Here is a 123169-nt window from a genome sequence, read left to right on the forward strand (position 1 = left end):
TGGTTATAACATGGTTGGTTATAACATGGTTGGTCGTAACATGGTTGGTTATAACATGGTTATAACATGGTTGGTTATAACATGGTTATAACAACGTTGGTTATAACATGGTTGGTCATAACAAGGTTGGTCATAACATGGTTGGTTATAACATGGTTGGTTATAACATGGTTATAACATGGTTAAAACATTGTTGGTTATAACACGGTTGGTTATAACATGGTTATAACATGGTTGGTTATAACATGGTTGGTTAAAGCATGGTTATAACATTGTTGGTTATAACATGGTCATAACTCAGTTGGTTATAGCATGGTTATAACATGGTTGGTCATAACGCGCTTTGTCATAACACGGTTGGTTATAACATGGTTATAACACCATTGGTTATAACATGGTTGGTATTAACATGGTTGGTCATGAAAATGTTGGTTATAACATGGTTATAAAATGGTTGGTTATAACATGGTTATAACACGGTTGGTTATAACATGGTTGGTTATAACACGGTTGGTCATAACACGGTTGGTTATAACATTGTTATGACATGGTTGGTTATAACATGGTTGGTTATAGCATGGTTATAACATGGTTGGTTATACCATGGTTGGTTATAGCATAGTTATTATAACACCGTTGGTTATAACATGGATATAACATGGTGGGTTATAACATGGTTGGTTATAGAAAGGTTGGTTATAACATGATTGTAACATGGTTGGTTACAAAACGGTTGGTTATAAAACGGTTGGTTATAACGTGGTTATAACATGGTTGGTTATAACACGGTTGGTTATAACATGGTTGGTTATAACACGGTTGGTCATAACGGTTGGTTATAACATGGTTATAACACAGTCGGTTATAACACGGTTGGTTATAACATGATTGTAACATGGTTGGTTACAAAACGGTTGGTTATAAAACGGTTGGTTATAACATGGTTATAACATGGTTGGTTATAACACGGTTGGTTATAACATGGTTGGTTATAACACGGTTGGTCATAACACGGTTGGTTATAACATGGTTATAACACGGTTGGTTATAACATGGTTATAACACCGTTGGTTATAACACCGTTGGTTATAACATAGTTATAACATGGTTGGTTATAACATGTTTGGTTATAAAATGGTTGGTTATAGCATGGTTATAACACCGTTGGTTAAAACATAGTTATAACATGGTTGGTTATAACATGGTTGTTATAATACCGTTGGTTTTAAAATGGTTGGTTATACCAAGGTTATAACATGGTTGGTTATAGCATGGTTATAACATGGTTGGTTATAACATGGTTGGTCGTAACATGGTTGGTTATAACATGCTTATAACATGGTTGGTTATAACATGGTTGGTCATAACATGGTTGGTCAAAACATGGTTGGTTATAACATGGTTGGTTATAACATGGTTATAACATGGTTATAACACGGTTGGTTATAACACGGTTGGTTATAACATGGTTATAACATGGTTGGTTATAACATGGTTGGTTATAACATGGTTGGTTAAAGCATGGTTATAACATTGTTGGTTATAACATGGTCATAACTCAGTTGGTTATAGCATGGTTATAACATGGTTGGTCATAACACGCTTTGTCATAACACGGTTGGTTATAACATGGTTGGTCATAACACAGTTATAACATGGTTGGTTTTAACAGGGTTATAACATGGTTGGTTATAACACCGTTGGTTTTAACACGCTTGGTTATAACACGCTTGGTTATAACATGGTTATAACACCGTTGGTTATAACATACTTATAACATGGTTAATTATAACACGTTTGGTTATAACATGGTTAAAACATGGTTGGTTATAGAATGGTTGGTTATAGCATGGTTTGGTTACAACACGGTTGGTTATAACATGGTTATAACATGGTTGGTTATAACATGGTTGGTTATAACACGGTTGGTTATAACATGGTTATAACATGGTTGGTTAAAACATGGTTGGTTATAACATGGGTGGTTATAACATGGTTGGTTAAAGCATGGTTATAACATGGTTGGTCATAACACGGTTGGTCATAATACGGTTGGTTATAACATAGTTGGTCATAACACAGTTATAACATGGTTGGTTTTAACAGGGTTATAACATGGTTGGTTATAACATGTTTATAACATGGTTGGTTAAAGCATGGTTATAAAATGGTTGGTTATAACATGGTTATAACAGTTGGTTATAGCATGGTTATAACATGGTTGCTCATAACATGTTTATAACATGGTTGGTCATAACACAGTTGGTCATAACATGGTTGGTTATAACACCATTGGTTATAACATGGTTATAACATGGTTGGTTGTAACACGGTTGGTTATAACATGGTTATAACACGGTTGGTTATAACATGGTTAGTTGTAACATGGTTGGTTATAACATGGTGGGTTATAGCATGGCTATAACATGGCTGGTTATAACATGGTTATAACACCGTTGGTTATAACATTGTTATAACACGGTCGTTATAACATGGTTGTTTATAACACCGTTGGTTATAACATGGTTATAACACCGTTGGTTATAACATAGTTATAACATGGTTGGTTGTAACATGGTTAGTCATAACATGGTTGGTTATAACATGGTTATAACGTGGTTGGTTATTACACGGTTGGTTATAACATGGTTATAACATGGTTGGTTATAACATGGTTGGTAATAACATGGTTGGTCATGAAAAGGTTGGTTATAACATGTTTATAACATGGTTGGTTATAACATGGTTATAAAATGGTTGGTTATAACATGGTTATAACACGGTTGGTTATAACATGGTTAGTTGTAACATGGTTGGTTATAACATGGTTTCTTATAGCATGGCTATAACATGGTTGGTTAAAACATGGTTATAACACGGTTGGTTATAACATGGTTATGACATGGTTGGTTATAACATGGTTGGTTATGACAAACTTAGTTTTAACATGGTTGGTTATAACAAGGGTGTTCATAACATGTTTATAATATGGTTGGTTATAACATGGTTGGTTAAAAAATGGTTGGTTATAGCATGGTTACAACATGGTTGGTTGTAACATGGTTGGTTATAACATGTTTATAACATGGTTGGTTATACCATGGTTGGTTATAGCATAGTTATTATAACACCGTCGGTTATAACATGGATATAACATGGTTGGTTATAACATGGTTGGTTATAGAATGGTTGGTTATAGCATGGTTATAACATGGTTGGTTGTAACATGGTTGGTTATAACATGTTTATAACATGGTTGGTTTAACCATGGTTGGTTATAGAATAGTTATTATAACACCGTTGGTTATAACATGGATATAACATGGATGGTTATAACATGGTTGGTTATAGCATGGCTATAACATGGTTGGTTAAAACATGGTTATAACACGGTTGGTTATAACATGGTTATGACATGGTTGGTTATAACATGGTTGGTTATAACAAGGGTGTTCATAACATGTTTATAATATGGTTGGTTATAACATGGTTGGTTATAAAATGGTTGGTTATAGCATGGTTATAACATGGTTGGTTGTAACATGGTTGGTTATAACATGTTTATAACATGGTTGGTTATACCATGGTTGGTTATAGCATAGTTATTATAACACCGTTGGTTATAACACGGTTGGTCATAACACGGTTGGTTATAACATGGGTATAACACGGTTGGTTATAACATGGTTATAACACCGTTGGTTATAACATTGTTATAACACGGTCGGTTATAACATGGTTGTTTATAACACCGTTGGTTATAACATAGTTGGTTATAACATGGTTATAACATGGTTGGTTATAACATAGTTATAACGTGGTTGGTTATAACATGGTTGGTTATAACATGGTAATAACATGGTTATAACACGGTTGGTTATAACATGGTTGGTTATAACATGGTTGGATATAACATAGTTGGTTATAACATGGTTGGTTAAAGCATGGTTATAACATGGTTGGTTATAACATGGTCATACCTCAGTTGGTTATAGCATGGTTATAACATGGTTGGTCATAACACAGTTATAACATGGTTGGTTTTAACAGGGTTATAACATGGTTGGTTAAAGCATGGTTATAACATGGTTGGTCATAACATCATTGGTTATAACATGGTTATAACATGGTTGGTTATAACATGGTCATAACACGGTTGTTTATAACATGGTTATAACACGGTTGGTTGTAACATGGTTGGTTATAACATGGGTAGTTACAACATGGTTGGTTATAACATGGTTATAACGTGGTTGGTTATAACACGGTTGGTTATAACATGGTTATAACACCATTGGTTATAACATGGTTGGTAATAACATGGTTGGTCATGAAAAGGTTGGTTATAACATGGTTATAAAATGGTTGGTTATAACATGGTTATAACACGGTTGGTTATAACATGGTTAGTTGTAACATGGTTGGTTATAACATGGTTGGTTATAGCATGGCTATAACATGGTGGGTTAAAATATGGTTATAACACGGTTGGTTATAACATGGTTGGTAATAACATGGTTGGTCATAGTATGGCTTTAACATGGTTGGTTAAAACATTGTTATAAAATGGTTGGTTATAACATGGTTATAAAATGGTTGGTTATAACATGGTTATAACACGGTTGGTTATAACATGGTTAGTTGTAACATGGTTGGTTATAACATGGTTGGTTATAGCATGGCTATAACATGGTTGGTTAAAACATGGTTATAACACGGTTGGTTATAACATGGTTATGACATGGTTGGTTATAACATGGTTGGTTATGACATGGTTGGTTATAACATGGTTGGGTATAACAAGGGTGTTCATAACATGTTTATAATATGGTTGGTTATAACATGGTTGGTTATAAAATTGTTGGTTATAGCATGGCTATAACATGGTTAGTTATACCATGGTTGGTTATAGCATAGTTATTATAACACCGTTGGTAATAACATGGATATAACATGGTGGGTTATAACATGGTTGGTTATAGAAAGGTTGGTTATAGCATGGTTATAACATGATTGGTTTTAACATGGTTTGTTATAACACGGTTGGTTATAACATTATTGTAATATGGTTGGTTACAAAACGGTTGGTTATAAAACAGTTGGTTATAACATGGTTATAACATGGTTGGTTATAACACGGTTGGTTATAACACCGTTGGTCATAACACGGTTGGTTATAACATGGTTATAACAGGGTTGGTTATAACATGGTTATAACACCGTTGGTTATAACATGGTTATAACATGGTCGGTTATAACATGGTTGTTTATAACATGGTTGTTTATAACACCATTGGTTATAACACCGTTGGTTATAACACCGTTGGATATAACATAGTTATAACATGGTTGGTTATAACATGTTTGGTTATCAAATGGTTGGTTATAGCATGGTTCGTTGTAACATGGTTGGTAATACCAAGGTTATAACATGGTTGGTCATAACATGGTTGGTCGTAACATGGTTGGTTATAACATGGTTATAACATGGTTGGTTATAACATGGTTGGTTATAACATGGTTGGTCATAACATGGTTGGTTATAACATGGTTGGTTATAGCATGGTTATAACATGGTTGGTTATACCATTGTTGGTTATAGCATAGTTATTACAACACGGTTGGTTATAACATGGTTATAACATGGTTGGTTATAACATGGTTGGTTATAACACGGTTGGTTATAACATGGTTATAACATGGTTGGTTAAAACATGGTTGGTTATAACATGGGTGGTTATAACACGGTTGGTTATAACATGGTTAGTTGTAACATGGTTGGTTATAACATGGTTGGTTATAGCATGGCTATAACATGGTTGGTTAAAACATGGTTATAACACGGTTGGTTATAACATGGTTATGACATGGTTGGTTATAACATGGTTGGTTATAACATGGTTGGTTATACCATGGTTGGTTATAGCATAGTTATTATAACACCGTTGGTAATAACATGGATATAACATGGTGGATTATAACATGGTTGGTTATAGAAAGGTTGGTTATAGCATGGTTATAACATGATTGGTTTTAACATGGTTTGTTATAACACGGTTGGTTATAACATTATTGTAATATGGTTGGTTACAAAACGGTTGGTTATAAAACAGTTGGTTATAACATGGTTATAACATGGTTGGTTATAACACGGTTGGTTATTACACCGTTGGTCATAACACGGTTGGTTATAACATGGTTATAACACGGTTGGTTATAACATGGTTATAACACCGTTGGTTATAACATTGTTATAACATGGTCGGTTATAACATGGTTGTTTATAACACCATTGGTTATAACACCGTTGGTTATAACATAGTTATAACATGGTTGGTTATAACATGTTTGGTTATCAAATGGTTGGTTATAGCATGGTTATAACATGGTCATAACATGGTTGGTTATAGCATGGTTATAACATGGTTGGTTATAACATGGTTGGTCGTAACATGGTTGGTTATAACATGGTTATAACATGGTTGGTTATAACATGGTTGGTTATAACATGGTTGGTTATAACATGGTTATAACAGCGTTGGTTATAACATGGTTGGTCATAACATGGTTGGTCATAACATGGTTGGTTATAACATGTTTATAACATGGTTGGTTATAACATGGTTGGTTATAACATGGTTATAACATGGTTAAAACACGGTTGGTTATAACACGGTTGGTTATAACATGGTTGGTTATAACATGGTTGGTTATAACATGGTTGGTTAAAGCATGGTTATAACATTGTTGGTTATAACATGGTCATAACTCAGTTGGTTATAGCATGGTTATAACATGGTTGGTCATAACACGCTTTGTCATAACACGGTTGGTTATAACATGGTTATAACACCATTGGTTATAACATGGTTGGTAATAACATGGTTGGTAATGAAAAGGTTGGTTATAACATGGTTATAAAATGGTTGGTTATAACATGGTTATAACACGGTTGGTTATAACGTGGTTAGTTGTAACATGGTTGGTTATAACATGGTTGGTTATAGCATGGCTATAACATGGTTGGTTAAAACATGGTTATAACACTGTTGGTTATAACATGGTTATGACATGGTTGGTTATAACATGGTTGGTTATGACAAACTTGGTTTTAACATGGTTGGTTATAACAAGGGTGTTCATAACATGTTTATAATATGGTTGGTTATAACATGGTTGGTTATAACATGGTTGGTTATAGCATGGTTATAACATGGTTGGTTATACCATGGTTGGTTATAGCATAGTTATTATAACACGGTTGGTTATAACATGGATATAACATGGTGGGTTATAACATGGTTGGTTATAGAAAGGTTGGTTATAACATGATTGTAACATGGTTGGTTACAAAACGGTTGGTTATAAAACGGTTGGTTATAACATGGTTATAACATGGTTGGTTATAACACGGTTGGTTATAACATTGTTGGTTATAACACAGTCGGTTATAACACGGTTGGTTATAACATGATTGTAACATGGTTGGTTACAAAACGGTTGGTTATAAAACGGTTGGTTATAACATGGTTATAACATGGTTGGTTATAACACGGTTGGTTATAACATGGTTATAACACCGTTGGTTATAACACCGTTGGTTATAACATAGTTATAACATGGTTGGTTATAACATGTTTGGTTATAAAATGGTTGGTTATAGCATGGTTATAACACCGTTGGTTAAAACATAGTTATAACATGGTTGGTTATAACATGGTTGTTATAATACCGTTGGTTTTAAAATGGTTGGTTATACCAAGGTTATAACATGGTTGGTCATAACATGGTTGGTTATAGCATGGTTATAACACGGTTGGTTAAAACATGGTTGGTTAAAACATGGTTGGTTATAGCATGGTTATAACATGATTGGTTTTTACATGGTTTGTTATAACACGGTTGGTTATAACATTATTTGTAATATGGTTGGTTACAAAACGGTTGGTTATAAAACAGTTGGTTATAACATGGTTATAACATAGTTGGTTATAACACGGTTGGTTATAACACCGTTGGTCATAACACGGTTGGTTATAACATGGTTATAACACGGTTGGTTATAACATGGTTATAACACCGTTGGTTATAACATTGTTATAACATGGTCGGTTATAATATGGTTGTTTATAACACCATTGGTTATAACACCGTTGGTTATAACATAGTTATAACATGGTTGGTTATAACATGTTTGGTTATCAAATGGTTGGTTATAGCATGGTTATAACATGGTTGTTATAATACCGTTGGTTTTAAAATGGTTGGTAATACCAAGGTTATAACATGGTTGGTCATAACATGGTTGGTTATAGCATGGTTATAACGTGGTTGGTTATAACATGGTTGGTCGTAACATGGTTGGTTATAACATGGTTATAACATGGTTGGTTATAACATGGTTGGTTATAACATGGTTATAACAACGTTGGTTATAACATGGTTGGTCATAACATGGTTGGTCATAACATGGTTGGTTAGAACATGTTTATAACATGGTTGGTTATAACATGGTTGGTTATAACATGGTTATAACATGGTTAAAACACGGTTGGTTATAACACGGTTGGTTATAACATGGTTGGTTATAACATGGTTGGTTAAAGCATGGTTATAACATTGTTGGTTATAACATGGTCATAACTCAGTTGGTTATAGCATGGTTATAACATGGTTGGTCATAACACGCTTTGTCATAACACGGTTGGTTATAACATGGTTATAACACCATTGGTTATAACATGGTTGGTAATAACATGGTTGGTAATGAAAAGGTTGGTTATAACATGGTTATAAAATGGTTGGTTATAACATGGTTATAACACGGTTGGTTATAACGTGGTTAGTTGTAACATGGTTGGTTATAACATGGTTGGTTATAGCATGGTTATAACATGGTTGGTTATACCATGGTTGGTTATAGCATAGTTATTATAACACGGTTGGTTATAACATGGATATAACATGGTGGGTTATAACATGGTTGGTTATAGAAAGGTTGGTTATAACATGATTGTAACATGGTTGGTTATAACACGGTTGGTTATAACATGGTTGGTTATAACACGGTTGGTCATAACGGTTGGTTATAACATGGTTATAAAACAGTCGGTTATAACACGGTTGGTTATAACATGATTGTAACATGGTTGGTTACAAAACGGTTGGTTATAAAACGGTTGGTTATAACATGGTTATAACATGGTTGGTTATAACACGGTTGGTTATAACATGGTTATAACACCGTTGGTTATAACACCGTTGGTTATAACATAGTTATAACATGGTTGGTTATAACATGTTTGGTTATAAAATGGTTGGTTATAGCATGGTTATAACACCGTTGGTTAAAACATAGTTATAACATGGTTGGTTAAAGCATGGTTATAACATTGTTGGTTATAACATGGTCATAACTCAGTTGGTTATAGCATGGTTATAACATGGTTGGTCATAACACGCTTTGTCATAACACGGTTTGTTATAACATGGTTATAACACCATTGGTTATAACATGGTTGGTAATAACATGGTTGGTAATGAAAAGGTTGGTTATAACATGGTTATAAAATGGTTGGTTATAACATGGTTATAACACGGTTGGTTATAACGTGGTTAGTTGTAACATGGTTGGTTATAACATGGTTGGTTATAGCATGGCTATAACATGGTTGGTTAAAACATGGTTATAACACTGTTGGTTATAACATGGTTATGACATGGTTGGTTATGACAAACTTGGTTTTAACATGGTTGGTTATAACAAGGGTGTTCATAACATGTTTATAATATGGTTGGTTATAACATGGTTGGTTATAACATGGTTGGTTATAGCATGGTTATAACATGGTTGGTTATACCATGGTTGGTTATAGCATAGTTATTATAACACGGTTGGTTATAACATGGATATAACATGGTGGGTTATAACATGGTTGGTTATAGAAAGGTTGGTTATAACATGATTGTAACATGGTTGGTTACAAAACGGTTGGTTATAAAACGGTTGGTTATAACATGGTTATAACATGGTTGGTTATAACACGGTTGGTTATAACATGGTTGGTTATAACACGGTTGGTCATAACCGTTGGTTATAACATGGTTATAACACAGTCGGTTATAACACGGTTGGTTATAACATGATTGTAACATGGTTGGTTACAAAACGGTTGGTTATAAAACGGTTGGTTATAACATGGTTATAACATGGTTGGTTATAACACGGTTGGTTATAACATGGTTATAACACCGTTGGTTATAACACCGTTGGTTATAACATAGTTATAACATGGTTGGTTATAACATGTTTGGTTATAAAATGGTTGGTTATAGCATGGTTATAACACCGTTGGTTAAAACATAGTTATAACATGGTTGGTTATAACATGGTTGTTATAATACCGTTGGTTTTAAAATGGTTGGTTATACCAAGGTTATAACATGGTTGGTCATAACATGGTTGGTTATAGCATGGTTATAACACGGTTGGTTAAAACATGGTTGGTTAAAACATGGTTGGTTATAGCATGGTTATAACATGATTGGTTTTAACATGGTTTGTTATAACACGGTTGGTTATAACATTATTTGTAATATGGTTGGTTACAAAACGGTTGGTTATAAAACAGTTGGTTATAACATGGTTATAACATGGTTGGTTATAACACGGTTGGTTATAACACCGTTGGTCATAACACGGTTGGTTATAACATGGTTATAACACGGTTGGTTATAACATGGTTATAACACCGTTGGTTATAACATTGTTATAACATGGTCGGTTATAATATGGTTGTTTATAACACCATTGGTTATAACACCGTTGGTTATAACATAGTTATAACATGGTTGGTTATAACATGTTTGGTTATCAAATGGTTGGTTATAGCATGGTTATAACATGGTTGTTATAATACCGTTGGTTTTAAAATGGTTGGTAATACCAAGGTTATAACATGGTTGGTCATAACATGGTTGGTTATAGCATGGTTATAACATGGTTGGTTATAACATGGTTGTTATAACATGGTTATAACATGGTTGGTTATAACATGGTTGGTTATAACATGGTTATAACAACGTTGGTTATAACATGGTTGGTCATAACATGGTTGGTCATAACATGGTTGGTTATAACATGGTTGGTTATAACATGGTTATAACATGGTTATAACGTGGTTGGTTCTAACACGGTTGGTAATAACATGGTTATAACATGGTTGGTTATAACATGGTTATAACAACATTGGTTATAACATGGTTGGTAATAACATGGTTGGTCATGAAAAGGTTGGTTATAACATGGTTATAAAATGGTTGGTTATAACATGGTTATAAAGTGGTTGGTTATAACATGGTTATAACACGGTTGGTTATAACATGGTTAGTTGTAACATGGTTGGTTATAACATGGTTGGTTATAGCATGGCTATAACATGGTTGGTTAAAACATGGTTATAACACGGTTGGTTATAACATGGTTATGACATGGTTGGTTATAACATGGTTGGTTATAAAATTGTTGGTTATAGCATGGCTATAACATGGTTGGTTATACCATGGTTGGTTATAGCATAGTTATTATTACACCGTTGGTAATAACATGGTTATAACACGGTTGGTTATAACATGGTTAGTTGTAACATGGTTGGTTATAACATGGTTGGTTATAGCATGGCTATAACATGGTTGGTTAAAACATGGTTATAACACGGTTGCTTATACCATGGTTGGTTATAGCATAGTTATTATTACACCGTTGGTAATAACATGGATATAACATGGTGGGTTATAACATGGTTGGTTATAGAAAGGTTGGTTATAGCATGGTTATAACATGATTGGTTTTAACATGGTTTGTTATAACACGGTTGGTTATAACATTATTGTAATATGGTTGGTTACAAAACGGTTGGTTATAAAACAGTTGGTTATAACATGGTTATAACATGGTTGGTTATAACATGGTTGGTTATAACACGGTTGGTTATTACACCGTTGGTCATAACACGGTTGGTTATAACATGGTTATAACACGGTTGGTTATAACATGGTTATAACACCGTTGGTTATAACATTGTTATAACATGGTCGGTTATAACATGGTTGTTTATAACACCATTGGTTATAACACCGTTGGTTATAACATAGTTATAACATGGTTGGTTATAACATGTTTGGTTATCAAATGGTTGGTTATAGCATGGTTATAACATGGTTATAACATGGTTGGTTATAACATGGTTGTTATAATACCGTTGGTTTTAAAATGGTTGGTAATACCAAGGTTATAACATGGTTGGTCATAACATGGTTGGTTATAGCATGGTTATAACATGGTTGGTTATAACATGGTTGGTCGTAACATGGTTGGTTATAACATGGTTATAACATGGTTGGTTATAACATGGTTGGTTATAACATGGTTGGTTATAACATGGTTATAACAACGTTGGTTATAACATGGTTGGTCATAACATGGTTGGTCATAACATGGTTGGTTATAACATGTTTATAACATGGTTAAAACACGGTTGGTTATAACACGGTTGGTTATAACATGGTTGGTTATAACATGGTTGGTTAAAGCATGGTTATAACATTGTTGGTTATAACATGGTCATAACTCAGTTGGTTATAGCATGGTTATAACATGGTTGGTCATAACACGCTTTGTCATAACACGGTTGGTTATAACATGGTTATAACACCATTGGTTATAACATGGTTGGTAATAACATGGTTGGTAATGAAAAGGTTGGTTATAACATGGTTATAAAATGGTTGGTTATAACATGGTTATAACACGGTTGGTTATAACGTGGTTGGTTATGACAAACTTGGTTTTAACATGGTTGGTTATAACAAGGGTGTTCATAACATGTTTATAATATGGTTGGTTATAACATGGTTGGTTATAACATGGTTGGTTATAGCATGGTTATAACATGGTTGGTTATACCATGGTTGGTTATAGCATAGTTATTATAACACGGTTGGTTATAACATGGATATAACATGGTGGGTTATAACATGGTTGGTTATAGAAAGGTTGGTTATAACATGATTGTAACATGGTTGGTTACAAAACGGTTGGTTATAAAATGGTTGGTTATAACATGGTTATAACATGGTTGGTTATAACACGGTTGGTTATAACATGGTTGGTTATAACACGGTTGGTCATAACGGTTGGTTATAACATGGTTATAACACAGTAGGTTATAACACGGTTGGTTATAACATGATTGTAACATGGTTGGTTACAAAACGGTTGGTTATAAAATGGTTGGTTATAACATGGTTATAACATGGTTGGTTATAACACGGTTGGTTATAACATGGTTGGTTATAACACGGTTGGTCATAACACCTTTGGTTATAACATAGTTATAACATGGTTGGTTATAACATGTTTGGTTATAAAATGGTTGGTTATAGCATGGTTATAACACCGTTGGTTAAAACATAGTTATAACATGGTTGGTTATAACATGGTTGTTATAATACCGTTGGTTTTAAAATGGTTGGTTATACCAAGGTTATAACATGGTTGGTCATAACATGGTTGGTTATAGCATGGTTATAACATGGTTGGTTATAACATGGTTGGTTATAACATGGTTGGTCATAACATGGTTGGTCAAAACATGGTTGGTTATAACATGGTTGGTTATAACATGGTTATAACATGGTTATAACACGGTTGGTTATAACACGGTTGGTTATAACATGGTTATAACATGGTTGGTTATAACATGGTTGGTTATAACATGGTTGGTTAAAGCATGGTTATAACATTGTTGGTTATAACATGGTCATAACTCAGTTGGTTATAGCATGGTTATAACATGGTTGGTCATAACACGCTTTGTCATAACACGGTTGGTTATAACATGGTTGGTCATAACACAGTTATAACATGGTTGATTTTAACAGGGGTATAACATGGTTGGTTATAACATACATGGTTATAACACCGTTGGTTATAACATAGTTATAACATGGTTAATTATAACACGTTTGGTTATAACATGGTTAAAACATGGTTGGTTATAGAATGGTTGGTTATAGCATGGTTTGGTTACAACACGGTTGGTTATAACATGGTTATAACATGGTTGGTTATAACATGGTTGGTTATAACACGGTTGGTTATAACATGGTTATAACATGGTTGGTTAAAACATGGTTGTGTTACAGGCCTTCGATGGGGTCTGTTTTTAAACTGTTTTTTTAACAGAAAAGCAGAGACAGGAGACATCAGTTGCGTTCGGTCTGCAGGCTCTTCCTCGTCTGATTTACTAACAGAGTTTAACAACGTCCTTTTCTTTTCATTTAGACACACACATTTCGCTTTTAACAACACAAACATTCAATTAGGTCCATAGCTCAAACCCTTTTGGTTACCTTGCACTCTCACAAGAATAAACTTACAAAATAATCATTGTATATGAACGTCCTTATTTACAATAAATCTGTAACCAATTTTACTGCATTTCAGCATCAAAACATTTCTGTGCAGCACCACGAACACTGCAATTAACCCGCTTATGTCACCTTTATACTTTTCTTATACTTTAACAGATTCAAACAATATATTACATTTGTAACCAATAAACAAAAATATTCTTCCCTTGCTCACAAACAGTTCACAATCATCCACAAACAGTATACATCAGACTATTTACATTTGACACATAAGAACTGGGTAGGTCCTAATCAACTGTAACTTCCAATAATGCCAGGATAAAAGAAGTGTCTAAGAGCTCCATTTGTCACAAAATAAAACAGATAATAAGACCAGCTGCCTATTTAGACTACGAGTGAAATGGCGGCTGCCATTACAAATGGCGGTATAGTTAGCTTTCTCTCAATCAGTGAAAACACACTCTCTCACAACATTTGCGGTCTTTAAACTAAGACAGAAAAAGGTTTCTTGCCTTTATATGTACATTGTGGTGAGAAAACTTGAACTACTGACCTGTTTTTTTAACAGAAAAGCAGAGACAGGAGACATCAGTTGCGTTCGGTCTGCAGGCTCTTCCTCGTCTGAGGCCGAGACGCGTTGCAACAGCCTATCGCACTCACCACTATCTCCCCCTTGTGGCAATGCCACGCAATTACATTGTCCATAACGCTAAATGAAAAGTGCAATACCACCATAAAATCAGGTCTTTTACATCAAAAACAATTCACAACAAAATTACAATTGTGACCCTACACTTGTGGGCGTCACACACTCCCCAACAAAAAGAAAATGGCTCCTGACATTTAACCTCTTACCCTTTAAAACTCATTATACTCATTATTCAAACAGCTCAAATCACATCCCCTTCCCACATACCCACATTCCTTGTATACTACTAACATGTATAGATTGGACAGTTATAATACAGAGGGAAGGTGCCTGGGTGTGCACAGTGAGATGTTGGAATGCGATATGGCACTAGGGGGAAGTAAGGTAACAGGGGATATGGTGGCATGGTGTAGTGTGTTGTGTTTGGTGACTCGTGCACTTCAGCATAACTGACTGATGGATGCACCCGGAGAGAGGGCTGGCCAAGGGTGTCATATGTGAAACGTGTAACAGGCCGTCGTTCTCTAGTAGACCTTCTTAGAACTGATTCATTAGTTGGCGGGGTCCCGTTAGGTGTATACTGTGCCCTTTCTGAAAGCGGCAGTCCAACTTCTCCGTCGTCGACTGTGAAAGGCACTTCAGTGACTCCTGATTCCCGTACCCTCTCATGTTCCTCCTCTCCCATGTCGTTGTCAAGTTCAGTGCTTTGGTGTCCACCATCTTGTTCCACTCCTTGTTCCCTCAATTCATCTGTTGCTTCTGTTGGTTGAGGTGCTCCACAGTTGACCACTCTGCTGAACTCAGCTGTTCCTCTTGAGGGTCCAACAGTATGGTTACAGGTATGTAGAGCATCCCCTTTGTTTCCACTCCTCAAATCATACCTCAACTCATAATACATTGAACTCTCATCCTCATCAGAGCTTGTGTCAAAGTGGGGTTGAAACTCTGTCTCTCCTTGAGCTGGTTTTGGTTTCTTTTTCTTGACAGCGGATGGCCCGTCCCCCTTATCTACAGCAGGCAAGTCCACAGGAAGCTCATTGACAAGATGCAATAGATTGCGATGCAGAACACGCACTTTCTTCCCCTTTGCCTCTGAGGTCACTCTGTACACTGGGCTGTCATTGATCTGTTCCTTCACCACATAAATGGTGTTCTCCCAGTAGGACCTTAATTTGCCAGGACCACCCCTCTCAGTCAGGTTCCGCACTAGTACTCTGTCTCCAGGTTGGAGTACCACTCCTTTCAAATGCCGGTCATAGTGTTTCTTTCCACGATCACTTGACTTTTGGCTGTTTCCAGATGCAATCCTGTAAGCCTCAGTCATTCGTTCTTTCCATTTCTCAGCATAACCTCTTGCAGTTTGTGGCTCTCCATCAGTAACCAACTTGAACAGGAGGTCTACTGGCATTCGTGGATGTCGACCAAAAAGCAGAAAGAATGGCGAGTAACCCGTTGCTTCATGGCGAGTGCAATTGTACGCATGAACCATCTGTGGGAGATATTCTCTCCATCTTTCTTTTTTTTCTTCACTCAGGGTCCTCAGCATCTGCAAGATGGTACGATTAAAGCGTTCAGCTGGGTTGCCCTGAGGGTGGTACGGAGTTGTTCGAGAGTGCCCCACATTGCTCAACTGTTGTAGAGTCCGGAAAAGCTCGTTCTCGAACTCCCGCCCCTGATCATGGTGCAGCCTTAAAGGGTAGCCAAACCTGGGGATATAATCACTGAAAATCCTTTCAGCTGCAGTTTTGCCACTCTTGTTGCGGGTTGGATAGGCCTGGGCATACCTAGTAAAGTGGTCTACCACAACTAGGATATACTGATATCCGCCCCTGCTTGGCTCTAAGTGGAGGTAATCAACTGAAACCAATTCCATTGGTGAGCTTGTGGTAATGCTGGACATGGGAGCTCGGACATGTGTCACCGGTTTCTTCTGTTTGATGCACGGACACTGCCGGGTGACATAGGCTTCGATGTCTCGCCTCATGTATGGCCAGTAGAACCGTTGCCTCGCCAGGCTGAGAACTCTTTCTACCCCGACATGCCCCATGTCATCATGCAGATGTTTCAGGACCAGGGATTTGAAGCTAGCTGGTAAGACTAGTTGGCGCTTTTCTGCAGTCTTACGATACAGAACTCCGTCTTCTAAGCTCAGCTTTGTCCACTCATGCATCATTTTCCTTGCCGGACCTCTCACATTCCGTCTCATGTCATCTGTCAGCTTTTGATCTGAGTCTTTCATTTTCATGATCTCACCTATCGCAGGATCTGCTCTTTGAGCCCTTTGTAGTTCATCCAAATTGATGGGCGTGACCATTTCTTGGATTACTGGTTCAAGCTGGTCACCTTGCGCTAAAACCAGAGCAGCGATCCATGCGACATCTCCATGCTTGCCTGCTCCACATCCCTCCCAAGTAGCGGCAACAGCTTCTTTGGAGAGCTCTTTTGTACATTCAGTGACGTATCTGTCAATGTCAAGGGGACTCCTCGACAGGGTGTCTGCGTCAACATTTACTTTGCCAGGTCTGTACCTTATATCAAACCTGAAATCTGATAGCTCTCCCACCCATCTGAACCCAACCGCATTCAACTTGGCGGTACTCATGACATAAGTTAAGGGATTGTTGTCTGTGTAGATGGTAAAATACGGGGCATAGAACAAGTAATCCCTGAACTTCTCGCAGACAGCCCACTTGAGGGCGAGAAACTCAAGCTTGCCCGAGTGGAGTCTGTAATTCTTTTCAGCCGGTGTCAGTGTTCGGGAGCCGTATCCAATCACTCTTAGCTTCCCACTCTGATGTTGGTAGAGAACGGCCCCAAGTCCTTTATCAGATGTGTCTGTATGAAGGACGAAGGGAAGCTCAAAATCCGGGTAGGCAAGTACAGGGGGGTTTACCAACATATCAATCAACTTACACAGGGCACCCTGGTGCTTCTCTGCCCACTCAACTGGTGTTTTGGATGGTAACTGTGCGCCTTTCCCCTTCTGTCCTGTAACCTTCCCCAGAAGATGCTCCTCTTTGGTTTTCTTGGGTTGCAAAAGCTCATAGATGGGTTTTGCTATTCTCGAGAAATCCTGGATATATGAGCGATAGTAACTCAGGAACCCAGCAATCCTCCTCACATCTCCCACTGTGGCAGGTGTCTCCTTTTTCAGGGCGTACACTGCCTCGAGATCTTTTGGGTCAATGCGTACTCCTTCAGCTGACACTAAGCGCCCAACATACCTCACTTCTCTTTTAAATAGGTCACATTTTGTCGGCCGGAGTTTGACTCCGTAGTTCTGCAGGGCTCTCAAGACTTTCCTCAGCCCTTCCACATGTTCCTCAAAAGTCTTGGCGTAGCACAAGATGTCATCCAAGTATGGAATGCAGCACTCATCCCGAAGGGGAGCCAGCATTTCTTCCATACTGCGTTGGAATGCAGCAGGTGCGTTGGTAAGACCGAAGGGAATTCGCACCCATTCATAAAGGCCCCAGGGGGTGATGAATGCAGTCAGATGGCGGGATCCTTCTGCTATAAAGCCCTGGTGATAGGCTTTTCCCTGGTCCAAAATGGAGAACCAGTTGTACCCTCCCAAGGTGTCAATGAGGTCCTGGATTCTTGGTAATGGGTGGCGATCAGGTACTGTGCGCTGGTTCAGGAGACGGTAGTCGATACAGAGCCTTAGGGAGCCATCCTTTTTCCGCACGCAAACTATTGGCGCAGAGTAAGGGGATCTAGACTTTACAATCCATCCTCTTGCCAAAAGGTCCTCAATATACTCTTTAACCTCCTTATAGAGGGGTTTTGGAATTGAGGTGTACGATTTCTGAATTGGGGTTGTGTCTTTGAGTGTTATTGTCATTTCCAAGCTGGGAATGCACCCCATGTCATTCTCATCACGTGCAAAAGCCCCTGACTCTTCCCTTAACATTTTCTTGGCCACAGATTGTTGGTCTTCAGTCAGGTGGCTAACATCAACAGGTGGATCCCATTCCTGTGTTGCTTGATCTTCACCGCACTGCTGGGGTATTTGAGATACATCAGAGTCGACATCTTGAGTCACTTTGGGCTCATTGAGGTTTGGTAAGTCAGTTTGTACGACTCCTGCTATTGGTTCAATAGTTCCAAGGGCTGCTCTGCCGGTGAGGGTCACATCATGCTTAGTGTGGTTGCCAATAGGTACTTTGACATATGGGACTCTGGCATCACAAACTGTGAGGAGGCTGTTGCCAATATCAAGCTGTTGCAGTTGTGGGTTGCTCTCAGTTGGTTCAAAGAGCACGAGGGGGTTGGACATGTCAACTGTAGAGGAGACTTTACACTTAACATACTTAACTTGACCAGCCAGGATTACTACATCATACAGGCCCACTTTTAGGACACTCTGGCTGACCACGTTATCACTGGTAAGCTTGGTCTGGATGAAGTTGACCAGTGCCGTCGCTGTGTCATCCTGGAGGTTCATCGCGCTGCGCAGGAGGCTCACAATGGTGGGTATGAGGTTTGTACTAGCATTTGGCCCCAGTATCAGCTGTTCAATTACATTGAAACCAATCAGGGGGCAGTCCATGGGCACACTGCTTACTAAAAAGGGGACTTGTACAGTCAAGTTTGGGTCACTATTCTCTGGGAGACTCACCATCACGCCCACCCAGCCGTCGTAGGGTAATGGCTGGCCATTAACACCAAGCACACTAAGAGCCTTATCTCCAATAAGTTCTGTCAGTGGCCGGAGTTTGTGGTCAGAGAGGTAGGTTTTTGCCCACTGGCGATCAATGAGACTCACTTGTGCACCTGTGTCCAATAAACAGTCCACTGCAAAGCTATGAATGTAACACTTGATTTTACATTTTTTTCCAACAAGCTGTGCCACTCTCTCACTTGCCCCTGTGTCTGCATTTTTCGTTGGAAGGGTCGCCCAACTACTTCTGACATGAGCAAACTCTTCTGAGCACATACCTCGTGATTTTGGGTCTGGCTGTCCACTGGTTCTGGGCGTGTGTGTATCAGCAGGAGGCCAACTAGAGCTTCTGGGTTGGCTTCGTTTGAGACATCCCACTGCCCTGTGACCTGTCTCCCCACAGATAAAACAATGAGTGCATGAAGTAGCCCCACTTTCAATACACTTGGGACAGCCATACTGTTTTGCAGTTTGTCTGGGCTTCTGCTTTGGGTGTGCACACTGACAAGTGGGTTCACGAGCCTGACTGGCTGTGAGAGACTCAACCACTTTGGTCAGGGTTTCCACCTTCGCAGCCAGCTCTTCTATGACTTTATTCTTACTCTTAGATTTACAGTCAGTCATTTCAGTGTCTTTAGCAGGTTCAAGTTGAGCAGTATGAGCATGTGTTACCTTTTGTCGAGTGGAATATCCCAGTCTTCGCTGTCGCTCACTCTCTTCGCTTGACACTTTGTTCACTTGCCTTATCAAGGCTTCATCTGACACACTGTAGTCTGATAGTAGTGGCTTGAGTTCATTACGAATGTCACTATATTTTGGTAGAAGACCTTGATTAATGGTGCGTAGAAATACATTTTGGATCGTACGTGTCTCATACGCAACGTCCATGTTATCCTGCCTGGATGCAAACATGACTTTCTGCTTCAGTCCAATCATCCTGTAGAGGAACTGTTGTGGAGTTTCATGGTCATGTTGCTTAGTGCTCAACAATTCCTGAAATAACTCACTCCCACTCTTCTCACTCAGGTGTGAACGTAGTAAGCTTTTGAGTTCAATGAGGGTCAAGTCATCTTTACTGATCAACATGTCCTTAAACTGTCCAGGCTTGATAATACGGAGCACACCTTGAATGATCTCTCCCTCTGTGTGCTTCACCTTGAGCCCCTCCTCAATCTGCTTACACAGTCCATGGTAGCTAATGTCAGATGCAATGTCCCCAACCTGACCACCATGTACTTTAAACTCTCTGCGTTGCAAAAATGGCAGGTCTCTTAGGGAAACCATGTGATCAGGCTTAGATTGTCGCATGTCTGTGGTGGAGCGGCTGTTTGTCACGCTCTCAGCTCGAGGCTGGAGTGACTGTGTAATAGTGGGGGTGGGTGTGTCTTGTGTTGCAGATGTCACTTGTAAATCTGCTAACTTTTTACCAAGTGCCTCGTAGTTAGCCTTTAGCATTTCATACTCTGTTATTTGTGGATTAACAGACTCAAGAGGCAATATAGCTGAGGTAAGTACATCACTCTGTTCCGGGTGCTTAAGTGTTGTGAGAGTAACAACATTTTCCTCTGAGACTACAGGGTGAGATACTTCAGCGGCATGACTATCAATGAGATGAATAATAGCATCTTTCAACAGCAGTAGGTGTGAAAACCCCTGATCCTCTAAGTCAAGCAATGTCTTACAGCGTAGATAAGCACAAACATAATCAAAACAACTTTCCTCATCACCACGTCTTACACTTGCGGGGTCCACATCAGGTACTGGTGTGATGTTTGTAGCAATCTGGAAGAGTTCCTCTGCTGTCAGTGCATAAAGACTCTTTCTGATCTGCCAAGCCAGTTCTTTTCTTTCACTGTCCTCCATTCTGTGTCTTTTGGCTAGCACTCCTCACAGTGCAGTCAGCTCAAACACGCAGCCCGTCACCTCTCCAGCAGGGGTTCCCCTCCTCGACACAGGTCCCGCTGCTGCCTCAGTTGCACGTCTGCTGTTCCAACACGCCTGCCCTGTGATGGCTGTCTCTGGTTCGTTGATTAAAGGATCAGCAGTCACCCACGTAGCATGCTGATCCCCGTACGGGCCACCAAAATTATGTTACAGGCCTTCGATGGGGTCTGTTTTTAAACTGTTTTTTTAACAGAAAAGCAGAGACAGGAGACATCAGTTGCGTTCGGTCTGCAGGCTCTTCCTCGTCTGATTTATTAACAGAGTTTAACAACGTCCTTTTCTTTTCATTTAGACACACACATTTCGCTTTTAACAACACAAACATTCAATTAGGTCCATAGCTCAAACCCTTTTGGTTACCTTGCACTCTCACAAGAATAAACTTACAAAATAATCATTGTATATGAACGTCCTTATTTACAATAAATCTGTAACCAATTTTACTGCATTTCAGCATCAAAACATTTCTGTGCAGCATCACTAACACTGCAATTAACCCGCTTATGTCACCTTTATACTTTTCTTATACTTTAACAGATTCAAACAATATATTACATTTGTAACCAATAAACAAAAATATTCTTCCCTTGCTCACAAACAGTTCACAATCATCCACAAACAGTATACATCAGACTATTTACATTTGACACATAAGAACTGGGTAGGTCCTAATCAACTGTAACTTCCAATAATGCCAGGATAAAAGAAGTGTCTAAGAGCTCCATTTGTCACAAAATAAAACAGATAATAAGACCAGCTGCCTATTTAGACTACGAGTGAAATGGCGGCTGCCATTACAAATGGCGGTATAGTTAGCTTTCTCTCAATCAGTGAAAACACACTCTCTCACAACATTTGCGGTCTTTAAACTAAGACAGAAAAAGGTTTCTTGCCTTTATATGTACATTGTGGTGAGCAAACTTGAACTACTGACCTGTTTTTTTAACAGAAAAGCAGAGACAGGAGACATCAGTTGCGTTCGGTCTGCAGGCTCTTCCTCGTCTGAGGCCGAGACGCGTTGCAACAGCCTATCGCACTCACCACTATCTCCCCCTTGTGGCAATGCCACGCAATTACATTGTCCATAACGCTAAATGAAAAGTGCAATACCACCATAAAATCAGGTCTTTTACATCAAAAACAATTCACAACAAAATTACAATTGTGACCCTACACTTGTGGGCGTCACAGTTGGTTATAACATGGTTATAACACAGTTGGTTATAACATGGTTATAACATGGTTGGTTATAACATGGTTGGTTATAACATGGGTGGTTATAACATAGTTGGTTAAAGCATGGTTATAACATGGTTGGTCATAACACGGTTGGTCATAATACGGTTGGTTATAGCATAGTTGGTCATAACACAGTTATAACATGGTTGGTTTTAACAGGGTTATAACATGGTTGGTTATAACATGTTTATAACATGGTTGGTTAAAGCATGGTTATAAAATGGTTGGTTATAACATGGTTATAACAGTTGGTTATAGCATGGTTATAACATGGTTGCTCATAACATGTTTATAACATGGTTGGTCATAACACAGTTGGTCATAACATGGTTGGTTATAACACCATTGGTTATAACATGGTTATAACATGGTTGGTTATAACATGGTCATAACACGGTTGTTTATAACATGGTTATAACACGGTTGGTTGTAACATGGTTGGATATAACATGGTTGGTTATAACATGGTTATAACATGGTTGGTTATAACATGGTTATAACACCATTGGTTATAACATGGTTGGTAATAACACGGTTGGTTATAGCATGGTTATAACATGGTTGGTTGTAACATGGTTGGTTATAACATTAGTATAACACCGTTTGTTATAACATAGTTATAACACGGTTGGTTATATCATGTTTGGTTATAAAATGGTTGGTTATAGCATGGTTATAACATGGTTATAACATGGTTGGTTATAACATGGTTGTTATAATACCGTTGGTTGTAAAATGGTTGGTTATACCATGGTTATAACATGGTTGGCCATAACATGGTTGGTTATAGCATGGTTATAACATGGTTGGATATAACATGGTTGGTCATAACATGGTTGGTTATAACATGGTTATAACATGGTTGGTTATAACATGGTTGGTTATAACATGGTTATAACAACGTTAGTTATAACATGGTTGGTCATAACATGGTTGGTCATAACATGGTGTTTTATAACATGGTTATAACATGGTTGGTTATAAGATTGTTGGTTATAACATGGTTATAACATGGTTATAACACGGTTGGTTATAAAACGGTTGGTTATAACATGGTCATAACTCAGTTGGTTATAGCATGGTTATAACATGGTTGGTCGTAACACGGTTGGTCATAACACGGTTGGTTATAACATGGTTGGTCATAACACAGTTATAACACGGTTGGTTTTAACAGGGTTGTAACATGGTTGGTTATAAAACGGTTGGTTATAAAACGGTTGGTTATAACATGGTTAGTTGTAACATGGTTGGTTATAACATGGTTGGTTATAGCATGGCTATAACATGGTTGGTTAAAACATGGTTATAACACGGTTGGTTATAACATGGTTATGACATGGTTGGTTATAACATGGTTGGTTATAACAAGGGTGTTCATAACATGTTTATAATATGGTTGTTTATAACATGGTTGGTTATAAAATTGTTGGGTATAGCATGGTTATAACATGATTGGTTTTAACATGGTTTGTTTTAAAACGGTTGGTTATAACATGGTTATAACATGGTTGGTTATAACATTGTTTGTTATAACATGGTTGGTTATAACACGGTTGGTCATAACACGGTTGGTTATAACATGGTTATAACACAGTTGGTTGTAACATGGTTGGTTATAACATGGTTATAACACGGTCGGATATAACATGGTTGGTCATAACACGGTTGGTTATAACATGGTTGGTCATAACACGGTCGGTTATAACATGGTTGGTCATAAGACGGTTGGTCATAAGACGGTTTGTCATAACATGGTTGGTTATAGCATGGTTACAACACGGTTGGTTACAATATGGTTGGTTATAACATGGTTGGTTATAACATGGTTGTTTTTAACATGGTTATGACACGATTGGTTATAACATGGTTGGTTAAAGCATGGTTATAAGATGGTTGGTTATAACATGGTTATAACACAGTTGGTTATAGCATGGTTATAAAATGGTTGGTCATAACACGGTTGGTTATAACATGGTTGGTTATAACACCATTGGTTATAACATGGTTGGTTATAACATGGTTATAACATGGTTGGTTATAACATGTTAATAACATGTTTGGTCATAACATGGTTGGTCAAAACACGGTTGGTTATAACATGGTTATAACATGGTTGGTTACAACATGGTTATAACATGGTTGGTTATAACATGGTTGGTTATAACATGGTTGGTTAAAGCATGGTTATAAGATTGTTGGTTATAACATGGTTATAACATGGTTGGTTATAACATGGTTATGACATGATTGGTTATAACATGGTTGGTTATAACAAGGGTGTTCATAACATGTTTATAATATGGTTGGTTATAACATGGTTGGTTATAAAATTGTTGGTTATAGCATGGTTATAACATGGTTGGTTATACCATGGTTGGTTATAGCATTTTTATTATAACACCGTTGGTTATAACATGGATATAACATGGTGGGTTATAACATGGTTGGTTATAGAAAGGTTGGTTATAGCATGGGCATAACACGGTTGGTTATAACATGGTTATAACACGGTTGTTTATAACCTGGTTGTTTATAACACCATTGGTTATAACACCGTTGGTTATAACACCGTTGGTTATAACATGGATATAACATGGGTGGTTATAACATGTTTGGTTATAAAATGGTTGGTTATAGCATGGTTACAACATGGTTATAACATGGTTGGTTATAACATGGTTGGTTATAGCATGGTTATAACATGGTTGGTTATAACATGGTTGGTCGTAACATGGTTGGTTATAACATGGTTATAACATGGTTGGTTATAACATGGTTATAACAACGTTGGTTATAACATGGTTGGTCATAACATGGTTGGTCAAAACATGGTTGGTTTTAACATGGTTGGTTATAACATGGTTATAACATGGTTATAACACGGTTGGTTATAACACGGTTGGTTATAACATGGTTGGTTATAACATGGTTGGTTATAACATGGTCATAACTCAGTTGGTTATAGCATGGTTATAACATGGTTGGTCATAACACGCTTTGTCATAACAACGTTAGTTATAACATGGTTGGTCATAACACAGTTATAACATGGTTGGTTTTAACAGGGTTATAACATGGTTGGTTATAACACCGTTGGTTTTAACACGCTTGGTTATAACATGGTTATAACACCGTTGGTTATAACATAGTTATAACATGGTTAATTATAACACGTTTGGTTATAACATGGTTATAACATGGTTGGTTATAAAATGGTTGGTTATAGCATGGTTATAACATGGTTGGTTTTAACATGGTTGGTTATAAAATGGTTGGTTATAACATGGTTTGGTTATAACACGGTTGGTTATAACATGGTTATAACACAGTTGGTTATAACATGGTTTGGTTACAACACGGTTGGTTATAACATGGTTATAACACGTTTGGTTAAAACATGGTTGGTTAAAACATGGTTGGTTATAACATGGTTATAACACAGTTGGTTATAACATGGTTATAACATGGTTGGTTATAACATGGTTGGTTAAAGCATGGTTATAACATGGTTGGTCATAACACGGTTGGTCATAATACGGTTGGTTATAACATAGTTGGTCATAACACAGTTATAACATGGTTGGTTTTAACAGGGTTATAACATGGTTGGTTATAACATGTTTATAACATGGTTGGTTAAAGCATGGTTATAACATGGTTGGTTATAACATGGTTATAACACAGTTGGTTATAGCATGGTTATAACATGGTTGGTCATAACATGTTTATAACATGGTTGGTCATAACACAGTTGGTCATAACATGGTTGGTTATAACACCATTGGTTATAACATGGTTATAACATGGTTGGTTATAACATGGTCATAACACGGTTGTTTATAACATGGTTATAACATGGTTGGTAATAACATGGTTGGTCATGAAAAGGTTGGTTATAACATGGTTGGTAATAACACGGTTGGTTATAGCATGGTTATAACATGGTTGGTTGTAACATGTGTGGTTATAAAATGGTTGGTTATAGCATGGTTATAACATGGTTATAACATGGTTGGTTATAACATGGTTGTTATAATACCGTTGGTTGTAAAATGGTTGGTTATACCATGGTTATAACATGGTTGGTCATAACATGGTTGGTTATAACATGGTTATAACATGGTTGGTATAACATGGTCATAACACGGTTGTTTATAACATGGTTATAACACGGTTGCTTGTAACATGGTTGGATATAACATGGTTGGTTATAACATGGTTATAACATGGTTGGTTATAACATGGTTATAACACCATTGGTCATAACATGGTTGGTAATAACATGGTTGGTCATGAAAAGGTTGGTTATAACATGGTTGGTAATAACACGGTTGGTTATAGCATGGTTATAACATGGTTGGATATAACATGGTTGGTCGTAACATGGTTGGTTATAACATGGTTATAACATGGTTGGTTATAACATGGTCATAACACGGTTGTTTATAACATGGTTATAACACGGTTGGTTGTAACATGGTTGGATATAACATGGTTGGTTATAACATGGTTATAACATGGTTGGTTATAACATGGTTATAACACCATTGGTTATAACATGGTTGGTAATAACATGGTTGGTCATGAAAAGGTTGGTTATAACATGGTTGGTAATAACACGGTTGGTTATAGCATGGTTATAACATGGTTGGTTGTAACATAGTTGGTTATAACATTAGTATAACACCGTTTGTTATAACTTAGTTATAACACGGTTGGTTATATCATGTTTGGTTATAAAATGGTTGGTTATAGCATGGTTATAACATGGTTGGTCATAACATGGTTGGTTATAACATGGTTATAACATGGTTGGTTTTAACATGGTTATAACAACGTTAGTTATAACATCGTTGGTCATATCATGGTTGGTCATAACATGGTTGTTTATAACATGGTTATAACATGGTTGTTTATAAGATTGTTGGTTATAACATGGTTATAACATGGTTATAACACGGTTGGTTATAACATGGTTATAACACGGTTGGTTATAACACGGTTGGTTATAACATGGTCATAACTCAGTTGGTTATAGCATGGTTATAACATGGTTGGTCGTAACACGGTTGGTCATAACACGGTTGGTTATAACATAGTTGGTCATAACACAGTTATAACACGGTTGGTTTTAACAGGGTTATAACATGGTTGGTTATAACATGTTTATAATATGGTTGGTTAAAGCATGGTTATAACATGGTTGGTTATAACATGGTTATAACACAGTTGGTTATAACATGGTTGGTTATAAAACGGTTGGTTATAACATGGTTAGTTGTAACATGGTTGGTTATAACATGGTTGGTTATAGCATGGCTATAACATGGTTGGTTAAAACATGGTTATAACACGGTTGGTTATAACATGGTTATGACATGGTTGGTTATAACATGGTTGGTTATGACAAACTTAGTTTTAACATGGTTGGTTATAACAAGGGTGTTCATAACATGTTTATAATATGGTTGGTTATAACATGGTTGATTATAAAATTGTTGGTTATGGCATGGTTATAACATGATTGGTTTTAACATGGTTTGTTATAAAACGGTTGGTTATAACATGGTTATAACATGGTTGGTTATAACACAGTTGGTCATAACACGGTTGGTTATAACATGGTTATAACACGGTTGGTTATAACATGGTTATAACACCGTTGGTTATAACATGGTTATAACACAGTTGGTTATAACATGGTTGGTCATAACATGGTTGGTTATAACATGGTTATAACATGGTTGGTTATAACATGGTTATAACACGGTCGGTTATAACATGGTTGGTCATAACAAGGTTGGTTATAACCGGTTACCCGTTACCAACCGTGTTATAACCATGGTATAACCAACCATGTTATAACCAACCATGTCATAACCATCCATGTCATAACCATGTTATAACCAACCGTGTTATAACCATGTTTTAACCAACCATATTAAAGCCATGCTATGGTTATAACATGGTTATAACACAGTTGGTTATAACATGGTTATAACATGGTTGGTCATAACACGGTTGGTCATAACATGGTTGGTTATAACACCATTGGTTATAACATGGTTATAACATGGTTGGTTATAACATGGTTATAACATGGTTGGTCATAAGACGGTTGGTCATAACACGGTTTGTCATAACATGGTTGGTTATAGCATGGTTACAACACGGTTGGTTATAACATGGTTGGTCATAACACAGTTATAACATGGTTGGTTTTAACATGGTTATAATATGGTTGGTTATAACATGGTTATAACACTATTGGTTATAACATGGTTATAAAATGGTTGGTTATAACATGGTTGGTTATAACATGGTTATAACACGGTTGGTTACAATATGGTTGTTTATGACATGGTTGGTTATAACATGGTTATGACATGATTGGTTATAACATGGTTGGTCATAACATGGTTGGTTATAACACGGTTGGTCATAACATGGTTGGTTATAACACCATTGGTTATAACATGGTTATAACATGGTTGGTTATAACATGGTTATACCATGGTTGGTTATAACATGGTTATAACATGGTTGGTTTTAACATGGTTATAACACGGTTGGTTATAACATGGTTATGACATGATTGGTTATAACATGGTTGGTTATAACATGGTTGGTTATAACACGGTTGGTCATAACATGGTTGGTTATAACATGGTTGGTTATAACATGGTTATAACATGGTTGGTTATAACATGGTTATACCATGGTTGGTTATAACATGGTTATAACATGGTTGATTATAACATGGTTGGTTATAACATGGTTATAACATGGTTGGTTATAACATGGTTATAAGATTGTTGGTTATACCAAGGTTATAACATGGTTGGTCATAACACGATTGGTTATAACATGGTTATAAGATTGTTGGTTATAACATGGTTATAACATGGTTGGTTATAACATGGTTGGTTATAAGACGGTTGGTCATAACACGGTTTGTCATAACATGGTTGGTTATAGCATGGTTACAACACGGTTGGTTATAACATGGTTGGTCATAACACAGTTATAACATGGTTGGTTTTAACATGGTTAGAATATGGTTGGTTATAACATGGTTATAACATGGTTGTTACAACATGGTTGGTTATAACATGGTTTGTTATAACATGGTTTTAACATTAAATCAAATAATGCAACAGCACCATTGCCTTTAGTCCATAGTCACATATCCCACAATTATATATTATTAGATATTATTCTTTAACATGTCAATGTTGTTGAAACAGGAGCTTTAGTGACCGTCATACGGTCTTGTTCAGTGTTGTGAACGTCAGCTCTTTCAGCTGCTAGTGAGTGAGGCTGTGAAGTTGTGTGTCAGCTGGAGGAGGCGAAAACGGCACTCTTCCAATTGATACTGTTGCAAGTGAGTACCAAATCCGATAGTAATGTTCTTTTCAGTATCGATTTGTATCGCCGAGTATAATTTTTTTTTGACAACCCTAACTGGTCGGTGACACAAAAAAAGGTTGTGGACTGCTGTGTTGCTCTTTCTTTATTGATTTCTTTCATTGATCTTGGTTGACATAGTTAGATAACAAATACGTAGAAAAATGTGTGTACATGTTAATAATTAATGGCGGATGAGTAGATGACATAAAAGCAACCAAATGAGATCATTTGTCAGAAGTCTGTTAAGTGGTGAAATTTGGAAGATGAATCTCAACAGTTTATTTTTGATTTTGTTGTTTTGTGGCCTGGCTGTGGCCTAGGATACTATCAAAACCAATGCCATGACAGAAAAATTAAATTCTTTGGAAATCAAGATGATGAACATTGAAAGCAAGCTGGAAAACTTCAGCTGGGACAAAAAGGTAAAGAATAAAGCTGAAGCAGACGTTTTTGGGTTGGTTTTTTTTGTGATTTTCAACATCTGGAGAAATAAAATGATGTGAAGAATCATACTTTAACACATATCTGAAATAAACATGTTTTTTTTTCTTTTTTTCTTAGAGAGAAACACGGTCATATTCAGTGTTGGAATTGGAGTGGATTCACCATTTGGGCCCTTTGACACAGATGTAACTATGATCTACGATTATACATTTTTTAATATTGGAAATGCCTACAGCCCAGTTACAGGTAAGATTCTTCTTCACATTTTTGTGTTAGTCAAGTAAATAAAGCCCAAAAAATGTGTCATGTGATTATGCATGTTTACATTCAGTAATAACATTTGCAGATTCGTAATACTGAAACTTTTTCGAGAATTTTGAAAAAATGAAAGAGATTTAAAGATATTACAAGTGTTCAACTGAGGTGTTTCTTGCATTTATACGTGTAAAACTTGCTTCTTCAGAAAATGACAAACAATTAAAGGAGTTTACTTTTTTTTTCTCCAGGTGTCTTTACAGCACCTGTTTCAGGTGTGTACTTTAACATTTTCTCTCATTCTGGAGGTCGCCATAGAACATGGCTGCATTTATACAAGAACAATGAGGTGATCTTACACATCCATGATCACCAGTCAACTGACACAGCTGATAATGGAGAAAATGCGGCATTCCTGCAGCTGCAGCAGGGTGATACAGTGTATGTGTTTAAAGGTGGGTACACATGTCTATAAAGCCAGCACAGTAACAACTTTCAGTGGATTTTTGGTCAAACAAAACAGTTAAAAAGAGACGTACATTTCTTTGAAATTGTGTTTGGCTGCAGTGGTTCTTGTGTGTGCTCCAATAAAACACATTTAAATCATACATACAGCTGAATATGGGGTTTACTTCACTTTTGTGTTGTTAAACGATTTTAATGCTTATCAAACTAGTAAAAGACTCTTTAAATGTGGCGTGGAAATGCTAGTAAACTTGTTTTTGATGTATTTGTAACTAGTAGATGAACAATGTTATGTTTGGAAACAGTTCATGGGGAATATTCATAAAGGCCAACTGAGACATTTTTTCTACCGCTCTTTGAAACCAGGATTGAACTAAAACATTATTTTGTTCATCTCCGTCTCAGAGAAAACCAGCAACAGCTCAGAGTTACAAGATGCAATCTTGACTTATTTACAAAAGTGGCTGTTGATGTATTGCAGTTGCCAGAAAATGGCAATTCCAATATAACTGTAAAAAAAGAGGAGTAATAAAGATGGCGTTGTAACAAAGTGACAACCAGACTGGTTTAGTATAGCTGTTGCTTCCTGTGGTGCATCTTTCAGAAATATGGCGAGCATTACATTCATGCGAGTAGCATGATTTATGCTGCTCTCCAAAGAAAAGCTACAAAGTGCACAGGCTGTGTGGATATGATGCAAATGTCAGGAAATACATAACAATCTGTTATCAGCCTCATTCACTGTTTGATACAGGGAGAACACAACTTCCAGTTTGTGTGAGTAAAATCAGATTATTTTTCTCTTTGTCAGTTTAACAGTTTCTGTTTTGGCTGTCACTGTTCCCTGTCTGTTTTCTTACCTGGTTCTTCCTGACCTTGTACTTTCTCCTCACGTTCCCCTCTTTCCTCTTTCCCTCTTCGGACTGACAATCATACACAAATAAATTGTATTCAATTAGATGAAAAAATTAAATTAATATGAAAAAAAAATTCTATCAAGAATCATCTATCAGTGTACTTTCAACCAAAAGGCAAATAACCAAACCACATGAACATCTAATAAAAGATATAAATATTGAAACACTGATCCAACATTATTCTTGATTAACGGATCATTTGATTTTACACTTTTACCTGAATGTGGCTCCTTTTTTTGAAAAAACTTCCTTATATCCATTATGAACCTGGCTGTCTCTCTGTACACACACACACACACACACACACACACACACACACACACACACACACACACACACACACACACACAACAGGAGTTATAAGGTTAATGGGCATTCAGTCAGTTAGCTAGTTAGTATCCATTTCAAACAGGACAGTGGTAACAACAGTAGGCTACGGACAATTATAAGTTTTAGATTTTAAATAGGCTGTATACATTTCAATGGGAGCAACAGGGCGGCCAAATGTCACTGATTTTACTACAGAGCAGGACGGATTGTAGGTTAGCAAACATTGTCGGAAAACACGTTTTCAACACTGCAGGTTAACTGGGTGTAATGTTTTTCAGCTAAAAAGAAACATGGCCTGACTCCTACCTAACTATATAAAGAGTAACTTACGGTTAAATGGAGCTAATATGTCCTGTTTTAAGCCAGGCACTTACACCTCCGCTCCGCTGCCTCTCAGCCACCATCGCGCTGGCAGAAAGGGTGCTAGAGCCAGCGTACGGGAAAGACGAGCTGGAACAAACCATTTTGGGAGAGGGTGGTTATCTATACTTTTGTTGTTAAAATGTTACGTCTCAACCAAGTTCTGTATGCTTTTTATATTTTTAGTAGTGTGACACACACACAGAAAATATTGTAAAAAAAAAAAGTAAGAAATCTTTGGGGGTGCTTCGATTCATTTTGAAAAATGGGCTAAAATCGCCCCTGGTCTGTCTTATAAAAAATGCACATGGACTGACTCAATTCTTTCACAGCAAAGCAATAAGATCCAGTTTCGTTTTCATGATAGTAAGATTTTGGATCAAATGCTTTCTTAGCCTAATATTTGACAGCTAACTTGGTGTTAGATATTACTGTTAGTGGTTGTATGTTAGCATTTAGTTAGTGGTTATTCTATGTATTTTATGTTAGTTGTTGTATATTATGTGTTCCTTTTCCAAAGACTCTATACTGAATTCCCCATTTTACAAAGTTTATACATACTACTTCATTATCTTCTCCTTTGTCGTTTTAACCAGGTTTCCTCTGTACAGATATTTTCTGTTGTCCTTCCTTTGAAATTCAGTGATTCCTTTAAACTATTCTCCAATTTTCTCCAAACCTTTAGTGTCCCACTCTAAAATAATCATATTGTCTTCTCTTCTGGTCCTCCTGCCTTCTTATCTGTCTTGGTTCACTTATTAACTCCCAGAGCGTGTCTTTTATACAAAAAATTAATCTAATCCATTCACAGTTTTTTCTGTTGTTCTGTTTCTGTCTTGCTGTTTAGTGTTTCAGTTGGTCCATGCAATTTATCAGATAAGCAATCAGCAAAATCATCTTCTGCAATGTAAGTGTACATTGACTTTCCTGTCAGTCATATGCCTATTTCACAAAACTTTTTTCGTTAATTCTTTACAGCTTCTATGCAACTTATACTGTGAACTTCTTTAACTTCTATTTCTATTTCCATATCTTTTCTCCTAACCTCACATCCCCCATAGGTCACCCTGTGCTGCCTACCACAGTTATCTTTTGCATTATCACAGTCTCCATATCTGTGCTCACCCCCACACTTAGAGCACCTCTGCTTCCATTTGCACACTGCAATGCTCATATCTCTGACACTTGTAGCACCTGAGGGGAGGAAGCACAGAAGGTCTAACCTGAAAGTTCATCACCCCCCCCCCCCCCCCCCCCCCCGACTGTCTAATCTGTACCTTTGGAATGAATTCCAAAGGCACTGATAAGTTATCAGCTCTCTCCCCATAGTTGTTTTAGACGATTTCTTCAGTCAGTAATTCTCACTATCATGCATGTTTTGTTTAGGTTTCTCTAGATCGCTGCCCACTGGCATTCCTGTAATCACTCCCCACATTAATTTAGTCCCTCTAATATTCAAAAAGGTTGATTCTGTTCATCTGGACATAGTGTTTTCAGTGGGAGAAATGTTTCATCACTCATCCACGTGAACACAATAAACGTTTTAGGATTTCCTTACCTGAATGACTGAGCATGTATAAAGACACCCTCTCCCATTATCTTTGACAATTTTAGTTAGTTGCCTCTCCAAACTTCTTTTTTGGTTCCCTAGGCAAAACTACTGAGTATTAATTAATCTTACTTTCTAAATTTTACGTCCCTTACATCTATTTCTTTTTTATCAACCACCCCTCCAGTTTCTTTGATCTGTCATTCACCTACAAAGTCATCCCATATAGTCATGTTAGTGACATATTCAACTCTGGTCGCTTTCAAGACAGTAAATAAAATTCTTGTCCTCTCTGCTGAGTCTCCAGACATGATCACATTTTTTGTTAAACTGACCTCCCCTAGCCCTAAACTTTGCATGTCTCTACTTGGCTCTCTTCTCGCTTCACCGATTTCCCTGCATGAAATCAAAACGTGTTGTACTATTTATCTTTCTTAACACTGATTACAGTATTAAGTTGCATTCTTACGCTATTTACGTGCCATTCAAATTACTGCATCCAGCTTGAAGTCTGCTGATAATCACATGCTCCTTCCTCTTAGAGCCCCTGCTTCTCTACACGCATTAATGAGATGTTTTTTGCCTGTTCAGTTAAACGTGAATTATGTGATAAAAATTCGTAAACCATCTCTAGGTGCTTGCTTGCTGTCCCTGTATCAATAGACAATAATGCTGACAGTGAGTGAATCACTGCATTTTAGCTTCTTACTATTCCTCACACCTTCAAGCCACTGCACACAAATCCTCTACATATACACTTGAATTAGATGTTCTTCTCCCAGTGATGATCTTATGTGGAAATAACAGTTGTTGCTGTCTGTGGCTCCTTAGACCCATCTGTGAAAATCTGAATGTAATCGCTGTAATCCCTGTGCCTGTGATGTTCCTGGACCAAATCTGGTGCTTTATGGTTGTTCTTAATATTTAACAATTCAGTTTCTGTATTTCTTGCACTACCACTGCACCCTATAATACCAATTTGGCTAACGATCCATACACTACAAATTCATACTCTGACTTTTGGCTTTATTAATTTGACATATGTTCTTCAGCAGCATCTTAGCAGCTCCCCAGCGTAGATAATATTAATAAATAATTTAATAAAGCTTTGCTTTATTACTCTGCTAAACTGATCGGTAGGTTAATCTTTAGTCAAAATACAGCCACAGAAAGCAAAACTATTTTAACTGTTTGAGTCATATCTTTAAAATTCTTTCTTCCATTTTTTTTCTTGTTTTCAGAGTTCATATCTTTATTTATTTTTTTCACTAACAATTTAAAACTTCACTCTAGTTCCCATGTTTGCTCTTGGCAATTTTCTTCCTACAACTTAACAACTTAACTGTCGACCCATCGATTTTTACTGTTTATCTTGTTCAGGGTCACTGGATATGAACAGGTCAGCAGCTTGTTGCATTGCTAACACAGAGAGACAAACAGCACATCACATCTACAAGCATTTCAGATCATTAGCCAATTAACCTAAACCTACTAACTGCATGTGTTTAGACTGTAAGAGGAAGCTGGAGCATGCCCTGGTCAGGACCTTCTTGCTTTGAGGGAACAGTGCTAACCACTAAACATCAGATGTTCAACGAAATTAGAAGCAACTCCCTAGCAGCAATATTTGCAAAAAAAAATCAATAAAAACAAATCTAAAAATACCAGCTATACAGCTATAAATGTAAATGTAGAAAATAAATGACTGAAAAATAATAATAATAGAAATGAAATTATAATTTAAGGTAACCTTATGTTACCTTAAATTAACTGACAGTGATTCTTGTCACTGATGGATGCTTTGTTGGTAGATTATCCACCTTTTCTTCCTGTGATTTTTCACCAAGGATTTAAAAACTATATTCACTAATAAAATATATGGGTTGACCTTAGCTATGTAAGGAGCACATGCTTGTAACTTGTTTTCACTTGGATATGGAGCTACTGTGTGAATGCACAAGGATCACAAGGATCCATGGTTAATCAAAACCTTGAAGTAAAGCTCTGATCCATTCTTTTCACGTTTCATTCATTCGTCGCTGTCTGCCAGAACTGTCCTAACATTAGAATGTTTTTAACTATACTATATGTTTACCTGCAATATATAAAATATTTTAATAGTATATTTTTATATAAAACCTGCAAGTGTGTACACTATATGAAAAATACTTTATTCAAATTATGAAAATCAAAACAATTCCAAACAACCTTAAACTTTCTTCAGCATTAGATAGTTGTGCTCTTTTGGCTTATTACATTTTTTGCGACACTGTTAAGTGTGAGCTGAGATACCAAAGAAGTAAGATGCACTAAAACCAGCATCAAAGGGGAAATAAATGAGTACCTTAAAACTGTCCTGCTGACTGTTACTTCTTATTTCTCCAGACATGAATACAATTCAAGCATTATTCAGTTATAAACACCTAGGCAAAATAGAAACCATGACCAAGGAGTCTCTTTGTCTCTCTGTTTGAGTATGTTTTGTAGTTACATAAAGAAAGCCATAAATAAGTGTTAAAGTCAGCAATCCCAAGCTGTTTTACCTCCTTTCAGTCAACTCAACATGGTGCAGTGCACACTGAGAAGAACATTAAACCAAATCCTTTCATAAAAACAGTTGCACTTTTTCTTGTCAAGCAGACTTCTAATAGCTGCAACTTGGAGACCACAACTTAAACTTCAAGGCAGATAATGGCATATGCGCTAAAATATAAAGTGATACAGCAGATAGAGTGATAACACTCCAAAATGAGAAAAAATAGTTTGTATAGTATGTTTTGCATACTGTGAAAAGGGATTAATTTATTAACCAATAGAGCTATGAATTGAAAAATGAGTGTTGTTTCACGCTTATTTTTCAATTTCTTGTGCTGTGCTGTTTAAAATGCCAGAACTAAAAGCCTTAGTCATTTTGTGCTCTTTGGTCAGCAGTGCTATTTAACGTCAGTCATTAATATGACATAATCTAAAATTTCAACAGCACAAAAATTCTGTCAATTAAAAATAAACAAGAATAAAAACATAGTCTGTTACATTAGATTTACACATATTAAAAAAACCCAACAAAAAACATCCATTCACCGCCCCATTCCCTTCCACTTACCCTTATCAGGGTCATGGGGGCGCTAGAGCCTATCCCAGCTATCAGAGGGTGAGAGATGGGGTAAAAAACTATACCCCAAATAAAACGATAAATATATATTTATAACCGTCGATTCCTACATATCAGACTATCGGAATAATACGGTGGCTGGGAAGTGCAAATCGCAACAAATTAAAAAACCATAACAAATTAAAAACCCGCAACAAATTAAAAAACCCCGCAACAAATTAAAAAAACCCCGCAACAAATTAAAAAAACCCACAACAAATTACAAAAACCTGCAACAAATTACAAAAACCCACAACAAATTAAAAAACCCCACAACAAATTACAAAAACCCACAACAAATTACAAAAACCCACAACAAATTAAAAATCTTTGACGGAAAGGGATTGTCTGAAATACCGGAAGTGACGCAACGATTAGCCTAATAGGGCTTTTGGAGCGTGGCCATGATTTTTGGTTGAGGCGCCATGTTTCTGCGCCAAACAAAGCGCTAGCGAAAGAGGAGCGAAAGTACATGGATAACACCAGCTATGGTTCGTACTTGCTGTGCGGTCGGTCGTAAAGTTAGATCGCACGACCGGCAAGGGAATAAGGTTGAAAATGGTTTATCTTTTCATTCTTTCCCCACCTGGGCGCAACATGAGACAGCTCTTGTATCAGAGTCAAAGGAGCTTTCAAAGAAAAGCGTCTGGACTTAAAGTCAGCAAAGAGGTACAGAAAAGAAGACCAGACACCAGCGAGGGAGGATAAGAAGGACAGACGCAACAACATTGTCATCCCCTATGTAGCCGGTGTATCAGAGAAACTCAGGAGAGTTTTCTCCAAGCATGACATCCCAGTGTATTTCAGACCCAACAACACGCTCAGACAAAAACTGGTTCACCCGAAAGACAAAACGCCAAGACACAAACTTAACAATGTGGTGTATGCTGTACAGTGCAGCGAGGAATGCCCAGACCTCTACATTGGAGAGACCAAACAGCCACTTCACAAGCGCATGGCACAACACAGAAGAGCCACCTCCACAGGACAAGACTCAGCAGTCCATCTGCATCTTAAGGATAAAGGACACTCTTTCGAGGATGCCAATGTTCACATGTTGGACAGAGAGGACAGATGGTTTGAAAGAGGAGTGAAAGAAGCCATCTATGTCCACTGTGAGCGACCATCTTTGAACAGAGGCGGGGGTTTACGACACCAACTGTCTGCCATCTATAATCCAGTTTTGAGATCCCTTCCCAGACGCCTTAACGCCCACTCACATCCTGGGCCATCTGACCTCAGGAATTCGCATGATAAGGTGGGGCCAGGTTTCACAATGAACACACCCGAAACTGGCTGATTTGGACCCACGCCCAGTTTCACACCTTGGCTCAGGCGATTAGAGGATCATCAAGGGGTCCTTTTGTCCCTCTTTGGGGGGGGTTACTCGCACTAGGTTTATATCTGGGACTCTCCACCGTTTGACCTTAGAACTGAAGAAGCTTCTCGGATGAGAGGTGAAACGTCTTCAAGCAACTTAAAGAAGTCCAGACGCTTTTCTTTGCAAGCTCCTTTGACTACGATGATCTAGATGACTGAGAACCTTCACAGACCTCTTGTATCAGATGTTACCAAAAGAAGGCGTCTAGTCTGGATAGCAGCTGTGAGACGAGCTGATATCCAGTTCTCTTCCATCTCCAAATATCTGTTGGTGTGCTCCAGACATTTTCATTCCGGTAAGTTATAGATATGTTCATATCACTCTTTATCTGGTCTTTAAGTCTGACGTCACTAGCATGGGCTCAAACGGCTGCTGCAGGTCCATAAATCACTGAGAGTTGAAAAACTATCTAAAGTCTTTCATCTGTAATAAAATGATCAGCGCTCTGCTCTACCATGTGTAACAATTGAGTTTATCATCCAGGCAACCATGAAAACGAAGCAGAATTTATGACATTTAACAGAGTTAGAAGTTAGCAGGAAGTTAGCTCGCTAGCTTCCATCTAAATGAGGGATTTTGGAAACAAATTCAAACGTACAGCTCTGCTATCACTTTCAACATAAATGAAGGCAGAAAACTAAACAGCAGTGACGTTTTCTAGGGTTACTGAAGGTTATATATAATGATTTGCTACGTCACCACTAGCGACACAGCTATGTTAGCATAATATAAACAGGCTAACTTTTTTCCACTTGATAAAAGTTATCGTTAGGATTCTCGGTGGTCTGGAACAAATATACAGTAATCTCATGGCAGGTTGCTGTAAAAGGACCAAACTTCAGCCAGGAGAGCAACTGAGATAATTCATCCACAAGGATGTATAGGATTAGTCATTCATATACTGCTGCATAGGCTGGGCTGTAGCTACATCGTAAGGTTTTAAAAACTGAGCTTTCAAATGATTAGTGGTGATAAAAGCAGAGGGAGGCCAACAGTGATCACTGACTGCTTTTAGGAGCGCTTTGTTTGGCCCAGAAACATAGCGCCTCAAACAAAAATCATGGCCACGCCCCCTCTCGTGACATCACGCTCCAAAAGCCAAATCCGGTTGTTCAGTCTGACGTCACTAGCCGTGTCTGGACCTAAACTCCGCTGCAGGTCCATATATCAAATGATCACTATGGCATTACTGAGAGTTGAAAAACTGTCTAAAGTCTTTCATCTTTAATAAAATGATCAGCGTTCTGCTCTACCAGGTGTAACAATTGAGTTTAGCATCCAGGCATCCATGAAAATGGAATTTATGACATTTAACAGAGTTAGAAGTTAGCAGGGAGTTAGCTCGCTAGCTTCTATCTAAATACAATATAGCAGAGGTGGGACCAAGTCATTGTTTTGCAAGTCTCAAGTAAGTCTCAAGTCTTTATCCACAAGTCAAAAGTCAAGTCTCAAGTAATGTCAGGCAAGTCAGAGTCGAGTCTCAAGTCACTGGTGTAAAAGTCCGAGTAAAGTCACAAGTCTGAAATTTTGAATTTCAAGTCGTTTCGAGTCTTTAAAAAAAACCGAAAAAATAATGTTGCAGTTATATGCTAAATGTAAATATTAGACCATGTAATTTTTAAATCTGTGTTTTTCTCAACACATGACGAAATAGTGAACGTAGAAAATATACACAAATTGTGAAATTGCACCTCTATAAAATGCAGCTCAATTAAACCTAGCTCCTAGAATAATTTTCACCGACGGTTCTGAGATAAGCTGCATGTTATTCTTGGATGCGGTTGTAGGACTGGCTTTAAAATCGCTTGACAAAAATATCATATACATTTAAAAAACTGCATCACCAACGTAGCCTGGACAACATTTGCTAGTTAGATGAAGTCAGCTATCTCATCGTAGCATATTTATATGCATATTTATAATCATACGGTTCTTGGAGTGAGTGCATACACACATGAAGTTTAGTAACTTCAGGTCACTGCAACAAGCCCAGGTACAGTTTACCGACAGATGGGTACAGGACCTTGAAATGCACAGTGTAGAACGAAAGACCATCGTACCTATCATAAGTTTACCAGTCTCACAAATCGTCGTCATAAATACACATTCGTTAACCGTTTATTAATATAACCTTTGAGCTCAATGGTAATTAATTAGTAGTGGAAATAATTTCTGGTTCGCATTACTGAAATGTAACAGTGACAATAATATTGTATGCTGTAATCGCACTGGGCAATTGGTGATACAAAAACCTGTTTTACCTGTGAATAAAAGTATATGTTTTTGTCAATGTACCATGGTAATAACAGAAGCGAAACACAATATTGTGTCAGGACAATTCACTATTTATGCACAATAAATAAAGGAGCATAGCGTGACAATTTCTGTTCAGCGCCAGACTTGCTTGTAACCTATATCACCAATTATGTTAAGAAAAATGATGTATTAACTACTACAAAACTCTGACCTTTGTGGGAATGCTTGGAGCAGACTAACCTGTGAGCTGGAGTGTTCTGGGACGTTATATTTTGTCTTTGAATGGCTGCAATCCAGGCCATCCGTCGCCTCTTTGTTACTTCGGAAACATGGCTCGAACAATTTCTCTTCAACGACGTAATCCGATAACAACCGATCTCTTTACCCGTCGGCTTCCCGTGGCTGTCATGCGACCGGCTATTGCAGTTAATAATACAACAGCTTCTTGACATTTTTGTGTTTCTTTTTATCGCTGTGTGACTGATTTCAATTGAAAGCCTGCGTGCGCTAATACCTCTTGCCACGAGTTCCCAGAATCCTTTGTGGTTTTACCCCTGAATGACGTCACATTTTCAATCTCTATATAATATGCATGTTAAATTTTATATTTGGGGTGAAATATCAAGTCTTTTCAAGTAAACCGGTTCAAGTCCAATTCAAGTCCCAGGTCATTGGTGTAAAAGTCCAAGTCAAGTCACAAGTCTTAGAAAATTTTTTCAAGTCAAGTCTAAAGTCATAAAATTAATGACTCGAGTCTGACTCGAGTCCAAGTCATGTGACTCGAGTCCACACCTCTGCAATATAGCATGTCCTGACTGCGGGGTTTTGGAAACAAATTAAAACGTACACCTCTGTTATCACTTCCAACATAAATGAAGACAGAAAACTAAACAGCAGTGACGTTTGTAGGGTTACTGAAGTTGGGCTAGCTGGTATATAATGATGTGCTACGTGACCGCTAGCGACACAGCTATGTTAGCATAATATAAACAGGCTAACTTTTTTTCCACTCGATAACAGTTAACGTGAGTGTTCTCGGTGGTCAGGAACAAATGTAATCGCATGGCAGGAGGCTGTAAAACATAGGTGCCAAACTCTGGCCCGCGGGCCAAATCTGGCCCGCAGCCTAATTACATTTGGCCCAAGAAGCCATACCAAATTACTATTGGAGCTGGCCTACTGGTATTATAGAGCTAATATATATATTGTTTAGTATTAAGCTTTGCTTGTTCCATATTCAGTTTTTCAGCAAAACTTGTTTGAGTCCATAAGAAAAGATTCATTCTTATATCTAGAGGAAGATTTTTTTTCAGTAAATATTAACGTTAGCCCGCGACTTTGTTCCAGTTTTGAATTTTGGCCCACTGTGTATTTGAGTTTGACACCCCTGCTGTAAAAGGACCAAACTTCAGCCAGGAGAACAACTGAGATAATCCATCCATAATACGAAGTTAGTCATTCATATACTGCTGCATGGGCTGGGCTGTAGTTACATCCTAAGGAGCTTTTTGAGATCAAATACAAGAAAATACATAGCATTAAACATGTTAACAACACAAAAGCCATATTAGGCCCGGAAGTAGGATTCGTCGCGTCATCACTGAACAACCGGATTAGGCTAATCGTTGCGTCACTTCTGGTATTTCAGACAATCCCTTTCCGTCAAGGATTTTTAATTTGCTGTCGGTTTTTGTAAATTGTTGTGGGGTTTTTTTAATTTGTTGTGGGTTTTTGTAATTTGTTGTGGGGTTTTTTAATTTGTTGTGGGTTTTTGTAATTTGTTGCGGGTTTTTGTAATTTGTTGTGGGTTTTTGTAATTTGTTGTGGGGTTTTTAATTTGTTGTGGTTTTTTAATTTGTTGCGATTTGCACTTCCCAGCCACCGTAGAATAACCTTAGGTAGCCAAGTTTAACTAGCAACAAAAACAAAATCTTAACCATTAGAAAAACCATAAAAAAATTCACATCAGTTCAACAGATATCATTAATTACAGCAACATTAATGAATGGTTTATTCAATCAGGATTTATAGTATATTATAGCACAGAAACAGCAATAGTAAAGGATATGAATGATAACTTATGGCCTCTGGCAGTGGAGTCATCTCTGTGGTTGTTCTACTAGACCAACGTTCAATACTGCTGACCACAGTATACTACAGAGTTTTATTACAGAGATTAAAACACCATTGGTACTGCACTGCAATGGTTTGTATCATATCAATCTAATCGATTCCAGTATATGCATGTAAATAGAGTCTTGCTCACACTCAACAGTTAGTCACAGGGTTCCACAGGGTTCAGTGGTGACATCGATGCATTTTATATTCTAAATGCTTCCCTTGGGCAATATAATTAGAAACCTGCACATGTTTTTTATTGCAGGGTCATCAGATCCAGCTGTAAATATATGCTTTGTAAAATTAGAGAGGATGTTTGTCTCCCAAATTTACTAACTTATTCTGTTCACAATTCTTTTGTGAACAAAATAAGTGACAATTTTTATTGCACAATTTTAAAGCATTTCTAGGTGGTGGGAGGCTTCCACTTGGCCAGTCTCTGAATATCCTCTCAGTTTTTCGTGGATGATGTGGTTCTGTTGGCTTCATCAGGTGGTGGACTCCAGCTCGTACTGGAGCGGTTCGCAGCCGAATGTGATGCGGCCGGAATGAGAATCAGCACCTCCAGGTCTGAGGCCAAGATCCTCACCAAAAAAGGGTGGTGTGCCCACTCTGGGTCAGGGATGAGCTACTGCCCCAAGTGGAGGAGTTTAAGTATCTTGGTGTCTTGTTCATGAGTGAGGGGAGACGAGAGCTGGTGCTGTGGCTGCAGTGATACAGACATAGTACCAGTCCATCGTGGTGAAGAGAGAGCTGAGCATAAAGGCAAAGCTCCTCTCCCAGTCAATTTACATCCCCAAGCTCATCTATGGTCACGAGCCTTGGGTAGTGACATGGATACAAGCAGCAGGAATTAGCTTTCTCCAAAGGGTGGCTGGCCTCTCTATTAGGGAGTCTGCCAGAGTAGAGCTCAAAGTACTCTAGAGCGGCTCTGCCACATCGAAAGGAGCCAATTGAGGAGGTTCGTGCATCTGACAAGGATGCTTCTGTTCCGGGTATGTCCCACCGGGATGAGGCCCCAGGGTAGAGCCAGGACACGCTGGTGAAATTATATCTCTTAGTTGGCCTGGGAAACCCTTGGTGTTACCCTGGACAAGCTGGAGGAGGTGGCTGGGGAGAGGGAGGTCTAGGTTTCTCTGCTTAGGCTGCTGCCCCCGTGACCCAGCTCCCGATAAGTGGAAGAAGATGGATGGATGGCTGGATGGTGTGTGTTGTCTGGCTTCTGCATAACAAAAAACAAAAAAAAGTAACTTTAGTGGTTGAATGTTATGGGTGATTAATTAATTTTCCAGTTCATTGTTTTCCCTAATAAATAACAATATTAGTTTTAGTTTTAAAAAAGGTTTAGATAGATTTCTAAAACATTTAAGTTTTCTTGTTTTATGAGAGGTGGTCAAATAAATTTGTTAAGCACTGTTACAATGAGAAATGCAGAATCAAGTCTAGTTATAAGGTGTTTAGTTAAAGAAGGCAAGGTTTCTATAGGAGAAATACAGAAATCTGCATTTAAGCTTCTGAAATGCTTTATTGTTGTGTGAGCACTTAATTTTTCCATGTTGGACGTAAAATGCATAATTATGTAACGTCTTTGAACTAGTTTGCTCATGATAGCACTCGAGGTCAATCTCTTTATCACTGAGCTGTTGCAAATTAATAGACCACAAAAAAACAATTCTAGGAGAAAATAAATTATATTGCTTATAAGGAAAGATGATTGTGCGTCACAGTAAGTTTCAAAAGTTTTTTTAAATTAAGTTTTTGCCTCAGTGCAGTGAGCAAAATACAATGATTTGTGATTTATTTTAATACAGTTGCAATTAGTGTCGGGTATCGTAATGTGTCAAGTGGAAACATGGTATCCATGGATCCAATCCAAAGATGAACATCAAAAGCTGAAATCTGCCACTTTGTTAAATTCCTTAAATATTTCACCTGCAAATATTTGATAACAGTATGATTCATGTGTAAATAAAGATGCATGTGACAAACTTGCTTCGCTATTCTCAATAGGTCCATCATCACACAACAGCAGGCACATGACCCAAAGTCAGAGTAACTAGAGCTCACACTCACCCAGCAGCAGTCCAGAAAGTTTTCAGAGCCAAAGAGGAGATTACAAAATAACTAAGCCGTTCTCTTTCTGACTGCGATAGTCAGCATTCCTAGCGAAACTAGGGAAATGGGTTATTAATGTTGTCCCTTTTATTTCTGTGCTCAGTTAGAGATTTACTCCCACCTTGTGTGTTTTTGTATTTATGCGGAGTTTACAACACCTTGCCTGATTTTCCACAATGCATCTCACGACAGAAGAAACAATAGAGCTTGGACTCAATGACCAGGGGACAGACAATCCTGCATTTGGGGTAAGTGATGTGTTGTCTTTATCTGCTCTAAAGTTTCCACATTGATTTTCTTTCTTCTTTCGGTGCACCGGCTGATCTTGATTGATTTTTTTGGTGTCATAAGACTCCAACTCTGTCACAAAGACAAATGGAAAACATATAATAACACAGAGTCACTACTTAAGATTTTGACAATATGTATGTTTGCTTATATTAGCAGACTAGAGTTAAAAAAGAGCTACAGTGTGATATCCTTTCAATACAGCACTAAGAGCTAAATGTAAGCCACTCTGGAATGTGAAATCAACAAAGGGTGCATGTGTTGCCCAAAAGGAGGGATATGTAAGTGGAGCGGACTCCATGGCTGTTTGTGTATAAATGGGGAAAAAAAAGTTTAGACTGCATGTGGTGTTCAAGTGTACACAGCTGACTTTAAGGCTGATGTTTTCCTCTTCCTACCCATGGCAATTGACTGAAGAAAGAAAATTGGAACATAAACAAACTCCACTGCAGATGGGCAAGCATGTGAATCTGTCATCATCTGCAAAACTGGGCCTTGTTTATCATATTTAGCTAACCTTGTATTATCAAAGCCTCCTCCTTTGGGGAAAATCACATCTTCATTTCACGTCTCTCTTTTAAGTTAGTTTTATTAAAGTGCATTGTACACAACACGCATCTACAATTGTCAAAGTTTTGTTTTAGCCTTTTTGGAAGAAAGGTCTACTTATATTTTTCTCTTAAATTTTAACCTCTACAATAGTTATCTGGCAAAAACATGCTAAAAACAAGTGTTATAAGATTATTGTGTCCCTTGAGTCTGTAGGATTTATAATACATTTATGATCCTATGTGATATTTCATTTGAGCAACAAAGTCACTTTGAGAGAAGGAAAATCAACACACACACACACATGCACACACCCCCACACACCTTGGAAGAGCAAGAGATACACGACTAAAGTAATAACAGCTCGGACATCACCTGTCTCAACAAGGCCACTTTTCATCAGTATGTCCTCTTGTGGAACCAGGACATATTGATAAAAAGTGTACTGTGGCATCCAAACCCATGAGTAGTTATGAATTAACAGACGACCAATATCCACACTGACCGAGAAGTACCTGGCACCTGGTGCAATCAAAGCAAGAGATCCAGAGACTACAGCCAGCACAATGGGAACAATAGTGAGATGCATGGACATGATAAGCCAACTCTGGTAGAAAACAGCATTTTAACTGAGCATCTGCTGAGCTAAGGATAAAGCAACTGCCTCGTCTCAGGTATGAGATCAAGTAAATAAATGGTAAATGGCCTGCATTTGTATAGCGCTTTTCTAGTCCTTAAGGACCCCAAAGCGCTTTACACTACATTCAGTCATTCACCCATTCACACACACATTCACACACTGGCGATAGCAAGCTACATTGTAGCCACAGCTGCCCTGGGGCGCACTGACAGAGGCGTTGTGCATCAAGGATGCAAGTAAAGAAAGCCCCTGTGGTGAAGAAGAATCAGGAAAGCTAATGTTAGTCGGTCAATTGAGACAATACTAGCACATTGCTGAAGAAGCTAACAGCAGTCCACGATCACTTGGCAGAACTTGATCACCTGACCATCAGGCAACTCCTGTACATAGCTTAACGGTTGAGGTTAAACGTTAAATAAACAATCAGCTTATCTATGAATAGCTCACTTGTCTCTTTAACTTCTTGTTTTATTGTCGTCTAAATCCAATTTTAATGTATTCCAAGAGCTCTGGAGCAAAAGTGGTGTGGCACTGTATTAAAATGACCCTTTTTTTTGGCTGTTTAATGTGATCAAACAGTGTTGAGATTACTTTTAATGGGAGAATGAAAAATCTAACTCAGTATATCAAAATCATCCATCCATCCATCTTTTTCATCTTATCCGGGGCCAGGTCGTGGGGACAGCAAGTTAAGCAGAGAAGCCCAGACCTCCCTCTCCCCGGCCACCTCCTCCAGCTTATTTGGCACCAAGGTGTCCCCAGGCCAGCCAAATAAGAGATATGATCTCTTCAGTTTGTCCTAGGTCTGCCCTGGAACCTCCTCCAGGTGGGACATACCCAGAACACCTCACTCAAGAGAAGCTCAGGAGGCATCCTTATCAGATGCCTGAACCACCTCAACGGGCTCCTTCCGATGTGGAGGAGCAGCGGCTCTACTCTGAGCCCCTCCCAGATGGCTGAATTACCCTTGGGAGGAAGCCCATTTCCGCTGCTTGTATTTGCAATTTCTCCAATCCTGCTGTCTATCTCCCGCTCCCTTCTCCTGTCACTCGCGAACAAAACCCTGAGATACTTAAACTCCTCTACTTGCGCAGGAACTCAAACCTGACCCAGAGTGGGCACTCTACCCTCTCCGGGTGGAGGTTGGAGAGGATATCAAAACCCAGACATGGTTTTGTAGCATATTGTTTGCCTCAGTTTTGAAAGGATGTAGTGTATAGTCATTTTATTAAGTAGCATCTTACATAATAAACAAACCTAAAAACATTATCAAATAGACTTTTGGCAGTTAATATTGAGATGTCTGTAGAGTGAAAAGCATTTTAAACATTAAAGTGAGAAATCTGACTCAGTGACTCAAAACCCAGACAAATAAAAACAATGCAGCAACAGCTGAAGATTTGTTCAGCTGACCCTGACGTGAACAGCTTACCCACATCCAGTCATATGTATTTCTGTTATCTGTAGATGCTGGGTTACAGGAAGAGAGCCACTAGATGGAAGCAAATAATAACTGAAGCAAATGTCTGAAGATGCTTCTTGCTGGAGAGGAAATGTGGTACAGATGGGTTTGCAACTGAGTGGTTGAGACTGATGGAATGGTGACATTCACACAACAAGGTGTCAACTTTGTTTGACGAGATGAGTGCAGAGCAGTCAAAGGAGCTTGCAAAGAAAGGCGTCTGGACTTCTTTAAGTTGCTTGAAGACATTTCACCTCTCATCCAGAAGCTTCTTCAGTTCTAAGGTCAAATGGTGGAGAGTCCTAGATTTAAACCCAGTGGGAGTAACCCCCCCAAAGAGGGACAAAAGGACCCCCTGATGATCCTCTAATCACATGAGTCAAGGTGTGAAAATGGGTGTGGGTCACAATCAGCCAGGGTTTCGGGTGAGCTCATTGTGAAACCTGGCCCCACCTTATCATGCGATTTCCTGAGGTGAGATGGCCCAGGATGTGAGTGGACGTTAAGGAGTCTGGGGAGGGAACTCAAAACTGGATTATAGATGGCAGACAGTTGGTGTCGTAAACCACCGTCTCTGTTCAAAGATGGTCGCTCACAGTGGACGTAGATGGCTTCTTTCACTCCTCTTTCAAACCATCTGTCCTCTCTGTCCAACATGTGAACATTGGCATCCTCGAAAGAGTGACCTTTATCCTTTAGATCCAAAATGGACTGCTGAGTCTTGTCCTGTGGAGGTGGCTCTTCTGTGTTGTGCCATGCGCTTGTGAAGTGGCTGTTTGGTCTCTCCAATGTAGAGGTCTGGGCATTCCTCGCTACACTGTACAGCATACAGCACATTGTTAAGTCTGTGTTTTGGAGTTTTGTCTTTCGGGTGAACCAGTTTTTGTCTGAGTGTGTTGCTGGGTCTGAAATGCACCGGGATGTCATGCTTGGAGAAAACTCTCCTAAGTTTTTCTGATACACCGGCTACATAGGGGATGACAATGTTGTTGCGTCTGTCCTTCTTATCCTCCCTCGCTGATGTCTGATCTTCTTTTCTGTGCCTCTTTGCTGACTTTATGAACGCCCAATTAGGATAACCGCATGTTTTGAGTGCTACATATGTGTGTTCCTTCTTTTTCCCTTTAGGCTCAGAGGGAACATGTTCTGCCCGGTGGTGTAGGGTCCTAATTACTCCAAGTTTGTGTTCCAGAGAGTGATGGGAGTCAAAGAGGAGGTACTGGTCCGTGTGTGTGGGCTTCCGGTAAACTTCGATGTTGAGGTTGCCGTTCTCTTCAATGTGCACAGCGCAGTCCAGGAAAGGCAAACAGTCGTCCTTTGTGTCTTCCCTAGTGAACTTGATGTTTTTATCCAAGGCGTTAATGTTCGCAGTGAAAGATTCCACTTCTTGTGTCTTGATTTTGACCCAGGAGTCGTCTACATATCTGTACCAGTGGCTGGGTACTCTTCCTTTGAAAGAGCCTTCCTTTCCAATTCCTCCATGTAAAGGTTGGCTACAATAGGTGACACAGGGGAGCCCATGGCACAGCCACGTTTTTGTCTGTAGAAGCCTTCATTGTATTTGAAGTATGTTGTGGTAAGGCAGAGGTCTAACAGTGTGAAAATCTGATCGGGTGTGAAGTTGGTTCTGTCTTCTAAGGAGCTGTCTTTTTGTAGTCGTTTTCTGACAGTCTACACTGCCTCCGTGGTGGGTATGCAAGTGAAGAGAGAGACTACATCAAAGGACACCATGGTTTCATCTGGATCCAGGGTAAGTTTCTGGACCTTGTCGGTGAATTCGGTGGAGTTCTTGATGTGGTGTGGGGTGTTCCCCACGAGAGGTGCAAGGATGGTAGCAAGGTGTTTCGAAATGTTGTAAGTAGCTGAGTTTATGCTACTGACGTGGGACACCTTCCTTGTGGATTTTAGGAAGTCCGTAAAAGCAGGGTATGGCATCCCCTGGGTAAAGGTGGTGATATGTAAGGCAGTCAATGATTTTGTCCTTTTCAAGGTCTTGAAGGCAAGCTATAACTTTCTTTTTTCTTTTTCTTTTTTATTTGTAGCTGCTTGTGGGGTCTCGCTTTAAGGCTTCGTAGGTATTGTTGTCACTGAGGAGAGTAATGATCTTTGTGTGGTAATCTGTAGTGTTTAGGACCACAGTGTATCTTCCCTTATCAGCTGGTAAAATAGTGATGTTGTGGTCTTTGCTCAGGGAAGCGACAGCCTACTTTTCTTGTATTGTGAGGTTGGACGGAGGGACTTTGGCACTGGAGAGGGTGGCTGAGACTTTCATCCTGATTTGCTCTGCTTCTGTCGGTGATAATTTATTCATCTGTATGGCAGTTTCTGTGGCTGTGATGAGGTCCACTATGGGCAACTGTTGCGGAGAAATGGCAAAATTGAGTACTTTGGCTAATACTCTCTTTTCAGGTTCAGTGAGATTCCGGTCTGAAAAGATCTTTACCCATTTCTCCTGTCTTCAGGTGTGTTTTCTTCTCTGAGTTGTGTAGGTTCAGAATGAGGAGTGTGTGTTTTTGAAAGCAAGGTGTGAAATTTTCTGTGTTGTCTTTCTTTTCCTTTAGAGCATAGGTGTCAAACTCTGGCCCGCGGGCCAGATTTGGCCCGCAGTGTAATTACATTTGGCCCGCGAAGCCATACCAAATTACTATTAGAGCTGGCCTACTGGTATTATACAGCTAATATATATTTTGTTTAGTATTAAGCTTTGCTTGTTCCATATTCAGTTTTTCAGCAAAACTTGTTTGAGTCAATAAGAAAAGATTGATTCTTATATCTGGAGGAAGATTTTTTTTCAATAAATATTAATGTTAGCCCGCGACATTGTTCCAGTTTTGAATTTTGGCCCACTGTGTATTTGAGTTTGACACCCCTGCTTTAGAGTGTTGGGCCTGCTGAGCCTTGTCCACAAACTTGTAAACCTCTTCTAAGATTGGAGAGGGTAGAAGGGTTTCCAGTTCCTGCAGAGTCTGGCTAATCTTGATCTGGATGGCATCTATAGTGAAATGGACCTGTCTTATCCTTTCACTTAAAAGCTGATTTTGGCTCAGACAAAAACTGGTTCACCCGAAAGACAAAACTCCAAAACACAGACTTAACAATGTGGTGTATGCTGTACAGTGTAGCGAGGAATGCCCAGACCTCTACATTGGAGAGACCAAACAGCCACTTCACAAGCGCATGGCACAACATAGAAGAGCCACCTCCACAGGACAAGACTCAGCAGTCCATCGGCATCTTAAGGACAAAGGTCACTCTTTCGAGGATGCCAATGTTCACATGTTGGACAGAGAGGACAGATGGTTTGAAAGAGGAGTGAAATAAGCCATCTATGTCCACTGTGAGCGACCATCTTAGAACAGAGGCGGTGGTTTACGACACCAACTGTCTGCCATCTATAATCCAGTTTTGAGTTCCCTCCCCAGACTCCTTAACGCCCACTCACATCCTGGGCCATCTCACTTCAGGAAATCGCATGATAAGGTGGGGCCAGGTTTCACAATGAGCTCACCCGAAACCCTGGCTGATTGTGACCCACACCCATTTTCACACCTTGACTCATGTGATTAGAGGATCATCAGGGGGTCCTTTTGTCCCTCTTTGGGGGGATATTCCCACTGGGTTTAAATCTAGGACTCTCCGCCATTTGACCTTAGAACTGAAGAAGCTTCTCGGATGAGAGGTGAAACATCTTCAGGCAACTTAAAGAAGTCCAGACGCTTTTCTTTGCAAGCTCCTTTGACTACGATGACCTGGATGACTGAGAACCTTCACAGACATGAGTGCAGAGCACAACCTCTGAGACACAGCAGGTTTCAAAGACAGTTGTGTCCCACTGTGGACCTAGTGATGAAGACTTTAGTGAATTTTAGAACCTTCTGGTTCTAATATGTGAAGCACGTAGAAAGAATGCTGTTGCAATAGTATAGACCCTGTTAATACATAGTGATTAAGTACACTGACAAAGCGATGGATGGATGGATTTCATGAAGATTCCGCCATAACAACAGTGTCCAATAGTGTCTTTGCTTTGTCCTTGGTTGTTTTGGTTGGGTTGTCTTTCTCTCTTTTCTTTTTTTTCTTTTTTGTTGGCGCACGGGGCGGGAATGTTGTACAAGGAGAGGTGTTAGAAGTAAAATATTGACCGAATCACTGGATGATAATGAATGACATAATGAATGAGATGAATGACATGTCCATACCTGTTTGGTCGGGGGCCAGGTTCAAAATGACTTCATCTCATAATGTTGCCCAATAGGGTGAAAACTGTGCCACTTTTGTCAGAACACAAAAGGTGAGAAAGGAGGGAAGGCATGCTAGGAGGAAGCAAGAGAGAAATAAGGCTAGAATTGCAAAGGTGAAAGTGGTGAGATTCTAAATGAAGGGACTATGACTGGTAAAAGAAGAAGGAAGCTAGAAAGATTGTATAACATGATATACAAGGTCAGACATTTCTGTACACTCATTATGGGCATGTATGTCATGGTAGTTTGGGGCTTTTAATTCTTTCTTTGAATTCTACATCTTTAATGCATTTTTTTAAAAAAGAACAAGAATTAGGTGGACAAGTTCGAATTTATATTGGATTTCTTTAAACCATACAGGGTTAAAAACATACATACAGGCTCATATATATATACATACACTCACTTAGATATTTTAATAAATATGCTGAAGGTTCTCAAGTGTCTTTTGATTTGGCAGGTTTAAGGCCTGTTAACTTTTTATTAGTGCATCATGATTGAATAGAATTCGTAGTTTCTCTTTGCAAGAATGAAAAGGATTTCTTTGAAAGAACTCACTGGTTCAATAAATACTCAGATGAATTTGAAAATTTTAAGGAGGCGGCATTATTCTTAGAGCTTGACTCAGTGAAGCTCTATGATCTACAAAGTTTAACATCATTAAACTGGAAAGATGCAGACTAAATCAGAATCAGAATCAGAATCAGAATACTTTATTGATCCCTGGGGGAAATTATTTTTTGTTACAGTGCTCCATTTTAAACCAACATTAAGACAAGACAGACAATACGCTAACTTAGTACAATATATAAATATATATACATACATACATACATAAGTCACTTATAAATAAATATTTGGAAAAGAAACATGTGTAGTTGTAGCAGCAAACAGTGTGTTAAGTGGATGCGTTGTACAGGGAGATGGCCACAGGCAGGAATGATTTCCTGTGTCGTTCAGTGGTGCTTTTCGGTAATCTCAGTCTCTCACTGAACGTGCTCCTGTGACTGACCAACATGTCATGGAGTGGGTGGGAAGTGTTATCCAACATTGTCTTTATCTTGGACAGCATCCGCCTCTCTGACACCACCTTGAGGGAGTCCAGCTCCATCCCCACAACATTGCTGGCCTTACGGATCAGTTTATTAAGTCTGTTGGCATCTGCGACCCTCAGCCTGCTCCCCCAGCATGCAACAGCATAGAGGATCGCACTGGCCACCACAGACTCATAGAAAATCCTCAGCATTTTCTGGCAGATGTTGAAGGACCTCAGTCGCCTCAAAAAATAGAGACGACTCTGGCCCTTCCTGTAAAGTGCTGTGGTGTTTTTAGCCCAGTCCAGTTTATTGTCAATGTGTACTCCAAGGTATTTATAGTCCTCCACAATGTCAACACTGACCCCCTGGATTGAAACAGGGGTCAAGTGTTTCCTGGTCTTCCTGAAGTCCACGATCAGTTCCTTGGTCTTTGCCACGTTGAGCTGCAGATGATTCTGCTCACACCACGTGACAAAGGAGTCGACCACAGCCCGGTACTCTGTCTCATCATCCCTGCTGATGCATCCAACCACCGCAGAGTCATCAGAAAACTTCTGAAGATGGCAGGTCTCTGTGCAGTGGCTGAAGTCTGTGGTGTAGAGGGTGAAGAGGAAGGGGGAGAGGACAGTCCCCTGTGGTGCCCCTGTGTTGCTAATCACCTTGTCAGACACACACTGTGGGAGACGTACATATTGTGGTCTTCCTGTCAGGTAATCAACAATCCAGGACACCAGAGAAGCATCCACCTGCATCGCTGCTAACTTATCACCCAGGAGGGTCGGCCTGATGGTGTTGAAAGCACTGGAAAAGTCAAAAAACATGACCCTAACAGTGCTCGCCGGCTGGTCCAGATGGGTGTAGACACGATTGAGCAGGTAGATGATGGCGTCCTCTGTTCCGAGACGAGGCTGATAAGCGAACTGAAGGGGATCCAGATGTGGTCTTACTATGGGTCGCAGCTGGTCCAGGATGAGCCTTTCCAGGGTCTTCATGATGTGGGAGGTCAGTGCCACGGGCCTGTAATCCTGGGGGCCACTGGGACGAGGCGTCTTTGGTACAGGGACGAGGCATGATGTCTTCCACATCACCGGGACCCTCTGCAGACTCAGACTCAGCATAAACAGTTTATGAAAGACTCCACACAGCTGGGGGGCACAGGCCTTGAGGACAAGGGGACTCACTCCGTCTGGTCCAGCAGACTTGCCTGAGTGAAGTCTCCTCATTTGCATCTCAACCTGGTATTGAGTGAAGGTGATGGGTGGGGGAGGGGTGTCAGGAATCTCACAGGAGGCAACATGTGAAGAGAGAGGCTGGCACAGTGGTGTGGCTCTGGATTCCAGGCTGACTGCAGGTGAGGTTGTGGGGGTGGGAGCAGACACTGTGGTGTCGAATCTATTGAAAAACAGATTCAACTCGTCGGCTCTATTCTCACCTCCCTCAGCTCCCCTGCTGTTGGTTGGCCTGAATCCAGTGATGGTCTTCATGCCCCTCCACACCTCTCTCATGCTGTTCTGCTGGAGTTTCCACTCCAGCTTCCTCCTGTAATTGTCCTTAGCCTCTCTGATCTTGTCCTTTAGTAACACCTGGACCTTCCTCACCTCCTCTTTGTTGCCCCCTCTGAAAGCCCTCTTCTTGTTGTTGAGGAGGGCTTTGATGTCCTTAGTCACCCACGGCTTGTTATTTGGGTAACAATGAACAGTCTGAGCTGGAACAATGGAGTCGGTGCAGAAAGTTATGTCTGTGATACACTCAGTAAGCCCATTGATGTCCTCGGCGTGAGGCTCACAGAGTGTTTCCCAGTCGGTCACCTCGAAACAGCCCTGTAGTTCCGCTATTGCCTCCTCTGACCACCTCCTAACAGTCCTGGTGGTCACAGGTTCCCTCCTCACAATTGGCACATAGCGGGGGGTGAGGTGAATCAGGTTATGATCTGACCTACCAAGTGGGGGGAGGGAGGAGGAGCTGTATGCATCCTTGACGTTAGCATACAGTAAGTCTAAAGTTTTCTCTCCCCTGGTGGGACAGTCCACATATTGTTTGAATGTTGGTAGTGTATTGTCCAGTGATACATGGTTGAAGTCACCCGAGATCACAATAAAGGCACTCGGGTGCTGAGTCTGTAGCCGAGCTATGGCAGAGTGGATAGTGTCACATGCAGCTGTGGGGTTAGCAGAGGGGGGAACATAAACAGCCACCAAGATGACGTGAGAGAATTCCCTGGGTAAATAATACGGCCTGAGTCCAACAGCACACAGTTCAGTGTCCGGGCAACAAATCCTTTCTTTGATTGTTATGTTGGCAGGGTTACACCACCGGTTGTTAACTAAAACAGCAAGCCCACCTCCTTTACGCTTACCGCTAGCGATGCTGTCCCTGTCCGCCCGAACAGTGTGGAAGCCTTCCACGGAAGCATTCTCATCGGGAATGACCTGGTGCAGCCATGATTCGGTGAAACACATCAGGCTACACTCTCGGTATTCCCTCTGACTCCGTACCAGTGCTGAGAGCTCGTCGATTTTAATTGCCAACGATCGCACATTTCCCATCACGATAGACGGCAGACACGGTTTAAACCTCCTCCTCGCTTCGAGCCTCCGCTGTCTCACCGTCACCTTTTTTCTTCTCTTCTGTCCTTGACCTCTGCATCCCCGATGTGTTTTCCTCCAAATTTCAGCTGGTACTTCTGCGGGCACTTCTGCGGGCACTTCTGCGGGCCTGGCCAGCGAGCCGGCCGGCATCAGGGCGATCAGCTGATCTCTGGAGTAAACAGTCCGTGCGTGTAGGAGATGTGCCGCGGTCCCGTTCCATGATAAAAGTAACAGTTCCACGGCCACCAGAAGAACAAAAACTCTCTCAATCCACATGATTGAGTAAGAGATAGAAAACGGAGGAAAATATAAGTCAGAAAAAAAAAGAATACGTAAGAAAAAAGAGCTAAACTAAGAGAAAAGCAGGAGCGACTGTAACAGGCTGCACGCTGGTTGGCGCATGCGCACATGAAGCCCCTGCCCCTGCTCCAGTATAAATACCTTCAATCACAACTGAAGTGTATGCTTTCTGGAGAAGATTTTTAGGGTAAGATGAGACAACAATTAAGCTACAGTATCTCGCCAGAATGGCAAGAGGTATACTGGTGGTTTAAAGGTGAGGCTTTCAAACCTCCCTGTATCAGCTATCAATGATGGTGTTTTTTTCACTTAATGGTGGCCTTCTTCACATGCTCCAACATCTGTATGGACTTCATTTTGAGAGTTCAAGTGAAATGTTATCAAAAAATGAAATTCTAATCCAAAATCAAGTACCTAGGCATGCAGACTGCTTCTAGAAATGTTTGTGAAAGAATGGGTCGTTCTAAGGGGCTCAACAAATTACAGTGTGATACTGTGGTAGGATGTCCTGTGTCACAAGTCCAGTCATGGAATTTTCATACTATTATTCCACAGTCAACTGTTAGTAATATATAACAGAGTGGAAACGATTGGGAAAAACATCCACAAAGTGGTATTCCACATTACAGTTTTTTCTGAATGCTTAAACCCTAACTGTGATTCCTGTAGCACAATCTCTAAAACTATTCAGACTTATAGCAAAACCACTCACTGAGTTTGCAAAACTAAAAGCACAAAAACTGCTTTGCACTCAGTTTGCAATTTTGTAACACACACTTTGCAAAACTGTAGGCACAATTCACTGCACAACACTCAATTACCAAATTTCCAACACACTCCTAGCAAAAGTATACACATGTATGGCTATCATTAACACTAATTTGCCAACTGTCTGGCACACTTTCACATGTGAAAACTTTTTTAGATAATTAGTTCACTTTGCAATCAGCCTAAGCACTATAATACAGGTAAGCTGTGTGTGCGGAGTACAATGGAGGGAGCAGAAAGAGTGAGGTGTAGAAGAGGAGGCCGAGGAAGAGGACGTGGAGGTGAAGAAGTAGGATGAAGAGGACGACAAGGACAAGGAGGAGCAAGAGGAAGACGAGGAGGGAGGAGAGGAAGATGAGGAGGGGTGAGAGGAAGGGTAGGAAGAATAAGAAATAGAATCACTGATGACATCAGAGCTACAATAGTGGACCATGTAATCAACCGTGGAATGACCCTGAGGGTAGCTGGCCAACAGGTCCAGCCTAACTCGAGCCGCTACACCAGGGGTGCTCACACTTTTTCCGCATGTGAGCTACTTATAAAATGACCAAGTCAAAATGATCTACCCACTACAAAAATCCAAAACATATACTTATTTATAAATATATTGAGGATTCTTTATATCTACAATGCATAACCGCAATATCCAATATTTCACAACACAATTAACTATGTAAATTTTTTGTCATTACCTGAGTTTACTCTGATGACTTGCACTGAATTGAATCAGCCAGGGATGCATAGTCCGGACAGTAGCTGCTGACGGCCAGGTTTAAGAGAAAAAACCGAGAGCTAAAAATTTGAGTTAACTCGCTGACTAGCTTGTCAGTTTTACTACACTTCGCGCCGCTGTTTGCGCATTGCGCAGTGACCTAAGCGGCAGAAAAAATCTGCTGTCATCTGACTGGCTTCCCTGTATCAATCAAGTGACGGGATGGATGATAGGCTGGCATCTATTTTTTTAATGCCATGCGATCTACCAATACTACCTTTGCGATCGACTGGTCGATCGCGATCGACGTATTGAGCACCCCTGCGCTACACTGTAGCAAGTACCATAAGGACATCTTGAAATGAGAATCGGTGAGTATAGTCACTTCGCACAAAGATTTGTAGCACTGCCATATGCCAATGAGAAACACACCAATACCATTGATGTAAAAATACTGAAATTGTTACTTTACAGAATTGCTAGATGACCAGATGCTGGGAGCAGAGGAAGCATGTTCACTGCAGACCAAGTAACCCATATAGTCATTATGGCGATTGCAAATAATCCTATACTTGGAAATAAACACTTGTGTTTGTTTTGATGTGTTTGAATAAACACCAGTACTTGAAGTTTGGATCCCTCTATGCTTATGGATCTATGACAGAAGTATGAGCTCAAACTGACATAGCCTACCTTGTGCACAGAGAAAGCAAAAGCCAGATGTGTTTTGTATTCATACCATCAGTGTGCAGTTGGCGCATTGTGTGCTTAGTAGATGATGGCTTGTGTGTACTGTTTGATACGGAAACACCATTTTTACGAAGGTGTGAAGAGTTAATCTAGCTGTGTTTTCTTTTACAAGAGAACTACAATGTTTTGATTATTGGGTGACAGGTTTTCTTATTTGTGTGAAGAGTTTTGCAAAATTAGCCAATAGTTACAATAAATGTGCTTAAGCAATCAGAAAAAACTGTAAATCACAAAGCAGCGTCAGCTGATGCTCAGGTGCATAATGGACAGAGGTCACCACTTCAGAGTCATTTGCTACAGACCTCTAAACTTTATGTAGCTTTTAGATTAGCTCAAGAACGGTGCATGGAGAATTTCATGCAATGGATTTCCTTGTCAGAGCAGTTCCATCTGAGCCTTACATCACCAAGTGCAATGCAAAGCATCATATACAGTGGTTTAAAGCATACTGGCACTAGACTCTAGAGCTGTAGAGACATGTTCTCTGGAGTAAAAATTGTGCGTCTCAATCTGGCAATGCAATGGACAGGTCTAGCTTTGGTGGTTACCAGAAGAATTGTACTTATCTGGCTGCACTGTGCCATGTATAAAGTTTGGTGGAGGCAAATTATAGAGTTGGGTTTTTCTCAAAAGCCGGGTTCAGCCCCATAGTTCCAACGAAAGGAACTCTTAATGGTTCAGCATTTCAAGATATTTTGGAAAATTTCATATTCTTAACTTTGTGGGAACAGTTTGGGGATGGCCCTTCCTGTTCCAACATGACTTTGCACCAGTGCACAAAGCAAGGTCTATAAAGATATGGATGAGCAAGTTTGGTGTAGTGTGGAAAGACTTGACTGGCCTGCAAAGAGTCCTGACGTCAACCCAACAGAACATAGTTGTGATGGATTAGAGTGGAGACTGTAAGCCTAAACCCAACACTCCAAAACCTAACAAACCTAACAGCCTAACACCCCTAAACCTTGTGGACAGGCTTCCCAAAAGAGTTGATGCTGTTATACCTGCAAAGAGTTGTGCAACACGAAATTAAATCCTATGGATTAAGAACAGATTGTCACTCAAGTTCATACAGCTGTGAAGCCAGACGAGCAAATACATCTGGCAATATAATGTCGCTATAGCTTTGTGTTAAATGAGGTTAAACTGCGGTTTATTTCTTGTTTGAGCTGCTCCAGGTTTTCATATTATTTTAGAGGACTTTGTGAATGACACTTTTCATTTTGGATTTTAGGTCCATACTAATGTTCTCTAAATCCAAACAAACTTTGGCAGCATAGGTGGTTGGACCCGTTCACTCTCAGCACCCCTTTTGTTTGACCTGACTGTCTGTTGGCATTACTATGAGGGTAAATATGTTGTAAATGTGAGAGCTTGTAAAATAAAAGGAGAGAATGTGTAGAAAAAATATGAACTTGTAATTTGAAATGCTTGCGTGTAAAAAATGTTCACATACTTGTGATTTAAATTTATAGAAAAAATATTCACAAATTCAAGGATGGACATTTTCTCAAATATATAACGAGAACTGCAAATTTTTGTATTGTTATTTGTTTTACTATGTACAACTGCAACCATGTGATCAAAACCAGTCAAAAATAGAGTTTTTGTAGAAGTGGTGCACAGTGGCACTGCTTCGGGATATTGTGTTGCAACCAGAAATAATAAAAAGCACTATCTGCTTGGATGCTGGTGAAATTGCTCAATGAGGTCCATGCCAATGCATTCAATGGGACCTCCATTAATGATAGCAGGTGCAAAGATGCTAGATGCCAGGACCGTGGAGAGATATCAGAAGTGGAAGTGTGATTAAACGTTGGACTCCACTGGCTGCAATGGGGATGCACCACAGGGCCTCCTTGGGGCTGAGATCGGCCATCAGCTGTGGGTCCCTGCCAGCTCCCTGCTGCAAGGTGATCCTTAGCCAGCATTATGGCCAGCTTGAGACTTGCTGGCTGATGACAGCCAAACTGACTCTGCTGTTTATGCTGGGAACCCCTCCATAAGCTGCATCAGTGTCAGCATGTTCAACAGCTAAGCTTCCCCCAGGCTACTCAATTGTGGAGCCTCCTAGTGTAGGCGAATGGCTAACCTCTCACCCCCATCTCCCCTTCCAGGAACCAATAGCAGTGATGCTCATGCAAGAGTCCCAGTCGGTCCATGATGATTTGCTGGATGTTGAGAAAGCAATTCCTAACAACCACCTAAAGGCTAAGCTCTAAGCTGCCACTTCTACCAGAAGCAGCAGCCACAGTGAGCATTCAAATATCCTTGGGCAAGATACTAACCCCATGTTTGCCTACTGGTGGTGGTCAGAGGGCCCGGTGGCGCCTGTGTCCGGCAGCCTCGCCTCTGTCAGTGCGCCTCAGGGCAGCTGTGGCTACAATGTAACTTGCTATCGCCAGTGTGTGAATGTGTGTGTGAATGGGTGAATGACTGAATGTAGTGTAAAGCGCTTTGGGGTCCTTAAGGACTAGAAAAGCGCTATACAAATGCAGGCCATTTTTTTTTTTCATTCTCGGGTGCCCAGCACGTCTCCGCCGTGGCCTGTAAAACTTCAGGGAAGTCCTGGGGGTCCTCCCTCTTGTCCATTGGGTGGAGCGTCAATGCTCGGACTCTGGGGAGCAGAAACAGCGGTAGTGAGGAGCCAGCCCAAGCAAGCAGACATTTGAGCAGCCTTATCTGCCGCTTGGACTGTTCCTGCCGCTTGTCTAGAAGATGGCGCTGTGTCCCCACCAGGTCAGTCACTATCTTGGCTTGCACCTCCACTGGCTGAGCAGACCACGGATCCATCGTGACATGCCTAAGTTTTTGGAACGCTATAGCAACAACCCAGACAGTTTATCCAGTTTATATAATGCTTTTTAAACACTCTTTCTCCAGCCGACACCACAAAACTGAACACACTGGTCCATCCCTCCCCTAGAACTGAGCCACAAACCACACGCCTCCACAGTGACTTAAAGTGTGATGTACTGATGCCCCTGAGTCACAATGCTGTGATACAGAATGAGGGCTCTGAGGTGAAGTAAAATGCGCTTTTACTGCCAACAGCGGAGCAAACTGAGTAAAATGACTGCTGAAATATGGACAGAATGTCTGTCAAATTTCAGAGCGAAAGCTAATGTCAGGGCAGCACACTGATCAGTGTATTTATGGATGTGAGTGAAGTTGCCCCCCCCACCTTCTTCAAATCCAACAAAAGTGGTATCAAACGTTTGTGCTACGTTTGTGCTGGTTTGTGCTGCAAAAATTTTCGTTTGTGCTACTATCATTTTAAAGATATTAATAAAAATTTCTAGAGGTCATCAGAGGTCAACCAGCCACCCCATATTAATGGAATCAAACAAAATTGATGTCAAACGTTTGTGCTGGTTTGTGCTGCAAAAATGTTTGTTTGTGCTGCTAACATTTTAAATTTTTAATAAAATAACATCTTGATGCATACTTAATCATCCAGGTAAGTAAATCCCAAAAGGTTGATTCTGTTTATCTGGACATTTTCAGTTGGAGAAACGTTTTGTCACTCATCCAAGTGACTTCTTCAGTCTCAGCTGACTGCAGGTTTCCCCAACCTTATAAACAGTACACATGTGAGTGAAATTGGCCCCCCTACCTTCTTCAAATCGAACAAAATTGATGTCAAACATTTGTCCTGCAAATTATTTTGTTTGTGCAGGTTATGTTTCCCTAAGAGTGAGAAACATAACCTGTGAGAGAGAGATGTTACATCTGTCTTCACTTGCAGCCCAGTCATAGAAGCGTTGGAGGTAGTTCATAAGAGATTACAGGATCACCCCAACCTCAGCAACAGGACCACTCTCAGCACTGATCAGTTGTGTTTGCTTTTGGAACTGTGTCTTAATTCCACTTCCATTTTGCATAAGGGTCAGTACAGGCGGAAACCTAGGTGTGCCATGGGTTCCCACAGGCCCCTGGTCAAAGTCACCAAACCAGTTCGTAAGCAGGTACAGGTGTGGCCAGAAGGGTCCTCAGAGGCACTGCAAGACTGAGGCACCACAGGCTGCTACACACGACAACACCACAGACTTTAAGGAATATACAGAAAGTGTTACTGCCTACATCCCAAAATGCATTGATGATGTCACAGAGACCAGGTGTCACGGGTTGCTTAGAGGATCCACTCGCAGGACTCATGAGTAGCGTTTAAACAGAGACGGTTTATTTACAGATCTTCACCAAGTGTATGTACTATATACAAGACGTGAGGGGCAGGGCTCCAGGGAAAACAGGGAAATCACACACGCGCTCAGTTCAACCTCTCTCTTCTCTGCTAGCGACCAGTCACTCCTTCCACACTCCACATGGGGAAACACGGGGAATCTAGGAACAAAGAAACACTCGTTAAGTCTCTGAGACGGAGGCACAGGAAACTTGAGCTAGACGTGTACTGACTAGAGCCTTCACAACAATCCAGCATTGAACAGCTGATCTCCTCCTTCTAATATACCAGCTGGTCTGATGAGGCCCAGGTGTTCCCAATCCAGGAAGGCGTGGACCGAGGGTGTGAAGCCGCCATGCGTTCCGCCCCTGCAAAACAGGGCAGAGAAGAAGAGAGGGGGAGAGAGAGGGAAAAAGAGAAGAGAAGGAGGGCTAGGAGTGGAGAGATTCTGATCAGCACCTTGCCGATCCTCCAGATCTTGACACCAGGCCTATCACTGTCCGGGCCAATCAGAAACCATGGCTCACAGGTCAGGTTTAAATGCTCCTAAGGTTGAAAAATGCAAGCCTTCAGAGCCGGGAATTAGGTGAGCCAAAGAACAGCAAGGGCAAACCTGTCACGTGGCATCAGCTACAGCAAAGCTTCAGCGACAGCAGAGATACTTGAGGCAGTGGCAAGGAATACAAACCATCACAGACTACAAGCCTACTCTGCAGACCGTGGTGACACAATCCCCAGACAGTGTGTGGAGATCCCTTGCCAAAATCAGTACCGTCGTTCCCACATGCCTCAAAGCCTCCAACATCATTACTGTTCCCAAGAAGTCATCTACCTCCTGCTTTAAGGACTACCGTCCTGTCAAACTCACCTCCATCATTATGAAGTGCTTTGAACGGTTAGTCATGCATCAAATCAAATTATCGCTTTCGTCAAAATGCTCAAGTGATGATGGAATTTCAACTGCCCCTTACTCAGTCCTCACGCATCTCAACACTAGAGACTCATATGTCAGAGCGCTGTTCATAGACTTCAGTTCAGCCTTCAGCATCATCATTCCCCAGCAGCTCATTCACAAACTGGATCTGCTGGGGATCAGCACCTTGCTGTATAACTGGCTGCTAGATTTCTTGACAGGAAGACAGCAGACAGTACGGGTCGACAGCAACAACTCCAGCCCAAGAACACAGAATACGGGGGCTCCCCAAGGATGTGTGTTGAGCCCCCTTCTCTTTACTCTGCTGACCCACGACGAGATCTACTACAGGGGTGAAGTTAACCATCTGGCAGAGTGGTAAAGCAACAACAACCTGTCCCTGAATGTGGAGAAGACCAACAGCGACTCTACTTCCTCTGCAAACTGAGAAGCACAAGTATGACTCCTGCAGGAAAAAATGACAACGGGTAGTAAGAGCAGCTGCACCTGCCTCATCTGGAAGGTGCTCTCTATTACAGGTGACTCCACTCATCCCTTCAGCAGCGTCTTCAGTTTGCTGCCATCAGGAAGGATACTGAAGAGCCTCCGGGCCAGAACACACAGACTGAGAGACAGCTTCGTCCATCGAGAAGGGGGGGCCCAAGGGTACATCTTTCACCATCCTACAATGCTGTGATTGTAGCCATTCCCCACTTTTCTGTGAATGGTACTCATGGCCATTAATCAGTAGGCTTTGATTAGTTGTCATTGATCAATGGTCATAAGAATTTGCATACTAACAATCATGGAACTAACCCCTCAGCCCATTGTTCATTCAGTGGTGCTAGTTTCCTTCACTATGCAAATGTGTACTGTTTATAAGGTTGGGGAAACCTGCAGTCAGCTGAGACTGAAGAAGTCACTTGGATGAGTGAGAAAACGTTTCTCCAACTGAAAATGTCCAGATAAACAGAATCAACCTTTTGGGATTTACTTACCTGGATGATTAAGTACGCATCAAGATGTTATTTTATTAAAAATTTAAAATGTTAGCAGCACAAACAAACATTTTTGCAGCACAAACCAGCACAAACGTTTGACATCAATTTTGTTTGATTCCATTAATATGGGGTGGCTGGTTGACCTTTTGACCTTTACCTTTTCATTAATATCTTTCAAACAGAAGCAGCACAAACGACAATTTTAGCAGCACAAACCAGCACAAACGTAGCACAGTTGATTGACACTCATTTTGTTTGATTTAATTAATGTGGGGGGGGGGGCTGGTTGACCTCTGATGACCTCTAGAAATTTTTATTAATATCTTTAAAATGATAGCAGCACAAACGAAAATTTTTGCAGCACAAACGTAGCACAAACGTTTGATACCACTTTTGTTGGATTTGAAGAAGGTGGGGGGGCCACTTCACTCACATTATTTATGGCTAGTTAGCTAACACCTTTACCATTAACTAAAATAGTCATGAAGGATTTTCATGTCTGTGTTGGTTTTCTCATTAATCACAGTAGTAATGTACTAAATAAATATTTGAAGGAAACTTACAGTGGCTCTCTGTGCTCTGTGGCTGTGAATCCACCATGTCAGACAAGACAGTGGGGAATGAGACTACTTGGTCTTCTTTTTCTTTGATTGGCTGACGCCCAACCTTGTCACACTCTCTGTGGTTTTAGTCATATTATTAAAATCTTTGATCCCTTTGTTTCTTTTCTCACCACTTATCTTGCATCCACACCTTTATACAGGCAAATGAGTATTTTGTCCACATCATCCTCTTCATGCATGTTGTCTTACTCCAAGCTGTATAGGCTCGAAAGCCTACTACCAATTAAGCATATTAGGTGATGTGCATCTCTGTAATGAGAAGGGGTGTGGTCTAATGACATCAACACCCTATATCAGGTGTGCATAATTATTTGGCAACTTCCTTTCCTTTGGCAAAATGGGTCAAAAGAAGGACTTGACAGGCTCAGAAAAGTCAAAATTAGTGAGATACCTTGCAGAGGGATGCAGCAGTCTCAAAATTGCAAAGCTTCTGAAGCGTGATCATCGAACAATCAAGCGTGTGAATGTGTGTGTGAATGGGTGGATGACTGGATATGTAAAGCGCTTTGGGGTCCTTAGGGACTAGTAAAGCGCTATATAAATACAGGCCATTTACCAATCAAGCGTTTCATTCAAAATAGTCAACAGGGTCGCAAGAAGTGTGTGGAAAAACCAAGGCGCAAAATAACTGCCCATGAACTGAGAAAAGTCAAGCGTGCAGCTGCCAAGATGCCACTTGCCACCAGTTTGGCCATATTTCAGAGCTGCAACATCACTGGAGTGCCCAAAAGCACAAGGTGTGCAATACTCAGAGACATGGCCAAGGTAAGAAAGGCTGAAAGACGACCACCGCTGAACAAGACACACAAGCTGAAACGTCAAAACTGGGCCAAGAAATATCTCAAGACTGATTTTTCTAAGGTTTTATGGACTGATGAAATGAGAGTGAGTCTTGATGGGCCAGATGGATGGGCCCGTGGCTGGATTGGTAAAGGGCAGAGAGCTCCAGTCCGACTCAGACGCCAGCAAGGTGGAGGTGGAGTACTGGTTTGGGCTGGTATCATCAAAGATGAGCTTGTGGGGCCTTTTCGGGTTGAGGATGGAGTCAAGCTCAACTCCCAGTCCTACTGCCAGTTTCTGGAAGACACCTTTTTCAAGCAGTGGTACAGGAAGAAGTCTGCATCCTTCAAGAAAAACATGATTTTCATGCAGGACAATGCTCCATCACACGCGTCCAAGTACTCCACAGCGTGGCTGGTAAGAAAGGGTATAAAAGAAGAAAAACTAATGACATGGCCACCTTGTTCACCTGATCTGAACCCCATTGAGAACCTGTGGTCCATCATCAAATGTGAGATTTACAAGGAGGGAAAACAGTACACCTCTCTGAACAGTGTCTGGGAGGCTGTGGTTGCTACTGCACGCAATGTTGATGGTGAACAGATCAAAACACTGACAGAATCCATGGATGGCAGGCTTTTGAGTGTCCTTGCAAAGAAAGGTGGCTATATTGGTCGCTGATTTGTTTTTGTTTTGTTTTTGAATGTCAGATATGTATATTTGTGAATGTGGAGATGTTATATTGGTTTCACTGGTAAAAATAAATAATTGTAATGGGTATATATTTGTTTTTTGTTAAGTTGCCTAATAATTATGCACAGTAATAGTCACCTGCACACACAGATATCCCCCTAAAATAGCTAAAACTAAAAACAAACTAAAAACTACTTCCAAAAACATTCAGCTTTGATATTAATGAGTTTTTTGGGTTCACTGAGAACATGGTTGTTGTTCAATAATAAAATTATTCCTCAAAAATACAACTTGCCTAATAATTCTGCACTCCCTGTATATTACGTTGTATGGGGTATTTTCATGACAGGCTATCAGGGGTTCTGACCCTACACTATTTTCTCCATCATAGCATAACCAGATGTACAGTAAGAGAGATTCTTGTGGCCTCTCCAGAAGATAAATAGCTGCTCAATCCCCTCCAACCAGCATTTGCACTTGTCTAATGGTAGCATTACACTCCCAGTAGCTCACATTTCCCGACATCATATTTCCTCTCAGCAGCACAGATGCTGGGAGAAAAAGCCACATGGGTTTAACTTACCATCTGGGGCCAATCACTTAAAGGCCAGTTTAGTAAGAGTACTATTTTTTTTTTCATAAATTACTGATAATAAATAGCAAAAAGAAAGCACTGATAATTGCATGGAGGGTGTCCATGCAATTTTAGAAGGAGCAGAAATGCTATTGTTTGGACATTTTTCTGCTTTTACATAGACCAGCAAGACCAAATGGCATCACCAAGTATTTAAAATGTCCCAAATGAGTGGTAAAAGTAGTTTTCCACTCATCCTTTTCTTTTATGTTTATAAGCATTACACAGATCTAATTTTGTAAAAACATTATGGTGCCTCAAAAGCTGAACTGAACAGAAGTAATCTGGTGATTTGATTTAACCTCTGGTAACCCCCAGCAATCAGAAAATGGCCTAAGAGTCTTACTCTTCTTTTAGACAAAGAAAAACTTCATAGGAGGGAAAGCTTTAACACTTTTTAAGCTCTCCCAATTGATACCAATCACTGTGGAAGAAGTGGGGTGAATGGCTATGGTCACTGAGGCCAGAATTACTTGTCACAATTACGGTGCACATTTGGTCTATAGCTGCTCCATGAATAAATGTTGCACATGCTTGTGTTGGCCCAAAGACAAACCTTGTTTAGATAAAGCCATATAGGTATGGCAGCTGAGTCTCTTGAGTCCAGTGTTTGGCCAGATAATTCTGTCGTGTTTTGCAAGAAGTTATTAGCAACAGATAAATACTCAGATAAGATAGGGGAGCTGTTACTGGCAGGCCAGAGGATCCCAGGGACAGTGGAAGAAGAAAGTGGTGGAGACTGGACAGGCAGTTGAGTAAAAGGGGAATATGTCTTTTGTAAGCAGGCAAGCAACTTAAAGAGACAGGTAAGTGAGACAGTGAACCTGAGCTCAGTTTTCCCACAAAGCACAAGCATTGCATTTCACCAGGAAGTCACAGACAAACAAAAATTCAGGATTCATAACTGCCAAAGCAGGGGCAAAGCAAGAGGATCACAGAGCCACATTACTACCATGCATGTAGTAATGCCATCTGGCAGAATATGGAAGCACAATACTACCGCAAGCAGTTAAGGAAATGGAATACAAGCTCCAACTGGAGGCAGCATCTGTAAGGAAAAAAAAGCAACTCCAGCTGAGAAAGTAACACTTTCACAGCAATTTGCAGGAGCACTTATTAAAAGATTTGAGTGTATATTGGCCTTTTATGTAAAAACATACATACAAGCTCAAATATATACATACATTAAAAAAAAATCCTAAATAAATTCAAACTTGTGCATACAATTAATTGGGATTTAAAGTAATTAAAATTTCAAACAGTTGCTGAAATGATGCAGAGGAAGAAATGCATTGCAGTGGATTAAACAAATTATTGCTAAATTAATGACTAATTAATGACTAATGACTTTTGCTGTGCTTCTCTTAAAGGACAAAGACGACGAACAGCCACAGCTGACAGCTGATCCTGGGGAGTCTCACACAGAGGAAACCCTAGAAGAGACAACAGGAAAAAAAATAGATTTAGTTTACTCCCTTAATGACAGGCCACCATGGTACCTCTGCATTTTGCTTGGCTTCCAGGTAAATCTATCTTCTGACTTGTTTAATGGATAATAATAATAATGGATTGGATTTATATAGCGCTTTTCAAGGCACCCAAAGCGCTTTACAATGCCACTATTCATTCACTCTCGCATTCACACACTGGTGGTTTAGCCCAGTGTCACAGCAGAAAACTGTATCGAACCTTGCTACTACTGCAGGAAAACATTCTGCTTTCATTTATTGAACATCTTTGATTGGCTGTAGCTCTGGAGGTAGAGCCGGTCATCTACTGATTGAAAGGTTGGTAGGGCAAGCCAGCCTGCTCAAGTCTGCGTGCCAAGGTATCCTTGGGCAATATAGTAAACCCCAAGTTGCTTTCCAATACATTCACTGTGAAAGTGTGACTGTTAGAAAGACAGCACTTAGGTGCAGAAAAAAAAGTGCTTGTGTGAATGGGCGAATAAGTGCTTTGAGTGCTCAAATAGAAAAGGGGTATATAAGAAACAGTCCATTTACTCTTATAATGAAGCCTCTTGATGTTAGATCAATGCCAAAGCAAGGAGACAAACCTACAGCTCTGTAAAAACAAAGTTGCATTGGCTAAACCAATTCTCATTTACATCTACAGCAAATGCGAGGTCAAATTAGCAGTCATTATTCATAATCCCAAATTCCACATCCTTCTCAATTTCTTTTTGAGACAATTAAAAACTTTCTATAACTCAGTAACTTAATGATAGATATTGCACCATCAGCTTCCTTTATCTGCAGTTTAGTGCTGGACAGTTAGGAAAGTGGGTTTGTCAGTGTTTTCCAGCTTTTTAATACAGAGAAAGAGAAGTGTAACTAAAGCTGAGGTAAATGTAGTTGAAATTATAACTAGAAGATTTCCATAATCCTGACAAGTTGATGGTAATGTCTTTTTTGTTGTTGCAACATTTGCGAACTAAAAAATAAACAATAATTCAAAAAATGACATTAATGTAGTTAAAGAAAATGTCTCACTTTAAAAAGGGGTGATAATTAATGTGTGTTGGCAACAGTATGTATTTACTCACAATAAGGTCTGTCAGTAACCCTAACCCTGATTCTTTAGTGACTCGTTAGCGACTTTAGTGTAAAGTCGCTTTCTTTACATTTTTAGTTAAACGATTTTAAGTCGTGTCAAAACATTTTTGGAAATGGGACTTTATTTTATTAATAACATACCAGAGTGTGGGTAAGACATGCAGCAAAGACTAGAATGTCAAGAGTTAATTTCATGGCTGATTAGCAACAGCATTTCAATCATTCAATAACATTATTTACAAGACCTGCAATATGGTTAAAATCCAAAGTGTGGTCATAAGTTAGTAAGTGGTAAATGGTAAATGGCCTGTATTTATATAGCGCTTTACTAGTCCCTAAGGACCCCAAAGCGCTTTACATATCCAGTCATCCACCCATTCACACACACATTCGCACACTGGTGATGGCAAGCTACATTGTAACCACAGCCACCCTGGGGCGCACTGACAGAGGCGCCCCAGGGTAGTAGTTTAGATATTTTCAAGGTTATAATAATACCAGTTTTCTTTCAGGCTGAGTGACCTTGGTTGAACCAGCGACAAGGAAAATATGATCATGCTGTAAAAATATATTAAATTTAAGCTCCAAGGCTGGCATGTTGAAATGACCAAAATGTTGGTGACTTTATTTTCTCCTGTAGCATATTATTGATTTGTATTTATTTGAAAATAATCTGTTAGCATTTTAGCATACATATATATATATATATTAGGGGTGCAACGATACACAAAATTCACGGTTCGGTTCGGTTCGATACTTTGGTGTCACGGTTCGATATTTTTTCGATACAAAAAAAATGTTCATGCCTTTTTAATTTCTCATTTATTAAAATTATAAATATATATTTTAACTCAAAAGTACAGTTTTTAAATTTAACCCTAACCCTTGTGCGTGTTTTTTATTTTGACAGCGAATGCGCACCTGCGGACCACTTATGTGCACCCCTGGTTATATAGCTCGTCATATTGCAGCCACAGAAATTCTTTTGTCCATGAAACCATAAAGCTGCACTTTCTTTTTGCCTTATAGTCTGATTTGTCATAACTTCTCCGTTTTGTGGTAAGCTTTTCTTTGGCTGTCACTTCTTCACCCTGACCTGTCTTATTTGGCTCAGCAGAACTAAAATATATATCTGTCTGTGAAGGTTCTCAGTCATCCAGGTCATCGTAGTCAAATATATATCCTGCTGCTTTTACACACGCACTCACATAAGCTCAGCGATTCTCTGCGCGATCAACCTCTCACATGTTTAAGCTTGCTGCGTGAGATTTCACTTGTCATGTTTGCATAGTAAGCTAACAATTAATAAGACGATGTCAGAAGAATTGGTGCACAAATTATCATCACTCACAGATCAGTGCTGTCGCTCTCTATACACAGTTTGCGCGATTGCAAAGTGAAAGCAAAAAAACAAGCGCAAATTCAAACGCGATTGCAATATGTCACATATTGACAGCGGCTCACCGATGCCAATGACATAATTACCCAGCTACATTTCTGAAAGAATGCAAAAGCATTGACATATATTTTTCCTTCCTACAATAGCCCGACGGGCAGGGCAGAGATAGATTTTGGTAGCCCGACTGAAAAAAATCGCTAGCCCCGGGACGTCGGGCTAGCGATATTGCGAGCCCTGTATCTGACTGTATCTGACAGTGCAGCCGCCTAGGCTGCACTGTCGAGCCTTGGCGGAGTAGTCGAACGCAGATTCACTGAGCGCTCAACACAGACAGCATCGTCAGAAGGAAAGTTGATAAAATAAATAACAAATGTTGTATTGTTCGATACATATGCGTACCGAACCGAAAGCACTGTATCGAACGGTTCAATATCGATACGAATATCGTTGCACCCCTAATATATATATATATATATATATATATATATATATATATATATATATATATACATATATACATATATATATATATATATATATATATATATATATATATATGACCACTCACTCAAATCTTTTAATAAGTGATGCTGAAGGTTCTATTGTGTCTTTTAACTTGACATGGCAAAAGGCCATTTATGTTACTGATTAGGATTGACCACAAAATATGAATGTTGGGCAAAATGTAAAATCTTTTAGGTTTATACATCTGGAAAGAGTAACTTCTACCAGCCTATCTCATTCCACAAGGAATCCTCACTGCCATGGAACTGATATCTCCCTGATTGTTGCAGGTTTGGAAAATGATTAAAACAAACAATGCCCGTGTTTTCCACCCCTGTGTGAAGTATAGTAAAGCCTTGAATGTCAGCTGCAAAGACATAAAAGGATATGACATTTTTGCTAATACTTGTGGCATTACCTTCTTTTGTCAGCATTGGTGAAACACCAAGGATACCCGCTCCATTGCCCATATTATTTATTTATATTTTTTTTTTACAAATCACTTAACATTTTCTGGACGACATTGTAGGTTGTGTTGATAGGAGAATTAGCTCTGACCACACCGATGGTGTTGTCAATGACATATAATGTGTTTTGTACTTGGCTGCAAGCAGCCTTAGTGAGTCCAGATATATGTCTGTGCATCACTCAAATTAGATTAAAGTGTGAGACATCTGAGACTGAACATATCCTGCCAGCCAGGCCGTTGTGTTTTGATGTAGCAGATACAAGATTGTTATTATTCTAGCTGACCACACTAGTTCTGAGTTACAAGAAATAGCCTTTGTCATAATGATTTAAAGCAAAGAAACACTGATATAGGGAAACTCTTATTGCTTACTGAGTAGAGAACATCAGATAAACTGGTATTACTGTTTTAGATTTAGACATTTCCTCAATTACACTTGGCATTTGATCTGTACGCAGATATTTTGAGATAATGACATCCAGTACAGTCTGGTATGAAATTAATTCTCATCTATGTCATTGCACATTGTGACTGTTTTTCAATAAAAAACAACAACACAGCAAGCATTAAAGTCAAATAAAAAGGAGTTTTATGAAGATAAAAACATAAATTAATCTGTATAAAAAGAAAATATGTTTAATCCTTTAAAATCTCTCTATTATTCCACTTTCTGCAGCATTACATTCTTGCTTTCGGTGGCATCATTGCAGTTCCACTGATCTTGGCTGAACCGCTCTGTATAAAGGACAACAACATTGCTAAAAGTCAGCTGATCTCCACCATATTCTTTGTGTCAGGATTGTGTACGCTGCTGCAGACGACTGTTGGAAACAGGTAACACCCTTTTATGATTTCAGTGAACCAAAGCAGACGAAGACACAAGAGTTCACACAAGAATTTCCACTTGTGTAATATCTTTTGGCACTAGCTTTGCAGTGCGCAAACTGAGACAATGCCCCACCTAAGAATGAGTGAGCGTTTTATTTGTTTGGCACACCTGATATTGGGGAAGCATTTCTTTGTTCAGTGAGGATTTTTGAGGATTAATATAAGTCTTCCTAAAACACATCCACAAAGGATCTAAAGTAACAGCCCAGCTCCTGTAGTGGTTCATGTGAACTTAAACTGTGGGTTAGTTTATTGTGGGAATCTCTAGAACAGCCGTCCCCAACCCCCGGGCCTTGGACCGGTACCGGTCCGTGAGTCGTTTGGTACCGGGCCGCGAGAGTTGAGGCTCAGGCGTGAAATGTATAGTTTTCAGGGTTTTTATCGGTTTTCAGCGTTATTTTGTTATTGTTTTTATCGTTTACTCGGTTTTCCTGGGTCTTTTCACGTGTGTTATGAATAAATTTTCTTTTTTTCGGTACCAGTACTAGTTTTATTTTGTTGTATTTATCCGCGACACCTTAAAGGCCGGTCCATGAAAATATTGTCGGGCATAAACCGGTCCGTGGCGCAAAAAAGGTTGGGGACCGCTGCTCTAGAACATCTCATGTCAGTAGTAATTAATTGCCTAGCTAGGACACTTTCTGAAAGAGAACAACTTCACTTTTCAACACTTTGACATATCACTTTTTATTATGGTTATTATGATTCACAAACAAGAATAAAAACAGCAAATGATAGTTACATGTTTTGTTATTTTGCTGTTAGATATAAAAGTTACAATACCTTGCAAAGGCCAGGGGTTTGTTTTCTTCCAAGAACTCCACTGATTGGATTCCGATTTCTTTCTGAGTTTATTATAAGAGCCAGTTTTCTCATGCACATTCTTTTTCTTTAAGAATGTGGCGGTATGTGTCCTACATGTAGCATTCTCAAATCTTTTAGCGGCATCCTCAGTAGCAGAGTAGTTACTTAGTTAACAGATAATGATAGCTGATATGAAATTTATATCCAACAGGAAGAGTCTGTTAAATAAATAGCAGCATTGCCATTGGTAGAGCAATCAAATAAAACTGCTTGGGTGAAAAGGAGGATGTTTTTCATAGTGATGTGTCGGTCGTGAACGAAATGGCTCTAACAGCCGACTCTTTGAAGTGAATGACGCTGTCACTACCCGATCCTTACCAGAAACCCGATTGGTACCCCGCATGCGCGAAAGGTGTCTACTTCCGGTCGAAGCATTTTACGATAGTTACAGGTCAGAGTATCTGTTAAGATGTTAATAATAACAAGTATCTTTTAATGTCACGGTTCTGGGTCCGTTGGACCCAGTATTTTGAGTTTATTATGTTTTGGTTCACTTTTGCATCATGGATTATTCTTTGTTTCTCTGGTACTTTGTGTTTCAGTTATCTTGGTGTTTTGGATTGTTTCTCATTCTCTTGTTGTGATGTTTATTATTATTATTATTATTATTATTATTAGAGTTTCATGTTTCTATTATCCATGTTTTAGGAATGGTGGTTTCATGTATAGTACAGTTCCATGTTTCATTTTCTGTCTCTGTGTTGAGTCCATGTCTCTGAGTTGTGATTCATGTTTCCTGTTTTATTGTGAAAGTCTTTGTCTTATGTTAGTGTGTGCAGCTTTGTTCCCCATGTCTCGTTAGCCCTGATCTCTTCCAGCTGTGTCTCCCTTCTGTGGCCCATTTCCTCATTACTACCCTGTGTATTCCACCCTGCCTCATCTGTGTATCTACCATGTCTCACCCGTGTGTTCTCCCTGCTGTCCATCATCATTCTTCTCTGCTCATTCTCATTCAGGTTTGTGCTTTGTAGTTTTAGGTGTTTCCCAGTTTAGTTCAGTTCTCCGTGTTGCCGTTTGCCTCTCCTTTTGTGTTCAATAAATCACCTTTTACACCTTCACGACTGCCTGCGTGTGGATCCTCCTTTTCCTCCTCCACACGGCTCTTCTCACTTGCCGTGACATTTAAAATGTTTCCGATAATGAAACATTTAATATAATGTAGACAAAAACAAAAAAATAAAAAGATAGTGACAGATCGGGACTCCTAATCCTTACTGCGCATGTGCAAAGTCGGACCATACAAATCGGGTCTACCCAATCCGTACCGCGCATGTGCAGGGGTTTTCTTCTTCTTCTGTTCGTTTAATGGCAGTGTACTCCCAGTGTACGAGGATACCGCCACCTGCTGACTGAGCGAATGAACCCTATTGTAAACTGAATTAGCGTCATTACAAACGTGTGTTAAATTTGATTTAGTGATAATCGAGTGTGTTTATGCTTGTCTGTGTGGAGAGGATTGTTGCAAAAGTGATGATAATGTCCGCTATCACTGTCAATTGCCAGTAAACACTTCATCTGGTTGCTGAATCTTCACGTGACATATTATAAAGTCTGTATTATTAACTCTGTCATTAGGCACCATTCTTCTTATTTTACGGCGCTGTTGTTCAATCGGGGAACACTCTCTGTTGAGGAGAAAAGCAAAAATTTGTTGCGGATACGGGTTATCCATTGTTTAAATGTCCCGGTAGTCGAAAAGGAGGCAGAGCTGTTGAGAAATGCTAGGAGCTAACTGGGTGCTAACTGTATCATTCAAATATATTGAATGTCGCAATGTTGGCAAAGAGAGGAAGTGACGTAAGATTTGCACATGCGGGGTACAGATCGGGTTTCCGGTACGGATCGGGTAGTGACAGACGCAAGCCGGATCTTTATTGGGAGCCGTGGGTTGTTTTTTTTTCTTTCTCTCACCCTTTCTCTCGCACTTTTTTCCGCTTCACTCAGCACACGAGTCTTGTGCTTTGTGCTGGGAAGAGGGGGGAGGGGCGGTAGTTACACTCACAGAACAGAGCCCGAGGGAAAGAGAGAGAAAGAGAGCCAGAAACACATTAGAAAGGTGTAGTGATCACCCACAACTATTTTCAGTTGCAGATGATAAAGGATTCAGAAAGTTTATTCATGCAGGCCCATATGACAGAGAATGTGCATCTTCTTTTGTTTTCATATTTTTTCATAATTATATTTAATTGTGTGTTTGCAGTGTTTTGTGTTGTTTCACTTTAAATTTGTTTAAAAGGAAAATGATGAAAATTTAAATAGTTAAAAGTTGAAATGTGAATAGTTGGTTTTTGTATTATATGATTTATTTATTACATTTTATGTGGAGTGTATAAAAAAAAAACCCTGAAGCACATACAATTCACAACAGAAGTGCTCCAGGATGCTAGGGGCAGTGTTGAGCTTTTGTTACCTAGTGGCTACACAAGCCAGGAAGTACCAACGACTTGGTGTGTGTGGTAGTAACAGGTAAACATTTTTTAAAATTATTTGAATATATATGAATGCCTGTGTATAAATACACAAACAATACACACATGCTTTCAATTGTGTAATTTAAGTGATCTAGGTAGCTTTGGAAATTCAGTTAACGCTAGAAGTGTGTTTTGGAGTTTGTATGTGCTTTGTCTCTAGGGGCCACCATATATATATTTATATATATTTATATATAAACATATATATATATATAAAACTACAGGGTTTTTTTTACATTAGTAATTCCTTTTGTGCATAATTTTATATAGTTGTTAATAATAAATAAATTAAAGCAACAAAACAACCTGAAGAGCCGGTTGGGAGCCGAAAGAGCCGGCTCTTTTTAGTGAGCCGAGCCGAAAGAGCCGGTTCTCTAAAAGGACCCGGAAATCCCATCACTAATTTTTCAGTTTAAGTTTCAATTTTATTTCTATAGCAGATTTAAAAGACCAAGGTACATCAAAGTGCTTCACACAAGAGCCGCATTTGCGGGGTTACAGCAATAGAGTGACGAAGAAAATACAGTTATCATTACGGAAAAGTTTCAGATAAGTGGTATGGCACAAACGCAAACTGAGTAAAAATTTTATATCGAATTTGTTTCAAAGGCTAGCTTAAACAAGTGGGTTTTTAAACGTGATTCGAAGGATTGAATGGATTCCAACGCATTGACAGTTTTTATTATCGGGCTACAGAAAACTTAAAATGAGCTTTGCATATTAGCAAGATGGCGGCGCGCACGGGTGCAGCGGCTCTTAGCTCTCCAGTTTGGTGCTAATTTTTACTTTTAATGTGGATATTTTTGAATGTTTGCAACACCACCATCTCTTACAGTCGCCAGAACCTAATTGACCTAGGTTTTAAATATAGTTTGTCTGTTTCTGGCGACTATCAGCGAACACACAACATCCTGGTGGTGATAGCGAGACCGCCAGGGTCACCGTGGATGGTCTGCCCGCCCAGCAAGCGTAGAAGGCGACGGGGGAAAGAAAGCAGAAGAGGGGATGCCGGTCGGGCTCAGATGCTAGGCTACGCAAACATTCACACCGGCCAGCACTTCCGAGCCTTTTCCTATCGAACGCCAGATCCATCACCCACAAACTGGACGAATTGGAGCTACAGATAGCCAACACAAGCTTTGCACGTAACTGCAGCATTATTCTTATTACGGAGACGTGGCTTCACCCGCTGATTCCCGACGCTGCAGTCGAGTTAGCAGGCCCCACGCTACACCGGCATGACAGAAACAGCAACTCAGGTAAAAGCAGAGGAGGGGGGCTATGTGTTTACGTGCATAACGAGTGGTGTTGTAACAGCAGGATCATTCACACACACTGTTCTCCTGATTTGGAGGTTCTGGCAGTCTTGTGCGGACCTTTTTACATCCCGAGGGAGTTTACAGTAGTTATTGTGATAGCTGTTTATATACCGCCGGATGCTAACGTTAGCACGGCTCTCAGCCTCTTGCTCAACACCATAAACAAACAAAGCGACTTTAACAAAGCGTGCCTAAAGACTGTGCTTCCTAAATTTGTCCAGTTTGTGAACTTTGCTACGAGAGGAGAACACACTTTGGACCATGTCTATTCAAACATCAGGCATGCTTTCAGAGCGACACCCCTCCCCCACCTGGCTGGATCTGACCACCTCTGCATGTCCCTCACCCCCACCTACACCCCCCTGCTGAGAAAAACAAAGCCCCAGACAAAGACAATAAAAACCTGGCCTGAAGGAGCCCTTTCTCAACTGCAGGACTGCTTCTCAACAACTGTATGGGATTTATTCTCCAGCCACAACCTCCAGGAGTACACGGACACTGTACTCTCGTACATCAGGAACTGTGTTGACAATGTCACCGTCAACAAAAGGGTCAGGGTGTTTCCAAATCAAAAACCCTGGATGAATAGCGAAGTGCAATCCCTCCTAAAAAGCTGCAACACTGCCTTCAAGTCAGGGGACAGGGCTGCGTATAGGGCGGCCAGGGCAGACCTGAGTAGAGGCATCAGGAAAGCTAAGGCTGTCTATAGGAGGAGGATTGAAGATCACTTTGCTGACAACGACCCCAGAAAAATGTGGCAAGGGATCAATCACATTACCAACTGCAGAAGCAATAACCAGGCAACATCTAGGACTGATGCCTCACTGGCTGAGGATCTAAACCGTTTCTTCGCCCGCTTTGAGACGACCAGGCCCTCAGCTGCCACACCACTTCCACCCGCCCCCAGCACTGGCACACTAACACTTAGGGAGCATCAAGTGAGGTGTGTTCTAAGGTCAGTGAATCCCAGGAAGGCGGCAGGTCCTGATGGAATACATGGAAAGGTTCTCAGAGCATGTGCTGACGAACTGACCGGAGTCTTCACTAAAATCTTCAACCTTTCCTTGTCATCAAACACCGTCCCACCCTGCCTCAAAACCTCCACCATCATCCCCATCGGCAAGAAGACAGCTGTGGCCAGCCCAAATGACTACAGGCCTGTTGCACTTACGCCTGTAGTGATGAAGTGTTTTGAGAGACTGGTCTGTCAGCACATCAGGGCCGGTCTGCCTCCCACTCTGGACCCCCACCAATTTGCCTACAGGACAAATCGAACCACGAGGACGCTATCTCCATAGTGCTCCGCACTGCGCTGAGTCACCTGGAGCACCGAGGAAGCTATGTGAGAATGCTCTTTCTGGACTTCAGCTCAGCATTCAATCATATCATCCCGGAGATCCTGGTCCAGAAACTGTCTCACCTGGGACTCTCCACCCCCATCTGCCTCTGGATCAAGGACTTCCTGACAAATAGACCACAGTCTGTCAGACTCGGCCCCCACCGGTCCAGCACCATCACACTCAGCACCGGGTCTCCACAAGGATGTGTTTTGAGTCCCCTCCTGTTTACGCTCTACACATCCGACTGCTCCCCTACCCATCTCTCAAACACCATCATAAAGTTCGCGGATGACACCACAGTGGTTGGACTCATCTCAAGGGGGGATGAGTCGGACTACAGAGATGAGGTCAACAGACTGAGTGAGTGGTGTTCAGTTAACAACCTCCAACTGAACACAACGAAAACTAAAGAACTTATCTTGGACTTCAGGAAGGGCAGAGCAGACCCGGCCCCACTTTACATTCACGGGAACTGTGTGGAGAGGGTACACTCCATGAGGTTTCTGGGCGTGCAGATCTCTGATGACCTCTCCTGGACTGCAAATACCACGGCGGTGGTTAAAAAGGCCCAGCAGCGTCTCCACTATCTGAGAGTCCTCAGGAGGAACAACCTGGAGGAGAGGCTGCTGGTGACATTTTACAGAGCCACCATAGAGAGCATCCTAACGTACGGCATAACAACATGGTATGCAGGGTGCTCAGCTGCGGACAGGAAAGTACTGCAGAGGGTCATCAACACAGCCCAGAAGATCACTGGCTGCTCTCTGCCCAGCCTGGAGGTCACTGCAAACTCTCGGTACCTCAGCAGAGCTGGCAATATCATCAAGGACTACTCTCACCCCAGCAACCAACTGTTTGAACTATTACCGTCAGGCCGACGGTACAGGTCACATAAAACCAGGACAAACAGATTCAGGGATAGCTTCTTTCCCAGAGCTATCACCGTAGTAAATAAGCACAAAAACAATTGAACCTATTCCATACCGTCACTGTCATTATATTATGCTGCTATTCATACTGTCATTATATTAATGATGCTATCCTGTATATATTGTACATACTATTGTTTGAGTACTTATGATTGGTTTTTTTGTACTTTTTATATTTTACATTTATATTTATTATTGAAACTTGCACCAAGGGAGTGGCACTCCAATTTCGTTGTACTCTGTACAATGACAATAAAGGCTATTCTATTCTATTCTATTCAGGTTACTGCCAGGACTTGCTGGGAAGTCCTACCAAGGAGGGGTTAACATTAATATCGCACTACAGCCAAATCCTTTGTTTAAAGAATGAACACTATGGGTGTATTTTATTTAGTTTGAAATTTTTTCTCTGGATGTTTGAATTAGTTTTAAACACAAACTGCATTCTCACTCTTCATTATGAGCATATGGCACGGGGAAAATAGGTACATAACTATGACATGAGTGTAGTCTAAACTAAGAGGAAAGAAATAACATTTGATTTCGTTCCCAAAAAATACATTACAGGACTCTGTAATAACAAAGCTTGACTACCCTTTGGCAGATTACAGTATAATAAAACCAATGGATTGTACACTATACTATACATTTGCAGATAGGTTTTACAAGCACTAACTGATTTGTAAAATGCTGTAAATTAAATTAAATCAGAAAAACACTGTCATATCATAGATAGACTAGAAAATAAACAAACGATTGATCGATACAGGTTGTCGTAAGCTCTATGCAGACAGGTACACATACCACCAAGTCAGATAATGATTGATGGGCTAAGGGAGGAAGACAGGATGAATTGAATGTCACATATTTTGACAAACTTGAAATATCAGGAAAGGGATTCCATTTGTGATAATCAACTGCCAATTCCTAAAGTGTCTAAATGAAGAATGAACCATGGTTCCTCCTCAGCTATAAATAATAAGTCCGCCTAATCTGTGCAGCAATTTATTTTGACAGTTAAATGATTATGTGTGGAGAAAAACATCAGCATGATTATTGTCCATTTGCCACTTAAGGTTAAAGTTAACTTTTAGGCCAATCTTATGGATTGTTATTTCATGAGATTGATCTATATACGTATATACCTGTGTGAGAGAGTAAAATCAGTGTAGTTATTTTGAAAAATAAAAATTATCTTCAGGTTTGCTTTGAGTATACAAAGTCAAGCGTAATCAGAAGAGACTTTACATCATTTGGTCAAGTGACCTTTGACCTTTAACTTTAAAATTATTGACTTGCAGGTTACCAATCCTCCAGGGTGGCACATTCAGTTTCATCACACCAACCCTGGCAATTCTTGCATTACCCAAGTGGCAGTGTCCTGTGCCAAATGCACCTGTGAAACCATTGGTGCAGTTTCATAATGGCACCAGTCCGCTACAAATGGAAAATTCAGATGAGGTCTGGATGACAAGAATGCGTGAGGTATGTTCACTTGTGTGGTTAAAAAAACAAAACAAGGTGTGTGTGTGTGTGTGTGGGGGGGGGGGGGGTATAAATAAGCAAAGAAGTGAAAAATATGTTGTCAAGACTTAACATTTAAATGTGAAGTTGAATTCATTTTAAGTCCCTCGACAAACAGGAAAAAGGACAGTGTGAAGAACCCAACGAGAGAAAAGCTACATTAAGATAAGATAAGACTTTATTGATCCCACAATGGGGAAATTTCTGCGTCACCTCAGCTCGGGTACAGATATCAGAAGGAAATACAAAAATACAAATAAGTACAATCAATGAAGATAGATAGATAGATAGATAGATAGATAGATAGATAGATATTTCTCATCAGAGGCTGCACAGTACATACTATTTAGAAACTGTGGCTAGCTGTCAATGTGAAGTTCTTTGTTAGCATGTGCTCAAATTACACAACTGCTTGAATTCTGCTATTTTTAAATCGCTAATAGACAGTCTGTTTCAATTTTATCTGTCCTAAATTTCAGATTTTGGGTCAAACCAGTGAAAATGTCAGACTTTTAACTTGAACAGTTTTTAGAGTTTCATGTTCTAAAACTGAGTTCTGCAAAAGGCCTAAAACTTAATTTTGAAAGGTTAAAGTCAAACGAAAGCATTATAATGGCAAAAGATGCACAGCATTTAATTTTAGATATGAAACCTTTATGTTGGCATAGGGAATGACATTACGTCCTTATTGTCTTATCTTCCACAGATCCAGGGAGCCATTCTGGTATCCTCTCTCCTTCAGCTCACACTAGGCTTATCTGGGCTGGTGGGCCTTGTGCTAAGATATATTGGTCCTCTGGCTATCGCTCCCACCATCAATCTCATTGGTCTGTCACTGTTTACTGAGGCTGGAAAGAAGTCTGGAGGCCACTGGGGAATAGCTGCTCTGTGAGTTAAAATCCTGATTAGCTTTATGTTGGAAAATATGTTGAAAGAAGTCTCTAAGCTCATCAGAAGTGTCTACCAGTCCTAATTCTGTCTTTATTATATCAAAGCATATAATTCTAACTGGACAGGAAACCCATATTCACACGTTGCTTTACTTGCCACTTGCCTCTATGGTTGCTGTCAAAAGACATAGACTCACCGTGGACCTGAATGTTTTGGTAATACTGAGCTTTCCATAATTCCTCTGAAGTGAATGCTTGCAAAGAAAGGTTTTATGTTCAAATTAGACAGAAATTAAGTTGACCATAGTTAACACAAGTATTGTTGGAGGAGTGAGGCTCAGGCATTCAACCCCAAATAAAACTATACCAGCTGTTAAGCACAGAGCTATAACAACGTACTGCAGTGTACCAGTGGAAATGGTACAAAACACAGTGGACTTAATAATTACAGTGGCAGACTACTTCAGAGTTCTTCATTATAGCTCGAAAGCATCAGTTGTAACTTAGATACAATTGGGTATTACAACAGGGCAATGACCCCAAGCACACATGGGCTGGTGTAATGAACTGGTTGTGAAATGGATAAACCAGGGCAATGGTAAGCTTTTGCAACACCTTTCTCAAAGTCTTAACCTTAAACTACAAAAATGTGAACAATGCTTGAAAGTCAGGCAAGAGCTACCAAAACCATCTGTGGAATATGCAACTTGCTAAAGGACATTTGATCAAATATTAGATGTAAGACAGATTTAAATGCATCACACATTTATATTTGAGCACTTTTTGTACATACGGTTCATAACTGTAAGTTTATAAGTTTCTTAAGTGTGCTTTCAGGAGTGTAGCTTGCAAATATCTGTTGCTGCCATCGGGCTGTCTCTCATTCCTTGCAATTCCGTTAAATGTGCCAAGGGAGCGTTAGCTCACCTCTGAGTGGGGGGCCTCCACATGTTAGCCTATCTACATGATTGGTGGGTCAGAGTACGTGCAGAGATGCAGCTGGCTCTGTCTGTGTTAAACATCCAAGCTCTGGGTTTCTCTGTGAAATTTCAGAGGAGCTTCCTAACCTCAAACCTGCAGAACATTTTCCTCAGGCTGGAAATATCTTTGATTTTTCCTTTTTTTGTTTGCCAGTGGCTACATTTGATTGTGACACATTTCAAAATGATCTTAAAGATGGTATCTGTCATTGTCATAGTGCCACTCACACTGTTAAAAATGATGTTACAGTTCTGTACTCTTTCTCACTGTGGGCATTGTATCACCTTTAGTTGAGGGTGACAATAACCACACCTTCTATGCTAGCTCTCTGCCCCTGAAGGGAGTCCAGGATGCTGCACCAGTGCTCTCAGACTCGGAGGATGTCACTTTCCAAGGTGGTATGCACAGATGTCTCTGTGCAATGGTGCATCGATGAGAAGAGTCTGAAATGCAGTGCAGCATGAGCCACATACCAGTGCTTACCAGCACTCAAGCATTTTCTGTCTCTTAAGAGCCACCCATGTTACAGGCCATCTGAGGCTTTTCTCTCTGGAAGCACTCTTTGTAGAAGCTCAGGTATGGGATATATTTGGCCAGGCGGAAGTAGATCTTATTGCCTCCAGGGCAAACACTCTCTCCTTCTGTTCTATGCCATACCTGGCAAAGAACAAAGACCCGCTCTACCTATGAGAGCAAGTCACCTACTAATCATGAGGTTGGTGGTTCGATCCCTGCCTGCTCCTTGGGCAAGATACTAACCCCAAGTTGCTCTCCGATGCAATGTGTGAATGTTAGATAGAAAGCTCTTGTGTAGAAGAAGCATACAAAAAGAATTATTTTATGAACGGGTATGAATCGGTGAATGAGTCAGTGTATAGTGCTTTGAGTACTCAGAGCAAAGTAGAAAAGCACAACATAAGAACCAGTCCATGGGAAGACGTGCTCTTAAATGCATATCCGCCAGTAGAAATGATACTTCCAGTTCTAGAAAGCACTTTTATAGTTGGGCGCTGTTTTGATTTGAGGTCCTCTCTCTCCTCCGAGCTGATCATTCTGAAGCCAGTCTCCTCCTCTTTGGTAACTCCCATGACCCCTGTGTACTTATATCCATCTTTTCTGTGTGCCAATAAAGGCTGTGAAACTATTTGATTACCTTTTCCATTGGCTCTGCTTTCTGGTTCACCCTTGGTATTTAATCACACAAATGATGCAAACCTACAAATAAAACAACAAGAAGCCAAAAGAGCCTGACAAACATGAATGCGGACATTTTGAAATGGACACTGAGAGAAATCAAAACACCAAACCAAAATCCTAAAATAGAAATAAAAATAAAATCTTCAAATACTAGAACCACCATGAACATCGACCATTAACCAAGACTGAAATATGGGGTCAAATTCAAAAACCACAATCAGTCTCAAGCATCATGACATTAATTCTATATTGACAAATTTACCCTCATTTATTTTTAAAACATAAATGCCTACTGTGTTAATCCACATCTCCAGCTAAGAATTGTGCCCTGTCTAGTGCTACCCTGTGAAATCTGTCTTCATTTAACATTTCTATCTTGAGATAATGCAGACTAATCCTGTTATATAGAGAGATATTTGTGGGTTTTAAAAGGTTGAGCATATCCACCTCCTGGTGCCATATATGGATAGTAATCAGTCATATCCTTCATAACTTCAGCAGTCTCTCTCTGGCCCTCATCCATCAATAGAAGTGTCAGTCCATATCCTGCAGCTTGTAGAAGCAGACATGGACAGCTTATTTGTAAATCACCTCTTTACTTCTATCTGACCAGTATTCATGCACAGTATGACATCTTTCATCACATTTAAAGTGTTACAAAAACATATCATTTTCAGGTGTCAAGTACCAGCCATGCCTGTTGTGTAAAGTGGCATGTTTTCACTTGCCCTGACCTCCCTGTAACAGTGAACCATGCCCTGCTAAAAAGAAATTCCACAAATAGCTGGAAGCAAGGGCCAAGCCTTAGGGGAAATTACTATGATTAACACATTTTATCCCATTTTCTTTTTTCCTATAGCACAGTGGGTCTGATTCTACTGTTCTCCCAATATCTCAGCAACGTTGATGTTCCAATGGTTTCTTACAAGAATAAAAAATGGATGGTGTTCCAGTATCCACTCTTCAAGCTGTTCTCTGTGAGTTGTCAAAATTTCCAAGTCTAATATGTTTCACTTGCTTTCCGTTGTGATAAAAAAGATCAAATTAAATGATGGGACCCCAAAAAAACAGTTTCGACCATCCTAACCTTGCTTCATAAAAAATTTAATGAAAAATAAGTTGTGAAATCATGTGGAGTCAAGTCAAAGTCTGCCAGTCAAGTTAGACTTGAAAAAACTAAATGTTGTCTATTTGTATAATAGACAACATTTGTATACTGAAAACAAGTTTACAATTTGACTTTTTGTTAAACACTAGTATGTTGAATCTGCCTTTTAACTCTGTGTAGGGATGATATTGCCTCTACTTTTAAACATTATTATGGCAGTCTATAGTGCTGATAACATTACACTGGGAAAAAAATCTTTTGAAAAAATCGTTTTGAAAATAGAAAGAAAAAATAATATAATTTATTTTTAAGCTGTTGTTCTTTCCTCTTTCATGTTCATGCAATGGGATACCTTGAAAGTGTCTGTGCTCGGCTGAAACACAATCCTTTTGTGGCTCCCAAGAAGACAACAAGCATCAAAACTTGGCGTGCTTTCAATAAACATTTTTCTAGAATGAGATCTGTTTCATATCAGCAGCTACATCTCTGCTGCAGATAAAAGAAAATTAAAAAAAGTTTTGATGACAGCATCATCCATGGCTTTCTTTTTAAGCTACTAAAAAAATAGAGATTTAAAAGAATGGCAAAAGATCAAATGGTGGGTAGAAATATTTCCAGAAAAGTCTGAAAACACCAACAACATCTAAATGCCTGTTGATATTAGAGTAAACAATGCTTAACTGCTCTAGCTATTCATCAGTATTCATTATCATAAAATATGGTATTTTTCTTTCTATCTAAGAAAAGATTGTGTACACATAATGTGTACCCACACATAATGTGTACCCACAAACAAAAGTACACACAATCTTCTGTCAAGTCATATTCTTTTTTAGGCTATCATTATAATGGATATGATACTTGGTAACTGAAATCTTCTAGAATTAATTATCTCAAGTTTACCCATGAACTTTCCATGAATCCCACTCAGTTATCTTCATTCATGGATTCTACAGATCAATGTATCATGATGACTTTAAGGCAGAAATTTAGATAATATAATGAGCTCATTCTGCTTGCATGTTTGCCTGACTATGAGTTATGCTTTCACTTTCCTCGATATGTCCTAAATAAAAGCATTCATGTGCACAGTTCTTTTCTCCCATGTAATCCCTGTACAAATGCGATGATTAAAAAAAACCCACTGGAGTCCCAGACAAACTGTATGCACATGTATTCAGGCTCATATTTATGACAGCTGCAGAAGTACATCTACCAAATTGATCAATAATGTGATCGTGCTTAAGCTGTCACCACCATCTTACATTTGACGAAGGGGTGTGGATGGAAAGGGCTGGTTTATTGGTTTTAAGATAGATTCACGTGGAACATCTTATCACCTCAAAGTGTTACTGAAAACAAATTCGGACTTGCATTTTTTGTATTAGTTAAATTTTTTGTTTTTCTGTTTTTGATAACAAATTCCAGGTTTTGTTTGGCATGTGTGGTGGCTGGCTTATCTGTTTCTTGCTGACCATTTTTGATGTCCTGCCTTCAAAGTCTGATAAGTATGGCTTCTCAGCCAGAACCGACATAAACCTGGATGCTGTTACAAACTCTCCATGGTTCCATGTGCCTTATCCTGGTAAGTGAATAGGTATCATACTTCAAACAGTTCTTTTATTTTACTATATATATATTTTTGTTTACTTTTTTAATTTTCTTGAACACCTTTTCTCAGAAATCTTTAATTTTAGTAGTTGTAATACCCTTATTAGGGAAACTACTTTGCTTCATAAACATATAAAGTTGCAAAAGTCCTGTAGTAACTGCATTATTAAAGATCTGCCATTTATTGCTGTATTACAAATAAAGTAAAAATTCTTAGAAGTTATGTTACCATTTGGCTTGCTTGCTTCTCATTAGGCTACTCTTGATAAACATGCAAAACTGTGGTTAGTTAACCCTTTAAGACCTACCATAGAACCAAGTCCGCCAGAGCTTATATTATATTTTTACATGCTGTAGTGCCATGTTTGGGAGCATTTCAAGTTGCTATACATCAATACAACCATTATAGCCCAAATTTTAATAATATGTATGCATTAAGTGCATAGTAATTGTTGGAAAAAATGTTGAAAGAGGTTTTTGCTTTTTTAACATATAATACAGAAATTTAAGAGGCTTATCCCTCAAAACTGTAAATACAAAATAGTTGCACAAAATAGTTTCCAACCACAGGAAATTTATTTTGAGTGTCTTCATAGTTTTATTTTTGAAAGACAACAATTTTTATGTACTGCAGGAAAAACGAAAATAAATGTTATAGTGCAAATTTGCAAAAAAAACCAAAAAAAAAACAGCATATGCATCAAAATAAACTATTTCCAGCAGTGCAATATGAGTCCTAAGCATCCCAGAAACGACACAGAAAGTCATAAAGTCAAACATAATTTTTAAAAACACCAGTATAGGCTTACAAGGCCCTGATGGTAAAAAACTACATTTCCGAGATTATGACGTCACTCCCTGTTTCGGGCAGGTAATGGCGGACATGTGATAGTTCTATTCCAGCGTAGGAAGTGTTACGAACAGCTGATCGGATCGGCAATATTATGTTTTTGTTGCTGCAAGCGCTTTTTATGCAATTTTTGCAAAGCTACATGTGGAAGGAAACTGTGACCTAGGAAAAGCTGATGGCATAAGATGTAAGTACAACTCCTCCGGTTTCATATGCAAAAAAAAATATTGCGCTAGCTTACGTGGTTGCAGTTCTACCAGGATTTAAAAATAGTTATGCAAAACAGAGCGTGCCTGCTCCGACCGGCTTTAAAGGGTTAAATGTTGCACAATTGCTGTTAACTGATTCACACATGATTAGATATGAAACTAGACATTTATTTATGATTGATTGCTTAATGCGTATCTGCTAAAACCTTGGTATGTAAGTGAAGAGTGACAGATTGATTGACTGTATCATTCAGGGCATAACACCTTGTGCCAACAGTCAGTTTGCTCTGACTGGTAAGAAGTCATGTGGGATTTGACTGCGGAATGTCTGTTTTGTAGTTTGAAAGAACACATGTTTGTAGAGGATTGGGACCTTTTTTAAAAACAAAAACAAAAAGGAGATCAAAGCAAAACAATATCATTTTGTAACAGGAACAATATATAGTCTAGGTAAGGGTATAAAATGCATTTCCCTGTTGGAAACTCACAGGTTCAGCTTGATGTCAGTATTTTTTTATTCAATAAACATGCTGGGAAAGTCAGCTGTAGGACTTTAGTTGTTTGCACCTATCATCTGCTGTTTACAGATGGTACAAAAGTATCCATATTACTGAGTTCAGATATTCCAATCGTGGCCATAGGCATATAAAATCAAGGATGAAAGCGTACAAACTGCATCTACTCCTTCTTTTCTTCTGAACGAATGGGTCACTCTCAGGAGCTCAGGGAATTCCAGCATGACACAGTTATAGGATGCGACCTGTGCAACAAGTCCAGGCTTGAAATTTCCTCGTTATTAACTATCCCACCGTCAACTGCTACTGGTATCATAACAAAGGTGAGGTGCATAGTGTATATATGACATCAACCTTCTGGCCTCACTACAGACCTCCAAAGTTCATGTGGCCTTCAGAATAGTGCAGTGTATATAGAAGAGCAATTTATAGAGAATGTCATGGAATTGGTCTCAATGGCCAAACAGCTGCATCCAAGCCAGTCACAACGCAAAGTACAGAAGGGGACAAGGTCCCATAATTTGTACGTTGGTCCATGAGTCCTGACCTCAACCTGACACCTTTGGGATAAATTAGAGCAGAGACTGTGAGCCAGGCCTTCTCTTACAACATCAGTGTCTGACTTCACAAATGCACTTCTGGAAGAATGTCAAAAATTCCCGGAACACTTGAAGCTGTTATAGCTGCAAATGGTGGGCCAACATTATATTAAACCCTTTGCATTAACCATGGGATGTCACTCAACTTGATGTGTGTGAAGGCAGATGAGCAGATTAGCAAATACTTGCCGATACTTGCCAAACAAATACACAAAATTGTTTGAAATGATGGCAGGAAAAACACTTGCCTTTTAATGATGTCCTGTTGTGAACCCAAAGAATTTTGACAGCACATGATAGTTTTTAATGTTAGAAGTTGAAGACTGAAAGCAGTATTAACTGCAATAGTGCAGACAATGATAAAGATAGTGAATGTTAAATAAGTTTAATTAGCATGTTTGGGTTTTATTGGGTTTAGCTGGTGGTACAGTAGAAATAGATATATACCTTTTATACCTTTAATCAATGGAAAATTGCTCAGGAGATTGCTAAAGGAAGAGATTTCCCCAAATATCAAGGAACTGAAAACAAAGTTTTATGTTGCAAATTCTCAAAGATGCTGGGAAAATCATCTTTTCAATAGCTAAAAAAGTCTACTGGCGAGCCAGATTTAAAAATAAATGCATCCTCTAGTGCAGCGATGGGGAACTCCAGGCCTCAAGGGTCGGTGTCCTGCAGATTTTAGATATCACCCTGGACCAACACATCTGAATGAAGTGATTAGTTCATTGCCGGGCCTCTGGAGAACTTCAAGACATGTTGAAGAGGTAATTTGGTCATTTAAACCAGCTGTGTTGGATCAAGCACACATCTAAAACCTGCAGGACACCGGCCACTGAGGCCTGGAGTTCCCACCCCTGCTTTAGTGCCTGTTGTGTTAAAGTTGTGACAATGTTGTATGTAATGACAAGGATTTTAAATTTGATTCTGGATTTAACAGGGAACCTATGAAGAGAAGCCAGTTTGGGTGAAATATGCTCTCTTTCTAGTCCTTGTCACTACTCTCGTTGCAGCATTATGGATCAACTGAAAACTTCTCTGAGAGCTTTTAAGACATCCTGATAATAACAAATGACAGTAGTCCAGTCTAGAAGTAATACGTGTATTTACTACTTTTTCAGTATCTGAGACAGAATGTTTCTAAATATTATAGATGTTGCGCAAATGAAAGAAACCACATATCTTGGTCAAAAACAACTCCAGGATTCCTGCCAGTGTTACTGGAGGTAATGCCATCCAGAGTAAGCATCTGGTTGGACACCATATTTGTAAGATTTTTAGGGTCAAGTGCAATAACCCTAGTTTCATCAGAATTTAGAAGTAAAGTGAAATTAGACGTCTTAGAACTCTTTATGTCTTTAAGACACTCCTGGAGTTGAACTAATTGGTGTATGTCATTTGGTTTACATATCCAACTTTTTCTGTATTTAAAAAAAAGTATGCTATGCCTAATGGAATAATACTACCTAATGGAAATGTGTACATTGACACCCAAACTCAAGGACTTTCTTGACTCAAATGACAACGGAGAGGTCTCTGATTCAACACTGTGGGAAACATTAAAAGTCGTAATGCGTGGTGAAATTATTTCCTATAGCTCAGGCCTCAAAAAGGAGAAGATGAAGCAACTTTCTGAAATTAATAGTGCCATTCCTCGTCTAGAAAGGGCTTACCAGAATTCTAAATCACCTGAGGATTACAGAGAGATATTAAAACTCAAATACGAATACAATGCAATTATGAGTGACCAGGTTACCAACCTACTACTGAAGCTGAAACATAAACATTTTGAGATAGGAGACAAACCCGGTAAATTGCTAGCGCAACAACTAAAAGGAACACGAGCTTCGAGAGCAATTCACAAAATAAGATCTAAATCTGGTGCTTTTCTAACAAGCCCTATAGAAATTAATGAGCACTTCAGAGAGTTCTATCAGGAGTTGTACTCATCCCAGCTGAATGTAACACAGTCTGCCTTAAATGACTTTTTTGATTCTCTCAGTCTGCCTAGGCTAGATGAAGCTGCCAGAGATCAACTCGATTCGGACTTTACATTGCAAGAAGTGGTAGCTGCTATTAAGTCATTTGCATCTGGGAAGGCTTCAGGCCCTGACGGTTTTGGCATAGAATTTTATAAGAAATTTTGTGATGGTCTTGCTCCATTCTTGCTTAGGATGATGCGTGATTCTAAAAACAGGGGCGTACTACCCCAAACTCTGTATGAAGCAAATATTTCGTTAATCTTGAAGAAAGGCAGAGATGACTCAGATCCTGCTAACTTCAGGCCAATTGCTCTTCAAATTTTTGATTGAAAAGTGATAACCAAAATTTTAGCAACTAGACTGAACAAGTACTTGACCTCTATTATTCACCCCGATCAAACGGGATTTATCCCTGGCAGACTTTCTTTTTTCAATGTTAGAGGTCTTCTCAACACCATCTATTCTGACCATGGTAGTTCGGCAGGAGCAGCAATTTTAGCTCTTGATGCACACAAAGCCTTTGATCAGGTTGAGTGGTTTTATATGTTCGAGTCATTACGGAAGTTTGGGTTTGGTGAAATATTTATATCTTGGGTAAAATTTGTATACGCAAATCCAACCTGTTCAGTTCTCACAAATGGAGAGAGGTCGGCGCCATTTCCTTTGCAGCGCTCTGTTCAGCAGGGCTGCCCCCTGTCTCCTGCTCTATTTGCTCTGGCATTAGAGCCCCTTGCGATTAAGATAAGAGCACATCCAAAAATACAAGGGCTCTTGGTCAGAGGGGGTGAAACTGTTATTAGTTTGTACGCAGATGATGTACTATTATACCTGCGTAATGCAGAAGACTCTGTACCATCCCTTCTTAATCTGGTCACCTCATTTGGCAAAATCTCAGGATATACAATTAACTGGGTTAAAAGTGAACTTATGCCTTTATCTAAAACCGGTTCACCGAGTTTTATTTGTAACGTTCCATTCAAGATAGTTAACGACCATCTCACATACCTTGGATTAACTGTTCCTAAAGATCCCAAATTAATTTTTAGCTTGAACTTTGCTGAATTCTTGTCAACATTAAAGCATAACATCGAGTCATGGAAAATTCTTCCCCTATCTATGGTTGGTCGTATAAATTCCATAAAAATGGTCTCTCTTCCTCGATTTCTGTATCTTTGCCAAAATCTTCCTATTTATCTCACTTCCTCTTTCTTTAAGGAGTTGGACTCAATTATTACTTCTTACATATGGAACAACAAGAATCCTAGGATTTCAAAATTACATCTACAAAAATCCAAATTGGAGGGAGGTCTGAGTTTACCAATATTTAAACATTATTACTGGGCTGCAAATCTAAGAGCCTTGACCTTCTGGCAGCAGACATCCTCAGATCTTGGTGATTTCAACATCCCCCTTTGGGTTAAAATGGAGGCTGGCATTGTAAGGGGCTCCTCTCTAGAGGCCCTGCTTCTCTCAAAAGTAGGGAGGGCTGAGAGTCTTAAGAAACTGGGGTTTGTTCCGAAACAATCTGTGCGGATTTTAAACCAAGGTAGAGGTTTTTTTGAACTGCCAAACTCCTCTGTGCAGGCACCAATATGTGATAACCATGCCTTTTTGCCTCCTTGGGATGATAAATCCTACTATGTTTGGAAGGAGAAGGGCTTACTCAAATTCAAAGATCTTTATATAGATGGAAAATTTGCATCATTTTATCAACTTAAGCAAAAATTTGATTTACCATATTCACATTTTTACCGTTACCTACAAGTCAGGCATTTTATGCAATCCAATATGAAGAATTACCAAGATGTTCCACATGAACATAACCTTTTTAAGGTGTTCCTGAGCCCTCCTTACTCCAAACATTTGATTTCTACAATTGTACGTTTGTTTGATGACAGCATTGAAGTGCAGACTACGAGGATAAGAGACGCTTGGAGGGAGGAATTGGGCATAGAAATATCAGAATCAATGTGGGACAAATGCCTATCAAAAATTCATTCCTGCTCTGTTAACAGCAGACATCAATTAATACAATTTAAAATTGTCCATCGGCTACATTATTCCAAGGTTCGACTACACAAAATTTATCCTTCAACTTCCCCCATATGTGACAGATGTAAAACATCAGAGAGCACATTGGCTCACGCTTTCTGGCATTGCCCCTCATTGACCAATTTTTGGTCCAAAATATTTGATTGGTACTCTAAAGCTTATGGGATTTCCATCTTACCCAATCCAGAAATTGCAGTTTTTGTGCTGTGTACGTTCCAGAACTATCCCTGCGACTGTGCGGGTGCCAATCGACCTCGGAATGATGATTGCGAAAAGACTTATTCTAAAGGAATGGAAGTCCGCTGCTCCTCCCTCCTTCAGTGTCTGGCTCAATGACATGTTATCAGTCATTCAGCTGGAAAAAGTTCGATACCTGCAAACACCTGCAGCAAATGTTTTCTCAAAATCCTGGACTCCGTTTTGTTCTCATCTTGAGAAAGCTCACGTTGTATAAACATGTACCATGGCACTGCAATTTCCCTGTTTATTACATATTCATGACATTTAATTTGTTATGGATACTGGTAGTTTCTGATTTTAATGTTTTCTTTCTTTTTTCTTTTGTCTTTCCCTATTGACTATTATTATTGTGCTATTTCTTGTCCTATCATCTCAGCGCCTGAGCTGTATTTGTTTGTTGATGGAGTTTTCTATGCTGAAAAAATTAAAATAAAATATTGGAAATGTGTACATTGTAAACAGGTCCAAGCACTGAACCATTGAAACTCAATAATTAACCTTTGTGTGTGAAGAGGACTTGCCATTTACATGGACAAATTAAAGTCTGTTAGATAGACATGATTCAAACCACTGCATTGCAGTACCTCTAATACCTAAAGCATGGGAAATTCTCTGTAATAAAACATTTAAAGTGAACAGTATCAAATGGTGCACTGAGGTCTAGCAGGACAATTCAATTCAATTTTCTTTATTGTCCCACAAGGGGAAATTAGACAAGCACACAGATGAGTCCATTGTCAGAGGGCATTAAAAGTTCATTTGTAACGTTAAATAATGCTGTTTCTCTATTGTTTCATAGCTGAAACTCTTCAGTTCTCTTTACAACTACTTTTTCAATAATTTTTGATATTGGGGTAGGACTTTGAGTAGTCTTGTGGGAATGGGCTCTAAAAGACATGCCGATGGTTCAGAGGAAGTAATTACTGAAGTTAAGTAAAAAAGATCAATTAGGGAAAGAGTCAATATATAAATATAATCTAGTAAATAAATCAGAAGTAAGGCTACATTAAAATATGCAGATGAGATGCTGACTTAGTCTGATACTATGGTTAAATTATACATCTTGCTGAAGGCTGACGACAGCTTTCCTATTTTAGATGGAAGCGAACAGGGGTGAACCTAAAGGGGAGCATGGTGTGTATTTCAAGGTTTTCGTAACATTGATTGAAAGTAAAGTAATATAAAATACTGTCTCAATTAAATTGCACTAATAATTAAAAATATAAATATTAAAGCTTTTTGCACAAGCCAATAAAAATATACATGGGCCTGTAAAACTCCACTGACCTGAGGGATTTTAGGTTGGACCATGAATTATTGTTAATATTAATTAACGTCTACAGCATCATAACATCTTGTTTTCAACAGCACAAAAACTTTGAAGAACAGAGCAAACTTCAGAATGCTGATATGGTTGTGTCTCTTCATTCACTCATTCACTTGCACACTTTAACGCATTGCAACACATGTACAAAAACTCATAAAACCTTCCAAAATGAGTAAAGATTTTTAAAAAAAAGATACTTTAGTTTATACATATATATCTTATTTTATTTGGGTTTGACTCTACTTGAAAGTGTTTATAATTTTTTGCATTTAAGAAAATGTTCTCTTTAAAAAAATTAATTTAAATGAAATGTAATATGACATGTGAATGCAAGTGAGCTCCAACAGACCAGGTGTCATCATTGCCGACATGATTTAAAGTATCCAGAGTGTTAAAATAAGTTAAACAATTAAAAAGCACAAAAATGGTTTGATCAAACTAAACTAATGGGCACTCAAACTACAATTTTTTACTCAGGCAAATAAATAAATCTTCATGTTTATTAAAACTGACAATGACTGATTCATCTATTAGGTACTGTAGCCACTGACATGATTTCAGTCTTCCTGTTCCTATAGTTTAGGAAAGCTTAAGTATGCCTCCTCTGCATCCACAGGCCAATGGGGTGTGCCCACAGTGAGTTTGTCATCAGTGCTGGGTATGATGGCCGGGGTCTTGGCATCGACCATGGAATCTATTGGTGACTACTATGCTTGTGCTCGCTTGTCTGGTGCCCCTCCACCACCCATACACGCTGTCAACCGAGGCATCGCCGTAGAGGGTATTGGCTGCATACTTGCTGCTCTGTGGGGAACTGGAAATGGCACCACTTCCTACAGCCAAAACATTGCTGCACTGGGCATTACAAAGGTATATACAATCTCTTATCTGGTTGTAGATCTCTTGAAGAAGGCAATTTGTAAGATTTTTAATTCATTTGATTCAAAACATAACAAACATTTGGGGGACTTTTAAACCTTTAGTCCAAAAGAATAGTAAAGAAAAGACAGGAACGCAAGGAGGAAGACATGGGGCCTTACAGTATATGGTTTGCCTGTTAAACCCAGTGTGCTAAACTGGTACCCTCAAGTGGTTTATCAATCACACACACACGAATTCATATGTGACAAGACAACTCTTTGTCATTCCCAAGGAAAAATGGAACAATGGAACCAATTAGTAGATGACCCTGTATTTTATCCAAATTTCCTGAATTTAGAATGCTCTTGTAACCCTGGCATGTCCTGTCTTGTAATACCATCCGAGAAACATGGACTCCGACGACCATGTTCCATGCACATTCATGGTTAAATAAAGAGTAAATCTCAAGTGGTCCAATGAAAGTAGGAGAGTCTGCAAGATTGAATCCGTAACAGAACATGCTTGGTGGAAAGCCAAAATCTTTTAACCTGTTAAGCAATAGGGTTTGGATGTCTTGCAATGATCGGCACTTTATTTATTCTGCTCATTTGTCCGAAGCAGAGCTACCTGTGTCACCCTCCAGAGCCGCGGACATGTGCAGAAATTGTGTTGCACAGACAGTACAGAACACTCTCCTTCCACAGAGGGAAACGAGGGTGGCTGATCGCCTAGTTGCTGATGATGTCAAGGAGTTATGGGCATATTCTTCCCATGCTATCTGGGAGCTCCAGGTGGAGGGATTCATGGACACTGTGCATCAGAGGGAGGCCTCCAGCTTCTGGTTTATCCTCTCCACCTGGTCATAATGTCTGCAGGTAAAACCCAGAAAAAAGACTAACCTGGGTTCCCAGGGCAGAGCAAAACTCTTTTCACACCCAGGAGGTAATTTGAGGACCACAATCCAACAAGATGTCCCAAAGAATTCTCAAGCTGAGTCATTACTTGGGCATCCAGTGAGGATACAGTTTGGGTAAGCTGATGAAGTAGGCTGCCTTAGAAAAGTATAGTAAGGATGACTATGTTATCTGGCGAGCGGGGAAAGGCCAGGGCAAGGCCTCCCAGGTGTAGGAAAAGATCGGAGGAGTCCTGTGGGTGGAGAGCTGCAAACCTTATTTTTAGCACAAACCTGGCAAGCAGACACATATTCCTGGACATCATTCTTGAGAGAGGACCAGCAGAACAGACATTGGATGAAGGTTATTGTCCAGTCAGTGCTGGAATAGCAAGTGAACCAGACCATATGCCACCAATTACAAATCATGGATTCAGTCTACCACGTCAGAGACTCAGGCATCTGAGGGTGATGTACTTCTCCATGGCCTCCTGTTCCAGCTTGGACAGACTGTACAGTCTCAGACTTCATTTTTTCCAATAATTTATGAAAATATGCTCCCCTCAAAACATGCTCTTCCCATATATCTTGTTCTGTTGATATGTGAAGCAGCAGAGCTTTGTGTTTTGCCAGCTGAGTTTCCTGCTGGACAAGCCGGCGACAAGAACACAGTTGAGTCCACTGAGCCCATTTTTGGCTCGAGCATTCTGTCACACAGCCAGGACTCAAACACAGACTCAGAATGCAGTTTGGTGAATTTATTGACAGTGATGTGAAAAAACGTATTTACAGTGTCTTTCAATAAAGGGAAGACATCCAGAGTTTCTATATACAGAATCCAAGCTGATGGGCCGATAGATTCCACTCCATCTTTAGACTTGATAGTGAAACAGTTTTCTTTCTCCAACTCTCATCCATAAATCCAAAGAGAGAAGGATGACATTTACACAGGTGAACAGATTTACGGAACAGGGATGAGTATCTACCACTAAGAGTTAAACGATCAAGCATAGACACAAAAAACTGATATTCTGTCTCCACAAAAATGTCCAAACTATCCTGGACAAGCCCCCATTTATTTTACGACTCAGCTCAAAAGCCACAACATAAATTTGGAGACTAATACCAGAATTTCACAGAGGTTTTATTTTAAATTGCATAAGAAGGTGGCTAAAATACTGTAGCTGGTACCACTAAGACAAAGACTGGTGAGCCTTTATGAAAGCCCACTTCAAGTATGCCTTTATCCACACCTGACTAGGTGTGATTGATTAGCAACAGCTGAACACTCTTGCACTGCCACTGCAAAGAGATTAGGGGCTGCAGAGGGGCATAATAATGTCCTCCATATTTGAAGGGAGCCAACTGATCACCAGATGAGGAGCAGGTGAGTTGATTACCGTAGGTATACCAGGCTGGAGTGCAAAAAACAAGAGGATTCTGCCTCTGAAATTAAGGTGTGGTTACCACACATGCATGCCCACACACACATATAGGCACACAAACAGTCAAGAGGAATAAGAGAAAGCCAAGTTGGAGAGAAAGAAAAACTGGCAGGACTACCAGGAGGACAGAAGGACTATGACACAGAGTGTGCATCCAGATATATTACAATGAACAAATCTTTCACATTACCTACAGACACTTAATTCATTGCCAGGTAAGAGTTAAACATGTTAATATACATGTCTTCACACCAGTTTTGGTAGGGTTTCCTAAAATGGCTGTAAGACTACATAAATTCTGAAATTCTGAAGTGCAATTAGTCACATATGTCAATCAGCTTTTGTGGTAATTTGGCATGCATTTGAGTAAATGAAGACATTTAAAGGCATAGAGGAGCAAATTTATAACTGAATTTCCTCAGACGACTGTCCTCAGAAGTACTATCTGTAGTTTTGTTACTGAAGTTGCTACATTAAGTTGTCTGGTCTAAACTAACCCCTCTAACTCTGGTGAGACACACACAGTATCTATTGTGTACTTGGATAATTTGTCACAAGGAATTTGAACACTTAAATAATAAGTGACTGCAATAAAGATTTCTTAAATTTTGTATTCATTTTATTTTATTATTATGCAATAAAACATTTTTAGGATACAGATGTTATTGTCATTAAAGTATCTATAAGTAACATTCATTCCTCACTTAATATGATGTCCTGTGCCCTGTATTATCTGGGCATATGATGCCCCTACCCCATAAAAAAAATGAAAGGAGAGAAAACTAAATTAACTTTGCAATGCACAAATAATGTTGATTCATGTCAAACAATGGTGATTCATCTGTCTGAGAGCTTTGGTGGTGATATATGTACATAGCCATTAATATAAATACTAGCTGCATATTTGTAGTTGTAAGAAGAGAGTTTGATGTTAATTTAGTATTCTAAAATATTCACTGAAACAGCCTAAAAATAATAACACATACTATTAATGGCCATGTGACTGAAATATCTGTAAATATTTTTCCATACAGATGGGTGGTTGGAGCAGTTAACAGCCTTGGCAGATCCATACTATATACAGAAATAGTTCAGTAGAACTGCGATTATACAAGTAAGATTTTTTATAAGTTATACATTTGTATTTTAGTGGATAACTACCGTTTTAACTTTTGGATGGACTCAGTGGAAGCAGAGATAGTGAGCAGGGCAAGCAGGGTGAAATATGATTTTATTTGACCTTTAGATTATGGTCTTGTGATACAATTAATGGGAGCGGAAGGCTATAGACACAAATGATTTAGTTATATTGCATTGTTGTTGTTTGTGAGTCTTACTGTTTGTGCTGCAGACTAAACTACATATTTAACTGTCACAGCTGGGGAAGCAGTCGTGTGATGTATTGAAGGAGGACCCAAGTTGCAGACAGTGGTGGTGATGTGAGGGAATTTTATTTACAGTGTGGCAAGTGGCAAACAGGAAATGTGGAACAGGCTAGACAAAAACTAAACTGGGAAAACTAGAAACCAAACCTGAAATCATAATATACGGAGACACACGGGATGAGGAGCAGAGAGACGTTGAGAACACCAGATTACGCAAAATAACACAGACGAACCCATGGGGTGCATAGGTAGAAGCACACTATAAGTACAGACACAAGGTAATCAGGAAAGAACACACAGGAGGAACACACAGCTGAACTTAATGGGCATGACAAGACACAGAACTTCAAAGTAAAACAGGAAATCATAAACAGTTTTACAAACAAACTCAGGAACACGAACACAGCACCGGGAAAGCACACAGCCAGGAATAAAAAAACACTAAGAATCAAAACCCTGAGAACTATTGAACAAAATACCAAAATCAGAATAAATACTAGAACACAGGACAATAGGAACAGTAAACACAAAACGCTGGGTATAACGACCCAGGACCATGACACTGACAACCATATACAGTTTAACTGATGGAGCAGTCACTGTTATTTTTTTTTTTTAATTTACAGAGTCAAAGCAGCCCTGTTTTGATTCATAGCAGAAGTTAAAGCTCAGATTTTGTAAATTGCTGTTGTAAGTGCCAATATACACTCACCAGCCTGCAGAAGTTCTAATCAAGCATCAGAATAGGGGTAAAGGTAATTCAAGTAGTTTTTTACATGGTTGTTGGTTTCAGTATTTGAGAAATGGATGATCTACTGGGATTACTACTGAACAGTACTTATCTTGGCCTTGTTGATGTCAGGTGTCAGAGGAGAATGGCCAGGCTGCCTGAAGTTAAGAGGGCAAATGTAACTCACTAATCTTCTCATATGCAATTACTCAACACTCAACCAATGTGGAGACAGACAGAGAGACATTGTACACACAATCACACTCCCCAAGCGTACTCTAAGAACCGGGTCTAGGTACCCTTGCCCCTGGAGGGGGAAACTGCACCCAGACCCAGGTGGTGTTACCCTTTTCCCTGCGGTGGGGAGAGGCAGACCGCCCCGACTCCGCAGCAGCAGGGAGGCCCCACACTCCAGACCCCAGTCGGACGGCCAACTCCTCCTCCTGGCCCCCCGCTCCAGCAGGTCGGAGAGAACAGGGGTGTGAGAAGACTCCAAACCTCCCTCCGCCCGCTCCTATGTAGTGTTGATGCATGTGTGTTCTAAGGTGCATTTAAAACCCAGGAGGGCATGGAGCTACCTGCCAGAGAGCAGCAGGTAAGCGCATAGCCCCTCCTGATAGCCCTCAGTGTCTATGTGTTTTTAAAATTGAGAGGTGGGCAACGACGCTAGGGGTGCGGTGTACACCCTGAGGGTCTTAGTCAGAATAGTATTTCTGAATACACATCACTTCAAATCGCATGGGTTAGTCAAAGTCAAATGTACTTATATAGCACATCAACAACAGCTGTTGAGCAAAGTGGTGTACATTTAAAACAATCAAAAGAGATGACAAAAAGCCAGGGAATAAAAGTGGTTTACACCACTTTTAGTGGGTTACACCAACCAAAGACTTCATGGGGTCCCCATATTAAATGGGATGTTTCCAGCAGGGTAATATACTATGTCCCAACGCACAAAAATATTTTTAAACTGTTCCTTGAACAACTTGACAATGACATCAATATACTCTATAGGTACCATGTGACAAAGTGGGTGAGAGTACCACTTGTCCATATTCTTAGTTAACATTCTTTATTTGATTTAACCATATTTCACATGTAATCTGCAATAGGCAAACATCTACTATCCCGGGTTTGTTTATGTTTTGCACTTTTACAGATTATATAATATAACATCTTGGTTTAAATCAATTCCTACAAGTTTGTTAAGTTAACATGTTCTTTATTTCAACTGTTAATTTGTATTGTTTAGAACTTACCTTACCTACCTGTCTTCCAGAAACAAAAGGAGGAAATGTAGTTTTACTTCCTGCTTTATAGCTTCTGGGTTCATCTGAGGTCACAGGAAGAGACCAAGTGCGGGAGGGGAAGAACTCTTATAATTTAATAAAGTTGATTTTAGAGGGTTTATGAAGAAATAGATTTATTGTTGTAATATGTATTGATTACACCACAGAGTTCATGTTGCCAGTAAAGAGTAGTAGTAGAGGTTTGAATATAATTATGTTCATCTTACCTACCGAATGGAATAGTCCAGAGGAGAAATCGTTTGGTTAAGTGGACTATTTAAGCAGAACTCGGGTGTTTGAGAAGAAAGGTTCAGGGGTCAGTGTAGCTGTGTGCAGTTTGACCTTAATTTCTGTTGATTTAAGTTCAGTTATGTTTATTTGAACTGAGTTAGTTATAGAGTTGAGTTTCTTATTTGTTTTTTTGTAAATATTATTTGGGTCACAAAATGGTGAATAAATCACTTGCTACACTGGGCAGCATCAGTCTCCTGCACTTCTGTGACCGCTTAAGTCAAGTCCTACCACACACCATTTAAAAAGAACACCTTTGGGAGATTTTCACCAATTACTGAAAGGGACCAAAACCAAGTTTACTTTTGACTACTGACAACATTCAAGATGGATTTATATGTATTATGTATATATGTTTGTTTGTGCATTGGTTAATGGTAATCTAAATCCACTTGTATTCATGTCTTGTTTGAAAGTGCAGGTTACTGTATTTTCAATTTTAAAAAAATTGCGATTAGTATGTACACACCTGTTAAAAACATGTACACCCTGTCTTATCACAGGACAATTTCAGATATAGTTATTATTTAATATTATGGCATCGAAATGCTTAACCACTCTTCCTGTGTTGTCATGTCACATGTCCAGTGAGACCCAGAGATTCTTCCAACATCCTTGCAAAAATAATGATGGTTTAAGTTTTCTTGTGTACACCTTACAGTGAGTCCCTGTGCTCTGTTTTTATGTTAGGTTGGTAGCAGGCTGGTCCTCCAGACAACTGGAATTCTGATGATCATCCTCGGAATCTTTGGAAAGTTTGGAGCAATTTTTATCACTATCCCAGATCCAGTCATTGGGGGCATGTTCCTTATTATGTTTGGAATGATTGCAGCAGTTGGGATATCCAACCTCCAGGTAAACACAATTAATTTCACAGCATATCAAATTGCATTTGTCTTTTATTGTGCACCTTTTTTTTTATTCAGAGTAACTAGAGCATAGCTTAATAAGATGCCCTAATCCTTAACCCCTTCAAATAAAACAACACTGCTAAACAAAGCACCATCTCTATTAAGGCTTTCTTGGACTCACTGGTTCCACAGTGAGCGGTGTTGTTAAATCTATCTAGAATACAGGCAAAAACAGAAAATAAGGATCATGTGTGTAATAAAAACTTTATTTGCTTTTTATTGTCATTAACTTGTCTACCATTTGGCACTTTAAGCAACCTTTAAGAAATCTGCTGCACAAAAATGTCTCAATATTGTAAAACTGCTTTGATGTTAGATATTGAGCTTGGCAGTTGTTAGCGCACTGTAAGTGTAATCCGTAATACATGAAATTCAATGTAAGTACAGTAATATGTGATTTCAAGGTTAGGTTGAGTGAGTAAGGGTCAATAGTAATCACCTTTCCCGTATCAAGCTATTTCAGTTTGATTACAGCAAACATATTGGACAAACATACAGACAAGAAGATAGTAATTTAATGATATTCCAAAAAAGGTTTTTGAGTGTTTGTTTTTCAACCACAAACATATTTCTTAATGCCTAAATGAGAACTGAAAACTAAACACTGTGAATTTTTAGCTGTTATAAAAGTCTCCGACTTCGAGACTAATTAATTGTTGAAAAACATAAGTGAGACGGCGTTTAAGGAAGTACTTGCTAGAAAATACAGTAAATGCAAATACCTTAACTGAATTGTTGCACAACTGTATTATTAGTTCCTCCCCTCTATGGTATTTTTTGGCTAAAGAACTTGCTCTATCAGTTTTTGTAAAGATGAAAAATGACGGTGTTTTCCCAAGCTATATTTTGTAGCTATTTCGTTTTGTACTGTTGTAACACTATTGTGTATCATGTTTCATTATTATAGGCAGGTAATATAGTCTTATACATACATCCGCACACACACAGATATATATATATATATATATATCTACACTGACCTCACTGTGACCCGTGTTAACCTGTCATGACCAAATAAATGTGAATCCCATACCAAAATAGAATTTGGGTCTCTTTTTTTCCTGATTATTCCTAATCTCATTTTAGTGAACTTCCACAGCAGAAATGTCAGCTAGCTGAAACAGATCAACAAAATAATGGCTTGCATCTGAGAGTCAATAAACCAGTTTTAGCAAATTTGTATCACATTATTTCTGTCTCTCTTTCTTTCTCACCCTATTTCACACACCATCCTGTCTTCTTTTCTCTCTCCAGTATGTGGATCTTAACTCTTCACGTAACCTCGTCATCCTGGGCTTTTCAACCTTCAGCGGTCTGGTTCTACCCACCTGGTTTCAATCCAATCCTGGCATCATTGACACTGGTGATTTTAACACACACACACACACACACACACACACACACACACACACACACACACACACACACACACACACTTTTAGGGCTTTAAAATCAGTATTTGCATGAAAGTATAGAAATACAGTTAAAATAATCTACATATTGACTGTGAAACATAGTCTGTCAAAAAGTGTGTGTGTGGTTTTTTTTAATGTCAAGTGGTACCATCCAACCTGTGAAAACACACTCAAAGTCTTCTTTGCTTGAATTTACTGAACAAATTAAAATTATTATTTATTTATTTATTTTTTAGTTTACTTTAGTTTTACTCCAGAGCTTCCCAAAGTGTGGGGCCCGCCCACGTATGGGGGCACGGTATGAAAAGGAGAAAAAAAAAAACCATGCTTGGACACTGCTAGCACAGGTGCCCACACAAACACAAAGCAGGAGATGAAGCATCGCTGAATATGTTTCCAAACCAACTTCATTCTAAGCCAAAGACTAGAAAATATGGTGAAGCATATCTGCCCTTTGGTTTCACCTGCACAAGTGGCAAGGTAGGTCTCCACTGCAAAACTGCTTTTCCCTTCGTTGGGAGCAGCGCTGGGCTCTTCAAATCACGGACGCTCTTCAAATCACGGACAAACAATATCCCACATTCTTGATTTTTAGTTCACAAACACTTGTTGTAATGACTAAACTTCTCCTGACATTTTGGAGATGTTAGCTATTTATACAGTAAAGTTACAGTGGGATACAAATAATATCAGACAGATCCTGCCACGATTTGTTCCCTCAGTTCAAATCACAGACAAACAGTATGCCACAGTTGTTTATGTTTTTAAACCCATTTTGCACAGAGAGGCATTTATTGAAAAATGTATTGATAGCAATGTTGAATATTATAACACAGGGAAAAAAACAACTACACGTAAAATAATCACACCGTGACGCCTCTGCCTTTCTAAATAGAGGTACAGTAACTGCGTGTGTGTAAGCGTGCGCATAGTCAATTTAACAGTAACAGTATTTTGTCTCTATCTGCAATTCATCTCACGTAAACAATAACGTGGCGCACAGTGTAATGTGAAATAAAGCACATACCTTTGACGTTGCGTGACAAACTTTGTATTCCTCGTCCACACGTAAACGCAAAAAAGGAGTTTTAAAAAATCTCAGTTTTCGGTGATTCGAAACATCGTTTACGTGTGGACGAAACAGCTGCGTTTTCAAAAATACCAGTGTAGGTGCAGACGTTAGTGTAAAAGAGTTAGTAGTTTACTTTCTTTCTACCTGTAATTTATTGCAAATTACTTGTATTTGCTTAATTGTTTACTAAATGTTTGAGGTGTGAAATAAACCGCAATGGAGCAAAATATGGGTGTGTGTGGTTGGAGGATGTCTTTGTGCGTGCACGCACGCCCGGGGGGGGGGCACGAACATTTTTCTTGTAAAACAAAGGGGGGCCCAGCAAAAAAAGTTTGGGAACCGCTGGTTTTACCTGATTCACATGTGTTCTTTCAGTACGACACTCCATTTTGGCAGGCTAACGTCAGGACTTGGTTCAACTTTTTAAATAAAAATCAGGAGTTACTTCCACCGAAAGGTTGAGTGGAGCTATTTGACATAACTTTTTAAAGTAAATCCACAAACCTTTTTTTCTGTTGAAAGAACATAAATTACTCCAGTAAACTAAAAAAAAAAAATGTGTTTGTTGAATCTAACTAAATAGTATTCTAAACCAGCCAATAGTGAGGTTTCATTTTTTGAGCTCATCCTTGAGCTTGTGTGCCTGTTTGTGTTTTATTGTTTTTGTGTGTGAAGTTTAAACTACTTTAATTTCTGGATTACTGAGCTGATTTATTATTTTAATATTGAGTTTGACTCCTTGTGATATTGTTGAATCTTTGATATCTAATTCCAATATAACATGATGTTCTTATAATAAGTTTCTGTTTTGGCTCATAATTTCTTTGTTTTCTCAGTATCCTGAGCTTTTATGTTATTTTTCTGGTTCCTGTCTAGTTTTCATGCCTCATTCTGTGATTTATTGTTGTGGTTGTTTCTTGAATCGTTTCTTCTTCTGTCTCACTCCTCTGCTTTACATCACTGGAGTAACACTGCTCCTTTGTCTGTGTTTTCATGTTAATTTGACTCATCTTTTCTCTCTGTTTAGTATTTTATGTTATTTTCTTTTTTCCCCTCTTGTGTCCTGTGTTAGTTCTGTGTGTTTAGTTTTACCTATGTCTTGTTCCTTTGCAGTCTGCATGTAATCAACTCTTTTTGTATATATTGTTAAAGCATTAGTTGTGTTGCTCCTGTGCAGCTCTGTGTTTTCTTGCTTATTGCTTGTCTTAATTAGTGATGTGTCGGTCGAGAACGAAACGGCTCTTAGAGCAGACTCTTTGAAGTGAACGACGCAAGCCGGGGTTTTCTTCTTTCTCTCACCCTCTCTCTTGCACTTTTTTTCCCGCTTCACTCCACACGCGAGCCTTGTGCTTTGCGCTGGGAAGAGGGGGGAGGGGCGGTAGTTACACTCGCCAGGCACAACAACGTCACATTAGAAAGGTGTAATGATCATCCACAACTATTTTCAGTTGCGGAAGATAAAGGACTCAAAGTTTATTCATGCAGGCCCATATGAAAGAGAATGTGCATCTTCCTTTTGTTTTCATACTTTTTCATATTTATATTTTATTGTGTTGTGGTTTGCAGTGTTTTGTGTTGTTTCACTTTAAATTTGTTTAAAAGGAAAAAGCTGAAAATTTAAATAGTTAAAAGTTGAAATGTTAATAGTTGGTTTTTGTATTGTATGATTTATTTATTACATTTTATGTGGAGTGAATAAATAAAAGTCTATTTACGGTGGCCCCTAGAGACAAAGCACGTACAAACTCCAAAACACGTACGAACTCCAAAACACGTACAAAACACAACAGAAATGCTCCAGGATGCTAGGGGGAGTGTTGAGCTTTTGTTACCTAGTGGCTACACAAGCCAGCAAGTACCAATGACCAGATTTGATGTGTGGTAGTCTTGTCCTTTAGCGGGCAACCAGCGGCGGTACCAGTACGCTGCTGTAGGTGCCGCAGGTTCTCTTGCTTGACCAGCGATTATCTTCCACGCTTTTCGATCTAAGGCGATAGTTCTTACAGGTGTGTGGTAGTAACAGGTAAATGAACTTTTTTTTTTTATTATTTGAATATATATGAGTGCCTGTGTATAAATACACAAACAATACACATATACTTTCAATTGTGTAATTTAAGTGATCGAGGTAGTGTTTTGGAAGTTCAGTTAACGCTAGAAATGTGCTTTGGACTTTTGTTTATAGCCAATATTAAAGACTCATCATTTGTTGTTCAAGTCAGCCTTCTATGTCCTACATTTGGATTCTGTGTCTATACTCTGTACACCTTGCTACAGTCGACCTCACTGACTGAGTCATTAACTGAGAAACTGTTGTCATTTATATATGTTATTCTTAGGGCAGCACGGTGGCACGGTGGTTAGCACTGTTGCCGCACAGCAAGAAGGTCCTGAGTCTGGGTGCAGTCCCCCCCTCCAGGGGCAAGGGTACCTAGACCCGGTTAGTAGAGTACGCTTGGGGAGTGTGATCGTGTATACAGCGTCTCTTTATGTCTGTCTCCACGTCGGTTGAGTGTGGAGTAAGTGCATATGAGAGCATGAGGGTGGGAATGGATGTTTGTGTCTGTGTGTGCCTGTATGTCTGTGTCTATATGTCAGGTTGGGTATCAGACGCCACCTCTCTGGGGACATCTCGGGCCCTCCAAGGTTTGGAGGCCTATCTCCACCCACCACCACTTCCCCTGCCAGTGGCGGACTCCCTCAGGTATCGGTGCGTTGGTGGTTCTTTGTATCTGGGGGTGGGCGTCCGGGTACACACCGGCTCACTCCTTGGCGGCCGCTTATTGGGGCTCGCTCGGGCCACTTTGGAGGTGGGGTGCCCCCGGCCTCTCGGCCTGGGGCTCGGTCACTCAGGCACAGCTGGCTGCCGGCGGAGCTCACGGGCGCGTCACTGCAACTCCCCCTGGCTTCTGCTCCGCGGCTGCTGAATGAGCTCTCATCTGGGACTCTCCTTAGCTCTTACTGGGACAGTGGCGCGGCTGCCCCTCTGTTGGTCTTCCTTGGTCTCTTGTGTTCTGGGGGCCTCTGGATGTCTGGAGTTTTGATCTCCTCCATACCTGCTTGATACCATAGAGGACAGGGCTGTGGCTCCCCACACTCTCTAGCAGATCATTACATGGAGAAACCTTTGGAATGCAAGCATGCTGATCCACACAGGTATGCACACAGGTATGCACACATGGGTATTCACAGATGCGGACTACAGCTTTCTTGGCTGCTGCCTCAAAGCACACTGTGCGCTGTCTATCTTGCGTGCTGCACAATATCGTTTATTATTTAGGAACTATTGATATCTATGACTAGCTAGTTTATTGTGATGGTGCTTTTTTTTAATTATTATTATGTTGCTCTTTGTTGTTTGCTGTCTCCCCTGTTTTTTTTGTTTTTCTTTCTCTCCATACAGGTGACCCAGGAGTTTTTTTTTTTTCTCTCTTCCCCCCCTTCTCACCGTCTCTTCTCCCCTTTGGTTTTCTTTCTTCCTCTCCCCCTCTTTCTTTCATTCTTTCCCCCTGTCCTATTAAAAAAAAAAAGAAAAAAGAAAAGGATGACAAAGGATGAACTGAAGCTCCGCCATCACGTGATGTCACATGCTGCTGTTTCTGATGTCACTTCCAGAAAAAAAAAAAAAAAAAAAGAAGGTCCTGAGTTCAATTCCACCATCAGGCCGGGGTCTTTCTGTGTGGAGTTTGCATGTTCTCCCCGTGTTTGCGTGGGTTCTCTCCGGGTACTCCGGCTTCCTCCCACCGTCCAAAGACATGCAGCTTGTGGGGATAGGTTAATTGAATAATCCAAATTGCCACTAGGTGTGAATGTGCGAGTGAATGTGAGTGTGAATGGTTGTCTGTCCCTATGTGTTAGCCCTGCGACAGACTGGCGACCTGTCCAGAGTGTAACCTGCCTCTCGCCCTATGACAGCTGGGATAGGCTCCAGCGCCCCCCGCGACCCTGAAAAGGATAAGCGGAAGCAAATGGATGGATGGATGGATGGATGTTATTCTTAGGACATGAAAAAAAAAATCAATCCTGTACATAGTACAGTCCTCCAAAATAGTACAAAGTATGGTTAGGGCCTATCAAGCTATAAATATGCTGCAGAACTAACCTGCTCGGAAGCAGGTTATAGCTCAGTAGCGTATAAAATCGCTGCTCACTGACCAATCAATTTTCCAGAAATTAGTTTCAGATGCATAGATAGCAAAAGTTGTTTTAAGAGTAACTGATATCATTGTCTGCAGCAACTGTGTCACTGCTGTATCATGTTATTAATGTCTTTATATTTTAAATAGTTTTCCTTTCGTTTGTGAAATCAGACACTTTGTTGATAAAACAAAAATCTGACCATGTTTCTAATGGTCATCTGGTTGGTCATATGCCACGTCTTTCATGTGAATGTGTGCATAGCTAGATTAGGAAACCTTGGGCTTACTGAGCTAATAACCACCTTCATGTGACTGCTTAACACAATTGGCAGGGTAAGTGAAGCCAGGTATTGAATATCATGTGTATGCTGAACTTGTTTCATAGTACATGGCCCAGCTCTGGCACCCCGATGCCCAGGTATCACATGACGAGTGCAGAGAAAAATTCAAGCACAAAAGATATCTGATACCTATAGAGACAGCAAAGAATGTAGCTTGCTAACACACTGTACTATTTTAGCTTATTCAGCCTGGTTTATAATAATTTATTTCACAGCATAATATCAACAAAATAGGACGATAAAATACACAAGATGGCACATGCACCTGCTCTTTTGTCTATTTAAGCCCACACAACCCATGTCTGTTTGTTATGGCACAGCACTAGTTTGTTACTATGCATCAATGAGCATTAAAAATGTTGGAAAGCAGCAGTTTCACGTCATTTTCTTCTCAGTTCAGTACACAGTAGCCACTGTACCATGACAAACTCTTTGTCTGTACCCACACTGGGTGTGATCTATCATTTATTTCACCACCTCCTTTATGATTTTATCTAACAGGAATCACAATAGAAAGTGCTCTAAACATCTGGTGCATAATTGAAGAAACTAAGCTATGGTGCTTTAATAACATTTATAATTGTTCAAATAGTTGTGCTGTGGGACACTTTTGTAAGATTTCTGCTTGAGATATTACACAAGTTTGACCATTTTATTTTTTATTAATCAAAACAAAATCAGTAAACAATGACAAAAAATAAAACATCCAGTGACATAGTCCTCTTACGGTGAATTCCAGGCTGTGTTCCCACAGACACTTAGAGATTACCCTTGAAAAGATGCAGTAGTTTTGCCAGCCTAAGCTCCTAATGCCAAGGTGTTCCAAAATCCCACAGGCCCAGATGGCAAACATTTTACATTTAGTCTTTAGGCTAAAGGTGGCAAATTGTCTTTTAGACTAAATGTGTTTTGGGAATCTTTGGTTTTACCTTTATGTACTTAGGACAGAAAAACATTCAGTTTGGAGTCCAGTCTTTTAAGACATGTTTTATATGGGTTGAATAGGATAAAACCAGCATAACAGCCAGTAGGGGGCACTGATAAGGCTCTTGAGCTTGATTCTTTGTACATCCATGCATGACTTTTCTTCTTAGCACAAGAAGGAGGCTGGGTTGGAATCACATTTATTTAAAGTGTAAAACTGTAGATGTTGTCGGCAGCTTTGAGAATAGAATTTTAAGGGCTTGGCTTGGTTATATGTGACTTTAGCTTCTTTGGAAAACTTCTACATCTAGGGATGTGCAGATTGCAGAAAACATCAGAAAAGAACCTAATGCTTGAAATATTTTTGGGGGGTTTCTTGTTTGTTAGTTTTTAACAATTACTCTAGATTTCATTTGTAAAAATATAGTTTTTTCTATGTTATACTGGAATTTGCTGATTGCAGATATTGCCAACTTCAATCAGGTCTCTGACAATTTTGCAAACAATTTAAAGAAAAAAAGCACTGCAACTTCGTAAGTATTTGTAATATGGTAATCCCATCACATACATCTTATAAAGGTTTCACAGTGCCTAGGTCAAATCTATAAAACATTCCAAGGGTATAATCATAGATAACTCTAGGTTTACTTGCACTTCTGTTTATGTAGTGTGCACAAATTCTTCATTGACATTATTGCCTATTGGCCTATTGGTAAGAGGAATGACTAAACAGGGAAAAACAATAGTGAAAAAGCAGAAAGGGGAAAAATAATAATAATAAAGCTAAATGCGAAAGGTGAATAGGGTAAAATTGTTTTGTAATACTTTAAATGTTTTTCTACATTACATAAACATAATAAAATATGCATTCATATGCAACTGATAGATCACTCTCAGCTTACACTAATGCAGTCATCAATCCAAACATTAATCTAATAGATGAAATTACACAATGTGAAATAAATATGATCAGTCAGAGATCTTAGAAGTAAGAGAGTTATAGATCGTCACAGGTTGACAACTGATAAGTACATTATTTTGATGACATTTTGATTAGCTGATTCATAGGCTTTGTGACCACCTCCTATGAAGCGCCATCAAAAGAGCAATCTTCAAGATTAAACAGTTCTTCTCCGCAGACATGAGACCTTGATCCTATGTGTCATGTGATGCTAGTGTCTCCCAAGAAAGTGTTAATCCAGAGTGCAATACTGGGCATGAGGGCTTGTCTGGTTTTCTCTGGTCTAGGCTGCTTACCTCCCAATCCTCTTGGCTTGCCCCCATGTAACTGGCTGTAATCTGCCCAGCTCAGATAAAGCACTCTTGCTCCAGAGTCTGTCCCCAGCCTCAACATTAGCTGATAGCACCAGACAAGAGGAAACCTGTCAATGCTCTTTGTAAACAAACTCTTGCTCATCCCGACGTCTTTCGATGTACAAGCTGTTGGATTTAAAATCAACTCTGTGGATGCCTTGAACTTTTGACTGCTGTCGTTTTGGGCAGGAGATGTGTGTGTGTTCCTTTGTGTGTATATGTTTTGGGATGGGTTATTTGAACAAGAGTTTTTTCAGAGTCAAACTACGTCAGCGCTGTTTGCAGTTCTTGATTCAATTCAGTACAACTTCATTATGCAGTTTATTGCCTGAGAAGGATTATGAAAGCACGGCCTTGGACTTGCAGGCATTTCCATTTTGAATGGCCCTCTGTATTCCAACATGTGCTCATGGTCACACATGCCACATGAAAAGCCAACTCTGACTCAGGATTTTAGAGTATCTTAGTGGTCTCTAGTGATTAAAAACGGTGCCCCTTGGTCAACAGAAACCTTTACAAATCCATATATCTAAACATCCGTGGCTCTTTTGTCAATGTCACAGGACACTCTTGTGAGGTGCTACAGGCAAATTGTACCTATGTTACCACTTTGTGTCAACAATGTGGCTTTTATTAAACTACCAGCAAATTTGCTCTTTTTGTCACGGTCCTGGGTCAGTGACCCAGTGTTTTGAGTTTCTTGTGCCTCTGAGTTTTCTGTATTATGTTCTTAGTTCTCGTTGTTGTCCTAGCTTGTTCTTTAGTGTAGTGTCTTAGTTTGGTGTTCTTGTATTCTGTTTAGTTCTCTGATTATTTAGTAGCTGCCCTCTGTGTTTCTTAGTTGCTGTCTCCCCTAGTCTAGTTTGCATCTGTGCTAATTCCTGTTTTACTTTGAAGGTCTGTGTCTCATGTGAGTGTATCCTACTTTGCTCCCTTGTCTCATCAGTTCTGATTTCTCCCAGCTGTGCTCTCCTTCTGTGTCTCATTCCCCTCGTTACTTCCCATTGTATTTAAACCCTGTGTTTCTCTGAGTCAGTGTCGTGTCGTCCCTCATGCTGTGTGGATCGCCCTGTGTCTCTCTGTGAGTTCTTAGTTTGTTGTTTCCCCAGTTTAGTTTAGGTTAGTTTAGTTTAGTTTGTATGTTTGTCCTACCAGCAAATAAAGCTGTGATTTTTGAGTTCATCCCCTGAGTCTGTGAGTCTTGCATTTTGGGTCCAACTCCTGCCTGCCGCACAGCGATTCATGACACTTTTAGAATGCTACTACATGTTCTGTTTCTTATTATCCACTTCACTTAAAATGTCTCCATGTAAAAGATTAATTTACATCAGTTCATCAGTTACAAAAATATATGTATTTTTACTATTGGCATCAGATAGTAGCTAGTTTTACATTGACGTTGTCCCCTTCTAGGTCATCTCCTTGTGCACCGCTGCACCATGTTTCTCCAAACTGTTTTCTGGAAGTCATGTCCTTCCTCTATACCCCAATCCTAAGAAAGTAAATAAGGGTTGATATGGTACAAATCTTAATAAAAAAAAGAGTTAAAATAGGATTTGGTAGGTGGGGGAACCCTAAGGTCCAGTGTAATGGGGCAGTGCAGCAAAAAGAAGTAATCAGTCACACATACTGTCACATATACTGTGGTTAATACATAAGCAGATTTTACATCATGGCTTTATCATCATGACTTCCTGGCCACTATAAAATTATTATAAAGGCAGACTTTTTGTATGTTAATAAAGAAAGCAATCACCTTAAAGTGGACATGACAGTATCATGGCAAAATGTGCAACAGACACGCCAGTTCGCCATTTTATACTTTGCCTCTCCAAAGCATGAATTGGAGACGCATGCAAAGTTGCAGTAAGCTGCAGAACCAGCAGAGTGAGATATTTTATTTCAAACTAACATTGAAATAATCATGGGAACACATTTTAAACAGACATTATTCATATGTAAATACATATTAGCCAACTAGCTTTATCATTTCTGTCGATTAACGACCCAAGAATGTAAATCATACCTTTCTGTGCTCACTACTGACTTCCTGACTTTAAATATATTATCTCCCCCTGTTGGTAATGCAGATTCTGCATGTGTATCCAGTTCTCGATTTGGACCAGCCTGTCTATTACACACTTTGCTGTGGTTGTGTATTAATGTGTAATAAACCATGGAGCCCAACTTAAAATACTCTAAGATTTAGCACTATCTGTGAATGTTGATTTAAGAAATAAGTATTTAGAGTTACAATTTTTAGAGCATGCGTAGCACCATCTTGTGCCAGTACAGAATGTGAGATCACTAAGTTGGTTGGTTGCTGCTAATAGTCTTGCATTACCTAGCTAGTAACAGAATTGATAACTCAATAGAAAACAGGGAAACTAAAAGTAAAAAGCAGTCTCGGGGGTGTCACTTTTAAATCGCCCCTGGCTGTAGCAATAACTTTTATGTTAAAAAACTAATTTGTTTTACAATCAACTTTACTCTCTGTCTCCTAAGCAGTAAGTTGTTCTTTATTGTTGGCTAGCTGCACTGTAATGGGAAAATTCTCCTGCTGACTGTAGTGTTAGAGTTTGTCGAGCAGTTTAATAAATGAAGACTATGTGCAAAAGAGCTTGTTTGAGTCAGGCTCACGGTTGATTCACCACACAGACAAACTGTCCGACACTGTCCCCTCTGTGTGTGATTTTTGTTGTTAGGTTGAGTGGACAGACTGAGCAGTTCAATCAACTGGCAGATATATGTCTACAAGATGCGATCAGTGCTATTTTATGCAATAAAATAGTTTTTCTTCTCTCAAAAGCATATCCAACCAGTTTACTACTTATATATCACACAAGAAACTGAAGCATAACTGATAATCCTAGAATGCATGAGCATGTCCACAGGGAGATTTTTTTTGTTCCGTGGACATGCTCATCAAAAGGAGCGAGCTGAAGTGGTTTGCACATCTGATAAGGATGCCTCCTAGGTGTCTCCTGGTTGAGGTGTTCTGGGCATATCCCACTGAGAGGAGGCCCCAGGGCAGACTTAGGACAAACAGGAGAGATTACATCTCTTGGCTGGCCTGAAAGTGTCTTGGTGTTATTCCCCTGGATAAGCAGAGGAGGAGGCTGAGGACAGTGAGTCTGGGCTTCTCTGCTTGGGTTTCTGCCCTCATGACCCTGCTCCTGATAGGCGAAAGAAAATGAATGGAGGGATGGATGGATTTCATTGTACTACTGTACTATGTATGACTGTGCAATGACAATAAAGAGTTATCTTAGATGAACATATCACTGGATGGTAGGATTCCTGATCGTGCTTTGGTAAGAAACTTAGTTATGTTTGGATGTGCTTGGGTAAAGAAAGTATTTTATGGCATAAAATGGTACTGATCACATCTAGTGGACATCTGCTCTGCTAGTTAATTGCCCCTCTCAGTTTACCCACCAGACAAAGAAAAAACACAGGAAGGACAGTATCAGACCACTTTTAAGTTTGAGTTCACCTTGATTTACTTAATCTCTGGCTCTTTTCACAGTGTGCTTTTTTTAATTCTCTCTTCCTTTCATTAAACTCAACCAGTGGTGGCAGGCAGCCACTTCCTTCTTGGACTTTTCTTCCTGTTAAAAGGGGTTTTTCCTTCCCACTGTTGCCAAGTGATTGCTCAAAGTGATTGCTCAAAGTGATTGCTCATTTCATTGTTGGGGTTTTCTCTCTATTATTGTAGGGCAGTGGCTATCAAAGTGAGGTCCCCAGACCTCTAGGGGTATGCAAGATGCAGATTGGGGGTCTGTGAAAACACATAGTGTCACCTGGCGCATAGTGGCACTTAAAAACATGTGCCAGTGACAACAGTCCCCTCGAGTTTGGCTTTATCGAGAATGTTGATGGAAGACCAAAATGCATTGTGTGTCTTCAAGTGCTAGAAAATGAAGCAATGAAGCCAGCCAAGCTAAAGTGGCATCTCATCTCAAAGCATGAGAGTTATAAGGGGGTCCTTGGAAATATTTTACCCCCTGTATGGGGTCCCTGGCCCCTAAAAGTTTGAGAACCCCTGTTGTAGGGTCTTTACCTTACAATATGAAGCACCATGAAGCCACTTTAGTTTTATTTCTATAGAACTGAATTGAATTAAACACTTTCCATGGCGTTATTGGTTTTGTCACTAACTAGCTAACATAAACTAATGGGAATCTATTAGCAACCAAACAACCTAGTGACATCACATTCTGTACTGACCCAGATTGCTTCAAAAAGTCAGTCCATTTTTAACTGTATCCGGGAAGTGATTTGAATAGTTATTTGGAAGCATTATCTAGCTTGTCTTTGATTTCAGTGGTCAAGGGAACATACAAGTTACTTATACAAAATATCCTGTTAAATGTGATTTTTTTTAAGTTTTAATAAGGTTTGATAAGATTTAAAAATCCTTTCTCTTGGCACTATCAAGTTTTTAGCCTAATGTGTGAATACAATTAATTAATTTGAAATAGACATTTCTCGGTAAGCCATAACCAGATAACCTCACCAAGTTGATCCACTCTCCAGTTAAAAATTTTATATAAACAAGAGCACAGTGCAACTCCCAGTGAAGGGCAAGTTAAGATACTTTAATATATTCATTTATTTGTGTCTATGTGAAGTCGAATGTTTTGAAAACCTCAAACAAAGAAAGTTTTTAACTGTCAAAAAATACCACAAACAGTTTACAGGCCACTGATAAAATATAAAATATCTCAGACAAATCCATCTCAGTCAGACATATAGGGATTCACCCGTTTGCTTCTAAGATGCTTGAATACAACCAAACACCACACAAAAAAAAATGTGTATGGTAAACTCAGCAACCGTGGTAAAAGTGCATACCAGGCATTCTGGCTTCCTCACACAGTAAACTGAGTAAGAGTGAATGCTGTCTGTCTCTCTGTGTTGGCCCTATGCTGGACTGGGATGTCAGCTAAGATAGGCTCCAGCACCCTTGAGATCTAAACTGCATAAGAAGTTAAGGAAATGGGTGGATGGATGATTAAGCCTTGATTTAGTTTTAAAAAGAATGAATCCTTGCCTTCATATGGAAGAGGCAAGCGCAACGATAATCTTGTACAAGATTTATAGTTCTTTTATCTTTGGCTAATAAAGGTTAACGACTTGTTTTGTTTGTTCTTGTCTCTAAAGGAATAAAAGAGCTGGACCAATTGATTGTAGTGCTTTTTACCACACATATGTTCATCGGTGGATTTTTTGGATTCATACTGGATAACACCATTCCAGGTGAATGACAGAATACTTGTGTTAAAGACAATCAATTATAAAGTAAGCTCTATCATCTAACCTCATCCCATCTTTTTCAGGTACTGACAAAGAGAGAGGTATCAAGAGCTGGCAGGACAAGGTGCAAGATGGAAGCAAAAACATGCATGACCAGTCATGCTATGATATACCTTTCTGCAACAAGGTTTTGAAAAGGTTTAGATGTTTCCAGTGCCTCCCCTTCCTCCCTTCTTACAACACCACCCAGTAGGAGGCAACCATGTAATGATGTGGTAGCTCAGTGTGCAACATTAATGTTGGCCTGTTAGCCCCATTAGAACAAAGAAGTCTTAATTGGATGGAATATTCTCAATGACAAAATAAGTGTACATGACACTTACCTTATTTCTTCAGTGCTATTACGGTTCATTTTAAACTTCACTGCTGACAGTGTTTTCACAGTGTCACCTTTCTGTTGAAGTTTCAGTTTCCCATTTTTGTTGATCTGGTTAATTATTTCTAAAGAGTTGAATCTTTGAAACAAATAGAAGTGTTTCACATTACAGAATTTCAAATTCACATTACAGTGTACATAGGAGCTTGCAAAGAAAAGCGTCTGGACTTCTTTAAGTTGCTTGCTCATCCGAGAAGCTTCTTCAGTTCTAAGGTCAAATGGTGGAGAGTCCCAGATATAAACCTAGTGGGAGTAACCCCCCACACAGGGACAAAAGGACCCCCTGATGATCCTCTAATCGCCTGAGCCAAGGTGTGAAACTGGGTGTGGGTCCCAATCAGCCAGTTTCGGGTGTGTTCATTGTGAAACCTGGCCCCACCTTATCATGCGAATTCCTGAGGTCAGATGGCCCAGGATGTGAGTGGGCGTTAAGGCGTCTGGGAAGGGATCTCAAAACTGGATTATAGATGGCAGACAGTTGGTGTCGTAAACCCCCGCCTCTGTTCAAAGATGGTCGCTCACAGTGGACATAGATGGCTTCTTTCACTCCTCTTTCAAACCATCTGTCCTCTCTGTCCAAAATGTGAACATTGGCATCCTCGAAAGAGTGTCCTTTATACTTAAGATGCAGATGGACTGCTGAGTCTTGTCCTGTGGAGGTGGCTCTTCTGTGTTGTGCCATGCGCTTGTGAAGTGGCTGTTTGGTCTCTCCAATGTAGAGGTCTGAGCATTCCTCGCTGCACTGTACAGCATACACCACATTGTTAAGTTTGTGTTTTGGAGTTTTGTCTTTCGGGTGAACCAGTTTCATCAGGGGGTCCTTTTGTCCCTCTGTGGGGGGATTCTCCCACTAGGTTTATATCTGGGACTCTCCACCATTTGACCTTAGAACTGAAGAAGCTTCTCGGATGAGAGGTGAAACGTCTTCAAGCAACTTAAAGAAGTCCAGACGCTTTTCTTTGCAAGCTCCTTTGACTACAATGACCTGGATGACTGAGAACCTTCACAGACATACAGTGTACATTGGCATCAATAGGCAGAGGTCAAGCTGCTGCGGCTTTAAACTGTCATCGTGCTTCTGAAACTATCTTTTAGACTGAAAACCCAGTGGAGACATAAAGCCGCTGATTCTTTAACATAATCGCACTTACCGAAAACAAACACTGAAACAATATTTGTGCTAATTGGTTACTAGTTTGTTTTTATATTATGTTTAATTAATTAATTATATGGATGGTTGCAATTAAAATAGCAATTTATAGGTAGTGCATTTATAAACATTAGGATGTTTTTTTTTGTTTTTTTTGCAATATCGCTGATGTTTGTGTCCTGCTTCATTTTCACTGTTTCATTTTGTTTGAACTTGAACAGGTTGTATTAAAATGTGACGAGTTGAGATTGTTGCTTATTAATGTTTTTTATATTAGTGATTATTTTATAGCTTTTTAAGAGTAAACAGTTAATTACAATGATCATGAAGGAGCAAGACCCACAAGCAGGACACCCAAAAATCCAGATCTTTAATCCAGAAAGCTGTACACAGGAAGGCAGAGGAGGCAAACAAATCCAAATATGGCAAAAGTAAAGTCCAAAAAACAATCCAGATGTTCAGACACACAACAAACAAGGAGCAACAAGGAAAAAATTGTGGGCATACAAACAACATACTAGAAATACTAAAATATTTGCAATGTTTGACCAAATCATGGTAATGGCAACTTTAGTCATGTTGCAGAATTCGTCATACTCAAATTCAATCTGCTTACTACAGAGAGTAAAAATAAACACAAATCTATATAGGTTTATAATGACAGCTGAAAAATAAATCTTATAATAGTTAAAACAGCTAACATACACATGCACACACACTCACAGACACTCAGCTTTTGACTTATTGAGTCGTTTTTTGAATGCAGGCACAGCTGTAACTTACCTCAGGTCAGCAGGCAACTTGTTACAAATATAGGAGCACAGTAACAGAAACCACCCTCACGACATGTAGCTCTAATTCGGGGGACACCTGATGTTGTTTAACTGGGTTGCAGACAGTGAGCAGTAAGGCAGCGAACGTTTAGTTCATAAAGTTTAAAATTAACTTTTTGAACTGGGAGCCAATGAAGTAGTTAAGCACTTCAGCACATGTTCAAATTTCCATGTACGTGTAACGACTCTGGCAGCAGACCTTATTATCAAAACTGTGATCGCTGTTCAAAATGATGCCAAGGTTTCTGACTTCTTTGCTGTGTTTCAGAGGCAGGAAAGATAAATGTGAACTAACTGACTACAAATAATTCTGTTCTAAAAAAAATTCTATAAAGTTTCTAGACATCCAGAGTTAATGTCATCAGTGCAGCTTATTAGTTTGTTAAAAAAAAAAAAAAAGGTTAGATCATGTTAGGAAAAGGGTTCAGGTTAGGTGAAGCAGTGTCATGTGCATAAGAATGATGGGATATATTGAGATTTTTTATGACAGCACCAAGCAGGACTATGTGAAGGTTAACGTGTAACAGACCGGTGATAGACCCAAAGGAAAATCCTTTGAATTTTTATTTGAGCAGTTCCAAAGCTACGAATTAAAACACAAAAACGTTTGCACTTTTGGTATGATGAGTACCAGTGAAAAACATGACCTGACCAACTCTTAAACCAATTGACTTGTGAGCTGAATAAAAGGTCTGCAGCATTTTATTTCTGTCATCTTTACCTTTCCTTTGTTTGTTTGTTGTTTCTTCCAGGAACTTTAGGTGGATTATGTATATCTACATTTCTGGCAAAATCAATATAATTAATTATTTGAGAAATTGCATCGGAGAAATTATGCAGCATTTAATGATATGATAACAGTACTTGTAATGTGTGCTTTGAAAGTTCGCTGATAAATATGTCACCTGTGATGCCATTGATGTAATGCTCGTTAATTAATCGGTTGGTATTTGTTTTGACAAGACAAATAAAACACACAATAATGATTCGAGAGAGCAACATTTTGAACATTTGTAAATGTGACATCAAGGCGTTTGGAAACAATTAGAGCAAGTGTATGACCTTTTGTATGAATGGGTCCATTCACATGCTATTTAAAGTCAAAACATTCTAATAAAGGGATTGTCTGTTTTATATCACTTTTCATTGTTGCTGTTGTCAGTGTGAATATTTATATCCCCTGAACTAATGATACATCAAATTATGTCAATTAGGGCAATTTATTCAAAGGAGCTTGCAAAGAAAAGCATCTGGACTTCTTTAAGTTGCTTGAAGACGTTTCACCTCTCATCCGAGAAGCTTCTTCAGTTCTGAGGTCAAATGGTGGAGAGTCCCAGATATAAACTTAGTGGGAGTATCCCCCCACAGAGGGACAAAAGGACCCCCTGATGATCCTCTAATCGCCTGAGCCAAGGTGTGAAACTGGGTGTGGGTCCCAACTCTCCACTAGTGACGAATACAGCAGAATATAGAATTAATTAATAAATCTGAATATTCAAAATCTTGAAAATGGCACAGATTAACAGTTAAAGATTCCAGTACTTCTCCTGTGCAATATTCAATATGCACAACTAATTGTGAATTAGTGGTTGATATTTTAATCGGCGCCAGGGGCAGAGAGACATCCAGTCCTCACCAACTACAAAGGTCAGAGTAGGATTATAAGAATTAATGTGTAAACAGAAATATTTATTTTTTTATCCCTATCCCAGTTAAAAGTCAACTTCCCTCATGTAGAGTCCATTGTTAGTTGGCAGAACTTTACTGAGTTAACAGCAATAATTGCACAGCATCTAGTTTTTAAAAAAATATGCTACATTATTTTTTAAATGCTAAAAAAGATATTAAACACGTTATGCTAAAATGTTAAAAACAAAGAAAATGGGTTGAACATATGTGTAGCAGCATTTACAGTAACCTTTTACATGCATGTCTGTCTCACAGCATGCTGCCCAGTTACAGAGACAGGGCAACTGCTGAGGCAAAGGTTAATTGCTTTAAGATAAACATGGAGAGCTTCTAGAGCCAATGATTAAGGCAGGTTTATGCAGCATAAGAGACTCCCATCAGGGTCTCACAGTATAAACATGTGCTTAAATGCTTAAATCTTTTTGTTAGTGGATTCAAACATAAAGCCCGAGTACTTACAGTATGTGTCTGCACTTCTTTTTGGCTCTCGGGGGAGGCGGACGCACTTTTTCTCCTCTCCTCTCCCTTATCTTTCCTGCTTAGCTCTTATGTCCTTGTCTAGTCTTGTGTTTTTTTTGTATTACTTTCCCTGGAACACTCTCTCACAGTCTGTTTCTAAAACCTAAAGAGAATTATGGATTTGATCAACTGGTCTCTGAATGCTATTGACACACTTTACCCTTTTGTGTTACACATTTCGATGTTTTTTTCCTCGCTACCTAGCCTGACCTGTCTCCCCAATGTGATGTTTGTGTATTGTACGTACGGTCGGCAAGGTCTGTCATCTCGGTTGTGGGCAAAAGGCCTGCAAATGACAAATAAAGGCTATTTCATCTCTTATCTCATGTTTTGGTATTTCTGAATTCTTTGATGTTTATTTTTGACTGATGTTTTGTCTTCACCCCTCCCTGGTCTGAACAGGAATCTTTGAAATCTCTTCCTCTTTCAGAAATACAACCTATGATACATTCTACAGTAAGGACTGGCATTGCATCGTTTTCTCGTGTTGTTTAAGACATTTTTGGAGATCTGACATTTTGTGTGATGTTTAATATTTCTGATCAGGCGCATTACAAAAAATATCCATAGCACTCAGTAAAAAGAATGAAATTCCAAAAAGCAGACACTC

At 39.5% G+C, this 123169-nt stretch overlaps 1 protein-coding gene and 1 long non-coding RNA gene across 2 annotated transcripts; both read left to right on the forward strand.

The window, feature by feature from the left end:
- Positions 1-30449: 30449 nt before the first annotated feature.
- Positions 30450-31648, forward strand: LOC113027426 (uncharacterized). The gene is made up of 3 exons (XR_003273050.2): positions 30450-30763; positions 30903-31031; positions 31292-31648. It is a non-coding gene; the product is annotated as an uncharacterized LOC113027426 (long non-coding RNA).
- A 13019-nt stretch (positions 31649-44667) lies between these two features.
- On the forward strand, positions 44668-121500 carry LOC113026334 (solute carrier family 23 member 2). Its single transcript, XM_026174991.2, has 12 exons — positions 44668-45930; positions 69212-69364; positions 73445-73602; positions 81881-82064; positions 82810-82991; positions 86031-86148; positions 87708-87864; positions 96281-96534; positions 103248-103412; positions 104723-104831; positions 117840-117935; positions 118016-121500. The coding sequence occupies exons 1-12, from the start codon at positions 45859-45861 to the stop codon at positions 118183-118185; spliced, it is 1818 nt and encodes a 605-aa protein (XP_026030776.1). The 5' UTR covers positions 44668-45858; the 3' UTR covers positions 118186-121500.
- Positions 121501-123169: the final 1669 nt, after the last annotated feature.

Source organism: Astatotilapia calliptera, chromosome 7 (assembly GCF_964374335.1).
Source record: "Astatotilapia calliptera chromosome 7, fAstCal68.1, whole genome shotgun sequence".
In the NCBI taxonomy this organism is placed as follows: Eukaryota; Metazoa; Chordata; class Actinopteri; order Cichliformes; family Cichlidae; genus Astatotilapia; species Astatotilapia calliptera.

Excerpts from the sequence above, each read along its gene's own strand:
- LOC113026334 (XM_026174991.2), top strand. The coding sequence starts at position 45,859 with ATGCATCTCACGACAGAAGAAACAATAGAGCTTGGACTCAATGACCAG. Across the intron at positions 45,931-69,211 it reads CAGACAATCCTGCATTTGGG|GACAAAGACGACGAACAGCC; the intron begins GTAAGTGATGTG and ends CTTCTCTTAAAG. Across the intron at positions 82,992-86,030 it reads CACTGGGGAATAGCTGCTCT|CACAGTGGGTCTGATTCTAC; the intron begins GTGAGTTAAAAT and ends TTTTTCCTATAG.